Consider the following 116,114-nt stretch of genomic DNA (forward strand, 5'->3'; position numbering starts at 1 on the left):
GAGTTTTACTGATCTTGACTCTCGAGGATAATACAAATTACTCCGTACAAAATAGTGGATAGGTACCAATGACCTATGTTAAAGAGTTTAAAAATTCAAGATAAGGCATAATCTAGCACTATGTAATTATATATTTATAAATTTTATGTACCATGATTAAATAACAAATAAAAAAAAAAAAAAAAACCTTTGTCAAAGAAACCAAATTTCAACAATGCAAGATCATATTTTAGATATGCAGTCTTATGATTTGAAATGCTAACCAAACACAATTTGATGACATTGCTTAGAGACTGACAATTTCCACCATTAAATTGATATTCAACTCAAATAAAAAATCTACATGAAGTACGTATGAGATAGTGACAATGAAGCATCTCAACGTACTTATTTGACGTAAACTGAGAATCAACTTGTCAATTTTCTATCATCACAAATTACACAATCAACTTTAATCTTATTCAACTATGAACATTGGAATGCAAGCTTCAATTTAAAAAAAAAAAACATGTACCTAACCTTTGATAAGGTTACAAATGTCATAAAATCTTAACCCTTTTGCCAATAAGAGAATATTTTCGTGCAAGAAAAAAACTTTATCTACCCGATACATATACAACAAGTTACCTACGAACATAATTTCTTTTTTACTTTACGTCGTGGGTAGAATTAACGTTCTTTGTATACGTTAGTTCCTTACGCCCATTTAGCCATGAGAGACATAACTCCCATGCCAATGAAGGCAGCAAGATAGCAAACTAATTGAAGCTTGATATTTCCTTGAAGTTTAGGTCCCATAAAATCACATGCTAATAAGTCCACCAAAGCCATGTAAATTAGAAGTCCGGATGAAGTAGCATTTAGTATTCCTACCACAATTAGGGCAGCTGGGCTATTCTCATTATAGAAACTTAGCATACCAATCCCAAGAGCTATTCCAAATGGTGTTGTTACTGAAAAGAATGCTACCATTGTTGCTTTCATCTTGATCCCGTACTCCGCCTGAAATATTCATTATATATGTACGCATTGTCAAAATTAACTTTATAATATAATAATTGGCTGATTTTGGATCAAACAGTAGAGGGGTCATTGGGTCAAGTCTGGCTTAAACTTTCAATCTTTAGTTAAATATCATTCCTTATTGTTTGCACAATTTGATTTAAAAAGCTTTCAAAAAAAGTGGGTCCATATATAACTATCAAGTTCAAATTGACTAGAGTACCTGTAAGATGCAACCACCAAGACCCATGCCCTCAAAGAGCTGATGGAAGCACATAGCCGCGACAAGTGGTCTAATGGTACATGGATTGTTAGAAACACCCATTGAAAGTCCTATCACCACCGAGTGCACTACTATTCCCATCTCTAATACCTGCATATATATCAATAAATTCGGTCATTTATATGCATTATTACTTGTCAGTTTATAATGTACCATTAAGAACATCCTTATTCATGAACAAAAAAAAATTATTCATATTACTATTCACAAAAAAAATACTCTCTCTCATATACATAAATCAAACAAATAATTTCCAACATTCTCCTCTTAACAATGAACCAAAAAACAATATTGTTCATGTTACTATTCACCTACCCCATTTTCAATTTATCTTTTCCTAAAAATTAAAATACAATTTTTATCATTAAAATAATTAATAAAAGTAAGTTTTGTCAGACAAATAATTTTCACAAATGATTTGGTTTTCCAAACCATTCATATTTGTTCATGCCACTATTCATCATTCCATAATTTTTTTTACATTATTTTATTTTAATAGTAACACAAACAATTTTATTTGTTGATTGTTAAAGATGCTCTAATATAGCACAAGTACATTAACTAAAGACGTTGATCAAAAACTTGGGTGTACCCTTAAAAAGAGGTTAAGGGAACAACTTCTGTGTATATATATATATATATATATATATATATATATATATATATATATATATATATATATATATATATATATATATATATATATATATATATATATATATATATATATATATATATCTCCTACTTTGAAAGTCTCTTATCCCTTGTCTTCAGTTTCCAGGAATTAATCAAAAGACTGACAATGGATTAAGTTCACTACATGTCTACATCACATTTTAATTAATTAATTAATTAATTATGTATTAATCATTCACTCAAAGGTTAATTAGCCTATGTTTACGCGTAGATTATGCTCTTTTGTAGCTGGATTATTCTGTCTAATAATTTCATTTAATCTCCCAAATTGTGGATCTAGAATGTCCTCTAACTCCTAAGGCATATATATATATATATATATATATATATATATATATATATATATATATATATATATATATATATATATATATATATATATATATATGCATGTGCATTCCTTGTCATTCTTTTTAGAAATTGTTGATCATACAAAATGAATAGGATTATCAAAGCAAAAATGATAGCTAACTTGTCTTATCTAGCCCCATCAACACTTGGGAAGTTGGGAGGTTAGAATATATATATATGTATTTCATATCGTAAGGGTGAAAATGATTAGACACATTTATGAAACGGGGCTATAGTATTAATTAGAGTGTGTTTTATTTACCTGATTTTCACTTATATGAATTAATCTGAATTTCTTTAAACTCAACTAAACTTACCTGAAAAACTTATTAGATTTTAAATTATTGAAACTTATTTTAGCTGTAATTTGGGTCTGAGTATCCCTTATCAAAACTTAATTTTCCTAGATTGAATTTATCTAGAACTTATAAGACTTGAAATAAAAGAAAATAAGGTGAGTAGAACATACCCTAAGACTATTAGTAAGGGAAAAAATGTTAACATAATTATAAACAGAGGAAATATTAGCAAGGAAAGATCGACCGTACCAATGTACCATAAACTACATTACGAAGTAGTTGACTAATACATACACTTTCATATACTATGAAAATGATGACCACACACAAAAAGGAATCATTTAGATAAACTTGATCTAATTTGCACCAGATTATGACAAGCTAGATAGACAAATGATTAACATAATGTAATGGTTAATTAACTCGACATTTTAATTAATTTCCTTAGCTTCATCTTGTCTTCTTCATACCTACTCTAGAATTTTTCAAATTGGGAGGGCTGTATGCGTTTTTTTTTTTTCACCAGCCTATATGTCTTTATCCTCAAGTTCTAGGTTTTTTTTTTTTTTTTTTTTTTTTTTATGTTTAATACATTATGCAAATTATATATTGTACTGAGTAGTAGGTTGTATTTAAATTTTACTGCAATTTGACTTTTACAAAATTTAGAGCTTAATCTCTTGCATTATATTATGTGTGAGTCTTGGAGATCATGAGTTGGAACTTGTAAGATAAAAAATTATATAAAAACACAAGCACTATTATATTTTGCTTTTGAATTACACTAATTATATTATTGAAGTGTTTTACAATAAGAAGATATTTTATCATCAATTATTATTATATTAAATTATTATTCGTATATACTTTACTCCTATTAATTATTGCCATTTGATCGGATATACTTTCTCTATTCTAGATATATTGCATTATGTTGACTTTTACAATATCTACATGCATGCTCTCCTTTAATCATCAATTTCTAACTTTCAAAGTAGTGTGTTGGCAGGATAGCTTAAAGTTAACATGGTGTAACATATTTAATTTATTTATAAAAAAGAAAGTACTTTTTTTTTTTATTATTATTTTTTTAATCTATGGTTTTGATCAACCATATGAAATCAAGAATAAAATTCATGCTTTTTCAAATTAGTAAATCAATAAAACTTGGTCAAAACGATATTAATTATAAGAAACTTTCTTTCTTAATATCATGATCATGAATAAATCAAATTTCATCAACTACATACAAATTCATACCTGAGCCACAATACGATATCTCAATAGTTGAGTCTCTTTTTCTTGTGCAACAACTACTTGTTCTTTGTTGTTATTATGACTTTGATCCACCATTTCCATATCCCCTTCTCTAGGACTCTGCATGTTGTGTACAACACCAACACCGCCACCGATATTGTGGTTACCACCACAATGGGCGTGCATCCTCTTCAATCCCTTCTTCTTAAAGTACGCGGTTGCAACCGTGTCCATCATCATGGTCAAAACCGTCGTAACCATAGCTATAAAAGTAGACCAAGGGTAAATCCTCCAAGGGTTTTCAGGCAAACAGGGCGAAGTTAAATTATTCCATGAATCTGGGAGTACGTGCATAAAACCCGTGGACAAAATTACCCCCGCGGCTAGGATTTTAACTATAACAGCCGCGTTACGATCGGGGTGTAACGCGGGAAAAGCCGTTGAAAATAAGGGTAACCCTATTCCAATCATACTAGCTACTAATATGGTAAATATTCCTATGACTTTTAACTTCAAGGATTTCTCCTTGTCGTAACATCCTCCACTAGCGGCCGCCTCACACTCGGAGGCGTCCTGCCCTCGGACCGACGGGGCATGGGTGAGGATCATGAGAAGAGCGATCGAGATTGAGAGTGTTTGGAGTACTCTCATTCTCTTGCTAGTCATTGTTCTAGCCATTTTTTGATGCTTTAATTTTATTCTTATTGTAACAATACTATATATTGTACTAGTATTGTACTTGTGTGTATGTGTTAACTCTATAAGTGTTTATTTGGTGATGGTATTTTCATGTTGGAAGCTTTGTGTATTTATAATAGACTAGTTAGCTAGGATTCATGTGAGGTGTGTAGATTACTTCTATTAGCTAGCAAGTTAGTTGACTAATTAATAATCTAGATCATATAATTAAGAATTTTATTATAATTATTATTATTTGTCTACTATATATGATTAATTATCATTGGTAAGTACAACAATTAAGAATTTATGGAGTAATTAACATTTAGATATTTAATGAGCTTGTGGTTGACATGTGATGGAGTAGGCCAATGGGGAATTTAAGGTGCCAAGTAGACGCTCATTTTATCCAACTCATCCATTTCAAGGGCAAAAGGGTGTTGTATATGTACTCATTTTGCTTCAAATTAATCACAATGATAGATATTACACATAATGTAACACAGTGAATCAAAATTTATTACTATCTCCGATTTTTTTTTTGTTGCAACTTTGGGGTATTATTTGAGAGATATAAAATATTCTAAAGTTACAACTAAAAAAAATGGGAGGCAGTATATAATGTCGAGCATAGTCATTGAAATGATTTGTGTTAAAATGAATAGTGAAATGTTATAATATAATGAAGTAGCTAGTGAAATTATAATTTATACTGATAGAACAATGTATACTACAAGAGGGGGGGGTGAATTGTAGTGTATGTAGACTATGGTAAATTTTGCGGAATTAAATCTACTACTAAGAGAAAAGACACTGAGATAGGCAATGAATAAATTCACTATGTAAAAATGATTTACAATCACTAATACGTTGCCTAGACTCAAGTTCCGTGAGGAACTCAAGTTACCCAACTGTGATCCCTCAATCACAGTTTCTCACACTTTGTGATTCTACTCCGAATCACTTGTACAGTGTAAACAACTCTCTCAAATCTCACACTTTACAACTCTCACAACCCAAACCCAATTACACAATGATTACAAGTATTTTCTAAAGAACTTAAGAGACTAAGGATGGAAGGAACTTCTCTTTTAAACACTTTGAAACTCTATGCTCAGAATACTTAAGATTGTTTTTCCACACTTTCAAAACTTAACGTTGATCTGTTTTTATAAGGAGTTAAACCAAGCTTCCATCAAGTTCCCACTTCCCCCTTAATCCCACGTTCTCTTTAACTGAGAAGTTGGGATGTAGGCTGAGGAAATTTAGGAACATGATTTCCCTAGCTTGACTCCTAAATCAACGTGCTTCCTTAATTTAAGTAAACAGTTATTTTTACTAAGTCAAAAATCAGTTAAGGATTTAAAAAGATAATTATTTATTAATTAAAAAAGATAATTGTTTATTAATTAAAAGATAACTAAATAATTAATTAATTTAAAAACTTATCTTTTAAATTAATGAATTATTTTGATTTTATTTATTTATAAAATAAATCTTTTTCAAAACTGATTTTATCTTTTCCATAAATTAAGGGATATGAAAACTGTTTTTGAAAACCATCGTTTAAACACTTTTCTGAGCATCAGTCAAGTTCCTTCAGGAATTCCAGATTCCATCAGGAACTTTGAGTTTCTCATGAGTTCCTTCCAACACTTTTGTTTCTTAAGTTCATACACTGAATAACTAAGTATACTAGAGTTGTGAGGACATCTTGAAAGCTTGCATTCATCATCAAGTCTTCCAAACTCTGTTGTTCCTACTCCGGAACATATATTCGTATACCTGAATCTTTCTGTTCAACCAAGACTTATAAACATCATTAGTCAGAGTTTGTTTTACGTAAGTCAATCATTAAAATATTAAGGTGGTCAATTCAACAATATTCCCCCTTTTTGATGATGACAAACTAAAACAAACTCGGGTAAACAAAAATAATCATCCAGACAATCAGAGTAACCAATAACTAAGTGAAACAATAAAATTATTAAAGCAATAAAACAAACTAAGTTTAAAGAAGTCTGCATCATTCATGAAAATAATAAATTGTGAAATTTATACCTTTACTTAAATGATGAAGACTTGAAGGGAATCGGTTTGAGTCCGGCTTTTTGAGTTTGTTCTTCTCTTCCCCCTTTTGACATTATCAAAATGATAGAGAGAGCATGCTATATATAGTACTAAACTACAGAGGGATTAGTAAATCTGAATTCATGAACGATTAAGCATGCGCACACAGTTCATATGCAACCAAAATTAAAACATCAAATTCAAAGACAAACTTAGCCAGTTTAATACAAACCGAAATAAAAACAAAATAAAGTGTTCAAAACAAACCAAACAAAATAAAATTGAAGGACAATATCACTGTTTAATAAATCACAAGAAAAAGTGGGGTAGGTTTGTTTTGCAAAGGGCTAGGATATGGTAGCAGCTTCATGGTAAGGTAACATCCTTGATCGCATCAAGAATGGTCTTGTAACAACTTTGCTTCACTTTAGCTTTGAATTCCTGAGCTGAGGAGTCCATATGAGCATTTACTTTATCTTCCAGAGAAAGCATCTGAGTTTGCAGCCCCTCAACTTTAGTAGCCAGGTTATCCACTTTAGAAGAAAGGGTAGTTATACTCTGTGTAAGTGTAGTGGACAAAAGCTTAAGTTCCTCCTGGATTTGCAAGGAACTTGGACTAGAGCTAAAAGCACCGAAGCCGAGACCAGAAGTACGAGGCTGTGAAGCAGGTGGAGAAGGTGTGGTTTGGTGAGCATGGGATGGAATTGGAGGTGGTGATGGAGTTCCCTCTGGAACAGAAGAGGAGGGGCCCGGAGGAACTTGGGTGGAAGTTCCTTCAGAAACTTTAGTTGATTCTTCATCCAACTCAACAATGACAAGCTCAGAATGCAGGGGTTTGGGTTTGGATGAAGCAAGTCTGACACTCCTCCTTCGTCTGCCTGGTATAGGGGTGTGTTTGACAGAACCCCCAACTTCCTGAAGTAACTCTTGCAGTAATGCCTCCTGAGCATCCTCTTCCTCCTTCTCATTCTCTTGATCATCCTCTTCCTCCTCCTCATTTGCACTCTCTACTACCCCATCACTCTTAACTTCTTCTACCTCTTCTTCACAATCCTTCTCTGGTTCTTTCTCTCCAATTGCATTTTTATTTTCCTCACGATTTTCCTCTTTCTTGTCTCCTTCCCCCTCACTGTGTTCCCCCTCGGAATCACTTTGCACATTAGATGCAAAACAAACATTCCCATTCACCACTTTTAATTTCAGCTTTAACAATGATTTTTCTTGAAGGATGTGTTCAGGTTTGAGAATGTATGTCTCGGTTTGTGGCAAAGGAACTTTCAAATCCTGAAACACCACTGTCAAAAGGGAACCATAGGGTATGTGTAGGTCGGGAATGCAGTGGTCTAGGTGGGCTATCATTAAGGCAGGAAAGTTAATGCTAACTTTCTTTGCTAGACAGAAGATAAGGGATGCATCTAACAGGGTTACAGTGCTGCGTTTTTGGGAACGAGGAAGAATTCCTCTCCAAATGATGTTGAACAATAGTTTATGCAAAGGAGTTAAGGCATTGTGGTTAGTTGTAGTAACTTTCGGGTTTCCACCAATAAATGTGACAATTTCGGTTTCATTGTGGCCATCTACGGTGTTTTTGGATTTGTTTTTGACATAGGTTCTATATCCAATATTTGGGGTTTTAAACAATTTGGCCAAATAACCTGCATCAAACTCAATATTCACACCACCAACCGTAGCACTACATACACCATCAACGCAAACAAAAGAGGAGCAAAATTCATCCATTAATGTAGGATAAATTGGAAACTTTGAACATACATCCAACAAATATATCCAATTTTGATAATCCAACAACTCTAAAATTTCGGAAAACTTACAATCCGTGCACCATGAGTGATCAATTGCATACCCAAGTAAGAATTTGTCGTTTTGGGTTTGCCGGGCTTTGGTGCGACGGGCCTTAGTTTTTTCTGGTTTTTCCTTGGGTTGAGTAGCCTTGCGTTTTGGTGCGTGAGAGGAGGAAGGGATTATCATAGTTGGAGGGACGGGTTTTGATGGTGAGTTCCGTCCGGATCGTCGTTCTAAGGGGTTGGAATTTATGTTGGTTTTCATGGTTGGGTGAATTTTGAGAAAGTAGGAGAAGTGTATAAATTGAGGTTGGTAGGAACGTGAAGGTGAGGAGGGGTTTGTGGGGAGTGACGGGTGATGATAGGTGATGAAGTTGAAGGGTTTGTAAAAAGTGACGGTTTAAGGGGTGTGGTGAAGGGACGGTTTAGGTGAAGTGAATGTGGGAGTGAATGTGGGAAAGCGTGTTAGTGGGGAGGTTGAAAGGTTGTGTGATTTATTTACAATAAAAAGAAAAATAAAAATAAGATAAAATCTAATTGAGAAAAAAAATCTTTTTGTTGTTTTGGAATTTATAAGATGAAAAAAGATAAAATTAAAAATTTAAAGATAAATAAAAATGCCAGTAAGTTACTTCAGAGTAAAATACTGGTTGACCTGTACAGAGCTTTTAAAAAAAACTTGGAAAATAATATGGCTTAATTTGTCTTCTTTATTGACATAATCACATGATCACACATCATTAGAATTACATGCTTGTTCATTGCAAGATTCGAGATTATGTTTTTCACACCAAGGTTATATATAGCAATGCTCAGTCGTTTCACTAAGACATACCTTGGGGTTCCAAGAAGAACTGCTCAATTCAGCTTTATCATTCCGAGTTCCAATCGCATCTTTTCGAATTTTTCTCTACTCAAAGGCTTTGTTAGAATGTCAGCAATTTGATATTCAGTTTGTACAAATTCTAATTTAATAGAGCCTTTTTCCACATTGTCTTTTAGAAAGTGATGCCTAACATGAATATGCTTTACACGTGAATGATGTACTGGATCTTTTGAGATGCAAATAGCACTAGTATTATCACAGTATATAGGAACACATTCTAAAATTATGCCAAAATCACGCAACTATTGCTTTATCCATATTAATTGGGAGCAACATGCAGCAGCAGCTACATATTCTGCTTCAGCAGTGGATAGAGCAACAGTGTTTTGTTTCTTGGAACTCCAAGAAACTGGACAAGAGCCTAAGAATTGAACCATACCTGACGTGCTCTTGCGATTTACTAAGTCTCCGGCATAATCTGCATCAGCAAATCCTTTGAGATCGAATGTATCACTTAGTGGGTAGAATAAACTCAAGTCTGCCGTTCCTTTAAGATATCTCAGTATTCTTTTTACGGCAGTTAGATGCGACTCTTTTGGATTTGATTGGAACCTAGCACAAAGACCAACACTAAAAGAAATGTCAGGTCTACTTGCAGTTAAATATAATAAGGAACCAATCATACCTCTGTACATTGTCTGGTCCACACAAGTTCCTGAGGGATCTTCGTCTAATCTAGAGTTAGTTCCCATAGGAGTGTGGTTAGTCTTTGCGTTGTCAAGGTTATACTTTTTCAGGAGTTCCTTGACATATTTTTGCTGATGTATAAATATTCCTGATTCTGTTTGTTTGATCTGCAGTCCTAAAAAGAAATTGAGTTCCCCCATCATGCTCATTTGGAACTCACTACACATCAAGTCAGAAAAGTACTTGCACAAAGATTCGTTAGTTGCACCAAATATAATATCATCAACATAGATCTGTACAACTAAAAGATGAGTTCCTTTAGATTTTAAAAACAAAGTTTTATCAATTTTTCCTCGTTTAAAATCATTTTCCAAAAGGAACTTAGACAATCTTTCATACCATGCTCTTGGAGCTTGTTTTAGTCCGTAGAGAGCCTTATCAAGTTTAAAAACATGGTTTGGAAAATTTGGATTCTCGAATCCAGGGGGTTGATCGACGTAAACTGTTTCTTTTAATAAACCATTCAAAAACGCACACTTTACGTCCATCTGATACAGTTTAAAACCCATGAAAGCAGCAAAAGATATTAAAATTCTAATAGCCTCAAGTCTAGCAACAGGAGCAAATGTTTCCTCAAAATCAATACCCTCCTGTTAGTTATATCCCTTTACAACCAACCTAGCCTTATTTCGTACAATTGTACCATATTCATCAAGTTTGTTTCGAAAGACCCATTTTAAGCCTATGACCTTTTTATCTAGTGGCTTAGGTTCAAGATGCCATACCTGATTTCTTTCGAATTCATTGAGTTCCTCTTGCATGGCTATAATCCAGTCAGGGTCTTCTAAGGCTTCTTTGTGGTTGCGAGGTTCCAAAGTAGATAGAAAAGCATTGAAGGCACAGAAGTTCCTCATTTGCGATCTAGTCTGAGTTCCTTTGCATAAGTCACTGATAATTTTGTCCAGTGGGTGTGACTTTTGGTGCTTCCAAGGTTTGGGCTGGAAGGTTTGGATAGGAACTCGACTATTCTGATTTCCTGAGCCTGTTGCTTCTTCTTCAGTGATTTCCTCTTGTGTTATTGGTTCCTCGGCAGGTTCTTCATTCTGAGGCTGTTCTCTCGAAGGAACTTCAGTCTGTATGTCGAGTTCCTTCTCTGGATTTTCATGATTTTCATTTAATCGAGTTGGCTGCTTATTTGGAATTACTGCATCTTCTTCTTGTTCTTGAGGACGTACTAGACCAATTTCAAAGTCATAGTCCTCATGTTCCTGTGTACATGGAAGTGGATTAGTTTCATCAAATATAACATGCACACTTTCCTCAACACACATAGTGCGTTTATTGTAAACTCTATACGCTTTACTGTTAGTAGCATATCCGAGAAATACGGCTTCATCACTTCTTTCATCGAATTTCCCTATGTTCCTTTTACCATTATTATGCACAAAACATTTACAACCAAATGCTCTCAGATGAGATATATTCGGTTTTCTGCTTTTCATAAGTTCATAGGGTGTCTTATTTAATATAGGCCTTAGCATGACACGATTTATAATATAACAGGCTGTATTCACGGCTTCTGCCCAGAAGTTCCTTGGAAGATCGCTGGCTATTAACATGGTTCGAGCCATGTCTTCTAAGGTTCTGTTCTTCCTTTCCACAACTCCATTTTGCTGTGGAGTTCTTGGAGCTGAGAAATTATGACTTAAGCCTTGTTCCCTGCATAAATCATCAAATTTAAAATTCTCAAATTCAGTGCCATGATCAGATCTAAGGTGTATCAGTTGATGTCCGGTGGACTTTTGAATTCTCGTGAAAAATGTGACAAACTCATCAAAAGTCTCATCTTTGCTAGACATAAAAATTACCCATGTGAATCTAGAATAATCATCAACAATTACTAAGACATACTTCTTTCCACTTCTACTTTGAATCCTCATAGGACCACACAAATCCATATGAATTAACTCTAAAGGTTTCGTGGAACTCACCATTTTCTTGGATTTAAAGGATGATCTGACCTGTTTTCCTTTCACACAAGCATCACAAATTTTGTCACATAGGAACTTGATTGAAGGAAGTCCCTCTACCAAGTTCCTTGTTCTTAATTTATCAATCAAAGAGAAACTTGCATGACCAAAACGTTTATGCCACAGTAAAGGATCATCCTCAATGACACTGAGGCAAGTTAAGTTGTTCCTCGGAACTGTATTGAGATCCACTGTATAAGTGTTCCCTTTCCGAGTTCCTTCCATCAAAACTTTCCCAGTGTCATTCTGAATGATGCTACATTTTTCAGAATCAAAACTTACTGAGTTTCCTTTATCACAAAATTGTGATATGCTTAATAAGCTGTGTTTGAGGCCCTCGACTAAAAAAACGTTATCAATAGCTTGGGAACTTGACCTTCCAACTTTTCCTACGGCAACAATGCTGCCTTTCTTATTATCACCAAAGGTCACAGTTCCTCCTGTATAGGCCGTCAGTGAGAGAAATCTTGATTCATCTCCTGTCATGTGCTTGGAACAACCACTATCGAGGTACCATTGGTTGTTCCCCCTCACTACGACCTGCAAAAGAAACTAAGGGTTAGATTCAGGAACCCCATCTTTCATGGGTTCCTTCGTTGATACAGCAGACTCATTTTTCTTTTGCCATACATAAACTATATTTTTAGTGGACTTAAGTTCCTTTCTTTTGCATTCAGTATCTTTGTGTCCTGACTTGCCACAGAAGGAACACACAGTCTCACTAGGAAGTTCCACATAGTTTTTCTTTTTACTACTACTCTTCTTTTTGTGGTTGAAACCCAAACCTTCTGTCCTTCTGGTTTGAGCTTCAAGTATCCACTTTGGAACTCCCATGTGGATTACACTCTCATTGTTTCTTGCTCTTTCTAGATCCTTTTCAAGGAACTCATTTTTGTCTTTAGTAACCTGCAATTCTTTTTTCAAATTTTCAAGATCATCATTAAAGGTTACTAAAGGAAATTGAAGAGCATTATTAGAATCAATGTTAGTGCATAGCAATTTATACTGAGTCAATTCAACATTTAACATGATATTTTCATTTTTGACTCTTTCCAGTGTTTCTTTAAGCATAGTATTTCTATCTAGCAAATCAAAGAATCTTCCCTGAACATCTGTTCTTGAACTATTCAAATATTTCATATGATCCTTATAGATTTCTAGAGCTTTTTCATTTTGTCCAAGTTTAAGACATATTTCTTTATATTCATCCAATGTTTCTATGAGCAAAGAAATTAATTTGTCTTTTGACAGGGATTTCAGAAATTTAGGTTCGAGATTTACCTCCTTTGACCTTTCACTGTGTTTAGCCATCAAACACAGGTTTGCAGTTTCTTCTTCCGTGGATTCTTCTTCATCCTCAGAACTTGTGTCTCCCCACGCAGCTATCATGGCTTTCCTGTAATCAGATTTTGAAAAGTTAGGAGTATTAGATTTTCCGTGTTCCTTCATTTTGCCTTTTCCTTTTTCTGATTCCCAGAGAGGGCATTCCTTGATGAAGTGATCTGTGTTCCCACATTTGTGGCAACCTCCTGTTTCCTTGGAGTATTGGTTCTTCTTGAAGTTCCTTTTCTTTTGGTCACCAAACCTTTTGTTGCGGTACAGCTTTTTTAACTTCCTGACTAGCATGGCAGCTTCTTCCTCTCCAGATTCGGAATCCTCATCACTTGGTTGGGCAACTTTTAAAGCGATTCCTCGGCTTTTTGAGCTTTCTTGACTTTTGTTTGATAGGTGAAGCTCATGAGTTATCAAGGAACCTGCAAGTTGTTCAAGGTTAAAGGTTGTAAAGTCCTTTGATTCCTGCAAAGCAGCCACTTTGGCTCTCCACCGTTCATCTTCAGGAAGGCTTCTTAGAATTTTGCGTACCTGTTCATCCATAGGAACAACTCTACCAAGAGAAACTAATTCATTAGTAATATTTTTAAAACGAGTAAACATTTCTTGAATAGTTTCTTTTGAACCCATTTCAAAACGTTCATATTTAGAAAGCAGTATATCAATTTTAGAAGGTTTGACTTCATGAGTTCCTTCGTGGGTTATTTCTAGTAAATCCCATATTTCTTTTGCTGTTTTACATCCCATAACACGAGTGTGTTCATCTGGCCCTAAACCCCAAACTAGGAGTTTTTTAGCAGTAGCATTAATCTCTTTCTTCTCAAAGTCATTTCTATCATATTCAGAGATAGGTTTAGGAATTACCTCATTTTCTGCATTGGTCTTGGTTACCTCGTAATCTCCTACTTCGATAGCTTGCCAGACTTGATAATTCTCGGACTGTATGAACATCTCCATCCTTGTCTTCCAATAGGCATAGTACTTCCCATTGAAGAGTGGTGGTCTTTGTGTAGAGTAACCTTCAGCTAGTCTCTCGTCCTTTGACATTGTTCCTCCAGGAACTTGACTCGACAGGGCTTCCTGCTTTTCCGAGTTCCTTGCTCTGATACCAATTGATACAACAATGTATACTACAAGAGGGGGGGGTGAATTGTAGTGTATGTAGACTATGGTAAATTTTGCGGAATTAAATCTACTACTAAGAGAAAAGACACTGAGATAGGCAATGAATAAATTCACTATGTAAAAATGATTTACAATCACTAATACGTTGCCTAGACTCAAGTTCCGTGAGGAACTCAAGTTACCCAACTGTGATCCCTCAATCACAGTTTCTCACACTTTGTGATTCTACTCCGAATCACTTGTACAGTGTAAACAACTCTCTCAAATCTCACACTTTACAACTCTCACAACCCAAACCCAATTACACAATGATTACAAGTATTTTCTAAAGAACTTAAGAGACTAAGGATGGAAGGAACTTCTCTTTTAAACACTTTGAAACTCTATGCTCAGAATACTTAAGATTGTTTTTCCACACTTTCAAAACTTAACGTTGATCTGTTTTTATAAGGAGTTAAACCAAGCTTCCATCAAGTTCCCACTTCCCCCTTAATCCCACGTTCTCTTTAACTGAGAAGTTGGGATGTAGGCTGAGGAAATTTAGGAACATGATTTCCCTAGCTTGACTCCTAAATCAACGTGCTTCCTTAATTTAAGTAAACAGTTATTTTTACTAAGTCAAAAATTAGTTAAGGATTTAAAAAGATAATTATTTATTAATTAAAAAAGATAATTGTTTATTAATTAAAAGATAACTAAATAATTAATTAATTTAAAAACTTATCTTTTAAATTAATGAATTATTTTGATTTTATTTATTTATAAAATAAATCTTTTTCAAAACTGATTTTATCTTTTCCATAAATTAAGGGATATGAAAACTGTTTTTGAAAACCATCGTTTAAACACTTTTCTGAGCATCAGTCAAGTTCCTTCAGGAATTCCAGATTCCATCAGGAACTTTGAGTTTCTCATGAGTTCCTTCCAACACTTTTGTTTCTTAAGTTCATACACTGAATAACTAAGTATACTAGAGTTGTGAGAACATCTTGAAAGCTTGCATTCATCATCAAGTCTTCCAAACTCTGTTGTTCCTACTCCGGAACATATATTCGTATACCTGAATCTTTCTGTTCAACCAAGACTTATAAACATCATTAGTCAGAGTTTGTTTTACGTAAGTCAATCATTAAAATATTAAGGTGGTCAATTCAACATATACACTATTTATGAATTGGGTAATGCTATACATAGCCCTTAGGGCTATATATAAGCATTGAATTTACTCTTGGAAAATGTATAAAGTTAGGAATTCATGACAAAAACACGCGCAAATCGGTGTAATTAGTGTGTTTTTGTCATGATTTTCTAAATTTAAACAATTTTCAAGAGTAAATTAAATGCTTATATGTAGCCCTTAGGGCTATGTATAGCATTTTCCTATGAATTATTGTAATTCAAATTTTTTTACATGAAACCTTAAGTGAAGCTTACTTATAATAATTTATCATACCATCAACATAAATTATTCTATTTTCAGAGATAAGCTATCCTAACTTAATTTATATACTACGATAACATAATATTTTACAGTAAGTTATTCAATAATTCTAAGTCATTTTTACCTTAATCTATATCGGATTAGCGGTATAACTTGATCCTTTACAACTTCATTAGAAGGTTTTTGTGTTTGTAAAATCGTATATTATTATTTAATGATACAGGACTTGTTATTTAATTTGAAATTTATTAATGAGCAAAATATATGGAATTAGTATATATTTTTTAAAAACACTAACCCTATGTGCACTTAAGTGCATTAAAAAACAATAAAAAAAAATTAAAAAATCAATGGTTGAGTGTGCTATTAGCCTATTATCAATAGATAGGATTATAAATGTTAGCAAAGCATCATGCATGCCTTCTGTTATTAGATGTTGCTCTCAACTTATGCTTTGACATTTGACAACTAAGGTTCCGACTTTGAATTTACAATAGAAGTCAACGAGTTGCAAGTCAAATGTATTGCCTCATTTTTATTTTTATTTTGAATAGAAAAGTATTGCACCTGCATCTTAATGGAATGTTTAATAAGTGACAAACTGATCAGCAGCCACAATTAATTCCGATATTTTAATGGAAATTATCATCTTGATATTGTATTCTTTATTTATTTATTTTATTTTTTATTTTTTATTTATTTTTTGGTTTGAAAGATGATACTGAATCCTATTTGTACATACAGATTATTGAAGTACATCAAAATTATCACTGGGGTTATTTTTTTAATCTATGAGTGGTCGACTAGTGCTTTCTAATGACATGCTTTGTTATACCTACCATTTATGACATGTTTTATTCATCTAATTTTCATACTCCCTCTGTGTTTTTTTTAAGTGTTATAGTTTGACCGACACATAATTTTAGGCAATTTAATTGATTTAAATAAAATAAGAGTTAAGTAGGGTATTTGGAGTATTAAAAAATTGTAAGAGAAAGATAGTGGGGTTAATAATTTATTGAAAAGTAATGAAGGTGAGTGGAAAGATATAATAAAAAAGTAGTAGTGGGTTTGAGTGGGGACTATGAGAGGAGAGATATATAATATTTTAATATACTATCTCTGATTCAATTTACTCGCAACAAAAGAATATTTTATGTCTCACAAATAATACCCCTTTGTTGCGAGTAAATTGAACCGGAGGTAGTAGTTTTTTTGCCAAAAAAAGAAAATGTAACGCTTAAAAAAATACGGCCGAAAATGAAAAATGTAACACTTAAAAAAACACGAGGGAGTATATTTAAGAAATCTAAAAGTGATCTTTAAAAAAAATCTAAAAGTGAGCGTTAATAATTTTAGATAAGACAAATTTAGGGAAAAAAAAAAGTTTTTATAAATTAAGTGGGGTTACTAAAGTTAAGTTGACATCTAAAATAAGTTTGACATTAGCTAAATGAGTTTAGATAAAAGAGAATTAGGTGGAAAAAAAAAACGCGCCCATTAGAAAATTTAATACTAGACAAGCTCGTCGGTATCTATATTAGAGCAACTCCAATGACAAGTTAATTGTCAAATTAGATTGTCATGCTACATAAGCTTTTAAGCTAATTATCTTTGTAGCTAGTTTGAGCCCAACAGTTAGCTGTTAGCTTACTTTTTAAATCATCAATTTAATATTTTTATCTTAATTACTAATTAACTTTTAGCATTTTCTTAGAGCAACTTCAATGGTTGCTTTTAGGGACTAGCTTGCAATTTTAATAATTTTCAAGCTAATAGCCAAACCATTGGAGGATAGTTTAATAATTAGTTTGGCCAAGCTAATGCCAAGCAAATTAGCTTAGCTAGGCTAATTAGCTTAGAAATTAATTGTCTCTAATAAAATACTAATTATTTAAAAAATAAAGCTGAAAATCTAAATGCTAATTAGCTTAACCATTGTGGCATAAATTACCTAGAAGGAAGAATAGCTTTGCAATCCTAGGTGGCATGGCAAGCTAATTTGGCAATTAGCTTGCCGTTGGAGTTACTCTTAGCTTGTAATTTGCTTGACTAGGCTAATTAAATATTTTTACTCCAATGGTCAAGCTAGTAGCTAGGGACTATTTAAAATTGCAAGCAAGTCCCTAGATACAACCATTGGAGTTGCTCTTAATATTTTTTTTAAAAAAAAATAATACTGGTAATAAAATCTATTGTTGGTTAACAAATTTAAAAAAATGCCAAAAAAAAAACCTAATAGTAATGCCTTATACACTGTTCAAATGCACGCGCATGATAATCATTTCCCGCTTTTATCTAGGCATTATGAACTTATAAGAATTATTATATGGACTTAGGGCCTGTTCTCATACTTTTTTTCCAGTTCAGTTCATTTCAGCTCCTAATTTCCTTCTCTTATAAAATATTCATTTCACTTCAGTTCAGTTCAGCCGAGTTCGGTCTATGAGAACAGGCCCTAGGGCGTGTACAACAAAATATAAGCATATAACTGTGAAGGTAACTATTAGCTGTGTAGGTAGATGTTAGCTGTCAACAAGCTGTTAGATGTGAAGATATATAATTAGGTATAGTATAAGTGTTGGTGAAGTAGCTGTTACATATAAAAATCATTATTTTTCCTAAAATTATGGATTAAATTTTTCAACAGCTACCTCTAACTTTAAAATCTAATATTTCTAACTTTTGATAAACCCTACCTCCACCACTAAAAGCTACCACAACCACTACATTGAATTGTCAAACACTCATCTTTTTTTTTTTTTTTTTTTTTTTTGTTAAATAGTGGTTTGACTTGGTTAACCACTAAAAGCTACTCGAACGCTACTGTTGAACATGCCCTTACGTAATGTTTGGTAATTAGTGATTAACTAATCGCTAAGAGCTTACATTAGGGGGGGGGAATCTAAGAGCTAGTAGTTGAATTGGCTAGTTGGTTATGGTTGTCATTTGGCTGAAATGTGCAACACATATAAAATCAAAAAAGTAAAAGCTTTACTCGTATTTTCGTGCTGGAATTAGACGTTGGAACACAATCAGCTCATTGAATAAGCTCCTTACAAAACAACTAAAACACTCTTTCAATGACACCCAACTTACTCGAAAATTTACCTCTCCCACATCTCACTATCCTTAATAACCCAACACCTATTGAGTCATTGACCATCACTACCAGTATTTGTAGTACATCCCTCATCTCTCCTCTTAAAAAGGTTCAAATTGTTTCTCTAAGCTAACTCCACTGCCCACCAGGGCCACCACCTATTCATGTCCCTCTTTATCACCAATAGTCAGTTCACTATTCTCCCCGTATTTGTAGTACATCCCTAAAGGTGTCAAAACCAAAACGACTTGAAAATATTCATCCAATTTGAAATATAACTGATTTGATTTGACCTAAGAAAGTCAGGACCCTACCCTGATCTGTAACTGACACAAACTCAACTCGATTATCCCGTCAGAAATTTCCGACGGAATTTCTGTCAGAAAGTTATTAATAAAAAAAAAACCTTACTATACCCTCTTAACCTAAACTAGCCTCTCCTTCCCCTTATTTCATGTCTTTTCTCTATCTCCGCCCTCTTTCTTCTTTCTCTCTCCTCTCCTCACGTCTTTCTCTCCGCCCTCTTTCTTCTTTCTCTCTCCTCTCCTCACGTCTTTCTCTCCGCCCTTTTTCTTTCTCGCTCTCCTTCTCCGCCCTCTTTCTCTTTCTCCTTCTTCTTTGTCGGGGTTTGTGTTCTTCTCTTTCTCCCTTTCCCTCTCTTCTTCGGTCTCCTAGCTCCCTTGTGATTCCATCCTCCTTCTCTCTCTTAATTCCAGCTCCTTTCTTTTCTCTCTATTCTCTTTGTCTTAGGGTGGTGGGTTTACTTGGTTTGACCCTAAAAAGCTTAGAGGAATGACGGAATTTAAGTCTCATGGTCAAAATGAGGTTTTTAATTAGGTGAAATTCAACCATGAAAACTTTATATTTCTAAAAAATATACTAACATAACCATAAACCTAAAGATATATTCTCTAACTAATAATATCTTTAACATCAATAAACCTAAATATATTATTCTCTTAATATAATGATGATATCTACGGAAAATATATCACACATATTTTCCGATATCTCATATCTCTAACATCATTCCGCAATCATAACGGCAGTAACACAAACGTTGCAATTGAAAATTCTACTTTGTTGAATTCGATCAAGATAAACTTCTCTGTTGATATCACTGTTAATTTTTTTTAATGATGAGAGCGTTCAGCTTTTCGAACTCATCGATCATCAAACAAGCAGGAATGTCATTCTTTTCGAACCTGCAAGAAAAACATTACAACGAGGGCGTCTCTTTTTCTCAAACTCATCATATTTCATTTGGTTTTTCCTAAGCAAAATAGAGCTCCAAACAAATATTGGTTTTTCAGAGTAAACAACACTCAAAACATTTAAAACATCTGTCTCACGGTACAAGGAGAACCAATATAAACACTGATTAGGGGATTTTGCTCCCACCAATCGGAATGCGCCACGTGGGCCAATCAGGTCCAGCCAAGTGTCCCCCAGTTGGAACTGTCAGGGCTTTCCACGTGGCACGCGCTTATTCGTCCACCTTGGACCTATTATGTCATGACATGTGGCATACTCCATGCCTAATGGAGAAACCGGCCACCCAGGCCCAACTTTCGAGGGAAGCCCAATCAGCCCTAGGTTAACCTAAACCTAGGATGGGCACGTTTCCCAAGGTTATAAATACCTCCCTTAATCCTCATTAAGGGGGATTACGAAAAAACACATTAATTACACACAGTAATAACCGGCTGATCTCGCTAACAAAGCAGATTACCTACATTAAACACTCTCACCTAGAGAGACCCAATCACTTTAATTTCCGCATTAATTACTCCTTAATCAAGTACTAACTTGACCGTTGGAGGCGGAGCTCCCACCACCAGGAGTCTCCGTTATTTTGCAGGTACAGGCGTCCGGTTCCAGTCTCGGAATTGTAACTCTCCCGCAGGACATCAGAAAACCCCGAAACAAACACTGCCTCACCGTACAAGGAGAATCAATACATCTTGTCTCACAACACCACAGAGCGGATTTTTTTTTTTCGTTAAAAAAACCTCATGTATGTAGTCCCCAATAATCATCTTTGAGGATTCACACACCATGACACACACGAGCAACTTAATCTGACAAAGGCCACTCATAATATTAAATACATCAAATCATCAAATTTTTCACCCACAAACATATTTTAACTAACACATCGAAATTTTATCCCACCGGTGGATTTAATTTTTCAACCCACCGGTAAGAATTTTTTTTTTTTTGTGAATATTGCCAATATCAAAACCTATGCACATAAAATAGAAAACAATATTCCTATTATTCTTTTAATGATGATATATATTTACGAAAAATATATCACATATTTTCCGATATCTCATATCTCTAATAGAATCGAAATGAATCTGTCCCAAATTTTATTGACCCATTAAAACTAACAATAAAAGACAAGTATTCTCTACCCTATTGCAATTCTTACAACAAAAAATAAATAATAAAAACAATAAAAAATAAATAAAAAGATAAGTTTTTTACTCTATCAAAACTATTGACTTATTACGAGAAGATAGATCTCATGAACACGATTCTTAAAAAGAAACATATCAGTAAAAAAACTATTGACTTAATACGAGAAAATAGAACTCAGGAACACGTTGCTTAAAAAGAAACATATCACTAAAAACACACTCAGTTTTTCATTCCATATTGTACAAATTCTGAAATTTAAGTTGTTTTTCACCATCGATTATTGTTTTCCAACTAGTTAAAACTACCGCATGACCCAAATTGGGGTTGACGTTAAGTGAATAATTCATTTATTCAGAGTCAAAAATTGTAAAATAATCAAATAAACTCTTATTGTCCTTAAGCAAAAGCTCTGCAATATCAACACCAAAACACAAAATAACACGTTTGACATCCTAAATCCAACACAGTAGCGAATCTAGCTTAATTATAAGTATGTTTAATCAAAATGAACAAATTATATTAAATGATTTATAAATTAACAAATTACGTGAAACAACATACTTTCTCGTTAATAATTAATTGCAACAAAGGAGGTGCATATACACGAAACCAAGACAAAACTTTTTAAACAAGATTAGTGAAAAATAAGGGTAATAATTAAGGAGTGAATAATTAATCAAAATAGAGAATCCAAAGTGTAATACCACCACCTCTTACAAACACATCACTATCTTCTGAAAATACGCCACCCAGAACCACTACCCTGAAAACCCACACCACTCGAATCACCCCCACAAAGCCCATGTCACTCAAAATCATCACTCATGAAACCCACAAACCCAAATTTAGACCCACATCACCCAAATAAACACCAAAACCCATGCAACCCAACGAACCACCAAAACCCACTGCACGCGTCCTACCAGACCACCAGAACCACGCCACCTAATGAACCACCAAGACTCACAAAAAACAATCAACCCAAAAACAAGGAAAACCCAAATCAAACCAAACCCAAACAACCAAACTCAATTCAACGAAAAACACAAATGATGTAACCCCCACGAACTACCCATGAAAAGAAACAAGTCTTGCCTATTTCAAGATCTGGAATTAAAAGGTTTTCTTATTCAATTCATGACAATAAGGTTGAAGGTAGAAAAGAAAGATAATGAGGAAGGTCATTAAGGTGAAAAAATTGGATGATAAAAAGGAAAGAGAAAGATAATAGCAGAGATGGAAGAAAATGAATTAATGAGAAATATGATTATTTTGGTCTCAAGTATGTAATTGAGGTTATGAAGTTTGAAATAAAGGTTTTTTTTTGTTATTTTGATGGAAAAAAGTTACCAAATTTTGTTTTGTTGCAAATAAAGCTTATCATCCAAATATAATAATTGTTGCAATTAATAATCAACGGAGGAAGTATTAAGTGTTTAGTCCCTCCCGGTTCCAGGAAATCTTGGGATCGAACCTTACCCCCACCGTTGTGGCTCTTTAAAAACCAAAAAAAAAAAATATTGGATTTTTCATCAAATGCCCTTGAGTTATTTTTTTATTCACTATATACCCATGAAAATTTTCAAATTCACTATATACTAACGAGTTTTTCAAAAATATCACCAAATGCCCTTAATGACTAATGACAGTTAATTCCGTTAGTCATTAAGACTAATTATGTCACGTGGTAGCATAGGATTGGTTACGTTGTTTATTAAATTAGAGAATTAATTATAGAAAAAAAAAACTTTTTTTTTTTTTAAAAAAGTAACCACCACTCAACCTCCCCCTATCTACTGTCAGCAGCCAATCGCTTGTCGGCCTTCTTGTCACCAGCGCCATTCCTTCCTTCGTCGGCAACCCCGGAGGAGGGAATGTGGTCGTCGACACCGAAGTGTACAGTTGTCGGCGGTAGGGCTTCGGGCTTCGGCGCCAGTGGGGGTTGGGGGCAATGCCAGTGGGGGTTGTTAAATTTTTTACCTTGTATTTACAAGGTACCCCACTTGCTTTTTCATTATTCTCTCTCACACTCTCTCATCTGCTTAATATATGTGCCTAAATCAAACGTGTCAACTAAATAAAAATGGATGAAGTATATGCAGTAAGAATTTAAAAATTATATGGGGTCAATTGACCCTATTGCCTTAAACTTAATTTCGCCTCAACATTATCGTGTAACTTCCAAACCGAGATCAAAGTTCGTTTCATAGCCTCAACATTAAAGGGCTTAGAGGTCAGAAGTTTTCCTACCAACGAAAGAGCAATTTGATTATTTGAATCATCATCGTCAACAAAATTCTCACCAATCACTTTCGACTTGTCATCCGTTAATCTAATTTTCTCAAAATCGTTCAGTAAATCCTCTACCATGGTCAGAACATAATTTGCAGGGGAAAGCAGGAAAATTAAGCAAGAATTGAATGATTGAGATCAAGGAAATCAAGAAAACGTAGCAAACCCTAGGCGAGGGACATACGAACCCTAGACGAGGGACTTCCTCTTATGAGAATTAAAAGTGAAAATATTAGAGTAAAATTAACATTAATTACACCAAACGACGCGTGATTTTGTCATGCATTCCTAACTTAATACCATTTCAACCAATATAATTATTCCTTATCTAATGCCCAGGGGCGCTCGTTAGCTTTTGGACGCATCGTAACCTTAGTGAGTGGCTGAGTGCTGTTTCAAAATTTAAATTGATTGTTTTTGAGAAAGATGATTAGTAGAAACAAGGTACAAAACGTCAGAACTGAATACTGGGTAACATCCCATTTATTATTTGATTAATACAAATCTAATCTAAGCAATCTATTAAAACAAAAAATGCAGATATTCAATTATTGTGGTAAGCCAAGAATTACACATACAAAACAAAAATGCTCTTTTTTTTTTTTCTTAGGGGAAAGGGGGGTTATGCTATAAAACAATGTGTACATCTCAACTACATGAAAAGAACCTTCAATTACACCAGAGCAACACAAAACCAAGGATATAATATAAAGAAATCGGGTGTATGAGACTATCGGAACTTTCAGAAATGCCATCCCTAGTCGAGCTGTTGCTTACTTTTAGTCCTTTTCATCTTTGCCTTAAAACGCAATTTCACAAGTAAAGTTTTCACCGTATTTACGAAATTACCAATAGCCATCAAAACCAAGAGAAATCCACAAAATACAACCTGCCAAAGGTACAAGTACAAAAATGCTTAATATAATCGTATTATCCCTTCCTGGAGAACACACGGACACAGAAGGTAGCTCACCTGCCATTCAGATACAAATCCAACAAATGCTGTTTGAAGCAACAATGAACCAACATATGCCTCGAAACCCTGAAATTTTAGGCAGATTACATAAATTCAAGAGACAGTCTTCTTCGTCAAAAAAAGATAGTCTTCAACCAAGGCTGATCTTTGTCAAAAATCTTAGGATACAACTCATCCTTTCATTCACAAGCATGCATCAACATTACTCATGTCAATCTCACTTAATGAGAGAAATAAAAATATAAATTGATTGCCTTCTCTTACAACTTTTAATCCAGCAGTAGCTCAGTATCTTAATATTCAGAAGGGGCTAGATTGAAGAAGGGAAGGGAAATATCTCTTCAGAATAGAAACAAACTTTCATATTTCTTCAAATTCAGCCTGATAATACAGCCAATAAAGCAAACAATATATCCCTCGCACTTTAAAAATCCCAAATAAAGATAATTTTTCCCACACTCAAAAACTGCGTTACAAACATGGCACCAGTAATTCAAGGGTTAAAAAGTAGCTGTATGAACAAAACATCACAACTTTTGTAAAATTTTATGATCCTCGCAACTGAAATTAACTCCCACTTCCCCAACAACAAGATGACAGGCAAAACCAGCACCAAGGAATGACATCCTTCAATTTATCACACTTTCACAAGACAGATACCAGCCATTGACATTGAGAGATCAATATCCTACAGAGGACTCCTTATCAACTATAATACCAATGTATCATTATTTAAATTCTTGATTTTTATTTAGTTATTTTTTATTTTTAGAAGAATTTTTTCTCTGAATGCTATGTCTGATAAAGGAGGAGAAAGCATGATTGCCATGCTGTTCTCTATCCGGATTAGGGTGGAGTTGGAGTTTTTGGCAATAGAATGTTGGAGCCTGGAGGTAGTGGAGAGAGTGGGAGCTAAAATATAAGTCATTAGTCTGGATTAAGGCTTTGATTGATGATGAGTTTGGTAAGCAGAGAAAATAATTTCCCAAAGCTACATATGGAGTTATGGACTAATGGATTCCAACGAAACAATTCATTGGAGCAATTGTTATGGTATCTTTCCCTCTATAGCTATAGTTCATGATCCCCTGTTCCCCCCCCCCCCCCCAACACACACACACACACACACACACACAAAAAAAAAAAAAAAAAAAAAAAAAAAAAAAAAATCTTCCCTACTTAAATCACCCAATATTTGCAAAGTAAAAGCCTAACCATGTCACCGTGTTCAGAAAACTAAGCACTGTAACACCAAATGAAATTTGAAGCTTTTATTTTATACTACATAATATTTATCCTTTTAATTTTATTACATTCAGGCAGTTTTTAATCTTTATCCCTGATAGTTGATACAAGTCATACAACATGCAGCAATTTACAAATATAATTATAAAAAATCTCTCAAAAACAGTAACATTCCAATTACCTGCAAAATAAAAAGTATAGGGCAAAGCAACCAAAGCTGGCCATGCTCTCCTGCCGTTTCTCCCCACACAATATCCATTCTCTTTGCCTGAAATATGTCAGAAGGTAACAGTGTAAGACTACTACACCATAGAGAGAGAGAGAGAGAGAGAGGTGACAGCTAAAACAAGTCCCCCAAGCCTAACAATGGGATACTAAAAGATTGCTAGACACAGGCCCCCACCCCCCCACCCCCCCCCCCCCAAATCTAGTGAACATTATAGCAGTCCACCACTCCACTCGTAGAAATCCCATAGGAATTTCAGTTATATTATTTTCTTAAGACATCATTGATATATCCCATTGTTACTAGTGAAATTCATAATTTAGTCTCAGATTATTGACACGTCACAACTCACAAAACTACTCATTGCTGCATAAAATGATAACCAATTAACCATATTAGGCGTTGAGGCATGCTCAAGAGTAAACTTAATAATTTATCCCGTAACTGAATGGTTGAAGTACAATATGCAAGGATTCAGCCTAAACCCGATATCCGCTTCACTTATGCTAGAAGGCCCAAGAATTAGCCAGAAGAATGCTGAGTTGGAAGGTTGTTAGAATCAGTTTTGGGGAAGAGGGTAAAACAGTAATCTATAGAAAAGTTTGTTATGAGATTGTTATTTTGGCTGCCAATTCTGCCATGCATTAGCTGTATTTAAGTTTGTTTTATGGCTTAATTTTGGGGTATTAATAGGTGATTGGGTTAGGGGGAATGCATCAGGAGATTAATTAAGAAGTTTGTTTTGGGAGAGGTCTTTCCTCTCGAAAAAAGGCTTGTATTGTTGAACACTCTGTTTAATAATACTACTATCATTCCCTTGGCTGCCATTGTTTCTATCTCTTCTAGCTTACTAACTTGCTGTTTTCATACTAATCTCTAGCACAATATAAGCCAGGTTATTCCAATTCATCAATTCAAGCTGTAAACCTACGACAGCCATGACGCAGAACATAAGAGCTATGAGATGTCCCTCCCATGAACCCTAAACCATTATTATGATCAATTGACCATGGACCACAAGCCCCTTTTATTTTTATTTTTTATTTTTTATTTTTTTTATGACTACACACAGAAGAGATATAGATTATGTGATCAGAAAATCAGTCTAATATGTGAAAAGTGATGAAGGATGAAGCCTATGAACTACGTGAATAACATTACATCAGAAGCATAGTATAAGCCTTACTGGGAGCTCTATGGTGTATGCTAAGATTGGCTCTTTAGTTGCAATGATTTCATTACACCAATTGTCATTTATCACACTTCTCGTCAATCTTTACTACAGTGGCACGTTAGCTGGAACATCTTTGAAACAAACACCTTATGTAATTGCAATTAAAGTAGGATGATTGAGGCTGCACACCTAATACATGCGCCTGTTCCTAGGTATCCATGGAGCCTAGACACAATATAACATGCAGCCAATAAAGTCTTAATGGAATGGGTGTCCAAGCTTCATGCTACTAACAAATTCCTGAACATCCAACTTCACATATTCAAGCGAATTCAGGGAATACTATCAATAAAAAAAATTAAAAAAATAAATAAATAAAAACACATACCTTTCCAAGTGCAATACGAGTGTACAACCTCTGCCGTTGATATCGGTTTTGCAATAACATTGCAACTCCTTGCATCATGGCCCATTGTAGAAAAAGTTTTACCCCTCTCTGGATGACATTGACCATGAGTTAGAAAACAAACAAGAAATAATCAAGTTAAAAGCTATAGGTTGCAATAACGACCAAGCCCCTCGACACACATATCTATACTCCACTTTCTGCGAGAGAGAATAGATCATCATCAATAAGGATGCGATACAGCTAATATAGTTCCCTTCAAATTATACAGCTCCAAATGTATTCAAAAAGACACATAACAGTTCCAGGGAAAACAAACAGATTTAATTCATACATGTCCTTGAAATGCAATGCATTGTTCTTAGGGAAAAGGTACCAAAGGGGGAGTCCCCTGTCCCTCTAAGGTCCAACAAGTTCAGCAAACTAATAGCAGATTCTATACAAATTCATGTATGTAAACATAAAACATCCCATGCAGAAGTCAATAAAATTAATAGTTCATTGACTCACGGCCTGCTCATAAGTTTGCCATAAAGATTCACTTGTGTTTGGTAAAGCTAACATCACTCTTATCAGGACACCTAATAGTTTGAAACTATGTAACACAGAAATGGAAAAGAATTTTCATTTTGTAAAAAAACAGAAATGGAAAAGAATTTTCATTTTATAACTCTATCATCAAAGATAGATTTATAAAATTGCTAGTTCAAATTACATTATCAACATGATAGAAAAATACATTATTCTGCACTCAACTCTCTCCCACTGGTCTGCAGTTTTTGGGAAACTCTATAATACTGTAAAATAAAAAAATAAAAAAAAAAGTTGGGGAAATTTGTTAAAAATCAAGTAGTTAAATATACAGCAACAAATACACCACAGCAGGATCTCAAGTTGCAATATCAAATATACCATATACATGAATCAGAATCAAGCTGTCACATTAGGCTTATCAAATAGACCATGGAGGAAACATTTTAAGTCTTGTTGGTGTAAAGCATGTAAAAATGAGATATTCAAGTTCCATAGACGAAGTTACAAAAACAAATATCTCCAATCAAATTCTTGAGTATTCAAGTTGAGATTCTCAATTGCATTCTTTTCTCTAAATTTTTTTCTTTTCCTTCAAAAGCATTGCTTCTGATAGACCTTAACAGTGAAGAACGTTAGAATATGCAGTTGAATATCCACTGATGTAGCAGATCAAATCATTCTGTTACAGATGAGATGTGAATTTCATCACTTAAGCATCTGTTAAAGAATGGAATAACATGGTCCATCAAAAAAAGTATATATAAAACCATGAAGCACCCTAAGAAGACTGACCTGCTTCTGTGCACAATCAGGTTGGCCTTTAATTTCCCATGTAAGGCTCACAAGGGCCATCACCATTGCACAATAATGATGATATATCCACCTGCAAAATTAAAACAAGGTTACTAGAGTCATCTTTTAAATCCATTTACCTTATAATGAACTTTGCAAAGCTAATGGAACACAAAGAGAAGGCCCCTTTCCTTTGGATTCTTGGAGGGGGGAAATGGAATATTAAAGGACAATGCAAATAGAAATAACGGAAAAATGCTACCAGTGAACAGAGAATCACCGTAAAAAAAATTATAAAATTTGTGATTTTACTGCTGATATGAGCCAAAGACTCCCTTGTACATATAAATCAAAGTATTAATTGATTTTCACAGCACAGCAAGCTCCCTAGCAAATCCTTTACGTAATTTCTTTCAAGTCATAGATTGCTGAGCAGTTTAGTGTACTTGGTTAGGATATAGAAGAATAAATCAAGAAAATGATTTAAGTAGCTCCATCAGATCTTATACTTGCATTTTGGCTTTGGTGCTTCGATATTATTCAAGGGTTGTTCAATTTAAAGTGTTCCCCGGATCTTCCCAGAGTTATTGGAAAGAGAGATTTAGATAATTATATATATATTTGTAAAAAAAAGTTTTATAACAACTTGCAAGATTAGACTGTTAAATGCCTAGGTAGCATCAGAAAGTTGGCCAATTAGAAATTAGTTCAGTTACATTTAAGTATTTAACCACTCTTTAAAATGGTCTTCAGGCCTTATAATTTTGCTGAATGAATCTCATATACTGCTGGCATATACGGTGCAAATATTGCCTCTTGTTCTCATCATTGGTCTAATAACACCCTATGTATTAATTGGGTAGGGGGGGGGGGGGGGCGGAGGATCAGGGAAAGCCACCAGTCCACATTAACAAACAAGACAGATTTAAGGTCTAAAATCTATCTACATTACTTGGATAGTTGGATGTAAGATATACAAAACAACTAATCCATGATTTACCGTCAATGAATAATCTTTAAAAGGGCAATGCAGCAGCTAATAACTACAAAGGGCCAACAAATAACATCAGATGCTTGGATATCACACAGCCTAAAAAACTTCCATTTCAACTAGACTCTTAAAAGACCAAAAGATAAGGATTGATTATTTATCCTCATAAAGATATTAGATATTCAAAGTAAGATACAAAGCTGATCACACCCACCTAGTTGATACACAGTTCAAAATAAGCAAAATCAATTCCCAGTCATCAAATAACCCGCATACAACAATGTGTCAATAATGGCTTTCTGGTAAATAAACCCATAGACCTACTAAATTCCCTGTTTTCTCCCTTTCTCACTCTCCACCTTCTAAAGTTCTATCCTCGCCAATTTCTATTTCCCCAAGTGATCAATTGCAATTTTAAAAACCACTAGTGTCACCTTTCACTACATATATCACTTTCAATAATTATCAAGAATACACTCGCTGCAGCCCATAGGTGGCTTGAATCCATAGACTTGCAATTCCCAACAACAGAAACCAATTCATCACTGGTATATCAGTATACAGTTGACATTGATTACCGCCAAATTTTTGGGGAAATAATCCTTTAGCATGCGCAATAGCCAAATATCACAATTTGTTAATTGAATAGATAGGTTTATAGGCTTTCGCTAAGATTTTAGTTTAAATATGTAGTTTGATTTCTTGTAATCTATCACTACATTAAAACAGCAGTTATATATATACACCCCTTCTTTTTCAGTTCGTAGTTTGACTTATATATATATGTATACCCCTTCTTTTTCACAAGTAATTGTCGATAGTCATTTCTTTTAGAGCAGTCGCAAAAAGGAAACAAGCTGAAATTTTTACCATTGAAATAAAAAATAAGCAACATGAATTTATGTAAAGATATATCACATCTATCAAGGTGACAAACATTCCTTATAGCCGAGGAAAGGAAATTGTAAAGAGCAAAGAATATATGACCAAGAGACAAATCATAAAAACATAACATAGCATTTCAACATATCTATTGTCACTTGGCTTCCCTCAAATAGCTAAAATGGGAGCTGATTATATCAATCTTAGGTGCATAAAGGTAGCCAGTAAAGCTCTCTCTGAGAAAAAGTGGAAGAAGGAGCCAAAAAAAGAGAAAAAATGAAAAAAGCTTAACTAGCACTATTTCTAAGATACAATCTAAGCTAATGATCAAATTTAACCTCATCCCATTAGGAAGTTTTGACTATAAGAGCACCATGAACTGATACAAATAAATCCATTAAAGCAGCATCCAACTCAAGCAAGACAATCTCATTAGAGATTTAGAGAGCTAAAAGGAACAGAAACAGAAACTTTGAGGAAAATGACTAACTAAAAGCTCAAAAACTCAAATTTCTATACTATACAAAACAAGCAAGCCAGCAATACACAATCAACTCATGCACAATTTAAAGAGTTAACTTGAACTGGAAGGCCCCAGCAAAGGAAAATAAATCAGCAAGACTTGAAAGAAGAAAAGGCAATTACCATGGACGAATATCACTCCCGTTCACTCTCAAGATATTCTCTCTCAAAGCCAAGCCTGTGTAAAGGAATAAAAGCCAGGCCTGACAAAGTACAAAAAGAGCATAAATAAAATTAAGCAAACTATGAAATAAAACTGAGCTAAGTAGCTGAATGTAGCCTGTACCTGATAGAGTTGAACTGGAAAAGCAGGCATGCAGCCATCCCACATCCAAGATCTAAGAATCAGTAGTATAGATGGAAAAAGAAGAAACAAGTAGGCAGTTCTATCCTGCTCAAACAAAGTGTACAATAATTATTAAACTATACCCCAAAAGATCTTTAGATAAATAAAATATTTAAAAAATAAATATATAAATAAAAAGGAATGTTTGAGAAGACAAAAGGACAATAAATGGATGCACTTTACACATAAATATAGCTATCCATTAGCAGAATGGGATTCATAGATGCAACACATTATACAACATGAAACGAAGTAATTTTTATTGCAACACAACACACAAAAGTAAAACTCTCACTTGAGACCTTTTGACTATTTATTACTCATGCAATTGTAAAAACCAGATTATGCACATGTGAGGTCCACAACCCTGACCAAGGTAGGAACATCTTCGCAAAATTGGGTTAACACTATGTTAGTACAGATTTGTATAATTACTTTATTATGAAAACTTCCCTTAGACCAACACTATTGTATGTTCTTTGGTCCTTAGCTATCCATTTCAAACAAAAAGATAATTTAAGATTTTGCAACACTAAGACAATCTCATGATCTCATCATCATTCACTAGTTTCACACTTTCACTGCCACCAACCATAAAGTAGGATATGTCTCTTCCCACCAAGTTGTATATAGCCCCACTTAGCACAATCATGTACATAGAAATAACAATACAGAAATGGATTTTTTATTTTAAATAGATAAATAAAATGCATAGATATATAACCATAGAAAAATTAACAATTTTAAACATAAAAAGGAGAAAAACTATGTTTTTTTTTTTTTTTGGATAAACATAAGCTCAATATGGATCCAGTCCAGTACCACAGTATTAAAAAATAATAATAAAATTAAATATAAATAAATAAAGCATCAAAATCAAACACAGATGTAACAGTTGTCTTTTTTTTCTTAGAAAGGGAGAAAAAGTGATAAAACATCAAATGTAAACGTAGACCATTGGCTTGTAAATTTAAATTGCTAAAACAAGAGAATACATTAGCAACTTATTGTCTACTTAACAAACTATGAGTGGCAATTTAGGGTGATCATCAAAGCTAAAGAAGTTCAAATGATGTGATGCAAATGACATTAGACATCTAGAAACCAAAAGTTGTTAATCCAATTTCTCTATCTCTTCCATCTTTTCTTACACCCCTCACCAACCATGTAAGCAAACCCTCCTAGCAAGTAGCAAGAACTAACTTAAAATCCATTTCAAAACCATTTTTTATTTTAATAGACACACGTCGCCAACAAAATGAAGTAAACAGCCAAATCACATTCAAAGATTAATAATCATGCAAGTACAGCTAAAAATAAGTAAAAAGAGGTTATCGCAGGTAGAGCAACCACTACATAAAAATAAAAATACGGAGTAGAAAATTTTGGTACTCCAGTGAAATACATAACACTCACAACCTTCCTCCCCTCTGACCTCATTTTTCTAAATTTTCTTTTTTTTATAATTCAAATTAGATTGTCCATTGTTTCATGCACCTTTTTCAGCCTTTTAAAGGGTAACAAATTTAGCTCTCGGTATTCAAAACAACAATGCAGTGTGTGTGTGTGCGTGTGTAGAACTTACTTTGTAACTATTGTACTCCTCTTTGACTTTCAACTGGACATCCTTCCTGATAGCTCGCACATTAATAGGACCAAGAAACCTCTTTAAAAACCAACCTATCAACAAGAAAATCTCATAATTATTCACCACAATAAGCAAAGAATATAGAATCAAAGTGAGAGAACAAAATGACACACACTCTCAACTTTGCCAGGAAGGAAAGATGAAGCATCTCCATCAACCAGGATACAGTTTGCTCTATTCAATTCATCCTCAAGCTGCACCAAAGAAAATTTATTAATTACATCAACAAACAACAAGAATACCAAATCAATTCAACTCTAAAGATATTGATGTATAACCTTCTCAACTAGCCTGGGATCCATGCTATTTGTGAGAGAACTGATGGAGGAACGAAGCTTCGCAATGGACTCATCGAGTGAACGAGCACGTTGTCGAAGTTCTTTCTCTTCCCTCGATGACGTCGAAATGAATGATGCTGCCGCTTCTTGCAATTCCTTTGCTTGCTCCACCACTCTCCCCACTTCCTCTTCAATTGTTGTCTCTGATTGCTTTGTTTGATCCCCCATCTGAGCGATCAGTTGAAAAAATTGTTTAAGTTCCGTCTATACTCAAGTGCCCTTTGATTTGAGCTGGAAAAAAAAACAAATTCAGAAAGAAAAACAAGTATAAAGGAAAGGAATAAAGCATGATTGTCCAGGGTGTTCACATTGAAAAGTAGAGATAAAATTGAGTTATTTTTGTTCCATTGGTGACTGCTAGGTTGAAGGAACGGGGAAATCATAGTGACATTATGCCTGATTGCGTAATACTCCTAAACTACATAGACATTAAGCCCATGATCTACCAAAAATTTAACAAAACCACCAATACATCAACATATAAGCAATAAGCATAATGTCTTAAAATTCAATGCACACTCCGGCAAGATTTTCACTTAGCAAGACAGTTTACAATCTTCGAATTCGCTATCTGAATACAGTGTAATGGTAATTCACTGTATAACATAAGAATAAGGCTTCTTGATAAATCCGTCTATTACTCTATAATATACATTGATAAGCTCCTTACCACTAACGCCACAAGGGCAGGTGATGAGTGTCGATCTCAGGATTCCGGGAACCGTGAGGGAAACTCTAACCAACCGAGTTACTCAATCATAAAATAATCAATCCTTTCAAAATCTACACTCGAATTCATTCGCATTACCGACATTTACGACCCGATACCAAACATTTATTTTTACCATTTGCCAAAAGGCAATGGCTTTCTATATTTCTCAAAAGGTAAAGTTAAATAAAGTAGGAAAAAAAAAATTATGTTCAGTATTTTCTCTAGTGATTATTATTCATTTCTTTATTTTCAATTTACAGAAAACAGTACGAAGTACATCATACTACATAATGTGATAAACACAACATAAATCACAAAACTTACATTAATTAATTACTCAAAATTAATAAAGAACTCCAACTAATTTGAGCATATAATAAACATTAATTTTAGAAATCAACAACCTAAAACCAAAAAATCAATAAAATACCTAATCTAATAATAATAAAATAAAATAAAAAATTAACATAGATGAAAAGTTAATTACCTTTGATAAGAATTAGGAAGAATGATAATAATTAGAAGAAGAAAAATCTAGTAACTTGCGTTGCAACCGTCCGCCGGAAAAAGAGGTGGTCGGATGTCACAAACTCGCCGGGATTCCGTCGGAATACGGCAAACACCGGCGTGATAAAATCGAGTAGTGGAGGTGAGAAGACGAATGAAGAGGAGGAGAGAGAAAGTGAAAAGAGAAGTCTAGAATGTTTTGTGTGTTGAGTAAGTTGGGCCTTGGTTGAGTTAATTCAGGGTCATGCCATTTGGACTTCTTGATTTCACATAATTCATCTATCAAAAGTATTTGCTTATTTACGTATCATATCTTCAATTTTGGGTATATCACTATATTGTGGTCCCAAAATCTTGGTCACCCATTCAACATATTTAAGCCAGCATTTAACCCTCATTATTTATTTCCGCCCGTTTCTAAATACTCGTAGGTACTTGGAACATTTGTGTCTTTCGTTATTTTAGTGATTGCAACGGTTGATTTTTTGGAATGGGACGGCTATTATTTCATTGTCTCGGCTAATTATGGAGTACATCATTGGCGTATTGATTAGTTCGTTTCAGGTCATTTTACTGTTTACAGGTCTTCTTATGCATATAATGTGCACACGTACATTTGATAAAACTGACTTGTATCTGATATGTTGACTCGAAATATTCGATTTGAAAACCAAACTCTAGTAGAAATCACTTGATCCAATTTGAGCTAACCCGAACGGACTTGATAACCGATGTTGATAGTAACGATTATTTTATCAAAATATGCATATTGGCAATAGAATAGAGAATGACTTGACTCCATCCAAACGTATTCAAACCCAAAATCAACTCAAAATGGCATGACCTGAATTGACATTATCTAAATAAAAATAAATCGAATGATCAATAGTTATCTCTGTGCGCAAACACATTTGGTGTGAGTATCTATAAACAAAATGAATTTATTTTTGTTTTTGAACTATCAAAGTTTAATGTCACAACAAGTGATTCTTCTGAAGTATTAAGATTGTTCACACTTCCATTGAATGATTCAACAATATGTTCAAATTTTCAACAAGAACTTTCCATCTTGGTTACAACACTTTCTCAAAAGCTAGCCTAGAGAATATAATGTAACGCCAACCACCTACAACATAAATAAATCTAATTACTTCAAAAGCGAACCTAGAGAATATAATGCAATGCCAAACCACCTACAACATAAATCTAATTACTTCTTAAGCCTTGAGTAGGTGAATTGAATTAGCTAGCAAGTAATAGGAAGAGAATGTTGGGAACTAATTCTTCTACCTAAAAAGTAAGTGCTTTATAAAAAATACTAATTAATCCTTGTTAATTAAAAAGAAGACTCCCTTAAAAAATTCTAGCATATTTTACATATTATCAACATTAGATTAATTATTTTTTTCTTACTCTTATTTATAAAGAGTCATGGGACTAAAGATGTATCATCCTTTCATTCATTCATAAAGAGTTCCAACCACCATCACCACCAATTCACATTCACTATACGTACTAGTAAGCTTACTAAAAGAAATTAAAATCATGACAACTTCTACCAACATTAAGAAAATTGGCAGTGAAGCATTTATGCTCCTGGAGCAATTTGAAGAGCAGAGAGGACAAAGGCTAAGGAACCAAATTCATCGTCGTAAAAACTACCAATTTCTCTATGATTACCAAAATTATCAAGTCTTTCCTCGAAGAGAAAATACCATGGACACTTTTCAAGCAGCTCAGAAATACGGTGGTTTCATGATATGTGAACATCGTGCAAGGAAATCAATGTTAACTAGGATGGATTAGCTCCTTAAAAGTGCCATATTGAATTATACTTGTATCTCTTTTAGGTGTGTTTGTGTTAACAACTCAGTCGATATGTTGTTTGTCTTAATGTGTCTCTTTTAACTTGTATTTTACGTACATGACGGTGGATCAATGTTGATTACTCCGTACCATTATTCGCATTCTATATCAAGTGATAATTGTTTGGTCAGTGGTCCATTTTGATTCAAATGTATTGCATCATCGGATCATTCACTACTCGATTAAAGCATGGAATATTACATTTTTGTACACTTTGGTGGACAAATAGAGCTAGTAACCTCTTCAATGTATGATTATATGTATACCGTACCATAGCCGTATCATACATAGCGTATGGCTTCTGTGGTTTAGAAGTTAGCTTATGTATCACTTGTATTGTTAATTCTTAATCAATTTAATTCTTAATCAATTAATGAAGCTAAAGTGGTTAAATCAAGCAGTCAAGCACTAATGTTTGAAGTCTGAAAACGTCAATTCAATTCCAAACACTATCAAGGCACCAACGGTCCATTGGGCCCTACACTAAGAATAGTACGTGTGATACGGTCCAACGAAATAAATACCCTAAACCCACACATTTGTTTTTCTGTAAACTGTAAAGATAAAATTTACAAAATTCCTCATCGTAATTTTGCAAGGGTTTTTTTTCAATAATTTTCATAAGTGGCTGATCATACTGTGTGGCCAGCCATAATAGTGTTATTCGGTCAGTATTATATGGGTTACTCAATCAATGTTACTGGGGTTACTTTGTCCGTGTTATAGAAGTTACTTGATCAGTGTTACAGGGTTATATATACGTCAGTGTTATAGGGGTTACTTTGTTCTTTTACAACCAATCACATGGTGTGGCCAACAGTACACAATACAAGCTATTTTTTTCCTTAACAGATTAGTGTATATGAATCACGAAGAATTGAACTATAAGTACTACGGTATTATATTTCTTCATTAGTACGGTAGGATGGAACTAATTTATTGATATTATATATCAATAAATTTAGTTCCATTTTAAATATTTCATTAGAGGCCAGGAAAGTTATATGTGATATCATGTTTTGATTCATCTCAATGTATAGTTTTTTAAATATCGACATATATGCATATCATAGTTGAAGATATTGTTAAGTATAAAAACTGAACTTAATAAGCTTCAATAATCATCTGAGTTGGCCTGGTCCTTTAACAATTGTTACTCAAATTTATGAGGTGATAATTGTGCAAACAATTGATACAAATACATAGTAAAAAAAGAAAAATTAGTAAGCATCATTATTTATTTTTCAAAAAAAAAAAATTATGACACGCGCTATTTTTGAAGTAAAATGAAATAGAGGAAGTATAATACAAGTATATAATATAACATAGAAATCTAAGAAATTTAAAAGGGTTCTAGTCTTCTAGATGCATGATCATGCTAAGATATCCTAAATTTTACTAGCTAGTAGAAAGTTGTCGATAAGATCAGTGTCTTGGAGCTTTCAAAGAAAAAAAAATCGTATCTTGGAAAAAAAAAAATTGTGTTATTCTCTTGGAAGATCTTTTCTCCACATATCTTTCAATTATACAAACTAGGAATATTTTTCAATAACAAAACTTTACACTTCGTACTTCGAAAATAATTGATAGAAGTGTATTTTTATCTAATTAGCTTGTCCTTAACTCTTCCTTCCCACTTGAGATCTCAAAATGTTCCCTTTCTTGTTTCGTTCTTTTCATTTCTTTAGACTTTAACTATTCATAGATATGAAGGGGGAGAGATTCATGCAAAAGAAAAAAGTTATTAAAATCAAACAAATAAGAATTAAGGTAACATAGCTTTTTTTTGCGCATTCAAAGAATATTGGAATTGATTTTTTACAAATCGGAGAAAGAATGCAACAAAGGATAAGATATACTTTTTTTTTTTCACTTTATCTCATTACATTATTGTTATTGATATCAGACCATAAAAGAAATATATACCAGACTAAAATAAATCTTTGGCCCTGTTTGGTAGTTAGTTTATTGGGGGTATATTAGCTTATTTGACTAACTTTAGCTGATTGACTAGTCAAACAAGCTAATACAAGTGTTTGGTACTAAGCTTATTGAAAGAGCTTATTCCACTAAATAAGCTCTTTTTAAAAAAGCTCATTTTAGGAGCTTTTTCAATTAGCTTATTCATTAATTATTGTGAAATTACACTTATAACCTCATTTAATTTTAAATCCTATCTAAACTACCTACCCCACAATTAGCTTATTGGTCATTTCACATACTCAATCACCTTTAAGCTATCAGCTATTTACCAAACACTTTTATATAATCAGTTAATACAATAAGTTAGTCAAATCAGTTAATAAAATCAGCTAGTCAAAATCAGCTAACTCAATCAGCTTCAGCTTTCAGCTTTCAGCTTTCTCCCAAACAGGGCCTTTGTATAATTGTATTTGAGTTTGCTTATTACAAATACCATATACTTTGTATAAATATAAAAATCATAAAAAATTAAATATTAAAAAATGCACATTAGATGAAACGAATGAATAAAATCATACTTGAAAATGTTTATTTTTTTTTTTTTTTTTTTTAAAGCTTATTTATAAGCATACAAATATAATCAAAGGCCAGTCAAAACAAGAAGATAATTAGAATGACCGAGTCATATCAAATCTAAAATAAATAAAAAAATATTTAAAATAATATAATCAACCCGAAAACCTTATTACAAATGCAGTACGTGTATATATTGACATAGATTAGAATTAATCTATCTAAAGTTCTTATTATAAAGTTTATCCCCTAAAGTAGTTGGCATGTATCCATGACAATGTACACAAACTTGTATTAAGTATTAACTTAAATACTTAAAGGATGAGAAGGTATTTATACCATAATATAAAATTGAGATGTATTTCAAATTTACAATGTGAACAAATTGAACTTGTAATAACTTAACACCTAAATAAAAAGTTGAGAAGGTATCTATACCATTATATAAAATTGAGATGCATGTATTACAATGTGAACGAACTTGTAATAACTTAATACCTAAATAAAAGGTTGAGAAGGTATATATACCACAATATATAATTGAGATGTATTACAATAATGGAACGAACTTGTAATAACTTAATTCTTTGTACAAAGTATATTAATTATCCCCTCAAATCATATAAAAAGTTATCAACATGGAATATATATAGGCAATATAGCAATATAACCACTATTATTGGTCACAACATATCGTAGATTACTAGATTCTCTAATTGCCTATTTAAAGGCCATGCATCCAAGGTAGCTTGTTATATTTCAACAACATAATTTCATCTAACAAATAAATTAAAAAAAACTTCTCTAATTTTTCAAAGTTCTAATAATACACTAGCCACTAGGAAAACTAACATGGCGCCTCCTACTCTTCCCCCTCATGTTGCTAGGGAAGCCTTCATGTCGTTGGACCAATTCTACGAGCAGCAGAGATCGGGGCAAAGATCGAGGGCTCGACCTCAAACTCGACCACAATACCAAGCCTATCGTCCACCAAGGGAGAGAACTATTGATAGTGTGCAAGCTGCTAGGGTATATGGTGGAATGATGATTTGTGAACACTATGCCAAAAATCGTGGAAAAAAATCTTCATTTGGAAAGGCTTACTACTAAATTTATGTACGATTGTGTAGTATGTGTGTCTTTCATCAATTAATGTAATGCGTAATGTATAATAGCAGGTCGAAGAAGTGCCAAAGTATCAAATAAATGTAATTGTACTTAGTGAGTGAGTGAGTGGTAGTAACTCAAGGATCGGACTATCGGAGTATAAGTTACAATATGATGAGAAAGTAGCTTAACAAATCCAATTCTCTCCTTTTTTTTTTTTTTTTTTTTTTGAAGTTTAATTTATACGTTATGTGAATTTTGCCAAATGTCTAAGTTAAAAAGAATTACTATAAAATTATAATAATGGATAATTTATACTCTTAATTAAATTCAGGTGATCGATAAAAAAGATAACCTAATATTACAACATAGTCGATATGATCATATGATATAGATATTTATTAGTGTAGCATATATTTAAAACTAGAAATAAGCAAAGATCTCATTTGTAATTTTCATGTGATATGTGCGTTGTTACAATCAAAACAGCCCCTTTGCACCCTTTCATATATACCATTTCACCATTATCTAATTTTGAATTACATCTTCAAACAACACCATCTATTTGATTAATATCGAAATAGATTTCTAGAATATAATAATTACGAATAAGTGTCCGATTTTAAACTTGTGCACGACATTCCTACTAAAAAGTAAAAACATATGATCCTTGCTTTACCATGAGTTCAATACTATAAATTGTTCTCATAATATGACCCAAAAGGCCAAAACCTATAACATTTTCTGGGGCCTACTTGGTGTTGGGCTAAAACATAAAAGTAAGAACTTGGTTAGATTTTTTAGTGGATTTATTTAGAAAATTTCTTAAGATTTTACTCCAACAATTGTTACTTGAGTTCCCTTGCAACGAATATTTTTGCACGACTTGGCACAGTCCAACTGGAAAAAAGAACGACACGGATACGAGCATGCTGTAGGCAGGCACGACACGTTACTGTGTGTGTCGAGTCACGGACCGCCGTTATTTGGGAGAAGTACGATAAGACATATCAAGACAAAGCACGTTAAAATCAATGACGAGGCACTTGCTCAGCACGTGAGTCTATATCAAGCACGAGCCAACCTTTCGAAAATTTAGGCACGGCATGAAACTCGTGGGCCGAGCCATGAGCCGGCCCTAGCTTACTCCAAAGCACGTGAGCATGGCAAGAGGTACGACCTAACATGGCCCAATTGCCCAAAGCCATCTTTAGGTACACCCAGGCCGTGTACTCTAAAGTTAAGTGCATTGAAGGATTTTATCTATTTGTTCATTTATGTAATAGTAAAATTGATCAAATTAGCGAAAGATCAATTATTTCAGGTACCATGCTTTTGTGAAATTTTTCTAGTTCATTGTTAGATTGAAAATGAATTAGAAGAGAGGTTTGGCCAAAAAGTTAAATATAAAAAAGAATTGTTGTACGAGTTTTATGGAAGAGATCATTGGCCAGGATCTTACCTTCTTGGTTGCTTATAAAGGGTCAATATGCCATACATACAACCATACAATAGGAGAATTTTACTCAATGCAATCCGTATAACTGTAGTTACTGTACAACTATCTATCCTAAAATCAATTGATAATAGGTGGAGTATTTCACCCATCTTATATTATACAAGCTAAGTTAATCATTATGGAGCATTCTTTATTAGATACTCTCTCAACCAAAAGTTTAAGCTGATAGTTAAAACTCACGATTGATTTATTTTGTGCCAACTACTGCCAACTTATATGTAGGAATGTAGGATATTTCTCCCTCAAAAATTTCATTGAAAGGGGAGGTGAGTTTCCATTATTTTCTCGATTGTAAAAGCCTAAAAGGATGGTGTTATGAAAGAGGGAGGATTATTAATGGATCCCCTCTTTAGGCTCTCTCCTTTTTTCTTTCCCCTAATAATTTATTCAAACAAAAAAATTTATTCCAGTTCCTTTTCCCTTCCCTCAGCTCATTTCCTCTCCATTTCCTCTTGTCCAAGTAAAATGTTAGCGTATATATTTATAATATATATTTGGTACGTAATAGTTTTACTAGAAAATAGTTAAAAATATTAATAGTCAAACTTGTGTATTGATAAATTTTATCTATAGTTTGTTTTTCCAAGTTCTTCTTTACCACCCAATTTTTTTATTTTATCAAATTTTACTTTATTCTTTGTGATAATCTACGTTTATTGTTTTTAATCATATAAGGCCCCATTATATGAGATCACTTTATACTTTTATAGTTAACTAGTTTAACTCCCATGCAATGCACGGTTATTATTAAATCTTATAAAGAGTTATTATATTGAATTTTATAAAAAAATATACTCATAATACTAATTCAAAAATAAATATAACTTTAAAATCATACCTAGGTATATCAATGTTGAGAATAGTAACACTTAGACTTGATTTTATTTTTTTAAAGGGGTCTATGAGGTTTTATTTTAAAAAGTAAAGAACTAAGGATAGTATCCGCACATGTGCTTTATTATTGATACGACTTTAAGAGTAAAAAATAAAGTGTATATGTGTGTTAACAAAATGTTTTTATTTTTTATTGAATTGAATATTATTGCAAAAGTAACAAAATTAGAAAAAATGAATAAATAAATAAAAAGTTGATAGTATTAACGGTAACTAAGATAATATAGAGTAATATTGATGTGTCTTTTTTTTTTTTGAACATATATAGAGGCGATAGAGTAGTATTGTTTAATAATATTGTCATTCATTTTTTTTACAAAAAAAAAAAAGAAAAAAAACCTTATATTATTTTTGAAAAAAAAAAACTTATATTAAATACTACGTTTATGTAAAAATATATTAGTTGGGTTTATATGGAGAATTATTATTGTTAATAATTTTAATGGGAAAAAAGATGTTTTGGATTATTATAATTTACTTTCCTTAAAAAATATGTGGGAAAACGGAAAGCAAAATGGGCGGGAAAATTACTAATAACATCGTGACAAGTGTTATTTTAGATTTTCTTTTAGTATAGGTTAATTGATATGTCTCATACTCTCTCTGTCTCCTTCTTTGTAAAATTAAAGTAAAATTATGTAACATATTAGTTGCTATGATAAATTGATAATTAAGTAGAAGTTAAGAAAACAAGGAAACTATATATATGTGCAGTGTATCAATTAAAATGTTGCGATTACTTTTTGAAAAAGAAAGATAAATGAAGATGATATAGCACACTGCACACGCGAAGGTAGACATTAGACCTCTCAACTATTTTTTTTTTTTTTTTTTAAAAAAAAAGTCTTAAAGGACACTAAATTTCATTAATATAAGTCATACGGCATCTACAATTGACAATGAACGATAATGAAAACGAATTTAACAAAATCAAACAAGAATTAATCGGGGAATGGCTAAGAATCCAAATGCATAAATATAACAATTCGGCATATTCTCGATTCGTTGTCTCATACAACTTTTTGAGTGGATCCGTCGTCACTTCGCAATTTTGTGAGAAAGTGAATTCTTGTGCTAATTTCATAACTAGGGGGTGGCAATATCATCCAAACCCGATGGATAACCATCCACCCGATCCAAATATATGGATGAAAACCCGAACTTAAGCGGATGACGGATGAATGATGGATGGATCGGGTCGGATACGGATGATGATACATCCAACCCATCACCCGACCCATCCATCCACCCGTTAAATTTATATATAAAAAAATAAAAATAAATATTTTTTTTAATAATTTAATGTCTATTGTAGTGTTATGAATTGACATTTGTTTTAATTTAGTTAAAAGGAACAAGTATTAGAAAGATGTATCAAAGTTTTAATAAAATTGATCACTTTTTTTGTCAAATCTTGATTTTAATTATGAAAATGAAAAGTTATATTTATATATTTATTTCACCCGAGTTATCACCCGATTCATCCATGGATGACGGATGGATCGGATGTGGATGAAAAAAAATTAGGTGATGGATGGGTCGGGTGATGGATGGATCGTTGGTGGATGGAGGCGGATGAAGCATCACCCGACCCACCTCCGATCCATTGCTATCTCTATCCATAACCGGAATCCGAGCCACAACCAATAGTAGCCCCGCACAACCGGAGACCAAATTAAGCACAAATAAAATCTTGTCTTTTGAAGGAGTACGAATAACCTTGTCTTTCGAAGGAGATCGAAAAAACCTTGTCTTTCGAAGGAGAGAAACCCTTTATTTTGAGGGAGATATTATTGTAACCTAAAACAAAAGGCTTAAAAGTAAATAAAGATTGGGGCTTTCCACCGGTGAAATCCGATGGAAGCCCCTTTAAAATTGACAATGGAGACTAGGTTTAAGAGAGAGAATCTTATCAAAAAAAAAAATTTAGGAGAGAGAAGAGAGAAAAGTAGGCCTCTCAACTATTGGTTATTGGTTATCGAAATTAAGAAAAAAGGGTGGCGAATCCAAGAAGAAAGAGTAGGATGGCCGAGGGAAGTGTCTTTGTAGTTAGAGACATGAAATCAAAAGCTCTACAAACAAGAGCTTACAGACACACCACTTCCAACCAAAATTCTTTTTCTATTACATAAACAATGCACTTTTTTTTTTTTTTTTTCTTTTTTAATTAATGTGTCATATCTTGATGGTTGAGCCATCTACTTACTTACCAATGCTACTCCCCTTTCTAAATTCATCTCTTACTTTAAACCAATTGGCTAAACGACAATTTCCCACCTCCCTAAATCATTATTCCCTATTATTCTCTTTATTTCAGCTTGGCTTTGTCTTTTACCGCTCAATATTATTACTCCTTCCATCACTTGTGATAAAACCTATTGTTAATACGGATACAAGAAAGATAATACGGTAGAAATCAACAAACAAGAATATAAATTTTATATTTGGTTCAGTAGTTAGACCCTGTTCTTTTGAGCTTCTGCGCAACAAAGCAGGTGTAACATGCAAGAGAAGAGTTTGTAGTGATATTGAAAAAGTAAAGATTAAGTTGCTAGGTTAATCTCTAAAGGAGTTTATATAGTACTCCTACTTCAAAACCATAATAGGCTCCAAAACAGAAAACCATACAAGAATATGTTTTCTAGTTATTAAAAGCATATTCTAACATACACTTTTAATTTTTAAAATAAAAGTTTCATTCCTCGGTTAGATAATTAAAGTCTATCATTCACTTACTATTTCTCTTAAAGTGGATAAAACTTCATATAACTCCGCTTCACAAATATTAAAATAGTACCATTACCTTTAAATTATATTCAACTTTTAATTTTGTTAATAATATCTCAGCATAACTCAAATATTAAAGCTATATGCTCAAAAAGATAAAACGAGCTTCTATTTTCAGATATTCATCTTTGCCTAATTTAATTATTCTCGTTTAAAATCATACAAGTATTAGGCTATTCTAAGAATATAAACTACTATTAAGTGGCAAGTTCTACTACAATTAATCATTTTTTTTTTTAAAAAAATAATAATATATGATGATGTATGTCTCTATTTAAAACAGTAATTTATATCTACTAATTCTATAGATCAAAGTTGGACATTGTCTTTTACTCTCGATCACCCACATTGTAGAAAGTAGATACACTTTCTGTTGTGTACTTTAGTCAAAATTTACATGTTGCTATGTTGTACACAAAACAAGTGGTCGTTTGGTCATTCATAGAGAGTTGCATTACATTTAGACAGGGAATTATAGAAATGGTTGAATTATAAAGCTTAATTGCAAGCAAACCATGTAAATATATTTTGTCAATAACCGAATAACTTATAACTTTATAGGAATTTGTGATGCAGTCTGAGCCTCATCACCTCTAAATTGAAAAAACTAAAACAAAATCCTATCATTAACAAAAACTAAATAATACTTCATCAAAGTTAGGACTTTTGATTGTTTACGTCACTTGACATAGTGTTAAAGTCAGCGTGATAGAAAAGTCGTCATGAATGAGATTAACTTATTAATTTCATATACTACCTCCGATTTTTATTATTTGTAACTTTAGGGTATTATTTGTGAAATATAAAATATTCTAAAGTTGCAAATAATAAAAATCAGAGGTAGTACTCCGTAATATTTTTGAGAAGAGAAGGTCAGATTTAATATATACCGCATTAATATATCAACTTTAAAAAGCTCTCACATAAAAGGATGTAATGACTATAAAACCATTAATCCAAAACTTCAACAATCCTATCTAAAATATTACAATTAAAAAAGAAAAAGAAAAAGTATATGACACAAAAAGAATAAAACTAAACAAGAAAGAATAAAAGTTAGGATTAAAATATACACCAACTTTCACCCCCCAAGTACAACCTCTTGGTGGGTAGCAAGTGCAAGGCTTTGGCAGTCGCGCAACTCTGAAAGCACACAAACATACACACACACTCACACTCACACTCACACTCACACTCACACTCACACTCACACTAGGCTATTATTTTTGTGTAGTCCTAAATTGTACTTGCATTGTTGTATATTTATATTATTACTCAAAAGAATACCACGCCAAAAACCCATACTCTGAATTCCTCCCAAGTCCCACCCATCTTTCTATCTATCTATCCCATTTACCCAAACCCCCACATGCTCCCCCTTCCATTTCCCAATTCACCTTCTTCATCATCATCTCCACCACCACCATTATTATCTTTTCTCATTACTCATTACTCTTACCTTCTATCAGTATAAACAAACATACAACGTCGTATCCATCTATCTATCTATTTATCTGTCTATACTATATCGTGTTATGTTAGCTAGCTAGAGGTAGCTAGTAACTAACTAACTGCGACGATTTGGGTTACCATTGAGAATTTCCTTGCTGGTGTTGAAAATTAAAATACACGACCATGATCACTCTATTGGATTTCTACCATGTAATGACGGCCATGGTGCCGCTTTACGTGGCTATGATCCTCGCTTACGGTTCGGTTAAGTGGTGGAAAATCTTTAGTCCCGATCAATGTTCGGGTATTAATAGATTTGTAGCGTTGTTCGCGGTTCCACTTCTTTCGTTCCATTTCATTTCGAGTAATAACCCGTACACGATGAACCTAAGGTTCATCGCGGCGGATACTCTTCAAAAAGTGATCGTCCTGACCGCGCTTGCGATCTGGAGTAGGGTAAGCAAGCGCGGTTCACTCGAGTGGACGATCACGTTATTTTCATTGTCAACGCTTCCAAACACACTTGTTATGGGTATCCCTTTATTAAAAGGAATGTACGGGGATTTTTCGGGTAGTCTTATGGTACAAATTGTTGTGTTACAATGTATCATTTGGTACACGTTAATGTTGTTCATGTTCGAATATCGAGCAGCTAGGATGCTGATATCCGAACAGTTTCCGGACTCTGCCGCCTCCATCGTGTCGATCCATGTCGACTCCGATGTCGTCTCATTAGACGGGCGGCAGGTCCTTGAGACCGAGGCCGAAATAAAAGAAGATGGAAAGTTACACGTGACCGTGCGCAGGTCTAACGCGTCACGGTCCGATATTTTCTCTAGAAGGTCACACGGGTTTTCTTCGACGACTCCTAGGCCGTCGAATTTAACCAATGCCGAAATTTACTCCTTACAATCGTCTAGGAACCCGACACCGCGAGGGTCGAGTTTTAATCACACCGATTTCTACTCAATGACCGGTGGTGGTGGTGGAAGGAGGTCAAACTTTGGTGCAGGAGATGTTTACGAGTTAGGTTTGACCACCTCTAGGGGTCCCACTCCAAGACCTTCTAACTTCGAGGAAGATAATGGGGGTAATAGTAACAGGCCTCAGCAGCCGAAGTACACACAATATCCCGCGCCTAATCCAGGGATGTTTTCTCCTACTAAGAAGGATAATAGTAGTACTGGAATAGCTAAAACCAATAGTATTACGAACACGATAACAACCACGAGTACAAATACTAATACTAATAGTAACGCGGCCGCGAAGAAGACTAAGGGTGGAGATGAAGCTGGGAAGGATCTTCATATGTTTGTATGGAGTGCTGGTAATTCCCCTGTATCGGATGTATTTGGTGGGCATGATCATTATGGTGTTGCAGCTGATCAGTCTATTAAGGAAGTTCGGATGAATGTGTCTCCTAGTAAAGGTAATTACTTATCACTCTCTACATCTTTCGTTGTCACGTTATTAGTTTAAATGAACTTTAACATGTGACTATTAATTTTGTATAGAGAATGTATTCATGTTGCAATGTTTACTACTACCTCCATTACAGGTTATGTGCAACGATTTGACATAAAATAGAGAGGAAAAATGTCTAATCGTTACACATAACCTGTAACGAAAGGTAGTATTATTGTTAACGTTTTTTATTTTCACTACCTTGCTTGATTAGATATTTTTTTGAAATTAATATTTTTTTTTGTTAATCACTTGTAAGATAATGTTGCCACTCCGATAATGTCCCTACCCAATATATTGACCCATCTTTCATTGGATTCATCAATGTCGCATGCATATTTTGAATCTTGTAAATGATACTCACTCCAAAATATTGCAAGGGAAAATAAAAAGATAATTTGGAAAATGGAGTTTTTTGAGGTGGGAATAATGATATGGTATGAATGACTAGAGCAATTATAATATAAAGACAATTTTTATTCATTGTTGAAATGAAAATAGAACTTTAATTATCAAAAGTATTTGGTGTAGCAAATTAAAATTCACTTCCTTTTTACTTTAGTTATCATTGGAACTAGTTTTACATGGATAGTTATTTTGAGTAAAGAATACTCATTGGAAAAGTGTTTTGAATTCTAAAAGTTAATTCTACACATAACACATCAAGTTTTTTTAATAAAAAATAAAGTATGGAGTATAATATATTGTGAATAACTAAATAAATCATAATTAATCTTTTTATTTTAAGATACGGAGTATGTCTATGTATTTTTAAGGTAGGTATGTGCTCATCGTATACCTACAAGGCTACACAAATTAATAATAAAAGTAATAAAAGATACAAATCCGTAAATGTTTAATATTTCGTATAACCGTTGGACACGTACAATTATTTGTCGTAATATGAATATTTTAAGCTACTTTGTGATTGACAAGTTAAAACGTTTATTCAATTCTTGTCTTATTATTGTATACTGTATTATTATTGTCATTTAATACTACTACTATTTTAATTTGTAGAAAATATTAATTAATTAGTTAAATATATTGTTAATGGCCAATATAGTGGAGGGTGGAAGAGATAATAATCAAGAAGAATTCATGAATGGAGATGAATTTAGCTTTGGAAATAGAGGAATAGAAGGAGAAATGAAAGAGCATGCGAAAGTGGATGATGGAAAGCCCAAAACTTTACCACCAGCTAGTGTTATGACAAGACTCATACTCATCATGGTTTGGAGGAAACTTATTAGAAATCCCAACACTTATTCAAGTTTAATTGGCCTTACTTGGTCTTTGGTCTCCTTCAGGTAACTTTTTCTTTTACTTGTATTCAATAGTATTTGTAACTTCAATTCACTTTAATTTGCATAATGAATTTATTGCCTTGGATATAAGTGTTTGGATCAACATTCTTGTTTCTAGTCACACGCGGGTTGTGGTTGTTATTTGAACAAAAGTCGTTATGATCTCGTGCTTGTAATCCACTATTGTCATCGTTATTTATTACTCACTCCTTATCAAACATGCGTTATTTCTTAAAGTTATTAACTATGCAATAATGCAACGTTACCTTTTAAAGTTGCAATTAGAATTTCACTTTCAATCATAAACTTATTGTTGTGGATAAGTGCTATATTGGTCATGCACGGGGTTTTTACATGAACAAAAGTGATGTCCTTTTAATGTAAATTCATTACTGTTATTGTCATTTATTACTGATGTCTGTCTATCAAACACGCGTTATTACTTAAAGTTAATCACTTAACGTAACGCTACTCGCTAGCTCTAACACATAAGTAGGTTTGTTATATGTGTATATGGCGGTGTGACATAAGAATTCATTACTGTTATTGTCATTTATTACTGTCTGTCTATCAAATGCGCGTTATTGCTTAAAGTTAATCACTTAACGTAACGTTACTCGTTCTAACACATATGTAGGTTTGTTATATGTGTGTATATGGCGGTGTGATATAAGTATATTCATTACTGTTAATGTTATTTATTACTGTCTGTCTATCAAACGCGCGTTATTGCTTAAACTTAATCATAACGTAACTCGATTTGACACATATGTGGGTTTGTTACATGTATGTTTATGGTGGTGTGATATAGGTATCACGTAGAGATGCCGGCCATAATAGCAAAGTCGATATCGATATTGTCGGATGCAGGGCTTGGCATGGCCATGTTCAGTCTAGGTCAGTCACAACATTTCTTAGTTTTGTGTTTCTCTTTCTCTACTTTATGCTTTTCAGATCAGGAAACATGCGCTCTTCTCTTTTTCTCTTTACTTTTATTGTCAAAAGTTGTTAACCAGCAAGTATTAGCCAACTGATCTTAATGCAAGTGTATGTCATCAATATAACTATTTTTCCTAGTGCTTGTAATCATGTCTTACCGTGGGCCTTTTCATTATTAGAATATTTTCCCTATATAATACTTATTGGAATCATGTAATTGGGCATCATCATACTTTGGAAATCTTAGAGTACATTTTATATATACTTATCTATATATATATATATATATATATATATATATATATATATATATATATATAGGACTTAATTAAATGAAGAGCAAAGTCTTATGTAGACTTGTAGAGTTTATTTATTTATTCACTTTATCCCTTAATATATACACAAGTTAGCTGATATGCATTTACAAAGCATATAGGAGGGCAAAAATATAAATTTGACAAGCTTCTGGAAAAAAAGTGACTCTACCGTGGTACATTATAATGGACCATTATGCATGTATTGTATAATATACCATTAAAGTATAAGTTATCTTAATAGTACTATTATACATGCAGTGGTATTTTTTACCCTCCTATAAGTTGAATATTTTCCCTAAAATACTTATCACCTGTTACCTGTCACTTTCTGAGCTAACTAGTGTATGAGAAATGCTAGTTTATATTTAGTAAAGTAATTACTTATTTTCTATACCACAAAGCATTTAAAAGGAGTGTATGTTTGAATTGAATACATTTGTTTGAAACTAATTAATACTCACTTGTACCAAGTATAAACAATATGAATCAATTAAGTTTATTTACACGTACAATTGATAGATATGACAAATAAATTTGAACAAAATCAGTATTAAATTACATGAATTTTCATAACGATAGAATATGCATATTTTTTAGAAAAGATCAGTTATGATTAATTAAGTTAATTAAAATTAAGATATTAATTTTGTGGGTGATTAAAAATGAAATACAGGATTGTTCATGGCATTGCAACCAAGGATAATAGCATGTGGAAATTCGGTAGCAACATTTTCAATGGCAGTACGATTCCTAACTGGCCCAGCTGTCATGGCTGCTGCTTCCATTGTTGTTGGCCTTCGTGGTGTTCTTTTACACGTTGCCATCGTCCAGGTCACTACTTCTCACTTTTATCCCACCTTTTTTTTAATCAACCTTTTTATGATTTTATTCTATGAAATTAATTTGAAATTATACTTCATATTATCCTTACTTTCGTTTAGGGTATGTATCAATGTATGTGCCTTGAAATTAAACTGATACCTCCTCCTTTAAGTAATACTCTTTTCGTCTTAATTTAATCAGATAATTAGACTTAGTTTTTAACAAATTAAATAACCCTCTTTTACTCTTAAAAATTAGGTTTAACAACAAAAAATTGGATCACTTCATTATCTCCTATCTCATTTACTTTTTAATAAGTGAGCAAACTCAGGTTAGTATATATTCAACTCAATACATGATTCATTAATGCCATAAAAATAGACCTGTGTTACCCAAGTAAGAGGCTAAAACTTGAGATTGAACCATTTACATACCTAAGCGAACTTTTATTAATAAATCAATTGGTGACAGGTGAAATAACTTTTGATTCATTTTAGTTATATCTCTTATATTCTCCTATTTTACAAGTACTTTATCAAATTCGTTAGTACATCTTCTAACCCTAATCAAAAGACGTTATTGAATATAAATCTCATGTCTTTTTTGGTTTAATATTGTTGAACAAAACACAGGCAGCACTCCCACAAGGAATAGTTCCCTTTGTATTCGCCAAGGAGTACAATGTTCATCCTGATATTCTTAGCACAGGGTAATTACAAGCATCTCTAATAGATATTAATTATCTTTATGCTCAAATTTTCTTAATTAATTATCTAAATTAGTTTATTAACTTTTATCTAATTTCTATGCAGCGTCATATTTGGAATGCTAATCGCGCTACCAATCACACTCCTCTACTACATTTTGTTGGGTCTATAGACTTTGTTTTAATTTGTTGTATGTAAACTTCAAGACTAAGTGGTTAATTAATTCTAGGGATAAGGGGGAGTAAGTAAGAGGTTGATTTTATGAGTTTTTTTCTTTGCAAAAAATTATGTAAAATTATGCTTGTAGTCCATTTATTTATAGATAAAATGAATCCTGAAAATTTTAGTTTATACTAACTCTTTTCACCTTTAGCTATTAGCTCCTCAACAGGTTCATCATAACATATACGAGATCATAATGAAAGAGATTTATTATATGTGTAAAAGGATGACTCATGCATGGTGTATTCTATTAATCAGATTTGATGAGATTACTTAAATTATGTAAATTTAACCAAACTTAGCTAAACATGTTATTAAAAGTTATTTTAGTTGTAAAATAAACATGATGAGCAAATCTTATAGGAACTTATTCTCATAAACTTAACTAATCTAAAGTTATTGATTATGTATACACTTATATTCCTTGAAATAAATAAATTGCGAAATTAAGTTCTACACAACATGTACTCCATGATCAAAATTTTATTTCAAGGATTTTAAAAATAATTTCTAACACCCCGGCCCATAATCAAATTACAAAAATATTTAAGAAATTCAATTTAATTAGATGTGGACAAGGGCTACAAGGCATACCCATTGAACACGATCATAAGATTTGCTCATATCAATGTTAGTGGATCATCTCAACCATGGTTGAGACCCAGGAATATTATTTATACTTTATCACTCTCCCTCACATGAAAGACCCTTTAGGCTTGAAATGTGGATGTAGCACAGGCCCTCCCATACTTGACGCGAATTAATTTAACTTGAAGGAGGGGTGGATGAGATTTGAGCCTGCGACCTCTATGTCACATTGGCTCTGATACCATATTAGTTAAACATCTCAACCAAAATCTTAAGCTGATGGTTGAGACACAAGAATATATTTTATACTCTAACCAAAAACCTATCAATCAACTATTATGACGACCTTGTAATTCTTTCCTTTTTTTTTTTTTTTTTTTTACTTGGCTAATATTTTTTCTAAGCTTTATTGGGCTAGGAAGACGTTATCTTGTTGTTTTGCATAGGAGATGAACGAGGCCAGTTTGAAAGAGCTTAAAAGCTCCACAAGTACTTGGTCACTTAGTGAAGCCTCTTGGTGATGCATTGAATACAATTTCGTAGACGACATTATTGCAAATGCTTATATATGGGCCTAAAATAGATCTAGTGTCTCCATACTATCCTAGGAGACTTAACTTTGAAATCAAGACAATGCCCTTTTTTAATTTTCCTCTTTAAGAATTATGAAGTTCTATATTTATATCTATATATATCTATACATTTCACACATGTAAATGTAATGGTGTCAATTCAAGCATCTAGGTCGGGTTGATTCAAAACCCTATATATATGTAGGTAGTGTATGCTTTAAATTTCTAAATTATGCATACACCAAATAATTTAAAAAAGAAAATAACTATTATAGACAATTGAAGTACTTTAGATGGACATTATTCTATCGTCCTTGTTGCCTAATACTCTAATAGGCTAATACAATAGAGATCATGGACCATAACACGTATATTGAGTCATTGACACGTTCATTATAGAGACCAAATCTTTCCACTTGTTACATAAAGTCGTTTTTAAGAGCTTGAATTTTGTTCCGGTTGCACCCCTCTAGCAAAATTAAAGGAACATATGGTTCATGTATCTCTATTAATATTCCGATCCATTTGATTTTTTGCTTCTTCAAGCAAATATAGAGCCAAATTCACCAAATATTCGTTTTTATCTATTTAAAAATTATAATACCACGTAAAAAAATATTTCCTTTCTATAATCTTACATAGTTCTTTGTACGTGATTCCTTTAGGTCTTTATTGAAGGCATCTCACCTTCCCAATTTTTTTTTCTCCAAGGCTAATTTTCTTATAGTTTCTCAAGTTAGTTCAATTTTGCGAGCATTTTCTAATAATTATGCACCGCCCATTTCTTTATTTTGAATGGTCGCTTTCCCTCCTTTTCTTTTATTGTTGAAAGATCTCCCCTCTATGTACTTTTTCTGTCGAAACATATTCGTAATACTTTGTCTTTTATGCTCATTAATTGATGTGTAATTTTAACCACTAATATATCTAATTATATATGTATGTAAACTTGTAAGAAAAATATTACCTATGACTAATTATATGTATGTATATTTGTCGCACTAGCTACTTTGATAATTTAAGTTAACCACAATTTTTTAAAAGATTAATTGATAATTGATGACTTCAAATTTTATTAGATGGTGTTCTGTAGTTGTAGCAAGTAAGTTGGGATAAATAGCTTAATTAAAAAGTGATACAATAAGTAATTAATTTAATACGGAAAAGTAGTAAAAATGTGGTCAAAATTTATTTATATACAAAATGAGCAAAATTTGTTTAGAAAGAGTACGTGTTGCAATTATTTAGAAATGGAAGAAGTGCTGATTATGTTTCAATTATATATGGAATATATCTCTGAAAGGGACTTTTTTTATTTTTTAAAAAGTAATTTATGTTATTTATCCATATGTCTTAAATTTGTCATTAACTCTTCCCTTCCACTTGTTAAATATTCCTTATTTGTTTTGTTTAGTTGTTTTCATTTCTCATGAAGTTAAACTTCTACGTACTATTTAGATGGATAAAATGAAATCATGAAAGAGACATTTAATATAAATAAATAAGACTCATATAGTCATATACAAGTAGAAAACAAAGAATAAATTCATAGTGAACTATTAACTAAATTCCAAATATAAAGTTAAAAAGCTCTATAATGATTATTTATATATTATATGTACATGTATTCTACCAATTAATTATAAAAAATGTTATCAACATGGAATAATATTAACCTAACAACATATTTTCTATATGATTAGTAAATACGCGTTACCATGGAATCAAATTTGCGTATATAAATACTACCTGCATATAATTCTATCATCCAACAACGAACATATAAACAATTTCAACTAAATTAAACTCGAAAACATTGTCATGTCGTCTCCATCATTTCCTCCTCATATTGCAAGGGAGGGCATCATATTGATGAAGCAATTGGACGAGAAGAGAGAGCGAACATCGAGGGTCGCTCGACCGCAAACTCGGCCACAAATCCATGTATATCGTCCGCCAATGGAGAGAACTATTGATAGTGAGCAAGCAGCTAGATTATTTGGTGGAGTGATGATTTGTGAACATTATCATGCTAAGAAAGGAAAGAAATCCTCCTTTGGAAGTAGGGCTTATTACTAAAAATATGTAGTGTATGTAAATTTTATGTAATGCATGAATATATGTCAACTAGTTGAAGAATTTCCCTAGTACCATATTTAAGTTGTACTAAGTGGTGGTTGTAGTTCAAGGCATCTTGTAATAATAAGTTTGTCAATCTCATCTTTATAATATAAATAGGTATTGCTACTAAATACTAATCTAGTAATCTATGCGTGCAAGAGTTGTAATGCAATGATTGCATCTATATGATATTTTCAAAAAATATAATATTAAATTTAGCTTTAAATTTAATTAAGAGGAATAAATTTAAATGTGCAATGTCAACAATCCAAAAATAAATAATAAACCTCAATTATTGCCATTGTCCTAATTTAAATGCGCAATGTCAACAATAAAAAAATATATACATTGATACTTGTTTTCTATTTGTGTCCCATCTTATACGGGGTATGTTTTTTTTTTTTTGGGTGCAAACGAAGGGTAAAGCCCTGAGATACGAGGTATATATGTATTGATCTTAAAACTTATCACTCCTTAATTCATGTATAGCAATAACTTGCATTGCATTACCCACTATATTATTTAGAATGCTTAATTAACCTTAGCTTTAATTGATTGAAAATATGTGTATAATTTTCTCATTTTATTTCCCAAACAATGAACTATAATATTTACTTTTCTTTTTCGTTGGTTTTAGAAAGAATTACAAATTTTACTTTATCCCTATGTTAGCATGGAATATGGATACATAATCCTACCTCCGTTAATGGTTATCTGCAACTTTCCCATTAACGGAGGTAGTAGTTTACTCATACATATTGTCATCCATGTTAAATTGTTACATGTATTGAAAGATATAATCTCTACTTCTCTAGTCGCCTTTCTTACTTTTTACACTCAAATAAAATCTATACAAATTAAAGCAAGTTGAATTTTCGAATATACGGAGGAATTTATATCTTATCAAATTAAATTGGTCGGCTTGACTGAATGACATTTGTAGCTTAATCAACAAGTTGATCCCATATCATCGGTCTTGCAGATCGAATTTTCTCATAAATATTCTTCTTCAATAATTCAGTTTGGTTAAGAAAGAATCCTTCTTAAACTTTTAGCCCACCCAAACTAAAGTAGATTGAGACCTCTTGAATACAATCCTCATCTATCATACATGTGAGATAACTTCGAGTAATTATGTAAAAATAGCCTGTCGTTAGTATTAGCTAGAGCGTCCTCCTTATTAATGCCAACCAACTTAATTTGCTGATAAAGTTTTCGAGGTTGGATCCAAATATTTGGCACCAGAGCTTGAATATATATATATATAAATATATATATATATATATATATATATATATATATATATAGCTAGAGCGTCCTCCTTATTAATGCCAACCAACTTAATTAGCTGATAAAGTTTTCGAGGTTGGATCCAAATATTTGGCACCAGAGCTTGAATATATATATATATATATATATATATATAGAGCGTCCTCCTTATTAATGCCAACCACTTAATTAGCTGATAAAGTTTTCGAGATTGGATCCAAATATTTGGCACCAGAGCTTGAATATATATATATATATATATATATATATATATATATATAACAAACCGATTTTACTATATACCAATCTTCTATATATTATACTAAAAGACAAGCGCCTCAATGTGAGGATGACAAATGTCACTCTCATTGGCTTGTCTTATGTATAAAATATATCTATATAATTACTGTTTACCTATTCAAGCATAGTTATTTTTGTTCAACTTTAAACAATAAAAGCAAGTTTATATACATGCATAAGATATTCATGATTTCCTAACATAAATATTGATTTAATTTTTAATAATAAAATATATACTTTCCAATATTATATATAATCCATAACGTCTTTCCAATCTTTATTTGTAGTCAATTTAAAGAATAATAACTAATTTGAAACAATATGATTAAAGTGTCATAATTAATTAAGGAAACAAATATTTCGTATTTTGAAAGGATAATATTGTTTTTTTTTTTGAAAATTAAATAAAATCAATAGAATTTAGTTTGACGTCAATTATGAAATCAATACAAACATTTTTTTTAAAAAAAATCAGATGTACAATAAAATATTGTGCACCTATTATAAAAGCTACCCTGTAATGAATGAAAGTTATTTATGCTTTATTGGTAAAAGTTACCCAAAATAGTCTATAAATTATCCTCAACTCAATGCAAGTTATCAGATGAATACAAAAGTTTTATTTTGATAAAAATACAAAATAGTGTAAAAATTACTTTTATCGTTTTTTGTACTCCTTGACAAATACTGAATGCTGAGCCGAAATGTTGTCTTGGAAAAAAAAATATAATCTTGAACATAAATTTAATTTTAATCGGCTTTTCATTTTCTATACAATGCCTTTTACAATGACTTTTGTTTACATAAAAAAAAATTGAACCAAAAACCAATCTAAACAAGAAGAATAAAAGTTAAATTGAATTAGACATTTAAATAGATATAAAATGTATTATAACTATTACTCGTGTTTAAAATTGTAATATTCGTATTAAGTATTAACAATGCTATTACTTATGAATTTTTTTTAGAAAAACTAACATTTTGATTTAAAAATTGTGCATTGCTCATGTACTATACTAGATATTCAACAATCATGTTCAATAATTTATGTTGTTTTATACATAGTAATACTTTTGACTATAATTTAGACTTTCAAATCAACATTTTATAATAAAAAAATATACATGTCATTTTTATTACACCTAAACATTATATAATAAGTCATATTGTTTAAGTTCTAATTATATTACTGAAATGTAGGTATGATACTATTTTCATGTACTTTACATTCTATGTAATTAAGTATAGTATGAAAGTTAATATATTTTGTGTAAAATAGTATGTGTATAATATTTTTTATAACATAAAAAGTATATGTATATAATATACTATTTTATAACATGGGTCCTCCATACCAAGTGTACAGGTTGTTGGTGTAGTGGTGATTGAGACTACACTTGGTAGGAAGGACCCGTATTCGATCCCCTGCAACAACAATCGGGAGGGGAGTGGAACCTAACAATCCAGAACTGATCCTCCACTACTAAAAGTTAAGGTTTTTGCGACCGCCTCTAACGGTCGCAGAAAATAGCAAAAACGGTCGTAAAGGGGTGGTCGTTATTTACTTGGTCGCAAAAAAAAATTATTACGACTGTTTGACGATCGCAGATTTTTTGCGACCGTTTTTATTAATTTCAACGACCGCAAGGAAAACGGTCGTAAATATAAACAATTGCGACTGGTCAAAGCAGCGGTCGCAATTTTGGAAATTAGCGACCGCTTTTAGCCATCGCTAAAATTAAAAAAAAAACAAAAAAAAAAGAAAATTCACCCCCATCCCTACTCTTCACAACCACGCCCCCACCACCCAAGCCAACTCCACCACTGCCTCTTCCCAGCCAACCACCTTTACACACCAACCACCTTTACCCACCAACCAAAAACCTCGAAAACACCACCCAATCACCTCGACAATCCTAACCAGCCACCACGAAAATGAAACCCAAAAAAAAACCCAGCAAAAATCAACCCAAAACACAGATAAAATCAAACCAAAAAAAAAACCAAATTGAAATCAAACAAAATCAAACATAAAACCAATAAGAACAAAATATTCAAACATAAAAATCAAACAAAATTAACCAAATTGAAATGAACGAAAATAAAACTCAAAAATAACAAAAACCAAACAAACTAGCAAAAATTAGCCCAAACACGGATAAAATCAAACCCAAAAAAAAAAACAAAAAAATCCAAACAAAAATTCAACGGAAAATAAAAAAAACAGCAAAATTCGAATGAATAACACATGGAAATTCGAATTAATAAAAGTAATAAACCACAAAATCGAAAATAAAACAATTATCAAACCAAAATCAACAAAAAAATCAAACCCGAAAAGAAATTAACAATAATCAACCCAAAATTCGCAACGAAAATCAAACATACTTTGTAATATTAACAAAAATCAAACAAAAAAATCGCCCAAAAAATAAACCCCAAAAAAATAAACCCACAACAATTAAACCAACAAATTCGAACAAAAATTCCAACAAAAATGAAATAAAACCCTCATAAATCGAAAACAAACATAAATTAAACCCACCTTTGTCAATATTTTTTCCTCTAATGTTTCATATGGTCGAATTCGACCACAAAACTCCAGATCTGGAATTTTTATTGTCGAATTTGACCATTAACACCATAATTCGTTTGTTTCTCGTTGAATAAGGATTCTTTATTGCCTAAACGGAGGGACGAGCAGAAGAAGAAGAGGAAAGAGATCGGGGAGAAGAGGAAAGAGAAGGGGAAAGGTTAGGGAAAGAAGAAGAGAAAAGAGGAGAGAGGCGTGAAAATGAGGGGCGGCTGTTAGGGTTAGTAAATTAGGGTTGAGGTGAGATGGGTGAGTATTTATACCCGAATTTTTTTTATTAAAAAAAAAACTTTTTACGACCGTCTTTGACGGTCGCAAATTATGACATTTACGACCGTCTATTTGACGGTCGCAGATTATGAATTTTACGACCGTCTTTGACGGTCGCAGATTATGACATTTACGACCGTCTCTTGGACGGTCGCAGATTATGCCATTTACGACCGTCTATGACAGTCGCAGATTATGACATTTACGACCATCTCTTGGACGGTCCTAGATTATGTCATTTACGACCATCTTTGACGGTCGCAAACGATTTATTTTAATTTAGAAAAAATTTTAATTGTTAAAACATCCTAGCGACCGTCTTAAAAGCTGAAAACGGTCGCAAATTTGCGACCGTTGTCAAAGCAGTCGTAATATTGCGACCGCATAAAAAGCGGTCGCAAATTTCATATTTTGCGACCGTTTTTTCAGACGGTCGTAGAAAAACGGTCGCAATTTAGCCGAATTTTAGTAGTGCTCGAATCTGGATTAGCCCAAAGGGTGAACCGGATAGAACACAAAAAAAAAAATGATCGAGCAACTCAATGCATATATATGACGGGAATTAACTTATCATTTATCTATCTTATACAAAACTCCAAAGTCTATATTTTTTTTTTTCAAAATATAATAATAACATTTGTAAATTTTTGTTAATATGAAAGATATAAACCTATCAAAATTTATATATAGTTCAATTGTTTAATAACTTATATCAAATGCATAATTTTATTAAAATTATTTGCATGTAGTCATTAAATGTGTTGGATGTTGTGTAGCTATGCAATGTTCAAAACTTTAGTTGAGCTACTTTGATTTAGTGATTGTACGGTAAAAAGATATTGACTTCGATCTTGAAATATAATAGTCTAATAAATTCTAAATAGAAAAATTAAAACAAAAGGAAATGAAAATAATAAATGGCTTTAAATATTGAAATAAACATAACCTTTTAAATCAATTTAGCGAATTCAAGAGACAATTTTAAGGCTTTTAAAATTAAATGGGAGAAATATATGTAAAAGAACAATTTTAGAGATATAAATGTTCATGCACTATTATAAGAATTTTATTAACCTTTTTATAATTAAGGTAGTGATAAATCTTAGTATATACTCCGTATATTTTATTTATATAAATCCATACCTATATACGAAGTATTTGTGTTGTATAGTATATTTAATCAGATGTTGGTTATATGACTATTATATACTACCTCCGTTTCTTTTTAGTTGACAAGTATTCTTTTTTAGGAGGTTTTTTTTAGTTGACACGTTCCTTTTGGGGTTACTTTTTTACCTTACATTTACGAGCTATCCCACTTGTTTTTTCATTCTCTCTCACTTTCTCTCCTCCCCTTAATATATGTGCCTAAATCAAACGCGTCAACTAAATAGAAACGGAGGAAGTAATATACAGTTTTTGGCACAATGCTTAACTTAGGAAAATATATGTACTTGTAGGTCAAATATAGGGTTATTATATTATTGTGTCTATAGATTTGGTGAGTGCGTGACGGGTAAATAAAACATGTATATATTAGATTGATTGTAGCTACTGATGCGAATGGTATGATAAGATAATTTAAGTTTTTTTGTCAACGGGAGATATAAATGAATTAGTCCACTTCTCTTATGTAGTTAAATCTTTTAAATTTTTTATTTAATTTTTACAAGCACTTCTCTTATATAGTTATGTGGAGTATTATTCAATTATTTTTCAATTATTAAAATAATAACATTATAAAAAATTAAAAGAAATTCAAATAACATAAAATACTATTCAAATAACGTTCCTTTAATTTTTTTGTTATTGACCATCAGTAACCAAGTCCTTTATTAGTGATTGAATTACCTTTGTTTTTATTTTTCCTACGGGTTTAATAATTTGATTTATAAACTGTGCATCGTACGGGCACTATGCTAGTTAAGTACTAAATTCAATAAATTTAATAATTCCTTCATAGATAAATCCGTGGAACATTAAATTCAAACAATATAGTTTCATTAAAACTAATAGCACAAACATACACGGATAGTTTAAAAATAAAGGGTGAAAACAACCAATGTTTTGATAAAAAAATAGTGTTGGTTCAATTTTGGCCTTTAGAACCTTGGATTTTATTTGTCCTACAGGGAAGGGAAAGAATGGCAGCTGCGAATTATTAATTTAAATTTATCACTAATAAATTGAACAAAAAAGAACTAGCACTAATTCGTATCATAAAAAGAAAATTTTTATTTTATTTTTACAATATTAAAGATGTAAAGCTTAGCTTTGGTATCATTTGCAAAGAATGTAAGATAGTGAGAAGCTAGCAACAAGATATTAGACGAGTATAAAATCTTTCATTAATCAATGATTAATTCTATAAATATATCGATCTAATCTTCTTAGTGGTAGTGGCAACGGCAACCAATGGTGCACTAATCCAATACTTGATGAAATAGAATAACGAGATTACATTTTACAATGCATCTTAATTAAAAGATCTGTATTCTCTCCCTTTCTCTTAAACAAACACTTTTTTTTAAGGACTCCTAAACAAACACTTCAACACAAATGATTAAGGTACTAAAATCTTGAAGCTCAATTAATTAAGGACTTTAAGGTTAGGTGTAGATTCGTTGTTAATTAAACTCATATACTTCACTATCAAAATATATATAGAGAATATTTATGTAGAATGTGAACCTATTAATAATTTTCTATCCAAAAAGCTTACTAGCAAACCAAAATCACTAGAAAATATTCTAGCGTAAAGGTGCATCCGTTACTTTACTAGGCAGCGTTAAGGCTGTGAGGGTCTTGTGCCAACACGGGAACACATACATGACATGCTCCTTTACGCATGGTTAAAGACTTAAAGGTCTCCAAATGCGAGACCGGTCTTATGTGCAGCTGATCTGCTCGTTTAGGCATATTTTTGCACTTATGCGCGCATGTATAGCAATTGTTATACACAAGGGCTAATGGGCTATGCACTTATTAAAAAAATAATAATAATAAGAATAAACCCGCATAAAGCTCATCATTTAACTTAACTATTCAGTTTTACAGCAGCCGTTTGAAAAATGACGACTATATTTTATTTAAGGATATATAATATGATTGGTTCATTTTTTCACGTGAATTAGTCTGATAATATCTACAATGTAAATGTTATTTTTGAAAATTTTAATCCAATATTAAATAAATATTTTTTTTTTTGAAAAACTATAAAATACGAATAAACATTACTTAAATGATATAAATAAGTATATAAATTGTTATCATACGGAGTATATTGTACCACTGTTCTTATAATGAATATAAATAGTATTACTAAAATAACCTATATACTAGTAGCATAAAATACATTTATAATAGTATATTAAAAATATCAATGTAGTGATAAAAAATTACAAAATTATGTAAATTTACCCGTAACCCTCCTATATGCATCCCAAATAAATAGCAGCTATGCTCCTAATGGTAATATATATAGTGCAATATATGCGTTGAGAGCACGTATTCTAGAAAGAACTCTCTCTCCCCACCATCCCCCTCCCCATTGAGTAGTCCTTTTCTTTTCTTTAGACTTCTATATATATTCTATTTAGATAAGAGAGAGATTCTTCTTAAAAACATTAGACACTCAATAATTGAGCATCAATAAAGGAAAAAGTGAATTTAAAACTAACTAGATTCCCAATTAAAAGGTTTTTAAAAGACTACAAGTATATGAATTGCATAATGGCAATTAACATAAAAAAATCAACGTGAGGAATATAATTAAGCTTCAACCACTATTTCTAGCCTATATATATGCCTAGCATTATAGTTAGCCTACCATCCAAAAACATATACATTTATTCACTTCTCTAATTTCAAGTGCTAAAACACATTGCAACTTAAATTAGATCATATGGCTTCTTATTCTTCCCTTCCCCATCACATTGCCAAGGATGCCTTCATGTTGTTAGAGCAATTCGACGAAAAGAGAGGGCAAAGACCGAGAAGGGCTCAAGCTCAAACTCAAACTCAAAATCGACCACAAAATTATGGTCATCGTCCCCCAAAGGAGAGAGTTATTGATAGTGCGCAAGCTGCTAGGTTATTTGGTGGAGTGATGATATCGGAACATTATGTCAAGAAACCATCATACGGAAGGGCTTATTGAAAACTAGCTACTTATGCAGTATGTATTATAATGTTATGCATGTAAATTAATTAACTAGTTTATCTAAAGAAGTACCCTAGTATATATCCAAGTTGTACTAAGTGGTATGTGTAGACGTGTAGCACGTAGTTGTCTAATTAAACAAAATCCAATCCTAATGTAAGTTTTTCAAGTCAAATAATGTTATTATATGGGTACATTTTATATGTGTGCAAGTGTGTTCTTATATATCCATGAATGTTTCGAGACTAAGTAGAAACTTCTTTTTCATTTTAATCACACGGTGTTTATCAGTCACGTGTTTAGCATTAAAATGGGGTGATAGAAACATAACAACATACAAGCAAGATTAAGGAAAATATAATTGAGTAATTGATAGTTTAAATAAAGATTTAAAAGACGAGTAATTTGGTATGTACGTGACCTTAGCTTATCAATTTCAGGATTTCAGATTTTGTCAAATGGATCAAGCAATAAAAAAGAAAAAATCTAATAATAAACGTTAATACACTACCTGTATCTAAGTACATGATTGAGGGTTTAAGAGGAAAAATTAATTTTTTTTTTTTTTTTTTTTTTTACCTAAACTAAGTTAATACGAAGAAATACATTAGTTTTGTTTAAGCTCAGAGTTTGGAGAAAAAAGGCCTGAAATTTAAGCTACTCCCTTCGTGTTCTAATAAGTGTTGTTTTAATAAGTGTTACAGTTAGACTAAACACACATGTCAAGACACTACTTTGACCATTAATTTATCTAATCATATGTTAATAAAGTTATACGAAAATTGATATTGTGAAAGTAAACTTATATCGAATCCAACCATGTATTGTACAATAACATTTGTTTTTTTATATATTACTAAATTAATCAAGTCAAATTAAACTCAATATGTGAATAGTGAAAAAAGTTAAAGTGTAACACTTATTAAAACATGGAGGGGGTATCATTGTGGCCATTTTACAACTAAGAGCAATTTCATTATACTGGTTGTATATATAGGCTTGCTAGCATTTTTTAAAAGTCTTTTGCTATTATTTTGACCCTTAGAGTTAAAATATACAATTTGTTTGTGACAAATATTTACACAATACTGTATAGCATTAATAATTAATAAAATTAAATTTTAAAAAACTAATTAGTGGAGCTCATTTTAATAATAAGCTAATAGCTAAGTAAATTTTTTGTATCCAGCCTGTGTAGATTACTCGAGTTACTCGGTTAGGGCCGGGGTTACTCGAGTTTCGCGGTCAGGGGTTACTCGAGTTACTTGGCCAAGGGTTACTCGAGTTGTCGGGATTACTCAAGTTACTCGATTAGGGGTTACTGGAGTTGTCGGAGTTACTCAAGTTACTCGGTCAAGGGTTACTCGAGTTGTCGGGACTACTCAAGTCACTCGGTCAGGGGTTACTTGAGTTACTCCTGACCGAGTAACCCCTCAAGTAAACCTGACCAAGTAACCCCTCGAGTAATCCATGATAGAACCCCTCGAATGACCCTTGAACGAGTAACCCCTTACTGAACCCTCAAGTAATAGCAGACCGAACTCCTTAAGTAAACCCTGACCGAACTCCTTAAATAACCCCTAACCGAGTAAGTCGAATAACCCCTAACCGAATAACTCGAGTAACCCATGACCGAGTAACCTCTCGAATAACCCCTAACCATGTAACACCTCTAGTCACCCTTGTCCAAACCCCTCAAATAACCCCTGACCGAGTAGCTCAAGTAACCCCTGACTGAATAACTCAAAAAACCTCTAACAAATAACTCGAGTAACCCCTGCCACACGGTGTGACCTACTGCATCAAAAAAATTTCATTGCGATACAAAATAACCACCAAAGAAAATTAACTTGAAATCTGACATGGCATGAAAAAAGCTAATTTGGCAATTAGTTTAGCTTAGCTTGCCTTTGGAGATCTTCTTAGTTCTAGAACTAATACTTCGTTAGGGGGCATTGATTCCTCAGATCTTACAAATGTAAATTGAAAATTATTTTCATTTTGAAATTTACTTGTCATAATAGGCCCAACCCATGATAAGTGGGGAAGATAAGGAGATCCTAACTTACTAGAAAAAGTTCTTCCTATGGAGAAACAAAGAGTCGATCTCAATGCCCAACTATAAAGTTGGACCAAGCATATTGATTTGTTCATCTGGACGCATAGGGTTTATGTATATGACATGCAAATAGTAGGGCAATATGGGGTTCAGTGGTATATTTTCACTCTTTAAATGGTACAGTGGTACATTTTTGTATACTATTATGATGTATAATGTACCATTAAATTAAAGTATAATTAAGTTATTTGAATAATATTTTTTGTGTACTATTATGCATGTAGTGGTACTTTTTGCCATCATATTTTCTACCCTTAAATTCTCATTATTTACAAATCCTCTTCGCATGTCTAATACATAGGGCCTATGCACCTAGAGTTTTCCGATTTATTGTACTTATATACAATTACTAACTAGTAACTTCGTAAAAAAAAATTAATTAATTAATAAAAAAAAGGAAAAAAAAAAAAAAACCCTTCATACCCTCTATAAATTTTTGGTGCAACTAAACAAGGTTAAAAAAATTAAATCATGAAACAAGTAACCAAAAAAAAAAGTCAACTGATGATGTTTGATAGCAACCAACAAAAGAAACATCCGAAATATTTAACATTAAAAAAACATATCAGCCAAAAAAACGAATATCAGCCTACACAAAAAAATATATATATATTAGCCAACAAATGGAATATATCATCCAAAAAAAAAACATGTAAGCCAACAAATGAAACATATCAGCCAACAAGTGAAATTTATCAGCCAAACCAGTCGTATGCAAATTTGTTTGTGGCAGTCCGCTCCCAATACCTTCGCTATTACAAATAGGGATAAGGGCAATATAAACTATGTGCTCAGTCATCATAAGACCAAAACTTCATAGGTCAGCAATATTTATAAATTTTATAAACCTATATATAAAGATATTTTAGTGATCAATTAGTTGCCCATTACAACAAGCAGATGTATCAACTGGGTAACCGGTTGAGTTGTGTGAGGTCAAATTAGATCTACTATCTCCGTTACAGGTTATGTGCAACGGTTTGACATAAAGTAGAGAGAAAAAATGTCTAATCGTTGCACATAACCTGTAACGGAGATAGTATTATAAATTTACCTAATGTTAATTTATTGTGTACATTCAACTTGAGATTTTAATCTAATTTTGTTTGATTAAGGTCGATTTGATTAGTTTTTTACACTTTTAGTTTTTTTTTTTTTTTTTTTTTTTTTTTTTTAATTTTTTTTTATTTTTTTTACAAGCTAGTTTTTAACATCTTTATTCTCATGCAAGTGTGAAACTTCTGTACGTTACTGCACTAATTGATGAAAAAGAAGGAAAGTCCAAATACGCATAAATAGAGACCCCAAAAAGTGGATTTAAAAAATAGCACTAGATGCCTTTTCTATGTATTACATATTTACTGAAAATATTTACATGTGTTTTTCCTAAAAAATGATTACCAGTCACTGCAGTACATGTGTTTTATTAAGTACATTACTTTAGCTAAATGATTGATGATGAATACCTTATTTGACCGTACAATGATTATAGATACCCATATTATTCGGATCTGATTAGTCGCATATTAACCCTCGTTTCAAGAGATCATCCCTATTATTTGTGGCTCTCTAAATTAAAAAAAAAATAATAATAATAAAATAAATAAATAAATAAATGTGTTTAGAGAGTATTACTCGAGCTCACATCTTAACTTCTTGATAGTTGAAAACCCAAGTGCCCAAATAGATTATTTGGAGGTAAAAGAGAGCCTTAAAACCCAATAATGCAAAAAATATTACATCTCAAATTTTTCTTTAATACTCTGTCTATTAAACTAATTGATCATTTACATAAATACGTAAATCAAGACCTTATAATTCAAGTTAATCAGTTTAAAAGTCATTTTATACTTCAAGTTATTAACCGGTTTAAATGTTATATAAATGTGACATTTATATAACTCAATATTTATGTTAATAAATTAAAACCAATAGAAACAATCTATATTAGCTCGTTTATATAAGTTACCTTACATATTTTAAGATGGATCTCATACAATTTAATAAATCGGATTCTTTCTTGAGCAATAAATATTGATTATATATTATACTGTGGAATTAGAGTCGGTTTAAGGTTTTTTTTTTTTTTTTTTAACTAATCGTTCTTAGCATTCCCTACTATTTTTTGCAGTCGATAATCCCACTAAGGACTTGTTCTCTTAAACTTAATTTCAGTTCAAGTTTAGTTCATTTAGGTTCCTAATTTCCTTTTCTCATAAACAATTCAGTTCAATTCAATTCAGCTCAGCTCACTTCAACAAATCAGAACAGACTCTAATTTTGCAGTGACTTTTTTTTTTTTTTTTTTAACTATTTCTTATAATGTTTTTCCTATATCCATATTTTTATCCCTATCTCATATAGGTACTCATGAGAGTTATGAACATACGCCCAAGAATTTCTGTTTAAGTAGTCATACATGGACGGCTTGACTGTCATATACATGTAGCTTAATTAATCAACAAGCTTATCCCATCTGTCTGTAAGAATATATCATTCAGACAGGTTTCCCATATTCTTCATTCAATTCATACATGCACTTTGAATGAGAAAGTTTAAGACGTGAATATTATCACTGCCTAACTCAAATTAAAAAAAAAAAAAAAAAAACATAGAGTATATAAATAATTGGCTTTTACTGTTACATGAGCGTAGAATCTGATCTGACTAATTTGGCCGATTTAAGGTCAGTCAAGCTAACTTTAAAATTTCATCTTAAGTTTAAAGACAAGAACAAACACTTGGTATCAAAGTATTTATCACTTTTATCAATCAACACCATAAATAAAAAAAAAAAAAAAAAAGTACATATTTCTTGTGACCTTTGTAGTTAAATAATTTCACACGCTATAAAACTATTTAATATGACGTATTTTGGAATCTTATAATTTGTCATCAACACAAATACATTATTAATCACAAAATCCTAAAGGTCGGCCAGGCATAATTGGAGTTACTTTGTTAGTGTTATAGGGATTACTCAGCTAGTATTGTAGGGGTTATTTCATTGGTGTTATAGGGGATTACTCGATCATTATTACAGAAATTACTTCATCAATCAGTATATTATAAAGATTACTTTGTTTTTTAACAAGCGGACAGCCAACCAACATGGTGTTAATTAATGTTTAAAAAAGAATATTGTAGTTCACATAAGGTTTGTACATAAATAATTTGACACGCTATAACACTATAGTCAGTGTTAATATGATGACGTAGTTTGGAATCTTATATTTTCGTCATTGATGACAGTCAGAATATTTCTCTTTAGCTTATTGTAAATCTCTGTTGACCAAAAATATTAGAGATTTCGCAATTTGAATCTTTATCTCTCGTTAGTACTAATCACTATATATATCCTAATATTAAATAATTAAAATAAGGCCCTGTTCTTTTGAGTTTCTAGGCAGAGCAGAGCAGATTTCAGCAAAGCAAAGCAGAGCAGAGCAGAGCAGATTTCAGCCGAGCCGAGCAGAGCAGATTTTATTATTATTATTATTATTATTATCATCATCATCATCATCATCATCATCATTAAATATTAATTATTATTATTAAATATTAATTATTATTATTATTTTTTTGAAAGAAATATTTATTATTATTATTATTATTATTATTATTATTATTATTATTATTACTACTACTACTACTAATATTATCACATTATTATTATAATCATTAAATTTTTAAAGTTAAATATTAATTATTATTATTATATTAATTATAATTATTAAATATTATTTAATTATTATTATTATTAAAAATTAATAATTAGTATTATATTTAAATATTAGTTATTATCTTAATATTAACTGCTATTATAAAAATCAATTATTGTTATTATAATTAATATTATTAGTTATAAGTATTATTATTACTATTAGTATAATTACTATTATTATTATTATTATTATTAAATATTAATAATTATTTTTTAATAATAATAATAATAACAATTATTATTAATAAATATTAAATAATATAATTAATATTTAATATTTAATATTTATTATTGTTATCTATTATTATTTATTTATTATTATTATTAAATATTATTTATTAATTATTATTATAATTATTTAATATTAAGTATTAATTTTAAGTAGAGCAGAGCAGATTGAAGTAGAGCAGAGCAGATTTCAGCAAAGCAGAGCATAGCAGAGCAGAGCAAAGCAGATTTCAGCACAGCAAATCAGTGCAGAGCAGAGCAAAGCAGCTCTAAAGAACGGGGCCTAAGATTATTTAAGTTAATTAACTAATTAATTATCATAGTTTATCGACTATCAAGGGCCGTGCTCCAAATGATCTCGATGGAAGGTTCCCTTCTATTTGTATGTAAATTAGGAAAAATTTAGAAATTATAGGGTTGGATCAAATTGGGTTTGGTAACTTGGTTGGTTACTTGATTTATTAATACTTTATTTGTGTAAACTAAATACCCGTTAATCAAGACGATATTTGTGCTTTTGAAATCTTATTTTACCAGTAGTAGTCACTAGTACCTTATTTGTGTGAACTAAACAACTATAAAAGTATATATATATATATATATATATATATATATATATATATATATATATATATATATATATATATATATATATATATATATATATATATATATATATATATATATATATATAAAAAAAAAATTACTTTAATCTTATAATAGATATATGCTATGCAAGTGTACATACAATATTCAATTTTCAAAAGAGTGTATAATCATTAACCTATATTATTCAAAAGTTGTTACCAAATACGCCATAATATCCTCGTTATCTACTTATCTATCCATTTTGATAATCCAAGTTAATCATAAATAGTTCACTAAATGCAAAACGGGATAGGGGTACTATTATCATGTATATATGCATATTCATGCACTGTATTTCATTTTTTCATTAATATGGCTCGGGATAAAAATATTTAGATTATTCATTACTTTTATCCCTATACAACCTTGTTTGTGAACTTGAATATTTTGGTACACCCTTAATTGATATGCACACACCTCCATATATAAAAAACATAGAAAAAACGCCCTCATAATAGGTAGAGGTTATTTTTTGTTCTTTATTTGATGATTACATGAAAAATAATTATCAAAATGAGAACAAAATATTCATAGGTGTACGGTACACCCTAAATCATTTACCCGTATTTGTCAAACATCCCATAAGGGTACGGCAATGATACTGTTTTAATCTTCTTACGTGCTTAATTAATTACTACATACTACGTGGTATTCCCTAATAGAGTATTAGCTAAAAAGATATGAAAGTATCTTAGCTTTTTCTTCTAAGCAGGGGAAACCCGATCCAATCTAAAAATATCTGAATGGCTTGATTATATTCTTGCAGCATTCTACAATCTTCTATACTTGTACAAAACATATATCATTCGCAATATTCTCCTTTATCTTTAATCAATCAAACAATAATCTAGCAATATATTGTTGTAATTTAACGATGATTTGTATTAAAGTAGGTTATTATTTGGACACTAGCTATCCTATAAGAAACTAACAAGTTTTACAAAATGATCACGCAATGGAATAAATCTAAGATAATAATAATGTAACTATTCTACTAATTTTTTGTTCAAGAATCTAATCTTTTGACGTATTAAGTATGGAATCTCATTAACAACCTGCTGGCCTGAGCTATATATAAGCTAGGCAACTCCTCATAATCCATAATTACACAACGAAGAAAATCTCACTCTTACTAAAAACAAGAAGAAGAAAAAATTTATAATATAGCTAGAACTAAGTATACAAAAGATGGCGCCTCATAGCAGCAACTACTACACAAAAGTTCACAAGGACGCGTACATGTTGATGGAGCAATACGACAGGCAATACAAGCAAAGGCCAGGGCAGGATGCTCACCAGATCCCTCCGAGTGATAGAAACATTACTATGAACTGTTTCGAGGTGGCTCAGAAGTATGGTGGTGTGATGATATGCGAAGATTATCGCAAGAAGAAGCCTATGAACAAGTTTTACTGATGTTACTGTAAATATATATGTACTTTGTAATTTTGTATGTGCCTATTAATATATATGTCACGTAGTATGTTAAGTACCTAAAGCACATACTCGTACATAACTAGACTGAAACACCATATATTGTAGATGGGATCAACTCGAGTTGAATTGTTGAACCTTTTAAACCTATCTAGCTAATCGACTTTTATTAACTTAATTAAGACTACAATTTTTTTCTACTAATAAGTTAGAATAATCTATCGATATAAAGAACAAAAAATAATCACGTAATCATAAGTTTATGAATCTATAATTGATTCAATATCTTTATAATTAAGCTTAACTCCAATAATAAATTTATAGTCCTTTAAGCAGCTAATTTTGAGCATTACTTTTTTAATAACATGCTTGTCACATACCTTGCTATTATTATTACACCACTAATATAACGGCTAAGGCAGATTGTCATCCTACCATCATGTTAGGCCACTAATTTCGTCCTCGAGTTAATTACTACATTTTTTTTTCGCTAGATATGAAAAGGGTTAGGGAATTGATCAAGCACAAAATCTTCAATCGAGGGTTCAAATTAAAATATGAAAAATAGTTTTTGTATAGATCACTTCCGTTAACTTTAACAAGTTTTATGGAAAGATTATCCCATTTAAGGTTAAATTTTAATTAGTAATGAGTTTGATTGCATTTCATTGTGTATTTTCTAATAAATACATAGTTTAAGGCTAATATGATTTATCTATTACTTATGAGTATTTTTAAGGGTAAAGTTTATGTTAACTAATCGATAACTTTTATAATATTTAAGGGTACTTTTAAATATTTTCAGAGTAATTATTCAACCGTCTTAGATTCTTACAACAAGTTAATGAGAGTCTGAAGAGAATAGAGCCTTAGTATTCTGTAACTTTGGGTGTAAGTGTAAATATACCTAATTCTGAATACATGCACTTAGGTGTGTAAGAAAATGTTAGATAGGGATCACCAAAATGACTATAATGAGGTGCATCTTTTTTTTCTTTATTTACATTATTCCTTTTTCACTTATCCTCTTTTTTTTTTTTTTTTTTTTTTTTTTTTTTTTTTTTTTTTTTGAGACATAACTCCTGAATCCTGATTATCCCAAGACATGAAAATATCTTAAATTTTCTCTTTTAGGCAGGGGAATTATTTCTTAACTGTTTAAACTCGGATCGGGAATAAGGTTGAATGGGGATTGGTTGCGTTTTGTGACCTTTTGTCATTCTAGATTTATTTATTTATTTATTAATTTTTTTTTTGACAAAGGATACAAACAACTACATATTAATATTAAAACAAATAGAGTGAATTGCCGCTTCTCCGGCAATTTGGTGAGCTCTGTGGACGCGCTGGCGATCCGCCTTATGAATACCACAAACCTGGAAGCGCGAGGCAAGTTGCAAAATTCTCCGAATAAGCCATTTATAAGCGATGCTACCCTGACCCTCTCCACGAAGCAAGGAGACCAGATTATGTGAATCAGTAAAAACCGCAAGAGACAGAATCCCGGAATGTAAAGCCCATTGAAGCCCATACAAGCGAGCTAAAGCCTCCGCATGTAAAGGAGAGGAGCAAACCCTGTAGTTGCTACCTCCAGTAATCCGATCATCCAACGGATCCTCATTATCCATGCACCAACCCATTCTAGATTTATACAAAATAGCTTACCTTTATTTTTGTGAACCAATTGCCCTTAATTCTTTTAATTAACCAAGATGAGTAGGGATAGCAATTTAATCTGAGTTCGATTCAAATCCAATTCGATTCGGAGAACAAAAATCTGATCGGAATCCGATAAAATAGATTCAAATTCAAATAGGAGGCGGATCGGACTTGGACCCTACGCAAAGTCCGATGGAGCTTGATCCGAGTCCAAATTCGAGAGTATGAGCATATACTTTATAACTTGGGACAATTGTTTGCCTGTTTTGTAACAAAATTTTATTATGAAACTTAGTTCATAATTTAAATATGTTATATTTTAACTTTACTTGATATGATGACAATACAAGCAATTATAGGTATATGACATTACAAAAAAAGATTTTATATATATATATATATATATATATATATATATATATATGTTTGGATTATTTCGATGGTCCGTATAACGGACCGGATTTGGATCCGAAAACTACGAGTCAGATCGGATTCGGACTTTTCAGGGTCCATTTACTAAACGGATTGGATTCGCATTTAGCCACAATGAACCCGAATTCGATCAGTTGTCATTCCTAAACATGAGGTTTGTGCCTTTAGAATCTCAATCCCACCAAATCAAAGCCACACAAGGGGTGAGGAACCTGCCCTAGTTTATCTACTTGATAAATTGCAGTAAATAAATCAATAAAAATGTCTAGTTAGTATATTTTAATTTGTAATTATTTTAACATTTATGAGACACTTATCTAATGAAAAGTTGCTGATTTATTTACCCCATTTGAAATTTCTCCATAAGGGTACGATGATAATATTATTTAATCTTATTAATTAGAGGTATATACTACTTCTCATGTTTCCTAATAGAGTATTAGTTAAAAAGAGATGAAAATATCTCACACTACCCTTTTGTTCTATCCAGGGAAATCTAATTTAATCTAGAAATATCTGAATGGCCTGATTATATTCTTGATTATATTCCACAACCCTCTTTCATTTCGTTCTGTATATCATTCACAATATTCTCCTTATCTCCTATATTGTGAATCATTTGATCAGTAATAATCTAGTAATAAATCTTATTATGTTGTGATAATTTACACTAAAGTAAGTTACTATTTAGACACTATCCTATAAAAAACTAACAAGTTTTTGAAGGAATAAACTTAAGACAGTGCAACTATTCTATTAGATTAATGTTAAAGAATCTAATCTTTTAACAAGTAAAGTATAGAATCTCAACATTAACCTACTAGCCTGGGCTATATATAGGCTAGGCAACTCATAATCCATATAACAAAACAAAGAAAATCTTAGCTCACTCTTACTAAAACAAGAAAATATTTGCAAGTAGCTAGAAATAAAAATACAAAATATGGCACCTCCTAGCAGCAACTACTATGCCAAGGTTCACAAGGACGCGAACATGATGATGGAGGTATACAACAGGCGATATGGACAAAGGGCAGGGCAAGCTCCTCACCAATTCCCTCCGAGAGATAGAAACAGCACTATGGACTGTTTCGAGGCAGCTCAGAAGTATGGTGTTGTGATGATATGCGAAGCTTATTACAAGAAGCAGCCTATGAACAAGTTTTACTGATGTTATTGTAAATATATGTGTCATGTAATGTGTTGAGTACCTAGCTAGCGAAGTACCCTGGTGCTTGAGAAGCACTATGTGGTAAATGTTTAATGAGAATCATGTACTTATGGATGTCTAATATCACAATAAAAGTCGTTTGATTATCACAAACAATTTTTTTCTTCGATTAATGTTTACAATTTTGAAGATATATTTGCTAGCAAAAAGTATGGCATGTAAATATGTAATATCATGTACTTATTTTGAACATTAGTACGTTTTTCAACATGCGTGCTACCTTGGCTATTGTTGCACCACTAATGTGCTAACGCAGATTATTGTGATTCTACAAGATAGGCCTCTATTCTGTCATCCATTCTTGTTGGAGTTAATAAAATGGCTTTGATCATGTACTGAATCTTCAATCTAGGGTTCAAAACTCGGAAAAATAAAGCCAACAAAGAGGAGAACATTCAAGGGATGAACCAACCCGAGAAGGATAATTGGAGTCAATAATTCAAACAAAATAAACAGATCTAGATCTATGCAACACTTATTAATAGACTTTATAAGTGTTTGTAATCAAATTAATTGCGCGCAATATCACCATAAGTCTCAATTGGCCTTTCTCAAGTCTGTTAAGAATCATTCGACATACTTATTGTACACTCAAGTGGTTTGAGTTTACCTAGAAATAGGTATCCATACAATCAGGTTTTAATTGTTAGATCTCCATTTTTTCTAAATTCATTCAATCAACTTTCTAGAATGTATTCTTTAATTGTTGTGTGGAAGTACCTAATCTTTGATATATCCAAATGTGAATGAGAAAAATTTAGGGATAATTTATGAGGTGCATCATTTTGATTATCCTTTTGAGGCATATACTACACAATATTCCATTTTATCTCTTTTTTTCCCTTTTATTTTACATAATAATTCCTTATAATCCCAAACCATGAAAATATCTAAAAAATTTATTTCTCTTCTATGCAGGGGAATTTCTAATCTGAACATATTTGGACGGCTAGATAAAATTCTTGCAGAACTCACAAGCTTCCTCCATTTGTACATTTTTGCATAATACGTGATTCGATTCGATATTCTTCTATGTCGATCAGTATTTTGCTAAATTAAGCAATTTGAATCACAGAGATGCCTACTACAGTCAACCAGAAATATCGCCTTTTCCTCTAACTACCTTACATACACCACAAAAACTTAGGAATACAGAATATGTAATATTTCTGCATTATATGCTGCAGAATTCACTCTTTTATCATCAAAAATTGTAGAATCTGATCGATCCTGTGCTATATATAGAGGCCATGTAACTGGACATAACACAGCAACAAAGAGTGTCACTTAACACGAAAACTTGGTAGAGTTAACAAGTATATAGTATATACCCCAAAAAAAATGGCACCTCCTAGCAAGCTTGCACAAGTAAGCATAGAAGGTTTCATGTTGTTGGAGAAACTAGAAAGGCGAAATGGGCGGAAAATAGGGCAAACTCACCATATTCATGTTCACCCTCAAAAAGAGAAGGTCATTGACAGCTTTGAGGCTGCTCGGATATATAATGGCTTGATGATCTGTGAACACCGTGACAAGAGACAGTCTGTTAGCAAGTTTTACTGAAGTCAGTCTGTCAGTGTATGAAGACAGTCTCTATGCTATGTACGTATAATGTATGTTTAAGTAGCTAAAAGTGGTACCCTGGTGCTGAGTTGCACTATGAGGTAGTAAATCAATGAAGGTCATGCAGTAGTCGTGTAAATTGTATAAAATCGCAATAAAACCATGAATCTATTGCACTTTTAAAGCTCTTACACTCTGAATAAGCTCATATACACATTTACAGTTTTATTTTGGGCTTCATAAAATAGACTCTATGTAATATATAATGGTGCACAAAATACTGATGCTAGTTTTTTTTTTATCCTGCTCATTCATGGGCTCTCCGATTATTTTAGGAGTACAATACAAAACACATGAAGTGAAACTAAACAAATCGAACCTGCATTATGACAAGCGTAGTGTGTCATCTGGTACCAATGTACAGAAGTTCTTGATTTTCAGTATCTTACCATTTTGGGTCAAGCCTTAAAACCTTGCTTTTACCCATATCAAGCCTCTGTCTGCATAAAGGAGAGAAAGTAATGTCTAATGTGCCAAGCCTTTGTTTTAATGTATAGCGCCTTGGCTTCTCAAACCTTTTGGGTCTCAAGTGCCTCACACTTTTTATGACCAAGTTCGGGCTTGTATAATACGAGGAGAGAAAATGGAATACATACAAGTTGTATGGATGGGAGGTTCAAGACTTGAGAAATATCTGTTCTCTCCTACAGCAACCGGGAGTCCAGGACAATATTGTTCCTCAGAGTGATTGCATAAGTAATTAGTTACTCAAGGACAATTGGACAAACGACCTCTATGAGCTTCTTTGAGTTGTGCCATGAAGCAAACGGAGGAAATAGATCATCTCAGTGTGCCAACACCATAACAGTAGGACCGGGGTAGAAAAAACAGAGAGAAAATGAAAGACATTCAGAATTAAACTAATTACCTGCAATAGTCTAAGTTGTGATGAGATTTGCTAAAGGACCTCGCGTGTATAGGCTCAATGTCTATTATGCTGCTTCACATTGTTGAATCCTTCCGGTACCAGAGTACCAGACCATCACGGCTCACCTTTAATCACTAAGGTCAGGGAATCACACTCTGGAGGTCTTTTCAAAGGCTGTAGAACACCTAGGAATCACATTGTAATTTGTAAAGAGCCGCAACGCAACTAATACAGTTGATTCAGTTTAGTTGCAATGTTGTTCATACTATTTATTACAGTAGTCTGTAACATCTTATAAGGAGTAGCATATTTGATATTGCTGCATTGAACAAATGACCACAAAGTGAAACCTCGATATTTCTTACAGTAATCAACACCCTTAGTAATTAGTATATGAAGCAATGTCGACGAATCATGTTGGCCAAATAACCTATTTCCGCTATATACAAAATGGTACAAATAATTATCTGCCTGCCTAAAAGTACAAATAATCAGAAAAAAGCCAGGCAAAGTATGAAGCAACAGAGAAGGAAGATTGAAACCCTATTTAAGGACTTGTGAACTTGCATTTCTTGCCTTCTTAACCTTGGATTACTGCCCCCTACTACATTATATGAATTTGGAAATGTATGCAAGCTCTGTGAGTCGCCAAACATCCTTGCATAGACCATCTCCCCGAACATACCATCAACAGCAGGTTGAAAGACATTTGCAATTCTATCATTCCTTTGGTTGAGTAATGAAGGGGAAGAAATTGGTTCTTCAGACCCAAGATAGCCTGTAGCATAGGGTCGTTGATAAGGATTTCGGTATGGGAGAAGCTGGTGATTGGGGTGTTCAGCTGCATTTAGCAGTGCACGGGTCCCACAAGCTGGTGGTCTTGGAGGTATGCCCATATCCCGGGAACAGGCCTTAGCCTCTAGCTCAGGGTTGCTCAGGGATTGACCTCGGCCATATAGAGGAACCACGGTTGTGTGAGAGATTTCGGCCTTGCAAACTGGGCATTGTGGATACTCATCTGATGAAAGAGAGGCACTCTGAACATGAAACCACTTGTAAATACAAGGCCAACAGTATAGGTGCCCACATAAGGTGACTACAGGCTCATTAGCAAAATCCAAGCAGATATTGCAGTCAAAAGAGCCATTGAGATTTTCGGCTTCTTTTGGTGCAGCTGGGATAGATTTCCATTTCTGATCATACCGCATTTCGACTTCCATGGATTAACAGTCTATAAGCTATATCCCTGAAGGAAACAACAGTGGCTACATGAGTTAAAATGACTATTTATTTATCATCAATGTAAAAATTAGTTTGCACACACAATTACGAAAAAATGATAGAAATGTTAGATGAAGATGGTAGAATATTAGAAATAAACTACATGCATTAGCATATGGATATAACATGCTTCAATCAATTATGCAGCAAAATTCGGATATATAATAACATCAAAGGGCCCATAGCATAGCTGGATCATGTTCAAGGAGGCTAAAAGCCTAATATAGCTCATCCAAAGATCCAAAGAAGATAAAATTTAAAGTATCAGATATTTAATTATGTGTTTAAATATAGAACTAATTCCAGGGACCACTGTCCCAATCATGCTGGTGGATGGATAAGAATGAGTTTATTTAGCTCTCCTCTCACGCTACAGATCCTAAAATTAGCAACTCCCACAAAAGACAACTGACATGATATTCCAGCCTTCCTGGGGTTTTTAATTAACGGGATATGAATAATCCGAAATTTTTAGTTTTGTTCTTTCATTAATCCACCCTTGAAATATTTCAAAAGAGATCTCATTCTAGGGATCACATTCTCATAATAATCTCAAGTATTAATATTATCTATGATTATATTTCGAGAAGCAACTTGCCTATGTTACCTCAAGTTTTGTCCTGTGAAAAAATTCATGGAGAAAGGAGCTTATGAAACTTAAAAATAACCTTTCTTAAAAGGAAGAACAAAGCACCCATTACAATCTAAAACAACCCTATTACAAATGAAAGACATTCATGACAATAATAGAGAGCAAATGACATAAAGGTTGCACACCAAATAATTATGTTAGTTCTTCTTCAACCCTTTATATACCCTCAAATCATGTGCCTTGCCCAGCAATCAACAATCAAAAATGGAATACAACAACCCCTTTCCCTGAACAGCTACATGAAGACATATGATATTCCCAGTAATTTGACTCATTGAATAAATTGTAGGGATAGTTCAAAGAACAAACAGATAAGGAAAGCCACCTCTATTGATGTCATGGTTTGTGCATAAATCTAATTAACATAATTGTAGACAATGAATATGGGCACGGTGGTTTACCCCATACAGAATTTTTTTTTTTTGTACGGGTGGTTTAGTAAACAATAAAATTTGTGTAAACAATAAAATTTATGTAACCAAATGTCTACCAATGCCTCAAAACTACCACCAATCTGAGATTCCTAGTTGTATGGATATTCGCTCGTGTGAAGCATTGTAATTAGAAGCCACATTACGGAGATGATTAACAAAACGGATTATAACACTACGACAACAAATAGCAAGGCCAAAAGTGACAATTTCAAAACTAGACATTCAATGCTGGACTGCTGGTACATGAGCAATTGAACATCACTAGAAATATTCTAATCATTTGACTAAATTGCTTGGGACCTCCAAATGAATTTTCTTAATCCCCTGTAGAAATTCAATACATCTAGCACTTTCATATATATGGACCAAAATAGATAAATGCACCCACTAATACACACTAAAATATAAATTATGTCGAGTCAATATCAAAACTGATTAGAAAATAAATCAATCCATCACTCTCGAAAAATATAATATTTCTCTTAACCTTCTAGACGGTACATTAGACAAATTTAGCATTATTAATTAGAATTATCAATCGCAATTTGTTGAACTCGTGAGTTGTGACATAAAACTATTTAACCTTCTGAAAAAACGAATAGCCAGTTCCTTCATCTATTATCTAGTACCCTGCGGTTCGAAAATGAAAGCATACCAAATACTAACATCATCACCTAGCTTAATCTCCAAATATTCCATTATTCTACATATAAATCCAAGTCATCCAACTTAGAACTTCCCATAGCCCTATTATATTACGAGAACAATAACATATTAACCAACTTAGATAATGTTCTCTTCATCTGAATTTGACTTATCTTATCTTATTGTCCCTAAACGGGAAATGATTTTGGCTCACAAAAATTGATTTTGGCGCACCTCTACATGAGAACACAGTTTTCTATTCGTAGGGGTATACCAAAATCAATTAATGGTATGTTGAAATCAATTTCCTCCTTGAACTATTTAGTTTAGCACTAACATTCCGTCCTTCGTACCTCATCACATAACAGATAAACTAGCCGATTCCACCTCGTCTTTCTCAGTCACTTACCAAATTACCGTACATTTTAAATACTTCAATAAAATAAAATAAAAAAATCTCTTACATTGTCAGCTTTTTTATTTTTTATTTTTTTTTGTTCACACCATACAATCATACATCCTCTCTGTTAATTACGTTTCTTTAACACCTCTTTTTTTTTTTTTTTTTTAAACAATTTTTTGATAAAAGAAACGTTAACAAGTAACAGTTTATCAACCTACAAATATAAGCACTAACCTATCTAATTATCGAAGTTAAAAGTAGAATTATTACATTAAAATGAACATTACTTATACGGATGGATGCTTGATTTTGGCATGCATTCCTTAATTAATGCAGTAAGATCTTGATCTAACGCTCCATTAGCAAGATCTTTACTAAAATATAAATAGAAATTATTCAAACAAATCTAATATGATATATCAGATTGTCATTGATAAAAGCGTCATACCCATAAGATTGGGTATTTCTTCGCTCCAATTTTATGCTTAAAAAAAAGTAAACAAAAATAAACTCAAAATTAGAGCTAAAGGCAATTAACAGGCACTCAATCACGATTAATTAAATTAGCAACCAAAAAAAAAAGCCATGAATTCTGAAATTAGTACTGATTTAATGTCAAGCAAGAAAAAAACAAGGAGAAAGTAAAAGTAGGAGAGAGAAAGAGAGAAAAAATACCAGAAAAGAGGAGAGCAGAGCAGCAAATTGTACAAGGAAGAGAAGGAAAGAGGGTAAAAGTTGAAGAATGGAGGAAGGAAAAGTAGGAGAGAGAAAGGGGAAGATGTAGAGAATGTGAATAGGAGAGAGAAAAGAAGAAGGAGACGTTTAGAATTGAAAGTAAGCTGGCAATTGTCGTTGTAACTTTGTAATTTGTGTGGGTTTTATCAATACTCAATAGGGGTAGTGAGCAGCATTGAGCAGGTAGATTTTTAAATTAGTATTAAGTGCGTCTTTTAAGATTGTGGGGACTCAGGAGAAAGGCGTGGCTACACTTATTTTTGGATGATATTTGCGATATTATAAAATAGATTTGACTATACTTAATAGGAATAAACATGACACTCATGAGGATTGAACACTAGACCAACATGAGATAAAGCTCAGATATTTCACTCTAACCACTAAGCTATACAGTAGAAAGTTATAAGTCCACCTTTATTGTACCTATCTACGAGGCCTCCACCATCCCCCCCACCCCCATGGCTCCGCCCTTACAACTAACAAGTAATTATACCTCAACTAGTGTTCACTGTTTAGCCGACGTTGCTCCGGGTGTTACATTGATTATTTTTTGAATTTGAAAGAATTATTTTTATTATCTGTAAATTATAATAATACAATGACCTTTTATTATATTATATGTATTTATATATTTATGTGTATAGGTAGAGAACATGATTAGTTTCTATCTTACATGGTAAATTGATAGTAGGTTGGTCTTTATTCAATGAGGTCTTGTATTCAAATTGTATGTATTTTTTGTTCTCATGACATGAAACAAAAATATGCTAGAGATACGCGTTGCATATTGAATTATGATGTGTTATTATGCATTATGTTAGTGCAAAATTGAGATACACGTGCCACATTGACATTTTTAGGATTGTTTTTCAATAGATGAGTATAGTTATAGAATCTACGATTTTGGTTTATAGTAATAATAATTGGTTAAGTATGACCACTTTGAAAGTGAGAGGACGATGGAGGAGCAAAACCCGGTTAATATCCTGTATTAACAAAATATTGTTTATATCACTCATTTTTGTCTTTCCTCCCCTTCCACGGCCACTATTTCCTTCTCTCTCCTCCCTTCCCATGGCCTCGCCTATCATTCGACCATCATCGTGAGTGTACACTGGTCCGTCAAACAAAAGACACCCTAGTAGGACATATGTAAAGTGTGTCATACTAAAGGGAAAAGGTGGTGCTTGCAGAGGTACGACGGTCGTCTAACAGAGTAGCAAGACTAATGATTGTGCGTGTGGTAGACTTGATCATATGTAGCCCGACCAATTTTGGACGGGTTTTGTGTAGCCTTTTTTTCCGGCTGAAATTGGGTTGGGCCCAGCCTGGTCTGATTTTCTTTTTAAAAAAAGAGCGGACTTGGGAAAACACTTTAATGCCCTTTTAGATGATTTTTTGGGTCCAACCCAAAAAGCCCACACAAATGGCCGGGTTTTGGCCCGAACTTTGGCCCGAGCGAGAAATGGACCGAAAATTTTAGGCCTTAAATTTTAGGCCTTTGGCCTGGCTCAAACCCGCCCCATCCCCGCCTAATGATCACCTCTATGCAGTGGTTAATTGGTGGTAGTAGTGGTCGGATGATGGTATTGGGGGTCGTGTAATGGTCATGCGGTAGTTAGAGGGTGGTCCCAGTGGTGGTTAAGTGAGATAGAGGAGAGAGAAAGGAAGTTATTGCTTAAGAATTTACCAAAAAAAAAAACATTGAAGTCATTGAACCTTTTCATTATCTGTTTTTTCACAAAGTATTGGGTGCGACAATGTTTCGTGCATCAATACCTTCTCTTTCTTAAACAAAATATGTTAGACTGACGAAATATTTGGTTAATCTGAAGTGACGCAATACTTTCTCTTGTTTTTTTCATCTCAAAGTGTAAAGAAAATCTTTCAAATGTGCAAAATCACATTATTGAAGACTTTTTTCATTTTTCATTTTTTTAAAAAATTATTGAAGACTAAATGCAGTCAGTTTACCCACTTAAACTTGCAAAACTTGTGAATGAATTTCCTGTTAACTTTATTTGATATTTGAAATTCTTATACCAGTACTAAAATGAATCACTTTATCTAGTTATTACAAGTATTAAAAATTACTAATCAATTGTTCTCACTTAATTATCTAACATTATGAATTGGTCTTTAGTCTTTATTTCAAGCACTAATGTTAAATCAATACAATCTTCCCACCTAATCTTGCTTAATTGCCACACAATTAAGCAAAACAACACATAATCTAAAAATAGATTGTAAAGGAATAAACACTACATCAGTACTAATTTTTTTTGAGGGAACTACATCAGTACTAATTTAAATTACTTATACTCCTCCGTAATGTAATCCATTAAGGCATTAATACTCCGTAATATTTTAAATTAATAGTTAATTAATTATTAATTAAGCTATTAGTCAACCATATTATTGTTGACTTCATCTATATAATAACGGACTACCCAAGTAAGTGAACATGATTAATAGAGACAGACACCAATAAATTAGCAAATGGTCAAAAAAACCCACATGCCTCAACTAATGCAGGTCGGTTTGTCATGTGCAATGAGGTCGAGCTAAGATCTAATTACGTATTACTTACTACTTTTGTACAGTACCTTTTTTTTACGTTATCATCAGCTTACTTACTGCATTATTGCAGAATTAAACACAAAAAGTAATTAGTTGCTTAAACGTCTTTTATTCATTATTTTTTTTTGACAAGTTATTAATTCAGTGTTTACAAATTATTTTAATTACTTGAGTGTACGTGAGTTGAACGTTTTCAGTCTCTTGACAGATGCATTAACTAACTGACAAAACTAATTTAGCAAGTGAATCGATTCATTATTATCTTATTTCTTTGTTTACTTGATGGATTTTTGTACGGATCAGAGTAGATTAGAACCATTGTGAATAAAGTGATGGAGGCGTTAAAAACTAATCTGACTAATCCGATTTGAAATTAACCCAAACAAAATTATATAGATTCGATCTTATCATATCAAAATTGAACCGAGTACTCGAATTGACGCCTCCAACTATGATGATATGACAATAAAAACACACATAATATGACCACAAATTAAAGTAGATATGAAATAGTGCACTATTTTCTGTGTCGTAGCTACCGTGTAGGTCATAAATCTAATTAAAAGCATATGAACAAAACATACTAAGAGCCTATTCTAAACTTAACTGATAGGAGCTGAACTAAATAGACCCTAAATGAATGAAATTTCATTTAGACACGCAGGAACTGCAAGTCTGCATGACACAATGATATGCGGCTTTGAGTTAAATCATGTTTTCCTCTTAAGCCACCATTTTGAATATTTTGCCGTCATCAATGTTAAACATATATAATTATAACTTTGTTGTTAATTAATTACTCACTTAGTCTATGATCTCATATTCTATTACTGTACAAATTTTAATTAATTTGCTCTACTTTAAAAAAAATCCATTATTTATTAGTTAGGCCATAACTCATAAATAACAGGGTTGTTTAGCAATCGTGGTTTTACATAATTTGTTTGATCAATTGGTAATAGTACGAGTAACTCCTCTACCTTATTATATCATCTCTCCTTTTTCTTTAATGTGGGACACTCATACAAATGAGCTATAATGAGTTTCAACATTAGTTGTGGCTCTTAATTAGTTGTTTTTAAGTAAAAAATTAGCTTTTAACTTTTGACTTTTGACTGAGAGCTAGCTAGCTAGAAAGCCAACAATTAAACATATTTTTTAACTGTGCAATCAAATTTTAAAAACCAAAAGATTGGCAAATAGCTATTTGTCAAACACCAAAAAGAGTTTGTGCACTACATTATACTCCATAATATATCAATGCTGACACATCAAAAGAATGAAAGATAAAATATCTCTCACAACTAACATAAAATCATACATAAATAACAATGTAACATGAATACATCCTGTCAAAAAAAATAAAAAAAAAAATAAAAATAAAAACATGATACACAAACCTAGTAAATCATATTAGATGATTACAATTCCACCGATATATTGTGTGAGAAACTTCGTATGTTGTATTTTTATTTACCAAATCAACCTTATTCTAATTAAACTAAAACGAATCGAAATCAATCAAACCGAAATTAATTGACCAAAAGTCATTTGACTTGAATTCAACCAAGTCAAACCCATTTTGATACAATACGGATTTATACAAACCTAATAAGAACTAATTCGAAATTGACTCGACTTAAACATGACCCTGACTCGACAAATCTTGTAATCTTGACTCGAAATTGACCCGTTGAATCAAACAATGCCGAAGCATGTAGTAACCCCCAAAATTTTGTTGAGAAGAATGGAGAATCGGAATTTGGCTAATGGATTTAACCTAGTCAACCACTCAATTACCAGCCCATAATCACAATCAGTCCGGTCTGACCCGCTTAATTGTTTACCCGTCTCATTTAATTCAATCCAAACATTTCAATCGAACTCAAAAAATTCTCATTTTATATCGCGGGAACTCCCAACTCTCTCGCCACTTTCAAAAACTCAACCTCCATTGTCATCGCCATTTTCAACTCAACACCTAACTCTCTCTCTCTCTCTTCTTTCTCTCTCTAAAATAAGAATCCTATTGCAATGTCGGCGGCGAAAGGGAGCGGCAAGAAGCGAACAGAAGCTGAAGCTCAGCAGTCCGATAAACGAAAGCGAGAGTTTCAGGAAGATGACGACATTTTCGACAACGAGCTTTCCAGGTCTCAAACTTCTTCAAATTTCTTGTTTTAATCGCTTTATTTTGATATTATCTTTCGAAATTTGTTGTAAATTTCGGAAAATTCGGCCTTATATTTGTAAATTTCGGCGTAATTTTCAGCGAGATCAAAGGAATTTTCTCAGTGCTGCAACAAATCAGAGAAAAAGCTGCAAAAGACGGCCAGAAGAAGAAGGAAGAAACTATTTCTAGGTCTGCTTTGTTTTCCTGTTTCATTTGTTGAATTTCTGAAGTAAAATTTTGTTTTCTGGAATTTTCGAATTGTTGTCTTCATTTCAGTTTTAATCGCAATCTATTACGTTTGATTGATGAATGAATTGAAATTATAGACTTGAAGTTGCTTAATGTTAACATTTACACATTTTGCAGTTGATTATATATGCATTATAATTACTGATTGTAATAAACATAACTTCTGCAACTATGCGTCGGATTTTCTCCAGAAATTTTGACAATTTGTCCGATTTATAACTTTTGTGAAATTACTCATATAGTTTGATGAGAGTAGTAAATTGATTTTGAGATAAGTATCTAAGATACTCTAATCAAATTTGAGCTCATAATTCTGCTGAATTTTTAGTATCATCTTCAAAATTTCTTAGAATTTTGCCTATTTTGCTGGATATTTGCCTATTTGCTATTGTTCGAATTGCTGGTTAGTTGCAACTACAAATTGAAACTAAATTAGTTGGTTTTTCGATCAGTGTCGCTTCTGAGATCAAGTCTATGTTTGAGGAGCTGAAGGCAAAGATTGAAAAAGAAAGGTAGAAGTGATTTTGTGGTTTAGTATGCTGAGTGGCAAGAATATGGAGAATTGTCAATGTTGAATTCACTGAATTGAGTGAAATGCCTAATGTTTCACCTTCGAATTTTGTATTTTCAGGCAAACTTTTGCAAAGGCATTGACAAAGAGCTCAAAGGAGGTGATCATATACCCAGATACCAAATTCAATCCTCGGTCGTTCTGGTTTAATTAAGTTTGTTCTTTGGTACAGGAAGCTCAACAAATATCTGATGAATGTATTATTGTTTGGTTTTTCAGTGTGAAAATGCACTGAAGGAAGAGACTGTCAATTTCCAAGGAGTTTATGAGAAATTCAGCAAAGAGAAAGCAACATATCTGCAATCACTGAAGGGTATAAATCCTTGTTAACCTACTACTTACTGTCTTATGCATATTTGACAAGCTACAAAAATGAAGCATAGTTCAATAATTTAGTAAAAGGTTCTAAGATGATGCTAGTAAATGAAATTGAGATTACTTGGCCTTTTGCAACCCCCACTCCCTTGGGCGCATTACACAGTCATTGTTTCTTGATTTTGGCTGTTAAGACTAGGAAGATCGCTGAATTCTCTTTTTGGCTCATTGCTCTTAACTCTTAAGCAGCTTTTCTGTTGAATAATGCAGCTACAAGCATAAAATTCATTAGGCATCATACATAATTGATAACCAAAAATACATCGTCTTGGGCTCTTGAATATGCTAATTATGAATTTGATATCTAGCTGAGGGTCTTGATTTCTGCAGTACTGAAAACTGATCAAGTGCTTTCTTTGATAAAAATGGTTTTCTAATGTGTAGTTTCCTGGTGTAATCTAGTATACTTCATGGTGATTGCCAGTCTGCCACTGTGATTTACTTACATTGCTATGGAGTTAGAGAAAACGTGATAGGAGTATTTTTCTATAACTAATGATGTTTATATACTTCGTTCCTGACAGATACCATTTCCAAATATGAAGAAGGGAAGGAAAGGCTCTTCGTGCGATATGAACAACAAAGTGAGCTACAAGACACCCTTCTATTCTTCTAATTTCATGATTGCAGTTCCTCACAAGAGAACACATCCCCATTTTGTTTGATTTCAGGGAAGAAAGAGAAGAGCATGATACAAGAAAAGGAAAAGGCGTGCACAGACAAAATTGCTGAGTTGGAGGAGTCTTTGAAGAAGAAGAAACAGGTGCGCCTATATTTTCATCAGATACAAGTACCTTACTCTTTTAAGCGTTCCAATTGTTGGGAACATTCTTACAGACACATTGCTCTCTATTTTGGAACAGGACGACAAAACTTTCAGCCTTCTAAGGAAGACTCTGGGATCCTTTCTCGAGACTGGTTCAGATGACGAATTTGCACAAGATGAGTAAAAGAGTGTTATGGTTTAAGACCTTATCTTTCACCTACATTAATGTAGAGAACGACAAAACTTTTGATTCTGCAATGTCTTTGTATAGGCGATTAGCCTTTTGCTTTCCTTCAAGCAAACCTTGCAACATGAGTAGTGACTGAATTACAATGAAGTAGACATACATTATCTACATATATTAGAAGCAAGTGGCGCTTGTGCTGTAAATTCCTGCAGATTAGTTAGGAGACTCTTTGATCAGCTTAATAACAACTGTCAAAGCACGAGGAAATAGATTGTACTATCGTAGTGTCGGGTAAGGTCTATTATTGACTCTGCAATGTTATCGTATAGTCGAGTAACCATTTATCTTCTATCAGGTGTCAGTCCTGGCATGTTTTTGAATTTTAGTGAAGCAGAACAATACATTGTCTGCTGCAACAGAAATCTCTGCTGTATATTGTTAACATACACGCTTTTGAAGATGAATGTGGTGCTTTTACTTTGAATTCATGCAGTTAAAACAACTGTCTAACCATAAGAAATTACACTGTAATGTACTCTGTTGAAGATAATATCTCAATTTCCCATCCCATGACGGCTAAATTTTGTCTAAGCAAAACGACGCAGGACTGCATTTGCAATATTAGCTACTTTAATGTGATGCATTTAGCATTGCCATGACATCTAGTCACCAATTTTCATGAGCATGAACTAATTGAATTGAAATAACAATTAAAAATGATTGAGCTAGAAATGTAAGTCCTCAGTGAGAAACGCTGAAAGGCCGGCAAGCTTGGCTTTGCTGTACAGACAGAGGAGGCCGCCTGTTATGGTCCTGTAGACACATGAAAGAGAAAATCCTTTGTAAGTGAAATGTGATAAATGATAATACATGACTATAATTGTTGCGGTTAAAAGAACTCGTTAATTACAAAATAATGTACATACTCCTATGTACAGGACAGAATGGCAGGAGCAACACCGAACAGATTGAGCCCCAAAGGGGTACATCAGAAGCACGTGACAGTTTCCACACTTGACTTGTCCGACTTGATGCTCTACAAAAGTATCATAACTAATCAAGTTCACATAAAATTCTAATAAGCACAGACTGAATCGAATCATATGCTTAAGGCTGAGCAAGAAAGAACCTTCGAGTACATAGTTCACAGTCTGGCAGCATGAGCATTGGCCATGCTTGGATCCAAGAGGATAAGAAAGAAGGCGGCGGCAGGAACCACAAACCATTTGACCCCTTTCTGCATAACAATGTTCGATTACTTTTCAGAATAATTAATGTAAAGCAACAAATACAGTGTGTCATTATCATTCATAGAAGAAATTTAACACTTTAACAGCATAGTCCACATTTTCTGAAACATTACATCATGGCGAAAAATGTGGATTTTATAATGTAATGGTAAATCTTTAGATTGATAATATCACATTTACAATACAAATCTATACAAAACTACCATCAGATTATCCAATTCTGACCATGCTAATTCATCCATAGATTTTGGGAATACGAACTAATGGGAGAGTTTGTTTGAGGTTTATAAAAGTAATGGGAATAAAAAGTACAAAAAGCGGGGATAGCTCAGTTGGGAGAGCGTCAGACTGAAGATCTGAAGGTCGCGTGTTCGATCCACGCTCACCGCATTTTTATTTTTATTCCAATTAGCGAAATTACCGTAATACCCTTAATATAAATTAAAAAAACAAAAAAAAAAAAAAGGAAAACGAACCGGGTAGAGAGGACGACGGAGGCAGGGGAGGAGGCGGCGGCAGGGCATCCCAACCCGGCGGCGGACCTTCTTCGTCTTCATTTTCTTCTTTCAGATTTTCTCTCTCCTCTTTTTCTGTTGATTCATCCTCCTCTTTCACAATTTGTTCAATTTCTCTCCCCTCAATTTCTGTCGATTTATCCTCCTCTTTCACTGTTTGTTCAATTTCAGTTTCTGGTTTGGTTGTTTCATCCTGTTTCACCAATGCTTCATTTTCTCTCTCCTCTTTTACGTTTTCTGGTTCCGGCGATTTATCACCCTCATTTGCTTCACTAATTTGTTCTTCACTTGATTTACCTTCATTTGCTTCGGTAATTTGTTCTTCTTCTTCTTCTGCTTTTGGTTGCTCTTCAGTTTGTTTACCCTCATTTGCTTCAGTAATTTCTTCTGCTTTAGGTTGTTCTTCAGTTGATTTACCCTCAGTTTCTTCAATTATGTGTTCTTCAATTGATTTACCCTCATTTGCTTCGGTAATTTCTTCTTCTTTAGGTTGTTCTTCAGTTGATTCACCCTCATTTGCTTCGGTAAATTGTTCTTCATTTGGTGGTTGTTTTCCGTCGTTATCTTCTGGTTGTTGTTGCTGTGGTGGTGGTGGATGTTCATTTTTGTCGTCTTTTGATTGTTGTTGCAGTGGCGGTGATGGTGGTGGTGGAGAGGTAGGATGGTGGTGCACTTGAGTAGTCATGAGAGTATCTTCTTCTTGATTCATCGTATAAACAACAGTAGAAAATTATGAAATTTTAGTGTCGTATTTAAATGCTTGTATAATGATGCTACTAGTACATTTTAAGTTTCTAGCCTTTCTCATCTTGTTTTAGCATACAATTAAGCTCATACCTTCCTTTGTTTTGCGTAAATTTTGTTTATTAATACATAAATCACGTAATTATTAGAAAGTATCAATGGTGGTATTAAAGAGAAGTCAATTATTCTAGGCTTAAGAGTATTCCTTGTTAACCATTTTGTGGGGGGTGGAATGTGGAGGGACAAAGCTCGATTAGTCGATTGTAAATTTATTAGGTCTTGTATAATGTTGATTGTTGAATTTGTAAAGTATTGCCTAAAATTTATTCAAGTATGGAACTAGCAAGAAAAAATAAGAACCAAATGTAAAATTACAAAAGACAGAGCCTAATGTCGTATAAGTGCAAAAAAAAAAAAAAAAAAAAAAAGGAAAATTCCAAACCACTGTAATAGGAAACGTAACAAATCAAATTAGTTTCTCTTATTAGTGATTAGTACACTAGTGAAAATCACTATCAATTTCATAACATTATTAGTTGTTTTAGTTAGTTGCTAAAGAGCATAACAATAAGCTACATAGAGCTAAAACACAATGCTACACTACACAGAACACAATAATATGCTTGTGATATAGAAGACAGATTAGCATCACAAGCTCAGGCATATATTACAAAATTGGTGGATCAAGGATTCAGATCAACTCGTCCAAACAAACATTAAAACTAATTGATTAACTGATATGAGATTGTGCAAGTTTATAATACAATACTATTGCTTTAGAAAGAAATTGATTGGATGTATAGGAATATGAGAGACTTCAAACTGCTTTTGGCAAAGGAGGCCTATATCACAAGCAACATCGCCTTAGGCATTACGAGTATAGTTTGAAAAGACAAGACTTGCGCCTTATGCTCCCTTCTTTCTCTGATCCCTGGCTATCTTGTTAACATCCTTGGTGAACATTCTTGGCGCTATAGCCATAGACATGAGCTCTTGGAAGAGCAGTTTGCATGCATATGGAATGTGAACCTGCATAAGACGTTATCCATTAGCATGAAAAGGGAGAGGAAGAAAAGGAAAAAGAAAATAAAAAGAGAAAGAGTGGATTGAAGAACCAACCTGAACAATGTCAGTCTTATTCTTGCAGCCTCTACATTCAAAAGAATTCTTTTTGAGATTTGCAATGGCAATGAGCCCACATTTTTCACATACATGAACCCTGTATGCATCACTTTGGTCAAAAAGTCTTTCTTTAAGGAAGTGGGCGGCACCATGGGCAATCATACAGTCTCGCTCCATCTCTCCAAATCGAAGACCACCATCACGAGATCGTCCCTCAGCAGGCTGCCTGGTGAGAATCTGTACAGGACCTCGGCCACGAGAATGAATCTTGTCATCAACCATATGCTTAAGTCTTTGGTAGTAAGTAGGTCCCAAGAATATCATTGCAGTGAGCTTTCGTCCTGTGTGACCATTATACATGGTCTCAAAACCACGCATCTGATACCCACATTTGTGGAGGGCCTTACTTATATTGTCCACCTATTAAGCCAAGAGGGAAGAAGTCAGTCATCAATACACACTGATATACCCTCTTTGTATTGCATGAAATCGTATAAGAGTGCCTCTTTTTGATTGTCAAATACTCGTTAAATAAACTCTCAGAGGTATAACTGTTGATAATTTGTTCTTCATCAAGTCAATTGCTGATATTTTTATTTCAACATGAAATGGAGAAAAACATTCTAGCACAGCACTATGGGTGGTGGAAGAACACTAGACTTACAGTGACATCAGTGAACGGTGTAGCATCTCCTTCCTTTCCAACATGAGCTGCAACCTTACCCATGATACACTCAATAAGCTGGCCAATTGTCATACGTGATGGGATAGCATGAGGATTTACTATGATGTCCGGAGTGATGCCTTCCACAGTCCATGGCATATCCTCCTGAGTGTAAGTCATGCCAACTGTTCCCTTTTGACCATGCCTACTGCTAAACTTATCTCCAATCTGAGGAACACGCACGGATCTCACCCTCACTTTCACAAATCTCAAGCCATCGGCATTGGTTGTTAGTAAAACCTACAAACACAAAAGTTCTGAGAACCAAATACAAAGATAACACTTGGATTACAAAGGTAATCTACTACTCATAGATATAGAATTACCTGATCCACCATCCCTGTCTCACTATGACGTAAGCTAATACTATGATCACGTCGTGAATAACGTGCAGATGGCCCCTGAGCTTCTTCCGGGGCAAGTGGAGTAGTCTTTCCAATAATGACATCCTCACCTGCAACTCTAGTACCCTGCCCAATAAGAAAAGTTCAGATGATTACAAACTTGTTTAGACAAGATTTCTCTTTCAACATCCGTTAATATACTCACAGGAGGTGCAAGCCCATCATCATCTAATTTGTCGTAAGATCCATGTCGCATACCCTACAAAATAATGCATTCAGTATCAAACCACCATAACAAAACAAAACCATGTAGATTTGCTTCTTAGCACCTACCATAGTATTAGATCTGTCGGGACGCCCAAAGTCCTCCTTGACAAGTGTTCCCATTTTCTTCTCCTCATCCCTATGCAAGACATAGGTACAATTGAGCAACTACTTCACAAAAATGCCCAGCTACCAAATTAACCAAAGGACTTGGTATTTAGGAAACCTAATCAATTTACTCACCTGTAAGATCGGAAAAACAGGGATCGGAAGAATCCACGATCAATTGCAGATTGATTCATAATAACGGAATCTTCTTGGTTATAGCCAGAATAACAAGCAATGGCAACAATAGCATTCTAATAAGAAGAGGAACAAGCAAACGTCAACAATACTTCCAGCAGTAAAAGATGTTAATCATAGATCTGCAGTAAGAGTAACTTACAATGCCAGCAGGAAGCTGTCTGAAGTGCAAGTGCTCCATGGCACGTGTTGTAACAAGGGGCTTCTGAGGATAGTAGAGGACATAGGCCAATGTATCCTAAAGAAGGTGGAAAATATATGCAAAATGAAGTTATAAGATTTGGCAAACATCAAGAAGAATGATGTATTGGTATAATCTCAACATAAGGGATACACTAATACCATTCTGAACTGATAATTCGTGACGTAGATCCCCATGGCTTGCTTCCCCATAGCTGATTGATATGTATTACGTGGGGACTGGAAGAAACAAAAACATTAGCAACTGAAGCACAATAAGCTGGCCACATTTCAAACACTTAGAAATACCAGATTACCTGATTGTGATCAGGAAATGGAATAATTGAGGCACAGACACCCAATATCAAAGATGGGTGAATTTCACAGTGAGTGTAGGTCTCAGAGTATGCCTCCTCTGGATTAAGCCGTGCTGTCACAAGATCCTGCAAGATGTTTAGAATCATCAAATTATGAAACAAGAAAGTTCTTAATTTCAGCACTCAACCACTGACTAATAAGGCCTCCTTACAACAAAGAAATACAAGAAGAGAGCAAAGCCACATTAAGATTTCTAATTTTCTGGTGTATGCTCACATTGATGGTCATGGAAATCATAGTGGTCTCTTCTTCTTCCGTGTCAATGTACTCAATATATCCCTTTGCAACGAGATCATGCCAACCACCATCTTCAGGTGACTCCTGAAAAAAGACCAATTATTTTTAAAATGCACAAATCCACAAAGTTAAAACGAGCAGTACAAGAAATCAGATAAATGAATAATGCAGCATACCCTCTGTTGTAATGCCCGGATATCCTTTTTCTTTATGAGAAGACTTTGTTTCTCAACAATAAACAGCGGGCGACTGCAACGACCATAATCTGTGTATATACGCAATTCTTTCAGCCGGATATCTCGAACAACCCCAACTTCAGTATTCACATCAACCTGAGTATAGTAGATATATATGAGGCAGTGATAACAATTAATCACATAATTTAATCAATATTGATATCAGGATAACAAATAAAGATTAGTAATCAGAACAATATTCTTCACAATTCAAAAATATTATCAAAACGGCAATTTCAGAACGTAAAGAATACACCAAAATGAGTGCAACTTCACTCTGCTATCAGATCCACATGTCAGATAAACTTAGCAGTGGAAGTTATAAAATGAGCATGAGCATGATCAAGCATAAAGTTCAAACTCATAAATCAATCAATCAATCAAAGCCTTAATCCCATAAGTGGGATTGGCATAAGCCAAAGCAAAATATTCAAAAAAATAAATAAATAAAAATCAGGAATTAGATCACAGAATGTAACACAAACATCTAACCACCTCTGCAATACCATCTAATCTTAAGTTAGAAAACATACCCTTCTCCTTAGTTGCCTCAATGTCTTGACAAGTAACTCAGGATCCCGATGGATTCCTACCCAACAACCATTCACAAAAATCTTTGTAGCCTGGGGGATCACAGCCGGTGAAATTTCCTCAAAATTTTCTGTACTCCATTCCTCTAAAAATTCCAATATGGGATATGCAGCAGAACCAACAGTTATATACACCATTAGCGCAAGATTCTTCACTAGCCCACAAGCTTGTCCTTCAGGTGTTTCAGCAGGACACATCATTCCCCATTGTGAATTATGCAGCTGCCTAGGCTTAGCCAACTTCCCTTCACGTCCAATGGGAGAGTTTAACCTACGTAAATGTGACAAGGTGGAGGCATATGTAAGGCGATTCAGCACCTGAGAAACTCCAGCTCTTGTTCCAGCAGCATTAGCCTGCCCCCAATTTCCAGTGGCAAGAGAGTACTTGAGCCCACTAGTAATTGTCTTAGCCTTGATAGCAAAGCTAAGATTCAGATCCTTTCCTGAATCAACACACTTCTGAACATAGGCTCTAACATCCCTGGTTAACTTTCGAAATAACATTCGAAAGAGACCTCCCAGCAACGGACCAGCAAGATCTAGTCTCTTATTTCCATAATGATCTCTATCATCCTCAGGTCTTCTACCAAGTGCACATAATAGAAGCCGGTGTATGATGTATCCAAAATAGTAAGCTTTCTTAGTCTCACAATATTCACCAACACCAACATGTGGAAGCATTTCCTTTTGAAGAATCTCCCTGGCATATTTAATCCTCTTTTCCTTGGAAACACCAACAGTAGCTCCTCTTTTACCGATGTAATCAAGGGCAACTTGCTGATTCTGAATCACAAATGCCTCTTCCAGAGAAGGGCGAAGCAACTCCATCATTTGAGTATCAGAGAAGTCGTAGCAAATATGCTCCAATATATCTTTATCTGCAACGAAGCCCAAGGCTCGAAAAACTATAATGATAGGAATATCTGATTTGATGTAAGGTAAAGTACAACGTATGTATTGCCCTGAAGAACCCTGCAGTCATACCACAGAAACACATGACATTAAGATATTGAGTTTTTTTTTTTTAAATAATAATAATAATAATAAATAATAATAACTAAAAAAAAAAAACACCCTAAAAAAAACTACATAAAGACTCTAAACAGCTAAAAAATTGCACATAATATCCTATTACCCCTTTAGCTCCAGCTCTAGAGAGCATCCGCACAAACATGGTACTAGGAGGCCTGTTTTGGGACTCTGCCATAGATCGAACTTCAGCTACATATGCAAACTTGTTTGGCTGCCTCTTCTTAAACACATACACATGATTCGTGCTCATCTTCTCCTGAGCAATAAGCACCTTTTCACTCCCATTGATGATGAAGTATCCACCTTGATCATAAGGGCACTCACCAAGCTCTGTAAGATCCTTCTCTGAATTCTGATACAATGTACAATAACTTGAACGAAGCATGATGGGTACCTGCTCAGTATATTCATATCAATTAAGCACATTAACATTGTTACTATTGTAACCAAGTACTCAAGCAACTACTTCCAATTCACGGAAATACCTTTCCAATGAAAACCTTCGGAAGCTCTTGTGTTTCAGCACATTCGTCACCATCATGCCCTTTTCTAATTACTCTTTTAATGACATCAACATACAAAGGAGCTGAGTATGTCAGGTTCCTCAATCTAGCTGCTTTTGGGAACAAGGTTGCTGTCTCACCGTCTGATTCTGTCATCATAGGCTTACTCAAATAAATTTGGCCAAACTTTATCTTGTATATGGTCTGCAATAAAATCAACCATGAAGATCAATTCTAGTGCATAGTGATGCCATGAGAGAATCTAATTTCCTTTATTCATGACTGAATCAATTCTAATTTGTGCAGTTCAATAATTTCGGTTAATCCCATTTCCGCCCAAAGACGAAACCATAAGTCACAATAAGAGACATGGAAAAACAAGCTGTCAGAATAATGGAACCTTGATAATAAAAAAAAACATTGGTTGCACTGTTGCAGGGGCAATATCTTACAAAGAAACACAAGAAAAAGCAGGGGCACTATCTTGATCTCCAATAGTTTAGCCATTTATTTGCGAACTTGCTACTAGGTCATACAACCTAAAATTTGCTTAGGCAAAGAACAAGAGTCTGAAGACTCTGAACTGCAAATATTTTAATCAGATACAAACTTAATTCAATTTTACCAGCAAGCCAAAGTCCAACCCCCTTGACATTGGTTGGTAAAGTAGCTAAGTAACTATTTAGTCATGCTTACAACTTATGCCAAAAGGCGCATAATGAAACCTCTCGACATTATGGATCGATCAAAATCACGCTAAAATGCAATAAAAGTTCCATGTTCAAAAGCTCTATGTTAACTACCATGTACACAATTCCATAGGTGCCATGAGATAAATATCAATAAAAGCCAATCCCACTCTTATTTCAATCATCAAAATACATAATTTTCTATTCTACAATGTCAAGAAATTATACACAAAGGAAGCTAACAATAAGGCAACAAACACAAACTCACAAGTCCAGAAATCATCCATAAATGTTTACATTATGTCATACATTTTGGCAAGACATAACTAAATCTCTCCCATTTTAGTAGCTCTTGGATGCTTCATATTGGCTTTTGTAATAACCAAATTCCCACTAAATTTAAAATCCTTAAGCTCCTAATTCTCCACTCAATTCACAGTTTTCCAACAATAATTTCCCAAGAAAATCAATCTAAGTTCAACCAATTACCTCAAACAACATTGTTCACCCACATTAAAATTCAACATATACAAGCTCCCAATACAGCTAAAAACCCGAAAACCAAAGTTCAAACCATCCATAGACAGCAAATTTCAACAGAAACACCAAAACATTCAAACTAAAAAAACTTGAGGAAGTAACAAAACCTCAGCAAAATCCGACTGATGGCCAGGATTGTGCTGGGACTCAGGCCGAATCTCGATATCAGCAGATTCATCAACAATCTCTTGCATCGTATTCTGAATAAACTCATCAAACGAATCAAGCTGCTGCCTCACTAACCCCTTCTCTTCAAAATAAGCACTGATAACAGCCCAAGCATCTTCTTGGGTGATCTCTTCTTCATCTTCTTCTTCATCCATCATCATCATATTCTCATTCTCATTCTCGTATTCATATTCAACCCCATTCATTTTCACTTCCCCTTTTTGATTTTACAGCTTCAAATTAGTAAATTTTGCTTAAATTTGAGCGTTCTAAATCGAATTTTTTTTAGGGTTCTTGAAATAACATACCCCAGATGAAATTGTCCTACAAAAATGCGAAAATTGAAGTGGGTATTGTTTAAAATGGGAGGGATTTTATTTAAATGTGATAGTTTGTCTGTTTTTAAGTTGATTTTCGCAGATTGAACTGCGAAGAAGAGGAGAGAGAGTGAGTTTGGAAGAATGGAAAAGGGGGGTGATTGGAGGGGGGGTGGTTTGCTTTTATAGACGAAGAGAAGCGGTTCGTGGGTTTTTAGGGCGGTGCTTGCTGAACCGGACCGGTTCAGCCCGAATATTAGGTTTGTTGGGCTATCTTGTAATTTAAAAGCCCAATACTCTATTTATTGGGCTTGTTTGTAATATAAAGGCCCAATAATCTGTTTATTGGGCTAATTTGTAATTTAAAAGCCCAATCTTCGTCTCTTGGTTTGTGGTCTGATTTTCTGGATTTGTCTCCTTACTTGCTTGCTTCTCTTAAGGACTAGTTTGGACTGGACTCTTTTCCAATGTCTGCTTGGGGCCATCTGGCTAACTCGCATTAAATTTACTTTTTTGTAATCATGATTTCTCTCTTTGGAACCTGCGTTGAATAGGAGTGCTTAGGGGTGCTAATCAAGCGAGCCAATCACTAGCTAAAGAGTGTTCGATTTGACTTGAAAACTTTTTACAAGGGTTCGGTACTTGCTGTGCTCATTGTACCATGCTCGGATTGTGCTTGTTAAAGTTTCGAGTCGTGTAGCTCACGATTTACTTGTTAAGGTTTCGGTACTTCTAAATATTAAACCTTTATTATGGTATTTTTTAGTTCCTTTATATAAGTTTACCTTTTTATTTATTTATTATTAAAATTTACTCTTTAGTTTTTGATAATATAAATTAACTCTTATTAAGTATAAAAAATTGTGTCCTCATAAAAAAATAAAAAAATATTAACCATAGTATAGGACTATAGGTAACATTGTTTCAAAATTATATAGTAATAAAATATATATATTATTGAGTCGAGACATAGCTTGCTCAACTGATGTTCATTAACCTCGAGTCAAGCATGAGTTGCTCTATTAGATTTTCCATATTCTCCTCTTACCATCTAGGGAGTGATTCGTCTTTGCTTGATATTTGTCTCTCTTTCGATGGGGCTTAGAATCTTTCAAATCACGTTGGATTATTTCATATCCCACTTTTTATCATATTGAAATTAATTAAATTGCCTAAAATTATGTGACGGTTAAAGTGTAACACTTAAAAAAATTTAAAAATAAAGAGAAAATATTATAAATAAGAAGTACACTATAAAAGTATGACAAGTATGTCCAGGTATAAAATTTGCTTTTTGCATTGATATTTGTTGACATAATTTCAAAGTTCATTTAGATATCTTGATGCTAAAAGTAATACGTAATATTTGTTAATTCAATATAGGTTTGTGTAACATCAACCTCAAAGTACATAACAATGCAAAGTATATGGAAGAAATCTTGTACGGAGTACTACGTAATTAAATCATCATTAAACCGTTTTTATTTTATTTTTTTAAATAATGACAATAGGCTTTTTTTTTTTTTTTTTTTTTTTTTTTTTTTTTAAAGGCTCCAAAGAGCATAGATTAGTATTAATAATCAACCAAGATCAAGCTCAGCAAGGGATCACCTTGCGGGAAGTTTTCAACATACAAATGCTCGAAACCATCAAGTGGGTATTGCCTCACCATAAAGTGAGCAACACAGTTTCCCACTCTTTTGATATGAAAACAAGAAAAACTATCAAACTCCCTACTAACCGCACGAATATCATCTATAATCAAATCCAACGGAATCATGCCTTCCTTTGTCGAGTTGATCAGATTTAGTCACAGATAGAGCATCAGATTCTAACTCCACCCTTCCATACCCAAGATCTCTCGCAACTTGCAAACCCAATCTTGCTGCCATCGCCTCGAGCACCTTAACAGACCGCTTCCCCGCAATTCGCTTCACCTTGGCTGCCAAAATAACCCCCTGATCATCTCTTAACACTACCCCAATGCTAGCAGCAACTTCAGAAATGACAGCCGCATCAGAGTTAACTCTGACCAGACCTGCAGCAGGTGGCTTCCACATGTTCCTGGTCACAGCAGCAGGGGCACGAGGACTCACAGCATTGCAGTAGCTTTTGTAGTCCTTCACGAGCCTAAGAAACCCCAGTACCCCAATGTCTCTGTTCTGCCAGGGGTTCTCAAACACCACCGAATTACGGTATGACCATGTTGCCCAAGCTAAAGCCGCTAACACCAACAGCTCACTCTTACTAACTTTCCCCTTCATCCACGCAAAACGATCAACGAAATTCTGATCACTAGGTGCATCTCGAAGCAGGTCAGCAAACGGAGAGAGCTCCCACACTTGGTTCACACTCGGACAGAGAAAAATCGCATGAATAATACTCTCTTGCGCACTATAAAACACACCACATACCCCATCATCCCTAATATGTCTCTGCTGCAATCTTCCAAAAGTCGCTAGTGACTCCGTACACGCCCTCCATAAAAATTGACAAAGTTTAGGGGGACCTCCAATATTCCAAATTGAGTTCCAGATTTCAGCCCTGTCACCCCAAAAACGTGCAGTCCAGCCACGTACATGCCCCATCCTTGCCATCAAATAACCCGACTTGGTGGAGTAAACTCCATCCGTTGCAGGCCACCAATACATAGAGTCCTCCACCTGATTGAGACTCAATGGAATTCCCTGGGCTAGAGCAGCATCTTCGACAGTCAGATGTTGATGTAGAGCTGCAATATCCCAACAGTGCCTGTCATCATCGATTAATTCCGCAACACAAAGATCAACAGAGCTCTCCACATTAAATGTAGAAATCTTAATCCCATTCTCACTTGGCAGCCAAAACTCATCCCACACATTAATGTTTCTACCATCCCCCACCCTCCACTTTAAGCCATCAAGCAATATCGATTTCGCACCCCATATACTTCGCCAAACAAAACTCGGATCATGACCCCTAAGAGAAGATAAAAAGTCACCATTCTTAAAATATCTAGCTTTAAGTACCTTAAAAATAAGGGAGTTCGGGTTGTTCATAAGCCTCCATCCTTGTTTCACTAGCAAAGCTTGGTTGAAAATTTTCAAGTCTCTAAACCCCATACCACCGAGAGACTTCGGAAGACAAAATTTTTCCCAACTCAACCAATGCATTTTGCATTCTGTTCCCGAGGATCCCCACCAAAACCGAGCAATCATAGCATGAATTTCATCCATAAGGGTGTCCGGAATGTGAAACAAACCCATCATATATGTGGGAATTGCTTGGGCAACCGCTTTGATCAACAAACCCATCATATATGTGGGAATTGCTTGGGCAACCGCTTTGATCAACACTTCTTTACCCGCTTGAGAGAGCAATTTTTCCTTCCAGCCTTGCATTTTCTTCCAAATTCTTTCCTTGAGGCGAGCAAACACCGCCTTTTTTTTTATCTTCCAATGATAGTAGGGAACCCTAAATATTTTTCATGCTTCTCTACTTGTCTCACACCAAGAACCGCTAAAATATCCATCCTTCTCATCACATCCACACATTTACTAAAGGACACCAGATTTATCGAAATTAATCTTTTGCCCAGATGCTCTTTTATATATGCCAATTATTTCAGCAATTTTCGAGCATTCCTGAAGAGTCGCTCTAGCAAATAAAATACTATCATCCGCAAAAAACAAGTGAGATACTTTAGGAGCACCCCGACATATCTGAGCTCCGGTAATAGTTTTATCCTTAGCCGCCTTAGACAACAAAGCAGAGAAAGCTTCGGCACACAAGAGCAACAAATATGGAGATATTGGGTCCCCTTGGCGTAACCCACGAGAAGGAACCACCTTACCATCAACCTGCCCATTCCATTTGAAAGCATATGACACAGAAGACAAGCGCATTAAAATTAATGAAGATTACTTACCATGTTTTTTTTATTTGACAATAGTATGAAATAAAGAGAGTACGCAATTAGAAAAAAAAAAAAAACACGGTGTATTTAGAGAACATGAAGAAATCTTAAAAGTGTGCAGCTAAAAATAGTTTTTCCAACTTCCAAATACTTCTTATTTTAGTGTGGTAGTTCACCTGAAATATTTATGGAAGAAGACTTGTTGGAACTTTTAGCCTATCATTATTAATACCCATGCTACCATGCATAGATTTTCATGAATTCGACTTGTCTATTTTCACCTGCCTAATCCACAAATGACACAATTTCCTTACAAATGTACTCCAAAAAACATTTTAAAACTTGGTTTTTATCTGTTTTAATTTCTCTAATTTATAAGTGTACTTTAAAAATATTTTTTTTCTTTGTTTTTCTTCAATATTTTAACGTTGCCGACACACGTAATTAAATTTTTTGTACTCTAGCTTTGTTTATATATAATTGTACAATGGGATGTGATTAATTTGGGTTTAGACTTATTTTTAATTGTTATCAACTCTAATCAGAATGTAAGCGTATTTTGGGTATCAAGATGTCCTAAGCTTGAGGTCTAATGTCTAGACGTATGTGCTATGCTCCTAAGTAAAAGACTAACTATGTCTAATTATCTAATATAATTTATTAGGGTGTATAAACCGAGATAAATTAAACTTATTTGCACGTTAGTTGAATGATAAAGTCATAATATTAATTTAAAAAATTAACTTAATTGAGTGAGGTGAACTTGGATTTAGACCTATCTTACTATCTTAGACTCTTAGTCTCTAAATGACCAAGTTGAACAATCCTACCTGTTGACAATGCAATTGATGGAGACATTTTTTTTAGTTAAGTTAATGTAATTCCTCTATCTCATAATACATGACACAGTCAAACATTGTACGCATGCCAACGCACTAATTTGACTCTATTTTTATATAATTATATATTAATGAAGATTATTTTTGAAATTATATTATGAAATTTTATATTAAAACCTATATATCAACATTTTTATGATAAAATATATTTTTATTATGTTAGTAAAAAATTATGGTCAAACCTAATGCACAAAATAATCCAAATAAAGAAAAATGTTGTCATCAAAATCAAAAAAGTTATACAGATTATTACAAACATATAAAAATACTTGCTTTTTGAAGTGATATCCAATAATGCGATATCTTTTACCTTGGTTATTAAAGTGTTTTAATGTCATATCCTTGTTTCAATCATGTAAATCCTAAAAATCAATTAACATAACAAATTATTATAAGGCAAAAATAAAATTTGTTGCTAGGTAACCTAAGAAAACAAGGAGAAGAAGAAACAATAAGTGAGAACAACACACATTGACTATCACAAATTCACTACAAATTTAAAGATATTTCCATAAACAAGCATACAAACAAAAATGTATAGACAAAATTAATTTGGAGAATAAATTAAACGTTGCTAGGTAACCTAAGAAAACTAATTTCATTATTAAGGCCGAAAAGTAGGGAATTAAACATGTATGTATATGCTCGTTGCTCCACTTTTTATCTGCCTTACCTACCAATCTTTCTCTCTCCTCAACACTTACGTACACATAAATATTACTACTATTTCATTTTAATAAGCGTTTGAAACTTTGCATAATTCTCTTCTATACTATTTCATCACACATAAAATATAGTTGAATATATATAGAAGATATTTATCTTGATTAATCAAGATATATTTTTTTATGATTAGTATAATATGAGCAAGATTAAAGGTATTATTACCTTTGTTCTTAGGCTTATAGCTTTGGCATGTACTATTGTTGCAACTATTGTTATGGGCACAGCCCATGATTCTGCTTCTGTGTTAGGGATCAAATTCGACGCTAAATTCACAAATTCTCCGTCTTTCAAGTAAGTCATCATAGTATCGTTATTTGATATATACTCTCTTTGTTTGGAATTAATAGTTATACGGATTGTGTGATTTGTGACGTTAAATTAATTTGAATTTGTTGAAAACGCGGGTGTGAAAATGTAGGTACTTTGTGATTGCGTATGCAGTAGTAAGCTTTTATTCTCTGGTGGTTCTTTTGCTGCCTTTCAAGAACTTGCTATGGCGCCTTATTCTGGTTTTAGACATGGTAAATTCCGGCCTCTTTCTCTGTTTCTCTCTGTTTTGGTCAAATTGCTCTGTTTTCTTGTTATTTTAAATAAACCAGTTAAAAAATAATCAAGCAAAAATTTATTTATCTTAATTATTATTAGTATAGAAAAGAAATTTATTTATCTTAATTATTACGTATTGATATAGAAAAGAGGATACCCTAAGGGATAATGTCTTGCAAGAAAGTTATTGATGATTAAAAACCATTTTCAAATGAGTCAAATCATTAATTTTTTTTTTTATTCGGAGTAATTATGTAAGAGGTATAATAATTGAGTGATTAGTCAACAGTGAAACTGTACACAATAATGGAGAAGAGAAATCGCTCTTAAATAAAAGGGTCTTTTAATCTTGTACTCGTATTTGTGTTCTGAACAATCCTCTCGTTTTTTGTAAAAAAAAAAAAAAAAAAATCCATAAAACAATCCTCTCGTTAGAGGCTTTCATTAAGGTTTTTTTTTTTTTCCATTAAGTTGGAATTAAAAGTCTTTTATAGTCTTTTAACGTGCTTAACAAAAGAAGTCTTACCACTTGAATGATGAAGGGAGTCCCAATTTATTTTCATGATAAACAATAAAACAAAAATTATTTATCTAGTGACATTTCGGAAAATAAATCAACAAATATCCTAGTTAGCGTGATATTTTCATAAATAAATCAACATTAGTGGGACCCACATTTAATAAAAGGGGTTGTTTGGTTACACAAAGAAAATGGGGGAAGTGGAAAATCATGGGAATTTGAAAATGCATGAGTTGTTTGGTTGACAATAAAAAGTGTAAATAAGGGAATTACAAATTCATGGGAATTGTGACTTCCCACAAAACATGGGAAGTTAATTACCTAACCCCACCTAGGTAAGTCAAACTTCCTATGATTTGCAACTTACCTCATGCCAACCAAACATCTTTATACAATTCCCATGATTTTAATGTAGGAATTTAATTCCCATGAAATACAAATTCCTATGGGAAGTAATCCCATAGCAACCAAACGACACCAAAGTTGATAACTTATTTATAGAAATGCCATTAGAAATTTCTTTTTTTTTTTATTTATCATGGAGATAAACTTGTATTTTCTCGTTGATGAGTTCCTCGTGGGTCATATAACTACTATACCGTCCACACACATAGCCTACCTTAGCGGCTTAGCTTATAGGAGTATTTTTGTTGGTGCAAAACGATGTCATTAATAAATTTACGGGCACAAAACGTGCAGGTAGTGACGCTACTTTTGACTTCAGCAGCATCGGCAGCATTGGCAATAGCATACGTAGGAAAGAAAGGGAATAGTCATGCAGGATGGCTAGCGATATGCGGGCAAGTCCCTAAATTTTGTGATCAGACCAGCGCTGCCCTCGCCGTTGGCTTCGTTGCTGCAATCATCTATTTTGTGCTCCTTCTTTACTCCCTTCATGCTGTTCTTAGTCCTCTATTTCCTGCTTCCACCTGAATTTTCTAGCTAGCTACAATTTATTAGTTAATGTAATGTATGTATACCATCAAATTTAGTGAGTTATTATTATTATTATTATTATTATTATTATTATTATTATTATTATTATTCCCATTTCCCATACTTTCATGTAATTTTCGCTATATACTCTCTATCATTTTCACTATGACTTAGATATGTGTACACTTTTTTTTTCTTTGATTTTTCGGGCAAGAGTGCTTCTTCACTCCCCCTCACATGGACCTACTCTTGGCCCAATATACTTTAAGCCATTTAAGGTCCCATATTGTGAGTCTGACTCTGATACCATGATAGAGGATCAACTCAACCAAAAGCTTAAGCTGATGGTTGAGGCCTAGAAATATGTTTTATACTCTATCATTAACGATGTCTTAATTTATAGATAAAAATCTTACAAAAGCTTTAATATAGTACTCCGTAATATATATGAAAATAAAGATCAATTATATCATACAAAAACTTGAAATATTAATTTTAATTGTCGTCATAAAATGACATCTTAATTGACTATTAGTCTCACCATTGGAAGAAATAAATCCAGATAACTCAGATTATTTATTAACCTAATTTTTCAATTTGTGTCAAAATTTTAACAAATCAAAATGCAAAATGTGTTTGTGTTTTTTTTTTTTTTTTTTTTTTTTTTTTTTTTTTTTGAGGTTAAAGGAAATATCACAAGTTTTTTGTTTTCCTTAAGGCAGTGTTTTATATTGGCAGATGATTGGGCATGGGGGCAAATGCATGTTAGAGATGCAATCTCTATTGTTTAACCACCCATGATAGTTACAAGCACAATTTATACTTTTGTAATCATCAGACCACCACCAAACTCCATCTGTATTTTGGTTTGGGCTTTGCTAAATTCTTATCCAATTTAAATTTTACGGAGTAGTTCAAAATTTCTGAATAGCTTCTACGGTTCTACTTTGTCCATTTGTCGGAAGTCAAATAATCCATCAATTAAACCCGCCTAGATTTGACAACTCTGACCCAAAACCCGAAATCTACCCATACCTGACCCGACTTGATTATATCTTTATACCAGATTCGACAATCGATATGACACGATTCAAAGTTGACCCGAATAACTTGACCCGAACAAACCTGATACTCGAAATATCCCAAACTAAAATTACCTAATATCTAAAATAAAATGTCCAGCTCCGTTAATGACTTAAATTGTTTCATCCCCAACCGTAACTTAACTCACAAACCAAATAAAATTATTGATTTGAGATTGATTCACAAAATCGACACAAAAATGAACAAACAATCTAATTCTGATCTGTCACGAACATACTTGACCTTAAATTGACCCAATTTGAATTCAACCTGATACTTGACCCGAAATATACATAAAACTCGAATAATCCGCCCCAACCCAAATGTTAGGGCATGTTCTCTTCCGTTGAAATTCAGTTCAGCTCAGTTCAGTTCAGTTCAGCTCTTAATTTACGTCTAATGATATTACTAATGATATAAAGCCAAATTTCATTCTTTTAAGCTCTTATTACAATGACGACAACAACAACAACAACAACAACAACAACAACAACAACAACAACAACAACAACAACAATAATAATAATAATAATAATAATAATAATAATATTAACAATAATAATAATAATAATAATAATAATAATAATAAATAAGTAATAAATAATAATAATAATAATAATAATCAATAAAAAATAATAATAATAATAATAATAATAATAACAATAATAATTGAAATAATAATACTAATAATAATAATCAATAAATAATAATAATAATCATCAATAAATAATAATAATAATAATAACAACAACAACAACAACAATAATAATAATAATCAATAAATAATAATAATAATAATCATCAATGATTAATAAAAATAATAATAATAATAATAATATTATTATTATTATTATTAATATGTACATTTGTATATACACATATGTATAATAATAAATAATCAATAAATAATTAAATATCACTAATCTGTAATTAAAAATCACTAATTAATAAGTTCAGTTCAGTTCAATTCAGCTCAATTCAGTTCAATTCAGTCAATTGGAACAGACCCTTAGTTAATCTGAAATGACTCGAATAAAATTGACCCGACCTAGACGAAGACCACAAAACAAGACAATACCGGAGCACATGAAAAAGAATGTTCTGTTTATCCACAAGACAAGTCCACAATAGCGACATGGATCAAATTATGACCTCGAGTCCAAACTAATTGTTTCTTGACAAAAACAAACTGAAAATCCATACAAATCTGGGTTTGGAAATTTTTTCTCTTCTCTGAAGATGAGTAGTGTACCAATTACTGGAGCAATTCTAGCATCAACCCATTTGAATTTTCCTTCAACCCACATTTCTAAGTTGCAAAATCCCATTTATGGAAGAAGATCAAGAATTCGGATTCACTGTTCATCTTCATCTCCTGACTTTTCCTCAATTACTGGTATATTTCATTCATTATCTCTCTAATTTTAAGTGCTGTATTTTCATGGTTCAATTCCGTACTTTCTACCGTTCTAAAATTTCAACTTACTATGATTAATATCCCAAAAATGATTAATAATAATAATAATAATAATAATAATAATAATAATAATAATAATAATAATAATAATAATAATAATAATAATAATAATAATAATAATAATAATAATTCAATTTCCCCTTTAGTTCTTGTGTTTTGAAGTTGATTTGCTTAGCTTTTATTTAAACTAGAGTTAGCAATGAGATGTGATAAATTTGCCATGAATGTTGTGTTTCTTTTATGCATTGTGAATTTGGGATGATTGTAAATTATATCAATGTGTGTGGGAATTTGCTATTTACAAACTAAAGATTAATGTTAATTCACTCTTCAATTTATCATTTGTACTAGTTTCACTTGGACTAAGGGCCTGTTCTCATAGATTGGGCTGAGCTGAGCTGAGCTGAGCTGAGCTGAGCTGAAAATAAACGTATGAGAACAGACCCTAAAACATGAACTTCTTACCTTACACTTTCATTTTTCAATTGGACTAAGGCTGTAATTGCTGATTTGGTAGGTGATATTATATGATGGTTACAAGGAAAGTATCATGCTATGTCCATGGTATTACAATTCGGTCTCGTAGCGTGTGTTGTTCTTCATATGTTTCCATCTCCACTCAGTACAAACCCCTATATGGATAGGATGGAAAACAAGAAATATCATGGGGTGAAATGTGTATTTAAATTTATCACCTTGATAAACTTGATTGCAAATCAAGTGGTATTTATGTAAATTAGTAAACAAACAAAGTAAGCATGAGATTGTTTATGATAAAATCAACAAATTCATTATAATTGTGGAGCATACACTTGTTGATTTTGTTACCAAAATGTTATGCTGACTAGGTTTTTTTGTTGACTTATTTACAACATTTCCACTTGATTTGCAATTTTCGCTTACCATGGTGATATTGGACTTACTTGGGGTGACATAGCTTTACCATGCGCATGGCATTGGCATTTGACTTTCCTAATTTTGACCATCATATATGTAGAGAACATGTGTATTTGAGGAAGGAACAGGAAAAAATTATTAATTTGAGGCAAGAAACTACTGGAAAGGAAACAACTTGTATATAATCTTCAAGCAAAATGAAGAATAGAAGATATTAGTAGTTTAAATATTACAAGCTCAATTTTGTGTCATGCAAATATTTATATGATTTGACTTATGAATAAAATCAATTATAGTATAACCTCTACGAACGAGTGAGGAAGATGGCAATCTTTAGAAATAGAAACCCTCTTAAACCCATTGTTGCACCAAGGAATTTGCAATAAGCTGTGATATAATGGTGATTGCTGTTTATGCATGTTTTTTTCTTGCCACTAATGCAGTCGACCTTGTCTGTGGCTCTCACCATGGGTTCTCCCTTCTATTTTTACCATCTTTTTCACAAAGTTTTGTTTGAAGAATTTTTTTGTGAAATAAAGTGAATGTTTTAGCTTTTTCCATTTAAAATTGACAAAATATTGTCTCTATTGAACAGAGAATTTTAAGGACGCTATTTCTCTCACAGGTGGTGCATTGGATTTTCAGAAGGCAACTACATCTCTTTCTTCTGAGCAATTATCTTCCCCAAAGAAGATAACACTTGTCAGGCATGGCCTTAGCTCATGGAATGCTGAAAGTAGAGTTCAGGTTTGTTGCTTCTCGTCCAAGGCATTTTTTAAATTTGGTTCTATTACGTCTTAACTATCTTACAAGCTGCTATAACAGTCTTATCTTTGTCTTGAGCAGTAATCATATTGTCTTTACCTTGTTAGTTTTGAACTCTTGTGCATGAAGTTATCAGCAAAGCACCTCTTCTGGGAAATATTAAGCTCTGTAGTTTTGTGCTTTTGTCTAAGTGGAGTAGTGGAGAGAGTGAGAAAGAGAGTTCCTTAAATCCCAGTTTCTCAATTAGAGTGTAGGGGTAGGCGATAGAATATGGAACATGATGCAGCAGCCTTCCTAAGCAGCCAAGCTCATTATCTGTTATTACTTTCTATATTGGGATGTTTTAGCATAACCAAAATATATTATAGCCAAAAGATTATTTAAGTTTTTCATCTTGCATTTATCACTCAAATATTTTGCAAGTATGCCTTGAGTTTCTTAAAACTTTGCTTTATATAAGTGAAAACCTATGCAGCCTTCAATGTTAGGATGTGGATAAATCATACGTTGAGAATCTTGAGATTCAAGAAAATAATCACCTATGCATATAATGAAGTTGTTGGTTGAATAATTTTGATGTTTACCAATAGTGTTATATCTGAAGATTGATCCAGTTTTGATACACCAGGGAAGTTCGGACTTGTCTGTTCTGACAGATGAGGGAGCAAAGCAGGCGGAGAGATGTAGGAAGGCGTTAGCAAATATACATTTTGATAAATGCTTCGCAAGTCCAATATCTCGTGCTAAGGTTTGAGACTTATGAGTTGTTTTAGTAGTTAATCTGAAACTTTAGGTAGTTCATAATTTAATGATTTCCATCTGTGTCTATTCATTGCAGTCTACTGCTGAAATACTATGGCAAGGGAGAAAAGAAGCACTTATTTTCTATGATTCTTTGAAGGAGGTTCATCTTTTTTTCTTGGAGGGCATGAAAAATGGTCAGTTCCTGTTGTTTAGTGATAAAATTTCGCTTATTATCTAGAAATTAGATTTGAATTGGACTCATACTTTTCGTACAATTCTTGTGCTGGAGTTTAGTATGAGTACGGAAAATAATTAAATTCCTGTTAAAAGATTAAAACATCACAGAAAACACGAGAGCTAAGCATGCAGATTCATGTATTCGTTATTCAAATTTCTGTATGAGATTATGATATTTGCACCAAATATTTTGCGGACAAAAGAGAGAAATTGAATCATGTTCAGCATTTCGAGGCAGAGGATGCTAAACAGAGATATCCCAAGGAATATACAACCTGGAGGGAAGATCCTGTAAACTTCAATGTGAACGGCACCTATCCTATTAGGGATTTGTGGGTGACAACAGCTGAAACTTGGAGAGAAATCTTGTCAAACCCTGTAAGCACTTTCTTCTCTAATCATTGTGAACGTTGTGAGCTTGCAGACATCAAATCTATTTTATGATGTGTGGCAGTGCTTTCAACTTTGATGCGTTGATTTCTTCTGTTTATTAGGGGAAGAGCTTTTTGGTGGTCACTCACAAATCAATATTGAGGGCACTCGTCTGCACAGCTCTAGGGCTAGGCCCAGAAAGGTATGCTATGGCGATTCATGCGTGAGAAGCTTTTCTATTAATATATTCTGGCTGTGTCTTTAAAAGTTAATAACAGGCTGATTATTTCATGGTAATTTAGATTTCGCGCAATTGATGTGAACAATGGCGGAATTTGTGTACTGAATTTCAACAAAAGAGGAGAAGCTATGCTTCATTCTCTGAACATGACTGCCCACATGTACACTGATCTCACTTATATGCACTGAATTTTGTTACAACTTTCTGGAAGGGGAGATCACGAGACCACAGCTAAGTAATTAAACCGATTCTGTTCTAGCTTGAAAATTCTGATTCCATTCGATATCATTCTTCTTGAAGTGTTTCTGGCAATTCATTGTAACTTATCGGTTTTTGGGATGTCAGTACTGGTATCAATCATTGTAAGTGACTGATAATGTTAATTGATACACTGATAAAGTTAACTGATACACCAGTGTATATAGCTTAAATGATTATATAATCTTCATGTTTACCTCTGGTTTCATTTGTCTATACCAATTGTATGCTTTTTGTTCAAGCTCCATCCTCGATCTAAACGGTTCCAAGCTTGCCATTATGGCCCTCATAAGAACTTATAAGTTGTATACTTGTACAGTATATGTATTTAGGTACATATCACATGAACTTAGGCCTTGTTTCGTCCAAAAACTTGCACCCATCATAGAAAATAGAACAAATTTCCATAGTTTAAGTGCTTGTCTAAAGCAAACTCACTACATTCATACTTCAAATCCGAGAACCTCATACAAGAGAGAAGATATTTAATTCAAATCTTGTGTCACCCCAAATATTGAAATATATAAGCAAAACATTAGGAAAACCATTGAGAGCCTCAACACCCCCCATTTTCGAATTCATAAATGTGTACTCTATATAAGGTGAAACTGTTTTAAATATTTTAAAAATTAGGTTACAGTTTTTACTTGGTCCCCTAAAAACTAATTTTGGTCCTTAAATTTTTTTTTTTCTTTCTTTTTTCTAATTTCACGTCTGACGTTAAATAAGGATGTGTATGCTTAAAAAAGATCAACTATATTAATATAGAGAGGGTAATGATGTAGATAAGATATAAAGTGCAGAGAACCACTCTAAAAGCTAGCTCGAGTAATTAAATGATGTTTAGTGATAAAAAAAAGTTTAACTGATATCAAGATAATACATTTTGGACAATCCCTTTCAAATTTTCAATAGTATTTAGATAGACAATTATGAGTATATACTAGGGCTGAGCAAAACTACCCGAAAAAACGAAAATCCGAAAACCCGTTCCGTTACCGTTCCGAAAATTAGGGTACCCGATCCGATAACCATAACGGTTCGGGTGCCCGTTCCGATAATTTGTTATCGGGTATGGTTTTTGGGTATCATTTTAAAATTAACGGGTACCCATTCCGTTCCGATAAGCAATTATTTTGTTTTTTTTCCTACTTAAATCTATCTTTTCAATATTTAAACTCTTACATTACTTCAAAATCACTATAAATATCAATAATTAGTAATGTTATTAATAATTTGGTCAAGATCATGTGGTATTGTTGTTAATTAGTGTTGAAAAATATCATAATAACTAATTTTTGTAAGTTTAATTATCACTATTGGATACTTTATAGGGTACCCGATAACCGTTCCGAAAATTCGGGTACCCGAAGTCCGGGAACCCGAACTTATCGGTTCGGGTTATGGATATCACTTTTAGTGATATTGGTTATCGGGTACCCGAACCGTTAGTACTAACGGTACGGGTACCCGTCCCATGCTCACCCTTAGTATATACACCAAGCTAAGCTTGGTCTAGTGGAGAGGAGAGGAGGATGAGATTTTCTTACCTTTTCCCCACTCTCTCAAAATTATCTAGCCCGCTAACTTAAGTCAGATAGGACCCTTCATCTTACATTCTTACCTAAAAAAAAAACATTTGCATCATCCCATCATTTGCATGACCAAATTCGTGACAATTATTAGGATAAAATCATAAGACACAAGAGCCTACATAGTAGAGAGAGAAAGGCTCGGCATAATCCTATGACACATATCATACATTAGCAAATAGCAATCATGTAGAAGAAGAAATCTTATTTTGGATCTCAATTATAAAATGACTTCATGTCATATTTTTTACAAGTACTTTCATGATTTCATCACCAGATTACGTTATTTGATTCGCTTAATTTTTAATTATTTTTTATTATACTCGACGCATAAGCCAATTTCATTGCCCAAAAAAGAAACCCTATGTCAATTTAATATATGGAGTACTAGTACAGTTTGTAAACATTCCTTAGACTTTTGTTTAAAAAACTAAAAATACTTGAAGTGTTCGAATTAAAAAGCAATGAAGCTAAAGCTCATAAAATGATTCATATAGAGTCACAATTATTATGAATCTAGATCTATTCATGCATAATGAATGATTGATATTCTCTAAAAGCAATTAATTAAGTGTACTTAAGTTTATGGTTTATGCCTTTTGAAACCAAACAATTTAGAGAAATTATTGTCCGTGTAAAATTTTCTAACAATAATATTTGTATTATACAAAGAGGTGGATTTTCGAGAGAAGTTGTATTTATTTATTTTTTTTTTATTTTTTTTTTTGGAATGGAAGTTGTATAAATTTATTGAAATCTGCTATAAGAAATCAATGAAGAACAATATGAACTAGAGAGAGAAGAAATTAGAGAGAGAAAAAGAGGGGAGAGTATTCTCATTTAATTGAATTGAGAATTAAAAATAGCTACAACATGAATATTTATACTTAGCTATAATACTCTATGCTTAGCTTCTATTACAAGCAACAAAAACATAACAGAATTGCTGACTAAGCAAGAATCTTGTAACAAACTTAGCCTACGTGGCAAACATGCCAT

At 33.0% G+C, this 116,114-nt stretch overlaps 10 protein-coding genes and 1 non-coding gene across 12 annotated transcripts; 5 read left to right on the forward strand and 6 right to left on the reverse strand.

Annotated features, from left to right (window-relative positions):
• Positions 1-215: 215 nt before the first annotated feature.
• LOC110693611 (zinc transporter 7-like) lies at positions 216-4,688 on the reverse strand. Its single transcript, XM_021870751.1, has 3 exons — positions 3,892-4,688; positions 1,226-1,375; positions 216-1,002 (listed from the first exon to the last, which is right to left on the reverse strand). The coding sequence occupies exons 1-3, from the start codon at positions 4,564-4,566 to the stop codon at positions 697-699; spliced, it is 1,131 nt and encodes a 376-aa protein (XP_021726443.1). The 5' UTR covers positions 4,567-4,688; the 3' UTR covers positions 216-696.
• A 7,845-nt stretch (positions 4,689-12,533) lies between these two features.
• Positions 12,534-14,360, reverse strand: LOC110693406 (coiled-coil domain-containing protein 186-like). Its single transcript, XM_021870528.1, has one exon. The coding sequence runs from the start codon at positions 14,358-14,360 to the stop codon at positions 12,534-12,536; it is 1,827 nt and encodes a 608-aa protein (XP_021726220.1).
• A 9,786-nt stretch (positions 14,361-24,146) lies between these two features.
• On the reverse strand, positions 24,147-35,274 carry LOC110693612 (transmembrane protein 120 homolog). The gene is made up of 11 exons (XM_021870752.1): positions 34,981-35,274; positions 33,722-34,012; positions 33,559-33,637; positions 33,381-33,475; positions 31,736-31,840; positions 31,573-31,652; positions 29,055-29,145; positions 27,711-27,818; positions 26,104-26,190; positions 24,675-24,743; positions 24,147-24,590 (listed from the first exon to the last, which is right to left on the reverse strand). Exons 2-11 carry the CDS (start codon positions 33,947-33,949, stop codon positions 24,459-24,461), a joined length of 1,074 nt encoding a protein of 357 aa, XP_021726444.1. The 5' UTR covers positions 33,950-34,012; positions 34,981-35,274; the 3' UTR covers positions 24,147-24,458.
• An 11,190-nt stretch (positions 35,275-46,464) lies between these two features.
• On the forward strand, positions 46,465-53,028 carry LOC110693613 (probable auxin efflux carrier component 1c). The gene is made up of 6 exons (XM_021870753.1): positions 46,465-48,550; positions 49,652-49,895; positions 50,704-50,789; positions 51,822-51,979; positions 52,603-52,679; positions 52,783-53,028. The coding sequence occupies exons 1-6, from the start codon at positions 47,305-47,307 to the stop codon at positions 52,847-52,849; spliced, it is 1,878 nt and encodes a 625-aa protein (XP_021726445.1). The 5' UTR covers positions 46,465-47,304; the 3' UTR covers positions 52,850-53,028.
• A 26,002-nt stretch (positions 53,029-79,030) lies between these two features.
• Positions 79,031-83,059, reverse strand: LOC110693614 (E3 ubiquitin-protein ligase RMA1H1-like). The gene is made up of 2 exons (XM_021870754.1): positions 82,831-83,059; positions 79,031-79,986 (listed from the first exon to the last, which is right to left on the reverse strand). Exon 2 carries the CDS (start codon positions 79,958-79,960, stop codon positions 79,232-79,234), a length of 729 nt encoding a protein of 242 aa, XP_021726446.1. The 5' UTR covers positions 79,961-79,986; positions 82,831-83,059; the 3' UTR covers positions 79,031-79,231.
• Positions 83,060-86,388: 3,329 nt separating this feature from the next.
• LOC110693617 (WD repeat-containing protein 87-like) lies at positions 86,389-90,207 on the forward strand. The gene is made up of 8 exons (XM_021870757.1): positions 86,389-87,623; positions 87,743-87,832; positions 88,345-88,404; positions 88,524-88,563; positions 88,683-88,776; positions 89,363-89,422; positions 89,510-89,601; positions 89,702-90,207. The coding sequence occupies exons 1-8, from the start codon at positions 87,508-87,510 to the stop codon at positions 89,786-89,788; spliced, it is 639 nt and encodes a 212-aa protein (XP_021726449.1). The 5' UTR covers positions 86,389-87,507; the 3' UTR covers positions 89,789-90,207.
• Positions 90,208-90,254: 47 nt separating this feature from the next.
• Positions 90,255-92,803, reverse strand: LOC110693616 (proline-, glutamic acid- and leucine-rich protein 1-like). The gene is made up of 4 exons (XM_021870756.1): positions 91,518-92,803; positions 90,921-91,028; positions 90,718-90,827; positions 90,255-90,604 (listed from the first exon to the last, which is right to left on the reverse strand). Exons 1-4 carry the CDS (start codon positions 92,263-92,265, stop codon positions 90,533-90,535), a joined length of 1,038 nt encoding a protein of 345 aa, XP_021726448.1. The 5' UTR covers positions 92,266-92,803; the 3' UTR covers positions 90,255-90,532.
• Positions 91,359-91,431, forward strand: TRNAF-GAA. Its single transcript has one exon. It is a non-coding gene; the product is annotated as a tRNA-Phe (tRNA).
• A 104-nt stretch (positions 92,804-92,907) lies between the features above and the next one.
• Positions 92,908-100,092, reverse strand: LOC110693615 (DNA-directed RNA polymerase II subunit RPB2-like). The gene is made up of 16 exons (XM_021870755.1): positions 99,550-100,092; positions 98,196-98,417; positions 97,814-98,104; positions 96,622-97,650; positions 96,029-96,184; positions 95,832-95,936; positions 95,555-95,680; positions 95,400-95,477; positions 95,200-95,295; positions 94,998-95,113; positions 94,824-94,893; positions 94,696-94,749; positions 94,473-94,616; positions 94,087-94,386; positions 93,420-93,842; positions 92,908-93,329 (listed from the first exon to the last, which is right to left on the reverse strand). The coding sequence occupies exons 1-16, from the start codon at positions 99,814-99,816 to the stop codon at positions 93,207-93,209; spliced, it is 3,600 nt and encodes a 1,199-aa protein (XP_021726447.1). The 5' UTR covers positions 99,817-100,092; the 3' UTR covers positions 92,908-93,206.
• A 5,312-nt stretch (positions 100,093-105,404) lies between these two features.
• Positions 105,405-107,524, forward strand: LOC110693765 (CASP-like protein 1C2). Its single transcript, XM_021870936.1, has 3 exons — positions 105,405-105,738; positions 105,866-105,968; positions 107,213-107,524. Exons 1-3 carry the CDS (start codon positions 105,584-105,586, stop codon positions 107,444-107,446), a joined length of 492 nt encoding a protein of 163 aa, XP_021726628.1. The 5' UTR covers positions 105,405-105,583; the 3' UTR covers positions 107,447-107,524.
• Positions 107,525-109,635: 2,111 nt separating this feature from the next.
• LOC110693618 (probable 2-carboxy-D-arabinitol-1-phosphatase) lies at positions 109,636-113,739 on the forward strand. 2 transcript variants are annotated; one of them, XM_021870759.1, is made up of 7 exons: positions 109,636-109,928; positions 111,532-111,653; positions 112,300-112,419; positions 112,510-112,609; positions 112,891-113,030; positions 113,147-113,226; positions 113,327-113,739. In XM_021870759.1, exons 1-7 carry the CDS (start codon positions 109,772-109,774, stop codon positions 113,451-113,453), a joined length of 846 nt encoding a protein of 281 aa, XP_021726451.1. In that variant the 5' UTR covers positions 109,636-109,771; the 3' UTR covers positions 113,454-113,739. The 2 variants fall into 2 exon arrangements, with proteins under 2 accessions (XP_021726451.1, XP_021726450.1); XM_021870758.1 differs by having other exon boundaries at positions 109,637-109,928; positions 111,502-111,653.
• The last annotated feature ends 2,375 nt before the right edge of the window (positions 113,740-116,114 follow it).

This window comes from Chenopodium quinoa, unplaced genomic scaffold (genome assembly GCF_001683475.1).
Source record: "Chenopodium quinoa cultivar QQ74 unplaced genomic scaffold, ASM168347v1, whole genome shotgun sequence".
Taxonomy (NCBI): Eukaryota; Viridiplantae; Streptophyta; class Magnoliopsida; order Caryophyllales; family Amaranthaceae; genus Chenopodium; species Chenopodium quinoa.

Excerpts from the sequence above, each read along its gene's own strand:
- LOC110693611 (XM_021870751.1), bottom strand. The coding sequence starts at position 4,566 with ATGGCTAGAACAATGACTAGCAAGAGAATGAGAGTACTCCAAACACTC. Across the intron at positions 1,376-3,891 it reads GATATCGTATTGTGGCTCAG|GTATTAGAGATGGGAATAGT; the intron begins GTATGAATTTGT and ends ATATATATGCAG. Across the intron at positions 1,003-1,225 it reads TTGGTGGTTGCATCTTACAG|GCGGAGTACGGGATCAAGAT; the intron begins GTACTCTAGTCA and ends TGAATATTTCAG.
- LOC110693618 (XM_021870758.1), top strand. The coding sequence starts at position 109,772 with ATGAGTAGTGTACCAATTACTGGAGCAATTCTAGCATCAACCCATTTG. Across the intron at positions 109,929-111,501 it reads TGACTTTTCCTCAATTACTG|AGAATTTTAAGGACGCTATT; the intron begins GTATATTTCATT and ends TCTATTGAACAG. Across the intron at positions 112,610-112,890 it reads CTTGGAGGGCATGAAAAATG|AGGATGCTAAACAGAGATAT; the intron begins GTCAGTTCCTGT and ends ATTTCGAGGCAG.
- LOC110693616 (XM_021870756.1), bottom strand. The coding sequence starts at position 92,265 with ATGAATCAAGAAGAAGATACTCTCATGACTACTCAAGTGCACCACCAT. Across the intron at positions 90,828-90,920 it reads TGTGAACTATGTACTCGAAG|AGCATCAAGTCGGACAAGTC; the intron begins GTTCTTTCTTGC and ends ATACTTTTGTAG. Across the intron at positions 90,605-90,717 it reads ATTCTGTCCTGTACATAGGA|GACCATAACAGGCGGCCTCC; the intron begins GTATGTACATTA and ends ATGTGTCTACAG.
- LOC110693765 (XM_021870936.1), top strand. The coding sequence starts at position 105,584 with ATGAGCAAGATTAAAGGTATTATTACCTTTGTTCTTAGGCTTATAGCT. Across the intron at positions 105,739-105,865 it reads ACAAATTCTCCGTCTTTCAA|GTACTTTGTGATTGCGTATG; the intron begins GTAAGTCATCAT and ends GTGAAAATGTAG. Across the intron at positions 105,969-107,212 it reads TTATTCTGGTTTTAGACATG|GTAGTGACGCTACTTTTGAC; the intron begins GTAAATTCCGGC and ends CAAAACGTGCAG.
- LOC110693406 (XM_021870528.1), bottom strand. The coding sequence starts at position 14,360 with ATGTCAAAGGACGAGAGACTAGCTGAAGGTTACTCTACACAAAGACCA.
- LOC110693612 (XM_021870752.1), bottom strand. The coding sequence starts at position 33,949 with ATGGGGGATCAAACAAAGCAATCAGAGACAACAATTGAAGAGGAAGTG. Across the intron at positions 33,476-33,558 it reads CCTTCCTGGCAAAGTTGAGA|GTTGGTTTTTAAAGAGGTTT; the intron begins GTGTGTGTCATT and ends TCTTGTTGATAG. Across the intron at positions 24,744-26,103 it reads CTATACTTTTTATTTTGCAG|GGTTTCGAGGCATATGTTGG; the intron begins GTAATTGGAATG and ends CTAAAATTTCAG.
- LOC110693614 (XM_021870754.1), bottom strand. The coding sequence starts at position 79,960 with ATGGAAGTCGAAATGCGGTATGATCAGAAATGGAAATCTATCCCAGCT.
- LOC110693613 (XM_021870753.1), top strand. The coding sequence starts at position 47,305 with ATGATCACTCTATTGGATTTCTACCATGTAATGACGGCCATGGTGCCG. Across the intron at positions 48,551-49,651 it reads GAATGTGTCTCCTAGTAAAG|TGGAGGGTGGAAGAGATAAT; the intron begins GTAATTACTTAT and ends TGGCCAATATAG. Across the intron at positions 49,896-50,703 it reads TGGTCTTTGGTCTCCTTCAG|GTATCACGTAGAGATGCCGG; the intron begins GTAACTTTTTCT and ends GGTGTGATATAG.
- LOC110693615 (XM_021870755.1), bottom strand. The coding sequence starts at position 99,816 with ATGAATGGGGTTGAATATGAATACGAGAATGAGAATGAGAATATGATG. Across the intron at positions 97,651-97,813 it reads CTAGAGCTGGAGCTAAAGGG|GGTTCTTCAGGGCAATACAT; the intron begins GTAATAGGATAT and ends GTATGACTGCAG. Across the intron at positions 94,617-94,695 it reads ATGATGGGCTTGCACCTCCT|GGTACTAGAGTTGCAGGTGA; the intron begins GTGAGTATATTA and ends CTTATTGGGCAG.
- LOC110693617 (XM_021870757.1), top strand. The coding sequence starts at position 87,508 with ATGTCGGCGGCGAAAGGGAGCGGCAAGAAGCGAACAGAAGCTGAAGCT. Across the intron at positions 87,624-87,742 it reads TTCGACAACGAGCTTTCCAG|CGAGATCAAAGGAATTTTCT; the intron begins GTCTCAAACTTC and ends CGTAATTTTCAG. Across the intron at positions 88,777-89,362 it reads ATATCTGCAATCACTGAAGG|ATACCATTTCCAAATATGAA; the intron begins GTATAAATCCTT and ends CGTTCCTGACAG.